The sequence below is a fragment of the Amblyomma americanum genome, chromosome 1 (assembly GCF_052857255.1).
Source record: "Amblyomma americanum isolate KBUSLIRL-KWMA chromosome 1, ASM5285725v1, whole genome shotgun sequence".
NCBI lineage: Eukaryota > Metazoa > Arthropoda > Arachnida > Ixodida > Ixodidae > Amblyomma > Amblyomma americanum.
Genome location: NC_135497.1, coordinates 265426222 through 265570400, shown reverse-complemented (window position 1 = coordinate 265570400; position 144179 = coordinate 265426222). Strand labels below are relative to the sequence as shown.

General features: G+C 45.1%; 3 protein-coding genes across 3 annotated transcripts in view; 2 read left to right on the top strand and 1 right to left on the bottom strand.

Annotated features, from left to right (window-relative positions):
- The window catches only part of rt (Protein O-mannosyltransferase rt), a 54676-nt gene extending 7030 nt beyond the window's left edge, over positions 1-47646 (top strand). The window contains exons 5-19 of the mRNA XM_077649158.1: positions 1995-2244; positions 5465-5530; positions 5624-5717; positions 10114-10269; positions 10658-10819; positions 12129-12187; positions 16720-16812; positions 20354-20450; positions 21481-21573; positions 23559-23673; positions 29283-29383; positions 33241-33357; positions 34618-34744; positions 37831-38005; positions 40589-47646. Coding sequence (XP_077505284.1) covers positions 1995-2244; positions 5465-5530; positions 5624-5717; positions 10114-10269; positions 10658-10819; positions 12129-12187; positions 16720-16812; positions 20354-20450; positions 21481-21573; positions 23559-23673; positions 29283-29383; positions 33241-33357; positions 34618-34744; positions 37831-38005; positions 40589-40775 — 1892 coding nt within the window. The 3' untranslated portion in view covers positions 40776-47646. The remainder of the gene's footprint in view (positions 1-1994; positions 2245-5464; positions 5531-5623; positions 5718-10113; positions 10270-10657; positions 10820-12128; positions 12188-16719; positions 16813-20353; positions 20451-21480; positions 21574-23558; positions 23674-29282; positions 29384-33240; positions 33358-34617; positions 34745-37830; positions 38006-40588) is intronic.
- Positions 47647-84580: 36934 nt separating this feature from the next.
- LOC144117354 (uncharacterized) lies at positions 84581-92921 on the bottom strand. The gene is made up of 5 exons (XM_077651236.1): positions 92293-92921; positions 92025-92172; positions 91716-91956; positions 85481-85610; positions 84581-84631 (listed from the first exon to the last, which is right to left on the bottom strand). The coding sequence occupies exons 1-5, from the start codon at positions 92911-92913 to the stop codon at positions 84581-84583; spliced, it is 1191 nt and encodes a 396-aa protein (XP_077507362.1). The 5' UTR covers positions 92914-92921.
- Positions 92922-102526: 9605 nt separating this feature from the next.
- Positions 102527-143856, top strand: LOC144115031 (protein O-mannosyltransferase 1-like). The gene is given in 15 exon segments (XM_077649157.1): positions 102527-102588; positions 102676-102769; positions 107015-107170; positions 107558-107719; positions 109029-109087; positions 113587-113679; positions 117210-117306; positions 118340-118432; positions 120361-120475; positions 126162-126262; positions 130117-130233; positions 131498-131596; positions 131599-131626; positions 134656-134830; positions 137388-143856. Coding segments are annotated over 14 exon segments (1551 nt in total). The 5' UTR covers positions 102527-102588; positions 102676-102700; the 3' UTR covers positions 137575-143856.
- The last annotated feature ends 323 nt before the right edge of the window (positions 143857-144179 follow it).

The window sequence follows — 144179 nt, the reverse complement described above, 5'->3', positions numbered from 1 at the left end:
TTGAACAAAAACTAGGTTTAATATGTATAGTTTTCTTTATAGATGCGATAAAATTGCCACCCTTGAATGTTTTTTTCTTAGTCAAAAAAATAAAAATTAACTTAGGCTGTTGATCCTGATACCAGTTATATAAATGGCATTGATTATTATCTGTGAAAAATTTGGTTGATTAGGCTTATAGTTCCCGAGAAAAAGTGCACAAACCTCCAGAAATATTGTTTTGAGAAAAACGGTAGGTAATAAAGTCTCTGAAAACCATTTTATTCTTAAAAACTTCCCTTAACAGAAGAGCTACAGTAGGAGCTGTAGTGTCTGAAAAATATACTGCGAACAAGGAAAAATTTCAGACTGAAACCAAAACTTGTGTTCCTGGTGAAAAACTTCAGAGCAATGAATTTTTGCAAGTACTATTCGAAACAAAGCGACCACATCAAGATGCATTCACTTTTCTGGTTGACAAAGACGACGAAAAAGGACCAAAAGATCATTTTCGAAATCGTGAATACCCAAGTGTGGTATATTTTCTGAAAGGTAAAGAAATTATTTATCAGATGATCACAAACTCTCAGAATCGAAATTTTTTGACAAAACAAAGTCTCACACCACTTAAAATGCTGAACATGTAAAATGATTCTTGCAGCAACATCACGCAATGGGCTAGTTGATTGATGTTCATCTACAGTGTTGGAAGCACAACAGAGGACAAAACACCTCAAGAGTGGAGTCGTTTTCCCCTTTCTCCACTCTCATGGTGCTCCATCCTTCATTTGCTGCCTGTGTAAGACATTGAGGACAGCGGGGTTTCTGCTCTCTGTGGCACAACTTTGTCAGACATTGTTGGCTCTGGATTTGGTTAGCGGTCATCTTTGATTTCTAAACATAAACAGTTTATATAGATTGCACCGTGGTGAACATTTTTCTTTCTACCAGTGCCATTTGTGGGAGTTTTTGCCATGAAATGTGCACATGAAGCTTAAATATGTCTCGTACCACAGCGATGGTTTAGTTTGAGCATCTGCCTCGTGTGGGAGTTGGGGGGTTTCGATCCCCACTGCCGCCAGGTACCCAACGGTGATACAGTAGCTACAAGCTGGTGCTCTGCTGTCATGGCACTTTCGGCCAAAGCTACCCTTGCAGAATTAACCCCCAAACGGGCAACTTTTTTGTCTAAAATGGTATCAAAATCATCATTTAGTACTTGTGTTGCCATCTGTCGACAAACCATGAAAATTCTTTGTACAAGCCCAACTCACCTTAAACCAGGCGGAGAGTAGCAGAAAACACAAGCTGTCCCCGTCTTCCCCGAAATGGCAGTATGCTTATGACCAGCCTGGCTCGTCCCAAGTCCGCTAGAGGGTTAAAAATCAAATCATAATCATCATCATATGTCTGGTCAGTCTAGTGAACTTAATTCTTTGGACGTAATTGTTGATCGGTTAAGTTGAAATATAACTATTGATGTCTGCGCCTGTTTATTATAGAGCACGAGGACTTTGGCAATAATATCTGTGTGATTACTTCATAGTTTTGCCTGAACTGATACCAAATCTTTCTTGGACGCACCTTGCCTACTGCCCGTTCTCTGTTGTTCATAGAACCACATTAGCTTTTTTCATTGAGATGTATTTGTGAGGATTTACATGTGCTAATATTTTGCGCATGCACACCCAGCTTTTTAATGTTTACGGGGCATGCGAGTTGCGAAAAAGGAGAATTTCATCTCAGCCCTTGGATGTAACCTGAAATGAAAAATGCAGCCAGTGCTTTAGTGTGTGAACACGGCAGACCACCTGTTGGTTTCGGGCTGTGCACCAGGGCGAGTCATGTGCCGTTAACTTTTGACATCGGATGTATGTGTTGCATTGCAGAACAGAAGCACCTTGTAACTTGCTACTTTCACCTTTTTTTTTTTGTCGTCCTGGTTCATTTTGTTATTGTGTGCTTTCTTGCTACATTAGAGCAACACTAAGATGACATTCTGTATTTGTTTCTAGGCTACAGTCCATCAGTCCCATTGTGGGCTTTGCGATTTGTGCCGGCGCTGTTTGGTTCGCTGCTGGTTCCTGTCACCTACCACCTGGCACTATCACTTGGTTTGGCCCAGCTGTCAGCTGTTCTAGCAGCTGTACTTGTCCTGTTTGAAAACTCTTTGCTCACCCAGTCAAGATTTGTTCTCATGGAAGCCATCCTTATGTGCTTCTCGGCGCTTGGCCTGCTAGCCTTGCTCAAGTTCCGAAGGCAAAGGTCAGTCAAAATGGGATACTTGAATTGGATTTATTTTTTACTTGGAGTAATGTCATGCCATTTTTTTTCTCGTAGCTTCAGCACATATATCTGTTTATTTGATTTGTCACATCTCTTTAGGAGAAACTGTTCTGCAAGTCAGCCTTGTAGGAAAATTATGTTTTTCACTTTTATTCTTTAGCTAGCTTCCTTGTTGACATTACACATAGTTTTGTCACTCAATGTGCAAACACAAGGCAGTGTTTCTTCAGCATGGCATCAGCGTCTCAGCTGTCGACGTCGCCAGAGGTGAAATTCCGGTGCTTGGAGCAAGATGACATAGGGGAGACACAGATATTTTTTTATTCCAGATCCTGGCATCTGTGCTGGAAACACCTCGCAGCTGGCAGTTGGTGGGGATCAATGACTAGCCACGCATTGGTAGTGATTTCTTGATTAATTCCATGCTGCTACACCCGCCATAGGTGCGGCCCATTTCTGCGAAGTCAGAAGTGCTGCTTCTGTCCCTGTGCCATTGTTCCCCTTGCCGTTGATTAGGATGATTAGCTACGGACAGGAGATAATTATCTGAATATTTAGGATCTCTTCACACCCCTGTCTGGAGATGCCAGTTCATTTGTCCTCGTGTTTGGTCACTCTCTCCTGCCGGCGCTGACCAGCAACGCTGGTAGGTGAGACGTTGATGTGACGCCTTAGAAACATTACCTTTTTTTGGGCCTTTATGATTTTTATTATAGCGATAGCTACATTACGGTAGCATTTTGAGCGTTCAGCGTGGCGGTGGCATGTGACGGTGGCGGCGCCGGCACAGCCACGGGGTCACGTGGTTGGTCACGTGACCAGCCACGGGGTGCAGAGCAGCTGCTGCTGCCGGCGGCGCGGCAGCGAAACCGAGCTGCAACAGCTGTGCGCATGCACCGTGTCAAGTGGGACGAACATGAAGAAGGAACGCCCAGCAAAACGGAGCGGCGAAAGACTGACTTTGCAATTCAACTGAGCAAGTTCCAGTCGGCCAGCTGTAGCTATCGCGTCACTCCAAGTTTAACCAGAGCTAAACCACCGCTAATTTTTTTTTTATTGCATGAATCTCTTCCTTTGGCAAGGTTGGCGTACTGCTGTTCATGTGGGAAGTGGTGGCCAGGTACTGCACCAAAGTGGCCAAATCTTGTTCTGGTGAGAGGGTGCATTGTCAGTGTTGTTTTTTAAGATCAGGCCTCAGTTTAGACATGGTTATTTAATTCTATGAATACTCTCTTCTTTTTAAATCCAGTGGAGAACTACGTCGACATCGGGTTTCAAGCCATGGGCTTTTTCACACGAGCTATACTCTACCTCTACACCAGCAGTGCGCTGGCGTATCTTGCCAGTACCTGTGGGTCAAAAATGTAGAGGCTAACGAAAAGGCTTGAAATTAAATTGAGGACTATGCAGCTGGCTATGGAAAGGAAAATTGTAGGAACAGCAGTAAGAAGCAGGAAGAGTGCAGAGGGGGGGGTGGGGGGGGGGTCAGGAAACAACAAACGCGAGTTAATGATGTCCTAGCTTAGATCAAGAAGAAGAAATGGGCATGGGCAGGGCATGTAATGTGGAGAGCAGATAACCAATAGTCGCTCAGGGTAAAGAGTGGATTCCAAAGGATGTCAAACATAGCAGGGGGCAACAGAGAGTCATATTTGCGAGGAGATTAGGAAGTTTTCGAGGGTTGAATGGCCGCAGCTGGCGCAGGACAGGGTTAATTGTAGGAGAATGGGAGAAGCGTTTATCCTGCAGTGGATGCAGTTAGGGTGATGATGATGTATTTCTTTCTTTAAGCAGTGCCTGTAATACTTTCCTATGTTCATATTTTTTTAGAATATGACCACTTTTCTGCCTGTTGCTTCTGTTATTTTGCACTTGATATAGAACTGAAAGTTTTTTAGCATTTGCCACTCTTTTTTTGTGCTATATTGGTATCTTGTTGTACAGTATTTTGAGATTACACAATATTTTGAGTTTACAAAGTAAACTGCAAGTTTTACTTTGAAATTTGAGGGCAACTTTTATTTTAAAGCTCATCAACAGAAACATTTTCTGGTATGCCTGCCATTGAGGCTGTTTGTGTTCATTTATTTATAATAGCAGTCATTAGTGTTTTGTTCTGAGTTATTTCATTGATCTGACTGACACTGGGTATAGTAGATTATTGAACTTCACATTAAAGCTGCCTTGGTTTTCTTTTAAGAGGGGACAGTGGTCTTTGGGACCAAAAAATGACCCAAAAATCAGTTTTTTAGAAATTACATTTTTGGATTCTATAGCTATTATTCTTCAACTCTACCAGTTTTCTCCTGCAGGAAATCGGTATTTTGACAATAATATTAAATTTAGATCACTGTGTGGGCTCAATTTATGTAGGAGCAGGCAATTTAACACTATGAAAATTTTGGACACCTGTTTGTCTTAGTATGTCACTATCTCAACGTCTAGGACAGATAGACATGTTATATTGTTTGCTAAGGGAAGCTGAAGGCACAATTGGTCAATCGCACCTCAAGAATTTATAATTTTGCAAAGTTTATTTATGCATGATATTCAAAATTTGAGTGCTGCTATTCTACTATTCTAAGTGCTGTAAAATCGCTAATGAGGGTAAAATAAGAAGGCTGCTTTGATTATTGCACTCTTTACTCACCATATATGTAACATAGCCATGGGTTAAAAATTATTTTTTATTGAGCCATTTTTGTATCGAGATACTAATAAATGACTAATTAAAATTATCTCAGGAACCAAGAAATTAATTTAAAAAGCAATTTCATATTTGAAATCAGTATAAAAAACTGAGCAAGGTGATACAGTTTCATTAGGATTGGACTAAAAATAAGGAAAATAGGTCTAAGACCAGTGTCCCCCCTTAAGCAGCATAAGCAAAATTTATGCAGCTAAATATGGACAGGTTACATGGACATTTACCTGGTTGGGAGAAATGCTACATGCTGCACTTTCTCCCAGCTGCCAAACCTTGAGCAGGTCAGGTGTGCAGTGCAAAGGTATTGCAATTCAAAGGTTGTATAGCATGGGCGTGATAAACCTTTGATAGTGTGCTCATGTTCATGTGCAAAAGGATGAAAGGACTACTGGATATAAGGTGCTGGTTACACATTGCACTTTAAACCTTAGAAAGTGTCAGTGTGTGCTTACCACTGAGAGTCATGTTATACTTGTTTTCCTTTTATTACAGATCGTTCACATTTTCATGGTGGTTCTGGTTGATCCTGTCTGTGGTGTTTCTCACATGTTCTCTTTGGTAGGTACCAACTCACTTTTTCATATTTTATGGAATTGCGAAAGTTGTGAGGGTTATAAAGATTTTCTACTCTTGTTTTTTTTTTATTTTCAGTGTCAAGTACATTGGTGCTTTTTCCATGTTTTTGGCAGTCTACATAATGGCTAGAGATTTCTGGAAGATGCTTGGAAACAGCTCTATCTCGGATGTAAGTCTGAAGGTTACTTGCTTTACAGATAAGTCTTCACTAATCATTAATAATGACAAGTAAAAGAGCAGCAATTCTAACAACAGACTTTCTTGCACATTTAAAACTTTTTAAATATCGCTTACTGCTTTTATATTTAAACAAAATAATTACTCTTTTTTTGGTTCTTTTTTGTGTGTTCCGTCTGTCTTTCTGTGCAGTGTAACAGTGAATTTGTGCTAGTAATTCCAACTGTCTGCAGTTAAATATAGGCCTCCTGGTTAAAATGATTTTACTTTGGTTTAGTAAAACAGTGTGTACTTCACATCCTTTGTTGCTAACAAAGCAAACTTATGCGGGCACTTTAAAGCACTTGTTGCGTTGTTGCATGCAACAACTGCATTGCAGTGCTTAAATTTGATTTTTTTTTTACGAAGGCTAGAGGCTCAAAAGTGTGCATACTGCTTTTTATTTTAATAAACATGTATTGTACAGAGATACATGGTTGTTTAATGTAGTTTTTAATTAAATTAATGCATCACCAGCAGTGCTTGCAGAGTGTGTAAATTGCTGTGAAAAAAATTACAGTATTACCTCCCTTTTCCAAGTATATCACCCCAGAAGAGCCTAGCACCAGGCTGGGGGAAACCTTGTACACGTTGGAAAGCCGGTGGGTACCCAGCAGCACTGGGGATCAAACCTAGCATCACCCGAATGTGAGGCGGTTGTCCTAACTACTAGGCCGCCACATCGGTCCAGTGGGTACAAGCTTTCTCCCTGTCCTGGTGGTCGGTGTTTGTAGGGTGAAATGCTTGAAAAATGGGCCTCTAAACTCCACCTTGTGTGTATGAAAAAGGGGCTCAATGGGCTTTATCTCTCAAGGCAGATTTCGGTTACTCAAGGATTGATGATCTGTTGAAGGAATTGGCAGTGGCCCAGTGGTTGGAGCAAAATACCTTACATTTGGGAGGTGCTGAGTTCGATCCTCAGTACCGTGGGATACCCACCGGTTTTCTATTGAGTAAAAGATTTTCCCCAGCCTGGTGCTTGGCTATTCTGTTGTGAAATGCTTGGAAAAGGGAGGTCTGGGCGCTATGTTTACGTCATGGCTCGGTAAACTGAAAGTGAAGGCAAGAAAGAAGTGGTTTAATAAATTATCTGTGCACACTGGACCATACCTCTCGGCAGTTCTAATGCCTTAAAGGTGCACTAAAGAGGAATCTTAACTCGTTTTTTTACTGCAGCAACTTTATCTGCACGTTCCGGGCATTCTTAGAAACTTCGAATTATTGTCCTGTGCAGCTTATTGCCCTAATTAAATCGTATTAAATGTCCCGGCTCCCGCCTTTTTTTTTAACTCAATGCGGTAGGTAGGAGGAGTCAACCAACGCGTCAGCCAGTCCCGTGGCGGCTTGCTGCTCTGCCATCAGCTGGGTGATACGTAAATCAAAGAGTTCACGTGTATTTTTATTTCCGTGGGCCTACTTTGCAGCTATATTGTCTGTGACTGAAACTGTTTATTCACAGAAACCTAAAAAACTAAATAAAAGCGAAAGTGAAGCAGCCATTGGACTGGCTGAAAAGCATTCCACGCGTTGGTTGACTCCGCCTACCTACCGTGTTGAGTTCAAAAAATGGTGGGAGCCGGGACGTTTAATCCGATTTAATTAGGGCAACCTGCCGCACAGGACAATAATTCAAAGTTTCTAAGAATGCCCGGAACATGTAGATAGAGTTCCCGCGGTAAAAATACGAGTTCAAATTCCTCTTTAGTGCACCTTTAAGGTCCTGCTCGCAGTTATAAAAAAAAAAATGGCATGTCTACTTCTTTAACTCTTTTGTTGCTACGCCACTTTGCATCGATTACCAGTGGTAGACTGTTCAAAGCACGATTTCAGGGCTACTGGGGCCGCTGAGAATTTTTGCGTTATCTAGTATGTTATTCAGGCACTCTACTTTTGTTTCCTGCGTAGTTTGTATTTTTCCCGCTAGACGGCAATTTTTTAAACGCCGCTGAAGCTGAGGTTTCAGCGCCGTGCGCTCGCGGGGATGGTGTCAGCAACACAGATGGTGCACACTCGAAAAAAATCACGCTTCACCCCATTCTGCTGCATCCGCAGCAGATGTTTTTAGTGCTTCAAGCAGCAGTGACTCTGGTGATGATATCTCATGGTTTGAATTTGGTTCTGGCGAAGAGATCGTTCAACCTCAGCATGAAATGTGGGCACCTGTCTGCCCGTAGACTTTGTTTTCCACTTCTCTGTTTTTTCTGCTCATAGAGTTGTTTTACGCATCACACTAATGTCATGAATGATATGTCCGATTTTTGTAGTGTCGTGACATATTATGGGCAAAATTTACTTCCTTCTGCCAAAAACAGAATCAACTGGAGGCCCCGTAGAAATCAGGGCACTGACCCTGAATTTACATTTTGTAATAGCCTAAAGTTGGTCGCGAAAGCTGTGATGTCTTCCGACTGACCATAAATCATCCGAAACCTCTTCTGAAATAGTTTATTGTAGAATCAAAGCATTGTAGAACATTTTCAAGCAATTTACAGTCAAACCTCATTACAGCATAGAAGGATATTAGAAATTATAGGCTGTACCAAACTGTTCCTAAATATTTTCAACAAACGCATGCATTTCTTAATATATATACTGAATGCGGTTTCCAATAAAACAGATATACCAAACTGCCAAGCGCCAAAACTGTGCCCGCTCCGATGGCAGGTGGCAAGCTTTGCCTCACTACACAGGTGACTAGTGGTGGTATGGCAAGCGTTAGCACCGTGGTTCAGGCTGTATCTCGCTTTTGCCAACAACGGTACAGAAGATATAGTGGCAAGAACAGCTGGTAGCCAGGTGGTAAGCACCCGTTAACGCCTCTTGCACCCACAAATGGTGCCCTGGAACCAGCGACATGGTAGGTAGCTATAGCTTTCCAGCAGTGATTGTCGGCTCGCGTCGACTGTCACGGAGTGGAGAGCAACAGTGATATTTTTCATCCTGGCTTCTTATTTTTTACTCAACAAAGCTCTGATGTGAGGAAGCCAGCCCATCTGGCATTTGACCTACCACCGCCGTGTGCTTCAATGCTTTGTGGGGAAGCCTGCCTAGCTGACATTTGCCGCTGGGCTCTTTGCGGCCTCTGCAATTGCAGCGAACTGCTTCGAAACTGCGCAAAAACTACGGAAAAGGTCTCTTCCATTTGGTGTATTTAGCTGATGAAATTTTACTTCTCCAGTGTGAGTTTTTGAAGGAGTTTAATAACTCAAATTTTGGCAGTATCAAGCCATTTTACAGCTGTTACTTATTCACTGTAAAGATGTTTCACTATATTACGTTTTATAATTTTCATACGAGTAGACCATCACAAATGGTATGGTGGATATTTCGTGTTTCTGAAATTTTTTTCGGCTTCAGCTCAAGCTGACAATGTCGAAAATTACATTTATTAAGCTATATTTTGACACATGACATTAATTTAGAAAAATTTTTTGCTCGGTGTGTAAAGTTTATATCAAGGACAACTTAAAAATGGTCTTTTTTCATGCAATGTCTGAAGAAAATTTCTAAGTCTAAAAAGTTTTGAGTTATAAATTGAAACTTTTGATGGTAAGTTTACAAACCAATTGGAAACATTTTTTTTTGTTCCAAATTGTTTTTATTATTGTTTCTCCAAGAGATATTGTCTTGTAAATAAATTTTTTGTCTTAATTTTCAACTTTTTTGTGTGTTTGTCAATTTTTTTTTACAATATTCACACTAAGTATTTGTGTTGAGGTAAATGTCTACAGAAAGGGTATCCTATTTCTATCATTTTCATGTAAATTTCTCATTTTCACCTCGCATATCTTTCAGGAAAAAAATTGTGTGTCAGACTAGTAAAAAACAGTCATTTTTCCCGTGGTAACGAAAGAGTTGAGTTCCTTCCACACTTCAGTGCTTTGGTCTGTGTTCTCTGCAGTAATTTGTAGAAGTAGAAGCCTTACAGACACTTTCGAAAGCAGATTGCCAGTGATACAGAGCCATGTATGGTGTTTTGGGGGGCATTTACTTCATACACGGTCACTGACCAGTCAGTGGCCCATTAGAATGCACTCCACTGCCGCACCTGATCCTGGTGCCACCACATTGTGCCTAGTTGAATCTTTCAAAGAATTGATGGAATCTCAGAATTTCGACGTGCATTTGTATGCTTACTGCCATGGGGAGCCTGCTTAGTCACGGCGAGTCGATTTGGGTATGAATATCTGTGGGTTTCACATTTAGACTATTAAAAGAATAGTGCCTACCACAAAATGCTGCTCTTCTTGAATGGGTCTTGGACACTCGTATTTCTCACTTGCTGTACTCTCTCACCATATTTCTGGCTCAAAAGTTAGTACATTACATGTTTTGTTTTATTTTTCCAGGCCAAACTGTGGGCTCATTTTATTGCAAGAGCAGCTGTAATGACAGTGGTGCCCCTAGGAATTTACCTGGGTGTTTTTTATCTCCATCTGAACCTTCTTACCAGGGCCGGTCCACACGACAATATCATGACCAGTGCTTTCCAAGCAAGCCTTGAGGTAAACCTTTGTTTGTAATGTGTTCAAATAGTCCGGCTGTTTTTTACGAACATGCACCACCAGCTGGCTCAGAACACCACCCTTGTAAAGGCAGAGGTGTGTGTGGAGTGTTTTGCCTTCTAGTACAGGCTTCTGCAGTCATCATCTTCTGCACAAGCTTCATGAAAAGTGCTGTGCAATGAAGGAAATTAGAAAAAGGAAGGAATCTGCTTAGCTACATCAAATTTGTGTGATGCCAGCCAGCATGAACTGCTCAGGGGTGTGAAATTGGCCTGACTATGCTGTAATTTTGCTTGAGCTAGCTAGAAACCTGTCACTCAGCTGAAGGTTAGCTGCAGTTACCCAGCAGCATCCTCATACTGGTCCTTTTTTTTTGTTGCTCGTACAGGGAGGACTGGCATCTATCACACGGGGCCAGCCATTATCAGTTGTGCATGGCTCGCAGATCACCCTACGACACACACACGGCCGTGCCTGCTGGCTCCACTCACACCCACATGTGTACCCGGTCAAATACCCTGATGGCAGGGGAAGCTCACACCAGCAACAGGTATGATTCCGTGCTTTTTGCACAAGGGAGTGGCACTCTGGTGCTGGTAAAAAATAAATGGAGCTGTGCAGGTGTTCATACCTCCTAATGTTAGTACAGTGAAATGTCGTTGTGAACGTCACACAAATGAATTTTGCTCAGATCCTGTGCTGAGCACATGGTTATTCATAATGGTGAATTCCAGTCGCAGATTTAGAGCACTTCCGGTTGAACATTTTTCTGCTCATTTTTGGAGCAAGGCTATTCCAATGGCAGATCAGGATCATGGGTCACATGTTCCAATGGCAGACTGGGAACAGTTGTTGAGCAGCAGAGGTCGTTCCGTGAAGCAGTCCGGACTGCTCTGCCCCAAATCAGTAGATTCGACCAAAAGACTGCGTGAAGTATTTCCTTTAGCGGCATGCTTTCCAGCACCTCATTGTCTCCTGTTCTGCTGTTCCGTAGCAGGTGACACACGTGGGAGAGTGCTAGGAACGCTGGGTGCTCTGGCCGGAGCATAAGGGCTCCAAACACAGATTCGATGGCAGTGCTGTTCGCCGGATTCAAGCACTCTATCGCAGAGCGGGCTGACCGCTTTGGATCTGCGATAGGAATTCACTAAGCGAAACTATTGAAGTAGTACTACAATTTCAAAATAATGAGTGTTTTGAAATAAAGGTTTGTTTTTTTTAGGTCTGTGACTCTGGCATCCTTGGCAATGGGTGCTGTGTGTGGGAGGGAGGTGTGGTAAAGCTGTTGCTGATTTCCTTGCTTTGTGGGAGGGCAAAAAGTGTGGGAGTTTTTCTTTTTTTCTCAGTTTGTGTACTTGCCTTAATAAGTATACAGGGTTTCGTCAGATCGTATCATCAAGCTAAATAGGGGTTTTGTCTGAGAGCCTTAAAGGGACACTGAGGACAAATTCCAGTTAGCCTGTATCAATAGGGTACCACATTCAAATCACAGACGGACCGCCCTCACCAAACACGGTGTTCTTACAAGCTAGAAAAGAACAAAAAATGAGAAACGGGTGTCTTCATCACTAGACGATTTCACAAGTTAAATGTTTGCGTCAACATCGATCTTTGGTTGCAGATTCCAGAAGCTATGCTACATCGCAATTCACATCAGAATGATGGCAACCCATCCAACACTGCCAGAAGAAGCCAGGGAATCAATTTTTACTGAGAACAACAATTGAATTGAGTTGTCCTCAGTGTCCTTTTAAGGGCCTGAGAAATGTTTTACTATCCCATAGGGTATTAATATGACAACCATTGCTTGAGCTAGGTTTTACGGTATTGGCAAGTTATGAAATCGAGACTAATTTCAGGTGACATGCTACAGCTTCAAGGATGTCAACAATTGGTGGATAGTGAAGCGTCCATCAATGTGAGTGACCAGCTGTGGTTCCTTTTGTTTGCCTCTTGACTTGTGCTTTCATTATCCTCCTGAGACTCGGGGTGCATTGGGGTTCGCAATTTTTGCTTAGGCTTTCAAAATAAGCCATTGGGATTATGAATGAGAAAAATATCACATATTTTGCCAATAGTACTTATTGTTCTCGCTCAGCACGATGTCCAATATATTGGATACTGGGACTCTGCCAGGTGGTTTTAGACCCACCTGGCCTGCACTGACGTACTGCAGCTATCTTGCTGAAACACCAGTGTAAATATGTTTTATTAGTGCAAAAATGTTTTATTATCACAAATGGAAAAGTAGTGACTAAAACACTAAGAAGCAGCCTCCCTCTGCTAAACAGGAATTTTGCTCTTGTTAGTTCCGGTGTGCAATTTCGAACCAGGTTCTATCTTTTGCGATGCAGAAGAACAATTAAAATTTTGTGGAGAACTTTGTTTTCATATTGAAGCCTCGTAGCCTGCAACGGGCAGCGTTGGGAATGTCAGCAACCCTTAAAAATTTTGGAAGCCAGTGCTGTTATTCTTTGCTTCTGCTGGAGGTCACCGAAAACATTTTGATGGAGGACGCAACTCGGCTTCGCTGCCACTCTCTGTTTTATCCTTCTTCCCTTGAGCCGTGAGGGTCTCAGCAACAGAAAGGCGGAAGTCCAAGAATTTTAGGATTTCGTTCCGCTGTTTCTGTCGCTCTCGCATGTTTGCGCGTACTGCATTTACGAGTTGCTGAGGGCAATGTCGAACAGTTTCCTGGAGCAATTCGTCGCAAAATTTTATCTGGCTTCTCATCAAACACGTGAGGACGGTTTTCTACAGAAAAAAAAAGGCGCGATTTAGTCTACAAGCCATTAAATACTAATATTTCCCGTCTACTGTTCATGACGAGGCCATCGCGAAACACAGTCACAATAACCTGGTTGAATCCTGGTGTCCGTGTTGGACACACAAAATGAAACGAACCGTTCATAAAAGGAAGCGCGTGTACAGTTTAAATTTCAGTTCTGCGTGTTCGCTGTGTAATTAGGGTTCGAATAAAACAAAAGTTACGATCTGAAAGGAGGTAGAAATACTAGAAACAGTACTGACTTCTCCGGCAGCTCCCGTAAAAAACTGCGGCGCTAAATCCCGCCATTTTTAAACTGTTTTGGCGGGAATTTGAATGATGTACTTTCATCAATCCTGCTTAGATGGCGCCAGAGGGTGTCCAATATATTGTCCAATATATTGGACACCCTCTGGCGACCAATATATTGTTCAATATATTAGACAGCGCGGTTTTAGCGGGATGAATGCCTTCGCATTGATGTACTGGCTCAGTACATAGTGTCCATTATATTGGACAAATGCTCCATAGCGTGGTCTCAGGAGGATATAAGCATTTTATGGTGTATATAGCAACATACACAGCATGCTCTGAAGTTTTAAGTACTGATAGCATTTCCGCAGCACATAGTAGTATTTTAGAAAGAAGCGACTTTCAGTAAAAAACACAGCTGTTTTGCATCCACAATGGCATGTGGTTTGCTATTTCTATTAAATTAGTTTCCTTGCTTGCTGTTAGATTTTTATCTGTTTCGATTGAGATAGAGCCTACTTTTAATTAACAGATATACACAGTCATGGAAAACAACCTAAAAACGGCAGTTTGCAGTGTTCACACAATAACTATTGTTGTGCTTGATGAATGTTAATGGCGTGGTTTGTTAGCTCTTAAGAACTTCCTGAGTGGTTTGAGCATCCACCTTGTACAGTAGAATCTCGATTATGGTCACGGTTGATACGAATTTGTAAAATTCCTTGGCCAGAGTGAATTGTGTACAGTGGACAGAATTTCGGATGTTATGAACACCCTCTTGTGCCACTACGGATGACATGAAAGCATGAGCTGCAGTTTCACTCTTGCACTGCCCGCGCATCACTGACACTGCGATCACCCACTGTGCAGTATGTGCTGCGAGTTAGCGATCGTCGATGTTGCCAGTGAGCAGTGGCGTGTGGCCTGCGGCCCGCACATTGCCGACGCCACGCTCGCCCATTGCGTGGTACGCATCGCGAGCAGTGAGTGGAGGCGCAGATGTATATAAATCCCATCAGACATTAACATACTATCTGCGTGAATGCATTTCCAGTGCTTCTGTATTAAGATTTTGTTAGTGTTGGATGATAAGAATATTTTTCATGACCCCGTGAGATTTGCAAGATCCTGCTGTATGCAGGAGGTGTTTGATCCTCAGTACCGCCAGGGTAGCTGCTGGTTTTTCAATGTATGCAAGGTTTCCCCTGGCCTGTTGCTCAGCTTCTTTGGGGTGAGAACTGCTTGCAATAATGGGTCATTGACCCCACCTGGTGCTGGCCAAAACACATTAGTCATGGCAGTCTTCGGTCAAGCTGCTCTTGCACCATTTAGATTTAAAAAAAAGGACTTTCCTTAGTCATAGCCTTAGTTTGCGATTGACATTTAAATTGCCCCCTCCCTCACATTTAATTCCTCAGCCATAAAGTATTCAGGAGAGCTCTTGTTGGAGGATTTTAGAGCGCAGCTCTTAAGCGCCCATTCGTGGATTGAGCCGCATCACTGCCGTCAACGTAACTGAGCAAAACCATGAATTAGTAAATAAACATTAAAATTGCCGTGACTGGGATACGAACCCACTGCGCCGCAAACAGGTCAGCTTTGGTGACCACTGCATGACAGCACTAGGCTATCGCCGGAGTCAATCACGACTCATGTTAAACTGCAACACAGTCGCGCGCAGTACATTGCGCATTGTCGTCTTCTGCTAATACTGCTGTTGAATTAATATACGCATTCTCGCACCTTGTGTATTGCACATCGTCGTCTTAATCAACTAATAATTATCGAAATAATATCATTGCCAGATGTACTGGCATCCCAGCAAAGCTAGACAATGAGCCTACAGAGCCTGAGACACTGACAGCGGTGCACTCAACAGTGACAGTGGTGCTCGCATTAGGGAGAATCCTAATCATCCTTTGAATTTTTTTCGCTTTCCTGATTAGTTTATAACATGAGTGTTGTTGCTGCATTTGTCTTCCAACTGTAGGCATAGTCTTTCATGACCAGTTGTTGATACTGTGAAGTTGTTTGTAGACAGCTTATGTGTAGTCATGAAAACAAGGTGGGAATAAAAAAGACTGTGTAGCTACTATAACAAAGTTTAATTGCCAGTGTGCAGCTCAGATCTTGTATGAAAAAGCTTGTGAGATCTCTGAGGGGGCACTGCTGTATGTTGTGAAAAGTGCTCATTAAATGCACTGCCACAAGATCATGCACCAACCAGCCCAACTTTTCACCTTGCTAAAGGACACTGTCACATTCCTTGACTTGCTGGTGGTGAGTCTCATTTTGATTTCTAAAAATGAGTGTCATTGTGAATATAAGTTTACTCTGTGTCTGTGACCATGAGAGAGAGATATAGAATAAATATTATTCCACTTTTTGCCTCTGTTCGGAGCATTTTGGTACTGTGGTCGTCTACCAGGTCTCGCCGAGCATGTTACAGACTTGCTGAACAAGAGCCTGAAAGATGGTGATGCAGGGTTGGGTTTGGAGAGCTCACCTGTCATCATTGATGGAGGTAGGATGAAGGGTTGGATGTACAGTAGCTGGCCAATTTTTTGGACTTTACTGGAGAACTGTCACACACCTTATAAGAATGTGTACATATGCATGATCAATATATCGAACTTTGTGGGGTCCTTTTCGGGCTAAGATGGACACCAGCAACTCTCTATGGAGCCTAGAAGTTCTATTTTTCGTTGTAACAGACATGATCGAGCATCGCTTCCATGATCAGTTGACTTGTCACTGTCATAGAAAGCACCATCTTGGATATAAAACAAATTCAGTCGACGGGTTGTGTTGAATAGGCTCAATAGTTTCGGTACCTAATTGTTACTACTCATGTTAGCCACCATATTTGGGCATGCATTTGCATTAATGAGACAGTCTGCTGTGGCTGCCCTTGCCTCGTGCTTCAGCGAGAAGGGGCGTGCATTATGACGCGCTAGCACAGAATTGGTTCATGGCATGGTTCACGGCGTACCAGTGGCCGTGTCACACATTCTGGTATCTGGGATGTGAGGTGCGGTGCAACCAAATGCAGTGCAGACATTACTAAAGCTTCACTCCAGCTCAAATTAATGTTAATATTATTACTTACAAATGGAACACGGGCAGTAGAGAAATTCGCGATCTTTGAAGGCAGTTTTCTTTTGCGAAGTGGCCATTGTATTGCACTGAGCATATTTGTGCCAGCTTCTTGGGCTTTGGGGCATTCCCACAGAGAGTGTGTGAAAGATGGGAGATCCCTACAGTGAGAACAAGTCCGGGGGAGCCTGGTGAAGTGGTAGGACCATGAGAAAAGCATTGTTGAACTGGTGGGAAACTAGCTACCTAGGTGTTCCATCAAGGTTTCAAGTTACCTGAAAAGTCGAGAAGACAGTAGCAAACATTAACATTGTGGATGTTCCTCTTGTTTTCAGAAAGGACATAGTTGTCTCAGACCCTCCAGATGTTGTGAAGCATGGAGACATTGTCCAGCTCATTCATGGCATGACAAGTCGGGCCCTAAACAGGTGTGTGCAAATTGATAGCCTCGTAAGACAAGCGGTGTCAGTTGTGGAACAAGTTTGAGCTTAGATCAATAAAAGCGTCATTCTTCTTGAGGTTAGTGCTTTTAAACTGTAGAAGTCTGAAAGATGCACTGGCAAAAATGTGATGCATTTGACCATAGAAGTGACTGAACTTCCTGCCTCTCTCTCACTTTGTTTGTTTCTCTTCCTCACCTTCACCTACTATCTCTGTCCCCCCTTGCCCTCTACAATCTTTTTATGACTATCCTCCCACACCTTCACCTCACTGAGTGCAGCCCTCATGTCTGGATAGGGCACACGAAGCCTGGGAGCATATTTTTCGGGCACTTCTGCGACAATGAAAATTTTTGCATGGTACCCAAGTTTCGTCACTGTAGGAATCAACTGTAGTAGTTGTAGGATTCACTATGATAGCTAGCTGGTTGGCAGAATGTTTAATTACAGTAAAACTTTGATAATTTGGTATTATGTAGTTGCTTTGAAATCTGAGATAATTCATAGAACTTCTGCACTCCTGTCACTTGTAATGTCAGTTTTACTGGATAATTTCGTCCAGCAGTTTACACCAGCTCAGTTAATGCACAGACCTGGGGTGCAATGTGGGAACACCCGAGTTCAACTGATGACGCAGCGAGCTTGCATTAAGCAGCACAACACCTTATTTCACTGTTCGATGCTGCACACACTGTTGCACAAACAGCAGCAACGCTCCGACTTAGCGCACGGTATGGGGACGTCATGCGAGCCAAAGCAGCGGTCTGCTGTTCACCACTGCCTGACTGCCAACGTGATCTGCACTCGGACCACGCTGATGCGAACAGTGGTGTATGGGTTATATTTCATACACGCTGCACGCCATGTCAGACTCATCAATGCAAAATACACTGCCAGCTCCTGATTGCCCCTCGGGTAAACTGCGCATGTTTTCTTTGTTGCGCCTTTTCAACCGCAGCTGCTCCTATCACAAGCCCTTCTGCGTATGCTCTTTAGAGCATGACGTACCGTATTTACATGATTGTAAGTCGACTAGAATGTAAGTTGACCCCCCCCCCCCCACATCACATTTCTGGAAAAAAAAATACTTTGAGGTCGTTTACGCTTGGCCTTTAATAATAGAACTCGATAGCACTATCCTGCGGCCTCCACTTATTGCCAGCCGCTATCGGCTGCCGTGCGCGGGAGCACCCGTGGGCACATTCCGAAACGAAAATGTATTAGTCACTGGACTACTCGTTCATACTTGCGCCATCGTCCTCACTAGCACTGCCGTCATGATCGCTGCTGCGGTTCCACAGCTTGTCGTTCTAACAGCATCGTGCAGCGAAATCCCGCACTTCGCAAACAGCCGCATCACGTCATCGCGTGGAACAGCTGAAAATTTTGCCTCGCTGCAGCTGCCACGCCTGTATCACCCGTTGCGAACGTCAAACTTGCGGCCCGGTGCGCTGTTTGTTTCTTTGGCGTAAAGAATGACAGCCATCTTCAATGTAGTCGTGAATGAGCGCCGGTCGCTTATCGGACCTGGAGCACAAATGACGAAGCACTACATTAAAGAATTTTGAAGCATGGCCGGCAGTAGTCAAATGCGTCAGAGCCAAAGAGAAACTACGCGTGAGCGGCGTCGGCTCTTCCGTCGGCTACCAGCACTCCTTGGTGCCACTGCGGTTTCGAGTGGCGGTGCTGCCGCGATTGGAAAAGCGGCCCTTCCATCAACTATTGACGTTCCCTTGAGCACCGAGTGTGCTGTTGAAAGTAAACAAAAAAGAACTTGGACGAGACCTATTAAAAGTATAACGTGAATGCATTATCGGGCCGCTGCCACTTATCAGCAGATGCAATCTGCGGCCACGTGTGGGGAGTGGGCTGGAGCCCATTTGCTGCTTATCAACAGCCACCATCGGCCGCCTCGTGCGGGGTCGGGATGCCGGTTCTACGTGTTGACATAGCAGCTGCTCAAGGCCAGCACCAAGAGAGCGATGCGACGGAGCCGCGCAGCAAAAATGCAACCACGCTGTAGCATGCCTGATATCTCGTTTGTCTTCGTTTGGCTTGCCTTTATGGTGCGATGCTTTGGTTTCGATTTTAAGTCGACCCCCCACTTCAGATTTTCAAATTTTGAAAAATATGTCGACTTACAATCATGTAAATACGGTATTCAAGCTTGGCTGTGATCCGTGCGCCTTCTGAAAGAGGTGGAGTATAAAAATGCTGGTGAGTAGCAAAGTTTTGCCAGTAACTGTGAGTTTGATTGCGAGAGGTGCACGACCATGTTCTGTGGTCGTTGAAACCGCCGTGACTGAAATTCTGATAACTTCCAATGGCGTAGCTACCATGACCAAATCTAGACGAACTCCCATGGTAAGAATTAATTGTTAAGCATCGTGCACAACTTTGTTGAGCGTATTGGTAGTGACTCGAAGTCCTGCACGCAGTTGGAAATGTTTTGCACTTGCCGATGTTAATTTGTCCGAAGCCTCTGGAAGGTGGCAACCTGCCCACCGGGTTGTGGGCAATCTGCCAGCAGGCTTTACGGCCATCTGTGCAAAACACTCTACGGCAAAACACTGGTCGCAAGTGGGTTTCGAACGCGCGGTGGCGCGAGCAGATCATCTTCGCTGGCCACTGCATTAGACCACTACGTCATAGCTGCGGCCGAACATAGCATGTGGTTGGCTGCTTGTCTCTCTGTACTTTGGATGTCGTCATCTCTATCAATTTCCAGCCATGCACAATGGATCCAAAACACACTCGTATTGCCTTGCACTCTTAAACGGAGCCTCAAACTTAAACCGAAGTGAAAACCAGTGCGAGCGCACCTAATTTTCATTTGGCCTAACCACACTAAATCCTCCGCCATTTTTTTTTTGCATTTTGTTTCGTTTTGCTTGGTCCCATGGGCTTCGAATTAATGGGGTTCTTTTGTGTACGGTTTTCTTGTGTTTTTTTTTAACCATATTATTCCAGCCTGTGCTTACAAGTTTTATTTTATGTTTATGGACTATGAGGTCTGCTGCATGTATGTCAAGTCATTGCTTTTCTAGACACTGGGCATTCTCATTTGCTATTTATGTTAGCTGTGAAAGCAGCTGTCTTAGTAGCTTGAAAATTTTGTTATTTAGTTACATTTAGTTGTACCACTAAATCTACGTTTCACTGTTTATGTTCGGGGGTTACGTAATTTGATATCTACTATCCAGAACAAGCCGTCCTAAAAAGGCAGTTGCTGGCTGTGTATGTTTTAATCTTACCTGTTTGAAGAGAGCTTGAGCTGCCCTCTGAGCTGGACATAACCAATTGGCAGGAAGTAAACTGATGCCAGCAGCAGGGCTTCTCTTCATGGATAGAAAAGTACATCTACAAAATGTAGAGTTATTGGCAGGGAGATATTTGTAGAGAGGTTCAGTTGGCAGCCAAAGGAATACACACTGCCAAATTTCCAAACATGACCTGAGCGTAGAAACAATAACAAATGATTTCTGTTCAGCTGGTCATCATCAGTGATTGGCCTTCTTTTGTTTTTCAGCCATGATGTTGCTTCTCCTATGTCTCCTCAGCACCAGGAGGTGTCATGCTACATAAATTATAACATATCATTCCCATCACAAAATCTGTGGAGAGTGGTGAGTGAAATTCTGATGAATGATCTCGTCTCTCTATTCTTTAGTATTGTTTTTTTTATCCTTTTGATTATAACCATATAAACTCGGGTATGGGCCGCACCCTGTATTCCCAAAGAAAATATTTAAAAAATAATAATAATATTCGTGTAAGGGCTGCACCCAAACCTTCCACGACCCACGTGGAAATAGCCTTCGAAATGCACGTGCCGTGGCCTCCGCGATTGGCTCCGGCTGCAAGCAACGGTGCACTCGATAGCGGTGGAGGCGACGCTTTTGCACACGAGCTTCCGGGTGCCGCCCACGGATAGCGCCCGAGGCCGCGGCTCATGATCATCATCGTCAACTTCTTCCTCCGCTGCAATACCAGCATGAGTGTCACCAGCTCCAGCCTTTTGTGGCTGTCAAAGGCACGGGAGTTGTAGTAGCAGTAGTAGCGTGTTAGTTCGCCGTAGTTGTGGCTTTTGCATGCTGCCACCGAGCATTGCTGTTTTAGCATGATGGCCAAGCACATTAATAGCTACACGTCTGGGAGTTTGCTGTCGAACACTGCAAGCGTGCGGCAGGCAGGAAATTCGGCGTCGCCGAGGGGTGCGTCCGACCGATGGTGCAACCAAAAGGATGCATTGAGGAACACAAGCTGCAAAAAGCGCGCTTTGTGAGGCAAGCCGTGTAAGTTTCCCCGAACTGGAAGAAGAGCTGCTCTGATGGAAGCACGGAACAACGGCTAAGCATTGACAGCGGACATGCTGCGCGACTTTTTTTGGGATGAGCATGCACCAGAGCACAGCACCATCTTGGAGTCTGAATACTCTGCGAGTGACGATTGAACGTAGAATAAATGCTGCTCATTCCCTGATTGGTGTGTTTTTACTTTAAAGACAAAATTTTTTTTCACACATCATGTGTGTGGGCTGCATCCCGAAAATTGGCCCTGGAATTGGAATCGGGAAAAAAAGTGCGGCTTTTACATGTGTTTATACGGTATATACCTGTGTACTTTCTTGTATCTGGCTTTTTCTTTACATTACAGGACATCGTCAACCGAGACACAGAGGGGGACGTGTGGCACACCATACATTCACACGTGCGGTTAATTCATGTCAACACAAGCCAAGCCTTGAAGGTAAGCTAAAGTCTTGATTCATGTGAAAATTACTCTGAACTTTGTGCCATTATGGACAACAGACTTCTGCAGAGGCATTGGCTATTTTGCAGAGGCTCAAGACAGCTTGGTACTGGTATAGAGATTATTCACGTGACTTCAGTTGCACAGTGCACATATGCAGGCAACCATTGCTGTGCAACATCATGGCAGATGAATGTGTAGGCATTCACACCCCGCCTTTGAAGCACAGGATAGCTGTGGTGTTCAGCAGCAGCCTCAGTGCTCTGTAGGAAATGTGGAAATGTGCATCTCATAGTGCAGGGCCTGTATTCTAACTTTGATATCTCGGAGCATCAGTTGCTCAAGGGGCTCACAGTGCCCCTTGATGAATGATTGAAGCATTGGAAGTGGTTGTGGCTCTTAGTTTCGACAGAAGGGGTAGTGGTGCAGTTGCATCACCTGTATCCGTGGCATCCATTCATTAGTGCCACAGTTTTGTGAACTGCCTTTTTGGAACTAAAAATACAGTGCACTGCCTATAGCCCTCACTGTACCCCCTTCTGCAGCATTGGAGGCCATGCAGTAAGAAATAGGATTGCCGACTCACTGTACCCCCTTCTGCAGCATTGGAGGCCATGCAGTAAGAAATAGGATTGCCGAATCAAGTGCATTTCAGTAGCGATGCGCACCTCACTTATTTCACGGCTGGTCCAAAGACGCTTTATTTCGCAGCTGAGCAGTGCATCTGCCTCTGCTGCTTCAGCCAGTCACTGAGTGCTTCATAGGGTCAATGCCTTGTGAGATTGAAGTGGGCCCGCCAATGTTGTCTCTCCAATAGAACACCACAGGCAACGAAAATGTTGAAGTGGATGAAATTAAAATGAAAATAGGTTAAAATTTAGGTTGGAAAATAAAGCCAATATCATGTCTTCGTGATTTTATCATACTAAGAATGAATATCTTGCAACATTACCAGCACTTAATCTTTCCCCACATGTCCAGAACGCCTTGTATCAACTTGCAGTTGCCATTTGCTACGAGTTCATACTCTTCTTTCTTCTTTAACATTAAGAATACAGGAGTTTAGGGAGGCAGTGACACTTCTTACAAATGAGCATTGATAAAACAATACTAATTTGTACTTATCTGCAACCAGTGCAACCTTGTTTGTATTTGATGGCTGCCATGTTCAATTTTTTTTGCCGTGTGACATATTGAGTGTTGCATCGCTCAAAGAGAATTGGGACAGTATTTTCTCTGCTTAAGTGCTCTCTTGTTCAATCTCACTTTTGTTTTGTACTGCATTTGGAAGGGGTACTTACCCGATTCGGTCGGAATTAATTGTTAAATCCTCATCGTCTGCGGCGACTACAATCCAGAACACTGAGTTATTGCAGCAGTGGTACTGGTATAGTGCTGTCTCACACCTGGAGGGAGAACAAATGGAAGCTGTAGCAATAGAAGGCTTGAAGCTTCGAAGAAACTTTCTTCTTCACAGTACTCGAAATACACCTTTTCATTCTGTATTTAGAGTACTATGAAGAAGTAAGCTATTATTGTTGAGTTGATGTTTTATTTCTATGCCTGTACTACAATATTCATACTTCCGAGCTATTAGTTGACCACATTGACACTGGTACTTGCTCAGCAGCCAGCCTTGTCATGGTAACTGATAAATAAAGCACAACTGAACACGTATGCCTAATTTTTTTTTCACTTTGGGAACCTATCAGTGCTTTGTCTAACACCGTGGTGGCAGGCTTTCTGTGGTATGGGATATATTGTCAGTTAGTGAGATTGCACAGCTTGTGCATTTCAGTTGCAGCTTCCTTATGTGGCCGGTTTTAAAAGTAAAGCATTTTTAAAATGAATTGTCTACATACAGTGTCAATTTCATCAGAAGAGCTTTACTGTTCTCATATAGGATTTAATTTTGGCAGGCTTACTGTATTCAGTTCAGTGACATTGTCATTTTACTGGTTTTTGGCTTTCTGTGATTCCAGTTCAGCGGCAAGCAGCTTCCCGACTGGGGATTTCATCAACATGAAGTTGTCACCGATCGTTTTATCTCTCAGGATGACACGGTGTGGAATGTAGAAGAGCATCGTTACACCAAAAGTGAGTGACAGAACAAGAACAACTCATCGGCGGAAAAAAAAAAAAAAGCTCCGCAAGCTGTCAGATTTAAATAGGAAGGTGCGCTGTAGTATTGTGGGAGCTGAAAGACAAGAATGAGGCAGCCGGGCAGTGAAGTGGTACGATTTGTGTGCATGATTATATTGGAATTGTCACTATACTTTCAGTTTGGCACATGATAGCCTTAGATGCTTATGTGCCACTAAACCCAACACAACCCTATACAGTACAACCTCGTTAATTCGAAGTCATCGGGACCGCGAGAAATCTTCAAATTAAGCGGCTTTTCGAATTAACCGAACACACCAAAAAATACGACTCGGGCAAAAAAATTTGTTGCAGGAACGCGCTACCTTTGTACGACATATTTTGAATTGCTGAAAGTAATCAGAGATGCTGGTTTGCCGCATCCGGTAGTTTGCGGCGCCGAAGGTCATGTTCTCGAGTTGGTCAACTAGGTGAAACGTTTCAGAACTTCCACCGTGGCACTCAACAAAACTGCGGATAACGTTCAGCGATCCGATAACTTCACTGAGAGCTGGTGTTCGGGTAGGCTCGTCGGTGTCGTCGTTGCTATCGTCGCTCTTATCGCGCATGTTCGCAGCAGCAGTAATCTCACTCTCCAAGTCCGAGTAGCCTGTCTGTTCATCACGTTCAAAGTTCAGATGCTCAGCGAAGCCGACTGCGTTGGACTCACCCTCCTCTGCGCAGAGTGCATTAATGCGGTTGCAATACTCTCCTCCTTCTTCGTCAAGCGTACATGGCTAGTCTGCATCGGCATCAACAGTGCTTTCACTGGAAAAACCAGCTTGTTCAAAACACCGTCTGATCAATGTGGGCTCCACTTGTTTTCAAGCGTACACCATGAGGCCCGTTTCACATGCTGCGAATTTTGCCGCACCGACACTGCGAATTCAGTGCCGCAGCTGACGCTGTAATGCGATTGCCGCTCAGTCCTTTCACATGCAACGCAGAACCTGCGAATTCGTTCGGTTGTGACAACAGGGTTGCTAGATGTCTGCTTATCCAACCCGTGAATAAATGCGGGAGTAATGCAACATGGAATGTGTTTATGTTGGTGTAGTCATACGCACTTATAGATAAAAGGTAGCATTTCATATCTTTTTATCAAAGTAAACAGTTCTGAATCATTCGAAAGTACATGACAGCCAAAGCCAAGCCTGATAAAAGCTGGCCAAAGCCAAGCCTAACAGGGAGCCAAGCAGTGGATGCTCCCTGTTGGTCAGTCGCAGAGTGAACACACCAACGCTGCGAATGAATTCCAACCGGACGGAAATCGTTCGCAAGCCGTCTGCGGCAAGAGCGGCGGCCCTCTCTAGCCGCAGACTGAACGAATTCGCAGTGTCGGAAGGTGAAATTCGCAGCACGTGAAACGGGCCTGAGGCATATGGCTCCGAGGAGGTCGATGGAATACTCCTTGCAATTATCATAGCAAAGGAGCATGCGCTTGAGCAGGTGGTGCCGATAAATCTTGTGTGGTGAATGACGCCTTGCTCCATCGGCTGTGAGATCGAAGTGGTGTTCGGAGGTAAAAATACCATCCTGATGGCCTGGAGATGTGGGATGTTGCCATGTGCTGAGCAGTTGTTGATGACAAATAGGACATTCCTGCCTGTGGCCACGAACTTGCGTCAAGTTGCCGCACGTAGTCCTCAAATATTGCACCTGTCACCCAGGCTTTCTTACTGTTCCTGTAGACGAGTTCACCCTTTGGCGGCAGCCGCGCATTTTTGAAGCAGCGAGGCTTCCCCGTCTTCCCGACAACCAGTAGCGGCAGCTTGTGTTTACTGCACATGTTCGCACCGAACAGCACTGTAATCCTGTCCTTGGCCTGTTTTCTACCCTTGATTATGGTGTTCTTCACTGTGAATGTTTTTGTTGGCAGCATCTTATAAAAAAGTGCAGCCTTGTCAAGGTTGCAAACGTCGTCTGCACCGTACTCGCTAATCAGCGGCGCCAAAGTGTGCTTTTTCCAATCCTCGACAACGCTCTCGTTAGTGCTGCCGCTCTCACCACAGATGGTGAGAAATGTCAAATTATTGCGTTCTTTAAAATGGCAAAATCATCCGTTACTGCACTTGAATTCTTCGTGCCCAAGTTGTAGAGCTAGGTCGTTGGCCTTCTCCCGTAGTAGCGTTACATTGACGGGAAGGTGGGCTGCTTTTGCTTTCTGCTGCCAGCGAAGCAGAGCAGATTCCACATCTTGGTACGTGGGAGCCCGCACTCATGTCCGCTTCGAAGAATATGTCTTGCCGTAAGCCTCTAGTATTTTCGACTTGTTGCTCAGTATTGTGGACAACATCGAGAGGGGCACGCCGTGCCTTTTAGCCAACTCTGTCTTGGAACAAGCGTTCTTGCCTGCTTCTTGGATCAAGCAGAACTTCTGCTGCAGTGTTAAAGTCTTGTACTTCGGCATTTCGTTCGCTGGTACAGTCACAAAGCTAGCACTTCTGCACAGCCCAAAAAAAGCAACGGCACAGTAGCCGACCCCTAACCACCGCGTACAACACAAATAAATGGTGCAGGCGAGACCTGCTTGCCGGTGGTGGCGGCATACTTGCAGCGTCAGAGGCACGGGGGAAGAGCGGTCGCGGTATGGAACGCGTGCCCCCCTGATGCGAAGAGAGGGTGAACCACGCCATGGGATGGCGTGGGGGCGAGATCACGTGATAAAAACCAGTATGCCCGCCGCATTGCAGTGAAGCACATCTTCTCCTCTGCAGGCGTGCGTTTCGGCGGTCCGCGGGGCGCACTGTGGACCGATTTTTGTGCCGAGAGTGCTCCGGCTGGGGCGCTTCGCCTGTAAATCATCTTCATCGCTATGTGGCTTTGCCTCGTGGCTCCGTAGGGCCGCCGTTTCGCCGGGTTTGCGGCGAAGCATGGATCGGGCATTGCTGCATAGCACCCCAAATTTTCTAATTAACCGGGCTGGCGCAGGCCGCCTGTTTGAATGATCCGGCTAACTTTACATCAGAAAATACGGGACCGCTGGAAACCTTCGAATTAACTGAGTTCGAATTATCGAGGTTTTACTGTACTTTGTCTCATTGGAATGTGGTCCAGGCATGACAGAAGCTTGACACTGATTCCACTGCAAGCTGGCATTATTGCTTGGGGATGAAACTTGGGAGATGGCAGAATTTACGATTTTTTCAAGCAGATTTTATCTCAGTAATGTGATTTTTCGCCGTTAGTGGATTTTTAGACTGTTCAATTATTTGCACCATTTTTCTGGTCCCAACGAGTTTTTAAAAATCGGTCGGCAACTCTGGTAAAATATTGATATTTGATTCGATCCAAATGTCTGTGTCTGGTGCTCAGATATTTAGTAGGGGGTTTGTCAAGAACAGGTAATGTTTCTGGAATGCTTCCTGATAGTTGTTTCAGTGCATTCGAAGTGCTCCATTTGCTAATTTTGAAATTGGCTTCAAAATCATTTGCGCACTTTCTTTTTGGATATTGCAGCCTTTCATGTCAGAGACATAAATGGTTTTGAGCCTAATTCTGCTGTTCAGTCATTTTCTATGAGCCAGAAATACGTATTTGAAATATAAGCTTCAAAATTATTTGAAGTAAATCATTCTTCACTGAATTTGCTTCAAACCTAAAAGCCACTATTTGCACAAGGCTAGTAAAGTTACACCTTGGTTCCTTTCGTTTGAAGTATTTTTGTATTTTGGCAGCCATATTGCTGTAGCTTCACAGTTTTGCCAATACGCTTGGAATTCGAGTAATGCATCATTGACAAATATGAAATGCAAGTTGATACTAATACAAACTGTAAACATACTTTATGTTTGTGATCAGTGTTTGCGTAACTAGTGTTCACCATGCAACCAACATGACATTGATCAAATCAGTTGCCTGTATAGATGAAGGTATAGATGCACAGATGGCTGTCTTTAGTGAACTATACGAACCAAAGACTGTGCCTTTTGTTCGTATAGTATACACATTGTTCATGCTTCAGTTAATTCCAATAAGCACATCTGCCAGGCTTTTGAAGCGAAAGGTATGGATAGCAGCAGAACATAAAGTTTAATAGGTTTTCTTTCCAGATTTGATGAGCATTTAACACTTCTACAGTACTTCCAGGACTAATAAGATAGCATTTTTTTTGTTTTTACATATATGTAATGCTTGTTAACATGGAAGTTGGAAAGGATAATTAAAAATAAAGCCTCTGCTGTGCTGCTTCTATGATGCAGCTTCTTGACTTTTTAAAGGGCCTCGACCACCTTCTGGTCAAAAATGTTATACCCCGGTGGTTGTGAAGCATCGTTCCCAAAATGCATGGCCGCAAAAAAATTTTTTAAACATCTATCAATAGCTGAGTTACAGCCGTTGCAACCAGCGATTTTTTCCATGTTCCTCTTCGTCTGCGCCTTCTAGTTTTTTCTCTCTCCTGCCTGGTTGACTGGCCCCTTCGAGCGAAATTTGTCCTCCTTTTCCAGCATAAGCAGGAAGTGCAGGTTAGGTACATCAGATGCCTACGTCATAGCCCCACCATGCCAATTACTTTTTGCTTGTTTTTTGTGGCCCAAAGTATCTCCGGTGGCGCCCTCAGTGGTATTTCAGTCTTCCGTATGGTTTTGTTTGCTTTGTAGCCTGGTGTTTTTGATGGGCCATTGTTCATACTTGGGATTGGGTTCACGATTGTCCTCACATTGAACTGGACCCCGCCATATGTGCGCGATTAGAAAGGCCCCCTGGAAATCATCTGGCGTGTGGGGGCAGTATGTTCTGGTTCGTCACGCTTTGAGCTCAGCACAGTTGTCATTGCTACAATGCAGGGAGTATGGCAGTATGCATGAGCAGTGGTCTTGAAACTTAGTTACACATTAGCTCTGTGCAAAGACTGTTCACCTGCAAGCTTTCTGAACTGGAAAAACATGAACAAGATGAAGACTATACAAACGGCACAGCACCCAGAACATGCTGAAGCATACATGGGCTAGGACAAAAAACTAAAAATCATGTTTTTGTGTGCAGATATGTGTGCACAAAAGCGAAAGGCACGATGGAAAAGTATGTGCGCAGCAAACGACACAAATGTCATTGGAAGTGTAGTACGTCATTCCGTGCTACGTCAACACGCTGTCTGGGCACATCCTGTACCCGTCAATCAGAATGATAGACCAATGAGATGCCATTTGCTGAGATGTCATGGTGAACACTCGGATGCCAACATAAAGGATGAGAAGGTTGGCTTTGTTCAGGAGAGGCGTGAAAGGGCTTTGATTTGAATTTTCACTACTTTTCAGGGTATGCATGGCTCTAGTATTTTGCAGAGACTATCATCGATGCCTGATCTACACACCACGCGTGTCTATTTAAAAATGTTCAGACCTGGTCAGGGGCCATATAAGGTCCTTTTTCTGCTTGGCCTCTATGACCTGGTGTGTGGTATATTGTGGGCCACAATGGGGTGTAATGTAATGTTACACTGTTCACTTTATGATGGACCTCATTAGCGGTATAATGCATGCTTCCAACACTTATGACGTCATATGTCTGCCATAAGTGATGAAGTGTATGTTAACTTTCTTTTCCTGTATGGCACATTGCAGATTCAGACGAGAAAGAGCGAGAACGTGACATGGTGTCAGCAGAATTTGTACCACTGCAGCCCACGCATTTGACCTTCTTTCAGAAGATGTGGGAGCTTCAGGTACAATGGCTTGTTAGACTTTATGTGCTTCAATAAGCCTAAATACAGAGGCCTGTATTAGAACACCATATGAAAGTACCGTAAAAACCGGAATATAGGTCGAACTTTTTTTCAAAAAAACATGGTGAAAAGTCGACCCCCGTCTTATATACTGGTCATTGGCGGAAAAAATACGGAAGTCTTGCAACAATGGGTGGCTGAAGTCAACAGCCTCCATCACCATCGCCATCAGCAGCAGTGCCGCCATTTTGCGTATCAGTAGATGCAAAGCGGAAGCTAACGGCAATTTACCGTCGCCTTCAAGAAAAACACGAGTACGAGGAAGCTCACGGGAACCTGGCGGCACAGCGCGAATTTGGAGTATCCGAAAAGAGCATTCAGTACTGGCAGAGGCAGAAGCTGCGTATTACAACTTGCAGCAACCAGAAGAAAACATCATTTCGTGGGCAGACCGTAGTGTATCGAGAATAGGAAGGAAACGTTGCTCTGCGAGCAAGATCACTGCCTGTGACTGCCGAATGCATCCGCGTGAAAGCGGCAGAGATCGCGCGTGCCTCTAGACTCACGAGGGCGCAATTTAAAGGCTCGCCATCCTGGTTGCGGCGATTCATGAAGAGGAGGACTTTGCTCTACGGCGCCTTACTTGCCTGTGCCAGAAACAAACACGCGGGCCGATTGGTGCGCGATATTGTTAAAAAATTTGCCGGGTGTACATACAAGCAGCATTTAAATGAAATTAAATACTGTCACCATTGTGCAACCTCTCGAGTCGCATTTGTTTCAAAGTAAGGATGTCTTTCGGTACTTTTCTCATTGAAAAAGATCTTTTTCATTTTTAGAATTGGTTAGTTAGGGGGTCGACCTATATTCCGGTCCGACCTATAGTCCGGTTTTTACGGTAGGTACAGTAGCCGACCGATTTTTCGGGCTCTAAGGGACCCGAAAAATGGTCCGAATAACCGAACAGTCCGAAAAATCCGTGAAGTAAAAAAAATCACTTTATTGAGATGAAATCGGCTTAAAAATGTCACTAATTTTACCTTGCGGAAAATTTCTCTTGCTGGCGACGATTTGCGCCTGTATTTGTGCCAAAGTTGGGCTTTCACTGTACACGCTAGACAGCAAGGTCAATGCATTTAGTTGAATACTCCCCACGCTTCTTTGACGGGCCCGGCGGCACCGGCAGAGCCATGTTGTCCACTACCCGAGTTTGCACCACACTGCTCGTCAAACACATGCAAAGACAAGGCACTTTTCGTTCAAAGCGGTGGAACCGCCGGACACAATCACAAAATGGCGAACGGATGTAACTTCGTGAAGACTGAACGCCACTGGGTCGACGCGGTCAGAGAAACGCAAGTGACGAAACGGCGAATGGCGAACGTATGAGACTCGCCACGGTGGCTCAGTGGTTAGGGCGCTCGGCTACTGATCCGGAGTACCAGGGTTCGAACCCGACTGCGGTGGCCGCGTTTCGATGGAGGTGAAACGCAAAGGTGCCCATGTGCTGCGTAATGTCAGTGCACGTTAAAGATCCCCAGGTGGTCGAAATTATTCCGGAGCCCTCCACTATGGCACCTCTTTCTTCCTTTCTCCTCTCAGTCCCTCCTTTATCCCTTCCCTTAATGCGTGGTTCAGGTGTCCGCCGAGATGTGAGATAGCTACTGCGCAATTTCCTTCCCCAAACAACCAATTTTCAACGTATGGGACAAGCGATAACCGCCTGCGATAACGTCGGCGACAAAAGCAAGTTGACGGCGATGAAAATCCGACTGCCACCTTGAAGTGTCAGAGATCGCAAGGACCTCTATTGGCAAAAATGAGGTACCGAAAGTACGTCAAGCCAATCCAACTGCGGCTTAAATCTACCTCAATCCAAGATGGTGCCTTTTGCACCGGCGTATATATAGCACTATAGCTGTCGAAAAGCTGATAAGATGGCCGATTTTTTCCCGCAGGCGACTGAAATTAGTCCGAAAAATTGAACTTTCGGACTTTTGAAACCCGAAATATCCGTCGCGAATATGTATGCGCTTTTATGGGGTGACTGACGGTGCCTCATTGAGGTCCGAAATATCCCACAAGTCCGAATTATTGGAGTCCGAATTACCCGTCGGCTACTGTATACAAATTATAGAATACTTGGCTTTGCCACTGAAGAAGCTATATGGAATGAGGAACTTTACATGAGCAGAAATCACATGCTTTGTTGTTTGTCATTGCATTATTCCTGGTAATCACTTTTTGTAGTGTCTTCATATTTACAGGTTTGTCGCCAATGTTGTAAAGTAAAGGCTTTCAACCGTATTAATTCCAAGGAACCTTGTCAGTCCTTCAAATGAGTGAAGGAAACCTTGTCCCTTGTCCCATTCCTTTGCCATGTTTACCTGCAATGAGTTAAAAATGTAGAAGTTTGAAAAATATTTTTAGACTGTTGAACATAAAGCCTAAATGCATGCTAAGCAAGTGGATGATCTGCTTTGGCTGCATAGAATTGGGTGTGTGGCTCTATCAGACTATTCGTCAGCCTTATATCACCTGCAGAGTTTAGCTTGCTTCTGTGTTTAGTTATTTTATTTTGGGGGCGCCTAAACTGATCCAAATGTGTAAACAATTTCGGTGGAAATGAAAAATTTTTCACCTTATGTTGATAGCATCAAGTATGATATTACTGACTGAGCAAGTAGTTGTACATTTATTTTGGTGCAAAAAATCATGTAAAACTAAATTAAGCAATTCTGCTGTGAAACTTCCATACTGTCAGTGTATCCTGCCACATTACTGCATGTTTGCATGCAAAGCTAGTTGTTAAATGCGCCAGTTTTGCATTTTATTAACGTTTGTGCTTTCTTAAGCGCACCTTGAAATTAAAGTAAAGTTGACGTTGAAGAATGGCGTTGCGTTCATAGAATGGAATGGCAGAATGAAAGTTGCCCCATAGCATGGCACCATGCGTCAGTGGTTTTAGATGCATGCGTGTATGTAACAGACTGGATACCAAGACTGGGCAAGTGTAGCAGGTGGTGTCAGAGGGTCAGATGGGCGGATGAGGTTAGGAAGTTTGCGGGGATAAGGTGGCTGCAGCTGGCACAAGACATGGTTAACTGGAGGGATATGGAGAGGCCTTTGCCCCATAGAAGACATAGTTTGGGTGTTGGTGATGATGCATAAAAAAATTGTCAAGCATGTGTAATCAACATAGAAGTAAGAAAGTAATTTTGAAGGTGTGTGCTATAATTAAGATTTGAAGAATTAAGATTAAGAGTAAAGGTTGCTGAGATTGAGGCCACGTTTATTTTATGTTTCTCACCTTTGGCCACGTGCATTGACTCTGCACTTGCTGATCATTGTTTCCAGTATCGGGGTACACAAGAATGGGTGCATTCGCTGACCAAAAAATTCTTCAAAATGCTTTTGTACTTTTTAATTAATGGTTGTGGAATAGGGCAGTGCAGGTTCAAAACTCTCCATTGCTGTAAGAAAATCGAGGTCTTTGAAAACAATTGTTGCTTCGTAAGCAAGTGTAGTTTACAGACATAAGTAATTTGAAGCTTTGAAAGGTGTGTAGAAAGAGCAAAGGAGTCTACCCAAAATGTGACTGCATATTGGCAACAAAACTTCTCTTTAAAAAGTGTTGTGGTTCGAGGTTGGCAGGTGGCTTATTCAAGCACACAAAGAACCCTAGGCAGCTGCTTGTAGCAACTCTCAGTTCCATGTAACTTTGAGAATCCATGTAAAATATGGATAGCATTCGTCACTGCTAAAATCTGCTTGCATCGAATGAAAGCATTGTGTTCAGTTCATTTCATCAGAAAGGTGCAAAGAAAGCTAAAGCCTTCATTTTGTTTTCTTTCTAGTACAAAATGTTGTTAGTAAACCAGGAAAACGTGCAGGACCATGTGTACAGCTCTGAGCCTATGGAATGGCCACTAATGATTCGTGGCATTGCATACTGGATAAGCCCTGTCACCAATGTAAGTTCTGGAAATTAGTAAAGAATCTTGCAGTTCTCATCTTGCAGAGAGAAAAAAAGATTAGATTTCTTGACTTTGCATTTTCATTGTAAAATATTGTAGTCACTGATGATGTGTGTGTGTCTGTCCTCTTGCCTTCTTCATACAAGTCATCTGTTGTTTATGTTTCACCCAACTTCAGGTGTCAGAAGGTAGTTGCTTTGTAAGAATAACCAAAATAGTTAATGCATTGTCAGTGCTGTTGTTGGAGTACAATCTTCTTCTGTCTCTTCTTTCGCAGTCTCTTGTAGACATATAAAACACTGTCATATAGATGTATACCAGAAAACCCGGCTTTGCTTTAAAGTGTGTGGGGGGTGGGGGAGGCAGGCCATCAGCCAACAGTTTCCAAGCCTGTGGGTCAGGTTATGAACCATAGCACGAGGCAAGAGCTAGTCTGCTCTTTCAGACTACATTTTCATAGTGTAGTTTGTGTTGCAAAACAAAGCTTAATAAAAGGCTTAAATTTCTGCACAGCATGATTAGTACACTGAAAATTCTGGTAATTCACTTGTCTTGAAACTCCATTACCTCAAAATTTTTCTTAGTGCTTGTGACTTCATGATAACAATGATTTGCCGAAGTCGTGTTAATTTATTTCTGCAAATCTGGGGGGAAATTTGTGCAAATACAGCACTTAAAATTTTTCACATGAAGTGGACTGAAGCAGATGCTACTTGAAGTAAACAGCAACACAACGACAATGCCACAAGAACAGGACAACACATGTGCACCAGGTTGAGGAAGCGATGTGAGCGATGAGCACATGTACTTGAGCATAGAAAGGAATCACATAACGGTCCACTGTATAAGAAAGATATTTCAGAACAACAGCCTGTGAGGCGAGTTGGTGCATGATGAAAGGAACGGTGGTGCAATGAAACTGGCTTAAGAGCAGGACAGCACATGCGCATTTCATCATGCACTAACTCGCCCCACAGGCTGTTATTCTGCTTGAAATTTTGACATGAAGTGGACAAAGACTCCCATTCTTCAGTGCAAGTCCTGTACTGATGCTGTTTTTCAGTTAGCAATGCAAGGCCAACTGGAATAGCTCTAAATGTTGTTTCAATGAGATACCTACAACTAAGGTGAAGATTCCTTCAGAGCCCTGCATTGACACATGTTAGGCAGTTTTTCTGCCATGGTAATAGTATTTCAAGGACTTCACCATGCCGTGATATCATTGTCTGCAATTTCTCTTTTTTATTTTGTTTACAGGCCCAGATTCATTTGATTGGGAATCTGGTTACCTGGTACACGGCTACCATATGCCTTTTCCTCTACATGCTCATCTTTTGCTTCTACCTTCTGAGGCGGCAGCGTCTGGTCTATGACATTCCTGAAGGTACTTAGGCTGTGCCGTTTATTTGCATGTTAGAAAAAGATTGGACGACGATTATGCTTCTTGGTAACGTGACTTTTGAGCGCAGCTGCTGCAGTTGTTGAACTGTAGGCGACTGCATACAGGACACTCAGTGCTGACCGGAGGCTGCTTTAGGTTTTGCCTTGGGGAGCGCACAGCGGTCCGCCACCACAGAGCCTCTCCTTGGGTGATTGGACTACAGTGCAGGCTACTCTGACGCCATCTCCTAGCCGGTCGCCACCTCAGAGCCCGTCTTCTGGCTGCAACTGTACCCTCCTCCTCCGCTTTCCTCCTCGTGCTTTCTTCGCTGTTGCCATACTTTTATCCTCTGCTGCGCTCCCTCATTCGCTCTCTTTCATCCTATGCTGTGCCGCTCATTTGATCTGCCGGTTACGCCGAGGCCCACAGCAAGGCATGTCGCTCAACCCACGAATGGGTGCTTAAGAGCTGCGCTCTAAAATGTTTTAGTGGGCATAGGCAAATCTGCATCTCCTCCCCGTGCCCTAATAGGCATACGGAGAGGTGCATATTTTGTGCCACGTCCTCCACTGCTTCCCAGAAGACACGAGCTGGAAGGCACTTATCATGAACTTTGCCCTCTTTATGGAGAGACCTCTTTGTACCTTGGCCATTGGGAGAACCGTATAGACAATTTACAGTGTGAGAGCATGGGCGCTATCACATTTGGTCATGTGACCTTTCCGCCATTGCTGGCTTTCGGGCCTTCTGGTTTCAACGGCTGCTGGTGGACGGCAAAAATTTAGTGTGAATGCGTGTGTGTTTTGGTGCTGTGAAATAATTTATTCAACCACCTTATTTACTCTTCTTCTAACTGTTTTGGTGCTGTGAAATAATTTATTCAACCACCTTATTTACTCTTCTTCTAACTACCCACATCAGTTTGAATGTGTCGACAAACCAGTCAGCCATATGCGCTTTTTTTTATTTATTTAAAGGGGGACTCGGGTCTTGAGGCTGCCATAAATGGCGAAGAACACAGTTTTTGTATTAAATGTACTTCCAACTATATCTCCAGAAAATGTTCAGGCTCAAAAACAATGCCAAAGGACAAAAAAATATTTTGGGTATCGTGCAGCTGAAAAACGAAGCGCAAGCTTCGAAATCACGTTCCACTTCACGTGATCTCAATTCTGAAGCCGCTCCCCAACCGCCATCATTTTGCTACAGATTGAAAGCTTGTTTCACATTCTTTCATTCTACACATTTTAAGACTACATCAGAGCACCACAGCTGTTTTCCCACAACTCCATAATTGCACACACTCTTTTTCTCCATTCGTGATTTTATAAAAACAGCCACTGCTTTATGGGCTTCTTCTCTGGTTTGCCTTGGGTAATTGAAATGGGCCTCGTAACAATTTATTTAGGAAGAGTAGTGCTGTGCAGTGATGCTGTTTTTACTGGCAAGTGTAAAAACAGCATCACCGCACAAAGTGCATCTTGGTGATTAGTTCTGTAAATATTTCATATAATTTATAAACATTTTTTGGCTAATGGTCTGTAATAAAGAGCCCAATTAAAATCACAAAAACTGCTTATAATTCAAATTCTAAATGTGCTGTTCAAACTCGAGATGCATATTTGGACTCTACATAAAAAGAAAACACACTTACAGAGTGATATTAGTAGAAAACCTTCCGTAAATAAAAAAATAGTTTTATGGTCCGCATCCCCCCTTAATGCAGAAATGCATTCTTATTAATTCAGCATCTAACACTGTTTGTGGACCACATAGTTTGCTTTCTAACTGCACAGATTACAATTGCAGAATTGCCTTAGAATTTGCTTTCCAGGTCACGGTAATTTTGCCAAAAGGAGGAACATATGCACCGACTTATTCAGAAGTTTAACTGCTTTACAAGATTTACAACTGAACGTGCATGGCTGAGTGATACCTGTGATCACCCAATTATTGCCTAGATATTAGTATTTTACTTTCTGGTAATGTTGCAGCTTCCGAAGGAAGACTGTGCATGTTGCTCAAAGGGTGGTTCAAGCACTCAGCAGCATTTGGCTGTGCTTTGGCGAAAGTAAGACTGAAAATGGGACTGAAATTTAGGACCTGCAGATGTATAGTCTGCTAAAACCAGCTGAGATATACAAAATACTATAATGAAAAATTGCCTATTGTCCTGTGCAAATGCGTAATCCTAAAAGCATTTACTATTCAATGTACTGGATGCAGTGTCATCAAAAATGAGCAAGGGTACAAGCGTGCACACGTTGACTTCTCCATATCATGACATCATTTTTAAGGTGTTTGCAGTAATGGTCAGAACAAAATTAAATCATTACGACAACAATGCAGCAACAATACAACAGTGCATATACTGCTGCTGTGAAGATAACCAGCTGGTTCTCACATTCCCGCAGCTACTGCCGGCATTTAATTTACTGCCATGTGGGGTTTGTGATAATTTTGTCTTTTTTTTTTTCGGCACAGCTACTCGTAGCCGTTGTGTCCTCACAGACACCAGTGTGAACTTGCAAGGTAGCTCTCAGAAAAATGGCAGCCTGTGCCACGAAGGGCGACACTTGTAAATGGGATCATCAGCTTTGCCGCTAATCAACCACAGGAGCATTAGCACTGCTTCTCTACGCAGCTTCAAAAATACACTTGACATCTGTACGAAAGCAGTGATGCTGAAAGTTCATCCGACGTTTGTACACAAACAGTGGAGCAGCGGTTCGCACTGCACACCAGTGCTGTTAACTGCAGTATGGCGGTGGCTCCGAAGAAGTGACAGCCATCCTAGTGGCACCTGTGCACAGTGGTTGACTGCTCTCTGTAAGCGGTCTTTAGAAAGGCAGACATTAGGGGTGTTGTGGAAACAAAAATCTTATCTTCAACAGTTTCCACATGGACTTTAATTATCATCTATCAAGATATTTGGTGCAACTCTATGACATAATTTGTACCGTGTTGCTTACTATTGCATTATTCAAACTGTCTCGTTTCGTGTGATGTAACAGCACTGTGTAAAAGGAAGGCTCAATGTGACGACCACCAAAAATTAATGTTGGCTTGCTGATGTTGATTTTGCGCAGATACCTTCGAGAAGTTCAAATTTGGCGGAGAGCTTTGTGTGGTTGGCTATGCTATGCATCTGGTGCCATATTTTTTTGCTGACCGGACGCTGTTTCTACATCACTACCTGCCTGCGCTGATGTACAAGATTCTTGGTCTGGTGGTAGTTCTGGAGCACCTTGACTATGTCTTCTGGTGAGTGTGATGAAAGCAATTAGTGACCACAGTTTCTGTTGGTGGTACACTTTGCCTTTAGCCCCACCCTTGTCAAAGATTGGATGAGGTAGAAGATGCATTCGTAAAACAAAGCTGCATTTCAGCTTAGTGGAAGTTTATTAGCTTATAATCTTCAGTTCAAGCCAGAAAATTACAATAAAAAGCTAAGGCCTTTTCGCTCAGTAACGCCTAGTAAAGGTGAGGTTTACATTTTACCCCTGCTGCTTGCTCTTCTCATGGTCATGGAGTGAGAGAATGAAAGTGGTTGATAATAATTGACAGCAGGGAAAGATTAGGAAACATTCAATGTCCTAAGTGTGATATAAATGAAGTTTTTCAAGTTCTGGTTGTTCGCAATACAAGCTCCTCATTTCCCCATTCTTGTCAGCTTCGAACACACTCTTTGATTGGCTGGGGGGGCCTTTAGAATGTACACAAGGTTGCATCTGCCATTTTCCAGCTCCTAACATGGAGCCATGGTTAATGAGATGTGGGTTATTCATTGGCACAATCAGGAGGGGCATTGATTAACACAATGTAGACTGTTATGCATACCGCAATCTCTAATTTCCAGGGGATTTAACAAGATAATTATTGTTCTTGTGATTTATTAGTTATGACTAAAGGCTCATATTTGGAGGAAGGCTTTTTTTTTTTAACTTTCTACATGTTTTGGGTGAAAAGCTATCATTTCTCTAATCTGAACTTCACACTTACTGTGACTTTACCATGAAAATTCAAGGACAAAGCAATGCTCAAGAGCCACCATTGGCAGAAAAATGGGATTCTCTGTGTTATGGAATTTTTCAGTGGAGCTAAGGGGTTTACTTTGTTTTTTCTTTCCTGCACTGTTTTTTACAATCTTCGCGTGATTGCTATTGAAAAAAAAAAGCTTTCAGCTCATTGGAAAGAAATATATTTACTTTTTAATCGTATGAATTGTTAATACCAATTAATGTTGGTATGAGTGGGGCGAGAAAAATACAGAGTGCATAAAATGGTACTTTAGTGCGATATGCGTACCTTTCTCAAGTTTTTTGATAAAACAGCTGTTCTTAAAAAGAGCTGCTTCTGTGGCATTAAGAAGAGAGGTTATTGTTGTGATCCCGTTAGTGGTTTTTGGCTCCAGTGGCTAGTTATTTAGAACTGGCAACGTTAAAAAGCCCGAAAAGAAAAATAATGAAGCATATTGGAGGCTCTGTAGCTAATGTTCTAATTGACCAAACGCAGGCATATTTGTTACTTTTGGGGATCCTGCATATGTCATGCAAAATTTGCATATGAAGTGTGCAAAATTCCTCCGAGCTGCACTGAGTAGTTCTTTAGTTTTTGTTGTTTCTGTCACCTAGAAAACGCGACTCATGGAAGTGCTGTGAGGTGAGGTTCGTTAGCAGGGTTATTTAATATATAATTTTTTCTTTATTCTTTTATGACCTTGCATTCAAACTCTATTCAAAGAATATACAAAGTTCACGTTGGCCACCTTTCTTTAATGAATCTTTTTTATTGTGGGTTTTTTGTCCGGATTAGGCAATGAAAATGCTTTGCCAGTACTCAAGTAAATACCGTATAAGCGCTTGTAAGGGCCGCACTCATGTATGGGCCGCACCGTTTTCACAAAGGAAATATTACTGAAAAATAATATCCCCGTAAGGGCCACACATTTTATGACTCGCGCGGGAATAGCCTTCGAAATTCACGCGCCGTGGCCCCCGTGATCAGCTCTGGCTGCGAGCAACGGCGCACTTGATCGCGGAGGCAACGCATGTGCACAGGAGCTTTCGGGTGCCGCCCACGGATGGTGCCCGAGGCGGTGGCTTATCACCATCAGCAACTTTTTCCTCTGTTGCGAGCTCCTGCTATCCATATCGGCATCAGTATCACCAGCTCCACCCTTTTGCAGCTGTCAAAGGCACGGGAGTGTGGTAGCGTGGTAGTTAGCCGTCGTTGTGGGTTTCATGTGCTGTCGCTGGGCATTGCAGTTTTAGCACGATAAGGCAAGCACCTTAATAGCTGCATGGCTGAGAGTTTGCTGTCGAACACAGCAAGCGTGCAGCGGGTAGGAAATTCGACGTGGCCGAGAAGTAAGTCCGATGATGGTGCAACCAAAAGGATGCACTGAGGAATACAAGCTGTAAAAAGAGCGCTTTCCGAGGCAAGCCGTGCAAGTTTCCTGAGCTGGAAGAAAAGCTGCTCTGCTAAGTGATGGAAGCGCGGAGCTGCTATGTGCTGACAGCGGAAATGCTGTGCCACTTGTTGTGGGATGAGCATGCACCAGAGCACAGCACCATCTTGGAGTCTGAATACTCCATGAGTGACGATTGAACATAGAATAAATGCCGCTCATTCCCTGATTGTCGTGTTTTTACTTTAAAAAAAAAATTTTCCGCACACCGCGTGTATGGGCCGCACCCCGAAAATTGGCCCTCAAATCTGGAAAAGAAAGTGCGGCCCTTACACACGTTTATACGGTACTGTCGCTTACATTAAGGAATCCTCTGCATATTTTGTAATTGTTGGCATAACGGTACAAAAACATTGTACTCCCCACATCCTCTAAAGCCATATCATCAGGAAGAAGTGGATACAGCTCGGCTTCTATGCTGCTGTGGTAATCTGGCTGCTGAGCGTCATCTATGTCTTCTGGAAATTTTCTGTATTTTCGTATGGCACAACTGCCCTCTCGGCACAGGATGTCCTGGACCTGAAGTGGAAGGATACATGGAGTTTCATAATCCACCGCCCTTAATATGTCTTTATCTGTCTATTTTTCGCATGTCTGTGCGATTCACTGGTCTGTTTGTTTAGTACTCCAAATATTTCAGATTGTCCGCTGTTTCTTAACAAATTTTATAGCAAAACATGGGAGTGTGCCTCAAATTCTTCTATTGGCTAGGTGCAGTGGTTTAGCGTTTCAAGGACATAATGCCAAAAAAAAATATGACTGAAGATATGCTCTTGCTAGCCACCTATTGTCTTATTTATGAAAACAGAACCAGGAGTATGGTATTTAGAGCTAGGAAGCACTGTGTAAACCATGCTCATACATTGTGAATAACTGGCAGACCTATAACCACCTTCACTTGCATATTGCAGAAGGTAGATATGAAGTATGTCCAATACCAGTGCAATGTAGTTGATCGCATGTTCCAGATTTTTTTTTTCTTGATGACCTCTTGTACTAAATTGTTGTTTTATGAAGCTTACATCTATCAACTTCATTACATTGACATCCTCACATGTCTTTGCAGGCAAAGTGATTCAGTGTGTGAAGCTGTTGTTTGCAGCTCTAGTACTCTTGTACTGATACAGCAAAAAGTCCCCCCCCCCCCCCCCCCCCCCCCCCACACACACACACAAGGGACCAGGGAGCTGCATGGCTATGCTGTCTGCTAGCAGCTCACATCCACTCCATGTGGAGGTGTCAGGAGTAGATATTGGCTATCTTGTGTGGTCGCATGTGAATTCCAGCAGACATCATACCTGCACGCCTTGGTCACCACTTGTGTGTCCTTAAGCTTGTTGGTGATATCACCATATTGCGCTTAATACTTAAGCTTGTACAAAACAACCATTGTGCTCTGAGCTTGAGGAAGTGACATGAAGGAGCCAGTTTTAATGCGATGGCATCACAGTTGTCGTCATACCAAAAGTATATATCACACAGAATTTGCTGATTGGTCAAGAGAGGTCATGTCACCTTGTGATGTCATCACAACCTGCCCACCTTGGCAGGTGGCAGTTAATTTAATGATTGGTCGAGAGGGGTCGCATGACCTTTTGACATCATCTCAACCTATCTTCTCGACAGCAACCTAGATATAGAAGTGAAATGAATAATCAGAAGAAAATGTGAAATACGGAAATGTCAGCATCGTCACAGCAAAGCGGGTACTTGCTACGTACTGCTACTAGCAGTCTTAATATGGCAGTTGATGTGCTGACAATTGCAAACAAGCTCACACAAACACACACAGAAGTTGCAACAGAAGCTGTGACAAATGGGAAATCTAATGCTATTGCATTCCACTCTTAAGGTGACTCCAGTGTCCTCATAGTTGTTTTTTTTACTCATTTATGCTTTCACTTGCGAACAAAAACTCTGAACTGTTCGATGCAAAAGGTTTGCGGAACTTTTTAAAGTGTTAAATGGCTCTTTTTTTTATTGCAGTTCTCGAAGGTCATTTATGCGCTCTTGCATCATTACTTTTTTCAGTGCTTCCTTTAATAGTCGGTGAGTTTTTTTCACCAAAGACCTTATTTTTGCACTTAATAAGACAAATAACAATATATTTGCATAGTATGTTCACAAGAATGGAAATGCTGTTTTAGTGATTTATTGATGGCAGAATGACTCATTATTTAACACGTTTGCTATGAAGCCTTGGGATAGCTCAGATTTTTTCAAAGAGCCCGTGGAAAACAAACGTGCCAGGTTGCTATTGCCATCTGTTGTCGGTTCCGATAAGGACTTCGCTGGAGGCTCACAAGTGGGTCACACCTCACCCAATAAAATCTAAGGGGACATACAGGGGTTAGGGCCCCGAAAATCACTGCCACAGTGAATTTATTTAAGGCAGCTATGTGTTCTTTCATGTGTCTTGCTCTGTATGTTTTGTTTTGTATGTTTCATCTCACTTAGTGTGTTGTGAACATAGAAACTTCATTGCAAAGAGGTATGTTGGAAACTGGTTAAGCCGCATTTATTACTAGGCTTGGTGAAATGGCATATGTTTGTGTGTTCATATTAAAAAGCATATGCAGACATTCTGTATTTCACACCTACGTGATATGGACAACCATCATCTAGTATTACCCCTCAGCATGCGATGTGTAGCAGGGCTAGAATGGAATCGAAAACTTTATGCAAACATATACCCACATGCTTCCCTGTGAACAGAGGATCCCAGCACTCCTGTGCAAGCTACTAAGATTCTGGAATGTCCTGTGTTTTGGTAATGGCCATTCAGTGATTCTCTTCAGCCCATAGTATGTGTGATTTAGGCTGTTTTAACTGACTTTTAGGGGTGCACAAGTATTAAAATTAGAGCTCAAATTTGAATAGAATAATGACAGCAGGAGTCAAAATCAGGTACTGTATTTGCTCATGGAGCATTCAGATGTAAAGAAAGCAACTTCCACTGCAAAAGGTGCCTACAAGTTTCCTCTGGACCAACATATTTGTCAGATAAATCTCTGCAATTAGTGAGGAAGAACTAGAATAATTGAGTGCAGGTAAAATGGGATAGGTCTGTGACAGTGTCTGAAGAAAGTATATGTGACATTTGACTCGCTCATAGTCTTTGCGCACATATCTATGTGGTATTCATAGAGATATACTTAGTGAATGTGGCTAGAGTGTTGTAAAGTAGTTACAGTCAAGCCCACTGAAACGACCGCAGTTATAACCAATGCTCGCTTATTGTCAACGAGGTTGATGCTACTGTCAAAATATGTATTATGGCTATGGTACTGTGACACAAATAAAACAAACAACCATGGCCATACCACTCGGTTATTACGAACGAGGGATCCCCGTAAACTCTCCTTGCGGTCGAGAAACATGCATTTCCCGCCAGCATGCAGACCAAAGAGCATCTCCCGGCTCCCGTGGTCTCCCCCAAAAGAAATTGTCAGCCCCAAAAAACAATAAAAAAGGCAGCATTGAAATTATAGTTAACTGCCAGCCAAGTGCGCCCAGGCAGTCTATAAGGTCAATCAGTGGGTGCATGGGGGCCGACTGGTTAAAGATTTTAGAGTGGAAGCAGAAGCATGGTAAGAAAGAGACAGGGGCAGCGTTGAAAGTGAAGCTATACTGCACACAGCCAGTGATCAACCAGTGGCAGCAATGTGAGAAGTTTGAATACCTGTCTGGATGTCTGTCTGCTGGTCCATCCGGTCACGTGGCTTATGTCGCCTGCCCAACAGGATCTCTGTCTTCTGCGCTGCTGCTGTATACAGGCAGTGCACAGATGGCAACCAGTATGCATCACCTTTGTGTAGAGTGGTCGAACAGTGTGCGCTAATCGACGAAAACCAAAATTGGGCAGTAGCCAATGGTTTTCGGGCAAAATGCTAGTTCCCACCTGGTTTGTAGGTCTACACGGCTCTACCTCTGCGCAAAGATTGCTTCAAAAACGTGGAAGCTGGTGCGAGGTGCCTTTTAATTTCAAGTCCAATGTGCTTCTTGAGCACTTTACACAAGGATGGTGCATACTTAGTTCCGCGTGCACAGTGCTGCGGTCGCTTCTTCGCTGCATCCTCACAGCTTTGTTGAGGATTGAAGACAAGGATGCTGACCTACCACCAGTTGCTTTGAACGCCTCAATCACTGTTGGTATTATCACGTCTGTAGAGTGGCTCCTCCATAGCAAGGGCCTCGGCCAGGAACATATGACCGCGCTGGAGAGCTTAAAAAATGGGCTTGATGATGCCTGTTTTGAAGAAAGACATGCGCAGTGTACTTTTTAAAGAAATGCTAAATGCCCCTTATTTCTGACTGTATGTTTTGGCTGTAATAGGGCAAGTCCTATGAACTTTAGATACAGCGAATGCTATCCGCGTGACCGTCAGGTTCGTTATAAGTGGGTTTGACTGTATTAAATTTCCAGGATAGTGTGTGGCTGTATGTTTTTTTCTTACCTTAAAAAGGTTCTTCATTTGGGATCATGCTGTTCAGTATGATCTGCAGTCTTGGTGTGGTATGCAGATAATTCTGTGTTGGCCAGAGAGTTGCTGTTCTATTGCATACAACCCCCCCCCCCCCCCCCCCCACCACCACCACCACCACCAATAGTTGCACATGGTGGGTTTTGACATTGAGGAAAAAATCTGCTACTTGGTCCAGATGCATTGGTGCTTTACGACAGCCTCTGAGATTTACAAAAAAATTAAGCATTGATATTGGAGTCTGTGTTAACATGTCTAGCTACATAAAATTTGTATTAACCCCCTAGTGGACTTGGACAAGCCAGGCTCCTCATAAGCAGACTGTTGTTTCTGGCTCATGACAAGCCGAGCTTATGGTGTGTTTTCTGGCTCTCTTTGTCCGGTTTAAGACAAGCAAGGCTCATACAATGCATAATTTTGGTTTGGCGACAGACAGCAGCATGGGTAAAAAATGACGGTTTTGGTACCATTTCTGAAAAACAATTCGGGAGATACTTAAGCTCCGCTTCAAGTTTATGGTGACGCGATAGTTTTAATGGGTCCCTTCAGTGGCCTGGGGTCCACTTTGCATACGTGGACACTGTTCTTTATTTTATTTCATTTTATTTAATTTTTATTGTTAAAATTTATTTACCACAACGCACACAAGGCCTCCCTTTAACCAAGTCATACGATGTTCCTCAGTGGTCAAGGGGTAGCACACCCAACTCGCAACACAAGGGGCAGTGGTTTGTTGGAGTCCCAGCTCGATCATTTTTATTTTCAGTGCAATTGCTTTTCTTTCTTCAGAGGCACTGCATAATGGTGGTGGAATAACCTCACGACCCTGTAGACCAACGAGGAATTGTGTATTTACGACATCACTGTTGTACTCTGTGATCATTGTGGGGTGTTTGAATTACCCGCACGAGGTCATGTGGTTGAGATGTCGCGAACCCTCTCGACCAATCCAGATTTTCTCGATACAACGCCAACGCCGGGTTGTTCGTTGAGTAGGACCCTTAATGCTATTGCGTTGAAATGTATCCATTGTGGGTTCATTAGTCTTTCGAATACTGGGAGTTTGAAAGTTGAATTCTGTTTTCAACTGTTATCTGGTTATTTTTTGGCGTGAACATGAAAGTCAGATATTTGCACATTCCTACGTAGTAGTAATAATAATTACAGGGGAAGTTCAGACATGCAAGTTGGACCGGGGTGCTTAATTGTGTTGTGGTATATTTGGAGGAATTTTGTTTTGCTAGGCACTTTCATTCATGGAAAGGTAGTGTGTTGGTTTCACTTCTTTATGCCTTTAATGCTCATTGTGTTTTTGTTGCAGTTATTTATGTGATTTTGAAGAGTAAGCTTTTTTATGTCTTTTACAGTCCTGTACTTAATGTCAAGGGGTAGAGTAATAACCGTTTTAAGAAGTGGTAGTTACTGCCTTCTTGGAAGGTTGTGACAGTACGTTTTAGGGGTTTTGAACTTAATGATAAATGGTGTTGTATACTTCTTTAGCAGGCTGTTTATGCTGTCCTGACCAACCCCTATTCTGTATCAGATATAAATGAATGTATAGGGGCCAAATAGCAATTTAGGCAATTTTTTTCTCTTTTGTGGTCCTTCTAAATGTTAATTGAATTTTAATCATTTTAGAGACTTAAAAGCAACGTTTGCTGAATTATGGCTATGTTGTGTGGAATTTATTAGAAATATAATTTATTCATTGTTCTGGAAACGGGTTGGGCTGGTTTCTTGTGTTGTATTGTGCAGGGCCTGTTGAAAGGTTCTGCCCCCTTTTTTGGCGTTCTGTTCTCTCAGATTACTGTGATGAGTCTCACAAAAATTTTCTTATTTTTAGGTATGACATGGCATTGTGCATCTTCCACTGCTTTTTGCATTTTAAACTTTGTAGGTGTGAATTTATGCTGGCCTGCGTGTCTGTGTTCTCAAAGTGGCTGTTTAATCTTGTTTTAGAGGATTTTTATATGTACTCAGTATGCTAATTTATTTCTTTAACAGATTTTGTTCTTTCTGGCCACCTGTTAAGATAAATGGGCCCTCATTCAGTGATTGCTGTGCACTTGCATCACATATGGGCTGTGAGCACCAAAATGTTAGCAAAACTTTTCTGTGTATATCCCAGTGACATGTACATTTGTTACCAAACTGTAATTATTTATCAGAGTAACACTTTATAACCAGAAGTCTGAAAGGGTGGTTTTAACATCAAGCCAATTACAAAAATTTTGGTACTACCTTTAAAATATCTCTTGCATTTTCATGCATTGCTTCTTAATGTGTATTCACACCATGGCATCTGGACACTGCACCTGGATTCTCATTATTGAGCATTTGCTCACATGAGGTATGTTGTCACAAAGTGAAAGTGGAAACTTAATTGGAATCAGTCCATGTCCTCAAATTGGTATTAAGAAACAGGTGCTGAAGCAGAATTGCATGTCCACAAGGCCACGTGCACCTAGTTGCTCATCACCGTTTTATAGAACATAAAGAATGTTTTCTATTTTGAGTTTCTGGTGGTGTTAGAGCCAGTACCATTCGTAGCATGCATTTGACATCTGAAGTGGCCAGGAGGACCTCCAGTGGAGTATCTGGGTGCAGTATGACTGTCATTTGTATTTTCTAAAGTAATTTTGCATGTGATATTTATCTGCATTCAAAATTCAGCAGCTTTTATTTACACAGCATCATTCCCTCACTCATCTCATAGTGCTGCTCCACACTTATAATCTGTGATTTAAGGAAGTGCCTTAACCATTTCTAAAACCAACTCACATTATCTCTTTTTTATTACTGCACGTCTTGAAGGGTACTTTGATACTCTGGACATGTTTACTGTGACTCTTGTCGTCTGTCTGGTCTATGAGTTGCTATACATGAAAGAAAAAAAATGCAGCAGTACAGTAACATGAGTTAGCGCAATAAAACGTGTTTGCAAATGAAAACTGCATTCTTTTTTTCATTGCAGTAGCACTTGTGAGCTTCACATGTGGTTCCAAGTGTGTTTCTGCTATTTTTACTTCCTGTAAACCAGCAAACAAATCACATTTCTCTCTCAAAGTGGAACATGCTTTCTGCAGCATAATCGGGCTGAAAGTTTCAATTCTCCCTCAGTTTCTTACGAATTCAGGTACCTACAATCTCCAACACTTGTACAGTTCATAAAAATGGTGCTGGTGAGGCACAAACTGGACCTTGAGTGTAAGGCACCAGTACATGAAAAACAACCCAGGTTGTGACTGCGTGGAAGAACTCTTGCTGCATACACTATATCCTGCGAGTTTCATTTAGTTAAATAATAGGATTTTTAGCAGAATTGTGAAAGTGTGCTTGTACCACTCTTGCATACAAGATTGCTCAAGATTCCACCATTGTGGGCAAGGTGGCAGGTACAGGTCAAAGGAGGGAACATTCCCATACTTGACTCCTCTTTAAATTTTGGAACAGTTATTTGAAGCATGGTTTATAATTCGAGCAAGGCATGCACCATGGTGGGACAGTGGTTTAGCTCGTTGGAAACGCCTAGGTGACAGTCTGGCCTCTGTCGAGGTGCCGCTGCTTAACGTTTGAAGAACATTAAATACATATGTGTAATTAATGTAGACTAATCAAATAGGCACAGTTAGAAATTCCCGTTGCGGTGGCTTACGGGCAATGGCGTTAGCTGCGAAGTCGTAGGGCGTGGGATCGACCATGGTGGCCACATTCACTCTTTGGCTGGGGTTTTTCGCACATTTGAGGATGGCTTGGACACTGCCAGCCACTATCTTTAAATCGGTCTTGGCCAGTTTTTTAGGGCGTCGTTCACCTGTTTTTCTTCATCAACCTTGGAGACTTCGGAGCCCTCGCTATCGCATGCAGCCACATATGCTGCCGTTGCCTGACTATGGAGCTCTAATTCTCTGCTCCGGTGACAAACCCCGGTTGCTTTTCTGAAGGCGCTTGCTGACTCTTGAAACGGCGGCGATCCCTCCGGAGGACACGGACTGATGTGCACGGACAGGGGCAAGGAGGGCGGCTGCCCCCCCCCAGTCTCCAACTGCTTTCACTTGGATCAGATTTCTCAGAATTACAACGCTTCATTTCTAGGGCTCTTTTAATGCAAAGCACAGTGGGGCTGAGCTAGTTGACTTCGTAGCCAGTTCTAAAGCATTTCGTTTGAGCAACCGAAACCAACTCATCTCACCAGAAGTCGGCTCTCTGACCCCTGTTCATGAGCATGATTAGCAGAGTTTAAGCAATGCATAAACTTATTTAATGCAGTCTTCGACTCCTTGTGCATACATCTATAAAGCTGGTCATTTCAATTCATTTTGTATGCATTAACAAATATACCTTTGAACTTTGCAAAATAAGAAAAAATATAATTATGTAAATAAACAATAAATAAAACAAGCTTTAAGTTTTGCCCCCCATTCACGCACACACACAAAAACAAGCTCCATAGTCCCTGCTGATGTGGACTGATTCATGTGAACCCCAAACCAGAGGGGCTGCACTTTGTAAACGAAATTGAGAGGGCGCTGAGGGTGCAGCCATCTACTATTCATCAGTCCAGCTGGCCACCATGTGACCAGTAGTAGCTATCACTTTAATAAAATGCCTTTGTTGGATCGTTCTGTATCCATAACTACAAGGCAGAATGTCCTAGCAAACTGTGTCTTGTGTATGCAACCAATGTATACAGTCACTCACTTGTACTTTGTCACTTGTACCTGACCTGTACACTGAGTTCACTGCATAGCGGCTTCAAAATACTTCTTTGAAACCCACTACGAAGCGCCCGGCCAAAACTGTCGCAGCATTGCTGCTGGTCTAATAAAATTTTAGACATTCAGTATATGCAAAATTTCTGGAATCTGTGCAGTCGACCCCGAATATTTCAAATTATTGAATGTACCGAACACGGATTATCCACTTGAAAATCCTGTGTAAAAGTATAGGAAAGTCGTGCGGTATGTTGAACTATTTCGTGGATCATACCAATATCGAATGGCGCGCCGCACCCCTGCAAGTGACTCTTCTAACAGGGCTCTTTGATAATTTTTCGGGTGCGGAGACAAGTCAGCGGCGCGGCCTTGGGCATCTGGTGGCCACGCTAATGAAATCACGTAATGAGGTGATCATGTGTTGGGCTTGAGGGTGCCCTTTGGTCTCTTGTACCCGACTTCCGCACCACATCGCTGTCATACGGGGTCATCTCGCACGTCTAAAAGTTCACACAATCACTAGTTTCACACGGATCTACTGTGACACACTAGCTCTCAATTCATCGGCACTTCCTCGAGCCGTCAGATTATGGAATGACCTACCAGACAACAACATCGCTTGTCTGTCTCATCCAGATTCATTCCATAACCAACTCATCACGCATTTTACTGAAGCCATCGCATAGCATGCCTTCGTTCACTTTTCCTCCTTTTTTTTGTTTTACTGCAAGTGTGAATTGGCATTTCGATGCTCTTTTGTACTTACGTTTTCCTTTTATGCTTTGCATTTCTTTTTATGGCGTGAGCCGTTATACGGAGACCCCCTCGAGCCGCAGCGTGAAGCCCGTCCAAGGTCACCGATCAAAGCGACCAGAAGATACGTAGTGAACGAAGGGGCGGCAATAGGAGAAAGACGGGAAGTAGTGGGAGAAAACGTAAGGCAGCTGTTGCTGACAGAGATTTAACGAAGGGGGAGTGGGGGAACCCTGGCCAGGACAGAAGAAAGGAGAGAGAAACAAGAAGGCTCCCAAGGCAGAAAGAATACAAGAACGGGGAGAAAATGAACCGCCGCTGTTGCGAAAAAAGATCGGCATCTCAAGCTACTCTGCTAGCTGTCAAAACTTCCATGCGCGCGATGTGCCCGCTATCTAAGTCGCACTGTTGGTGCTGCGATAGCTCTCCTGCAGAGCGGCTGCAGCTCGGAAGCGAAGTGTTCGATAAGAAGGGGCTGAGCCAAGGTTCCCTATGCAGCGGCCGGAGGACCAAACCGAAAAAATCAGTGCGCGGATGGCGTAGCAGCTACCCTTTAATTGCCATTTTATTAGCACCTACAATAGAAATATAAAAATACATGAAGATGATGAAGGAAACTGGATGTGCAAAGCTGAGGGTACGATGGAATATGTGACTGGGACTGATTGTCAACTGTTTTATCTGCACTGTATACCAGGTGTCTCAGCTAAATGTCGCCAAGCTTTTAAAAAAGACGGAAGTGTCGTAGCCCAGTGAGACCAACTGAGGGTCAATTGTTACGATTCGCGTGGCTTAGTCTGTACTGTTTTTTCATTCTTAAGCCTAATTATCTAACTTTTAATTATTGACTAACAAATGGTCGATAGAAAAGTTATAGATCGTCTCGAAAAACCGCTAGCAGTGCTGTTTCCATCAAGGTACGATTTACGTAGCTTTATTGGCCTTAAAAGCTATCACGTGACCAGCTACTGGTTCACATCTACATTCACAGCAAAGGCTCATCGGGGAGAGCACTTAGAAAAAACCCGGTTTTGCTCTCCAAGACGCGTCCTTGGATGTTGGAGTGGCACCGTTGTCACGTGGAAGCATTTTTTTTACTGTGCGAGCTATGGCTTAAGGCGGGTAAAAAGCTGCTTTACATAAACGGTATCTTGGCGCATACGTTTCCTTCAGCTGTTTTTCAAACCGATCCACAACTTTTCCAATGACACTTTGTTCCTCAGGTTGGTGATTAAAATGTTAGCTAATTACACTTAACTAATTTTGAAGAATGAAAAAATATTGCAGACTAGGTCACGCGACTCTCAACAACCCTCAGTTGGTTTCATGTGGCTTGGACATTCCGTGTTTTTTAAAAGCTTGGTTACATTTAGCTGAGACACCTGGTACATTTAGCATTGCTTCATGAATAAAATTCAGTTGTCAGTTCATCGCAGCGTGTGTGTGTGTGTCACCTTTATGTCCGTGTCTTCAAGCGCCAGTTTGGTTAAATGCATAAACAACTAGCCCAACAAGCCACTTTGAAAGAGAGGAGCTTTAAATAAAAAATTTAGGGGACACTTATAAGAACCGCCTTTAAAGGTTATAATACGACAGCGTTAACGGGTCCCATCAGCAGTTACTCTTGCCTACGCAGACATGGACACTTTCCTCTTTCACAACCCCAATCATGTGAAATACCACGCAATATATATATATATATATATATATATATATATATAAAGCCCCGATTTAATTAAGCCGTATACGGACGTGCCTGCGCTGCCTAGCGGTAGCTGTGTGACCCTCAACCCAAAGGCGGGGCGTTCTATTCGCGACTAAATAATAATTGGTTTTTTGGGGAAAGGAAATGGCGCAGTATCTGTCTCATATCGTTGGACACCTGAACCGCGCCGTAAGGGAAGGGATAAAGCCTGGACTCCATGTACGCGAAAACTCACGCGACGGCGGCAAGCGACGAGTGACGCCGTCGCGCGAAGCAAAATGCATGTGTCGCTTGCCGTGTCGCTCGGATCTGCACCCACAGAAAATTTCGCTCGTCGCCCGGAAGTCCCCCACGCGACTGGCCAATCAGAGCCCCACAAACCCGTTCCCGGTTTGTCCACGGTTTCTCACGGGCACATCTCACGAAACCAGCGCGTCGTCTTGGTCATCGCCACCGTCGAGAAAATATTTGGTTTTGTAGCTGAGAGGCAGACCCGCACGATTTAAATAATTAAAACAATCTACTTGTTGGGTGCGGAGGGCTAACAGCATTTGGAGCGGGCGTACTGCAGGGAGAGATGCGTGTCGAGCCGCGGGTACCGGCGCTCGATCCACCGTGCCGCTGCGCTCCAACTGTGCAGAAACACTCGCGGCGCGCATTCTCACTGCCGTTGGTTATCTCCACTGCCGCTACACCGCTGCCGTAGAGGAAATATTCCTTTGGCCCTGGCTATGAGGCACACTCACAAAATTTTAAGAGAGAGAACAGGTTACGGGCGTGTTTCTAAGCTTGAGTGCGCAAAGCACGGAGTCCGCTGCGCACGTCGCGGGTTCGCGTCGCCTGCCGCCTTCGCTTGCATGGAGGTTGCCCACAAGCGACGGAGCGAGCGTCGCCGTGCCGCCTTGTCGCTTCGCTCGCTCTTTCGCGCACGTGGAGTCCAGGCTCTCTCTCTCTCTCTCTCTCATCACCGCCACATGTATCGAAGCCCGAATGAAGTGTCCGCGTATCCAGGCAGCCAGTTATGCGCCCTTCCTTTCCTCAATGCCATCGCTGTTTAGACATTCTCAACGCCAGTGTCATCTCTCGCTTTGCATATCATGCATTATCTGGGTTAATCCACATTAATTTCCCAATTACTTATACGTATAAGTTACCGCAGCCAACTCCTGTCTATAGTCTACACTGCAGCAATAGGCCGCGTCATATAACACCGCACCGCAAAAGCGCGGAACGAAACTACCTTTCCTTCTGATTCCTTTTCACCGCCCCGTGCAGGGCGCGGTATTCAGTATACGCATCTTTCCTTTTGATTCCTTTTCACCACCCCATGCAGGGAGGGGTACTCAGTATACGTATCTTTCCTTTTGATTCATTTACACCGCCCCATGCAGGGCGCGGTATTCAGAATACGTATCTTTCCTTTTCACCGCCCCATGCAGGTAGCGGCATTCAGTATACATATGGGTCCCTACATAACGGATAACGTGAAAAGTGCCTTATAAAGTTCACTAGAATAGATTAAATGCACACGTTGCAGCAAGAACTACTGACCAGAAATTCGCCGAACACACAAACTGTGTCTGCCAAGTTAAGCGAGAAAGACTAACAGTATGCGCCAGATTTTCTTAGACATCACTGGAAGTTTTCCAAGCCAATTTAGCAGAAAATTTTATGACATTAAGCACGCAATAAACAGCTGGAGTAACAAGACAAGATTACTTATTGCAAGAGCGCCAAGATTGGCGAAGCGCGCTAAAGCGCGCTAGAAATTTCAGTAAATACTGAGAAAATGTGTGCTCTCTGCCGATGACGACGCACTACCAATGTAGCCAGCAAGGTGGCCCGCAACGGGCTCGCGGTTGTTGATCGCTCGTAGCCATAGCAACTGCGATGCCAATCTTAAGCCTACGTACTGTTACTGTGGGCGCATTCGATTTGAGTCCCGGACGCTCCCGGATTCAGTCCGGCGTACGATTTTCTCGCGTAGCCCGAAAGCTGCCCGCATCGCCATAGTAATGCGTTCGTTTTTCGTCTCTGGCAGCCCGCGGACTACTTGAGTTCGACTCGGTGCGCATTCTGAGTACTTTTCGTGTTCCTGGTGGACGATATCGCGCGTCAAACTTTCACAAGGCTTCGTAGCTGCTCTCTGAACCATCGTAAGAGTTTTTATTTTTGCATCTTCGTTATTTTCTTGAAATCCACTACACACGTACGCACGTACGGAGCTGCGAGCGCGTATTGTTTGCTCATGTCGTCAAGAGGTTCGTAATAATAATAATAATAATTCGTTTTAGAGAAAGGCAATGGCGCAGTATCTGTCTCATATATAGTTGTACACCTAAGCAGCGCCGTAAGGGAAGAGATAAAGGAGGGAGTGAAAGAAGAAAGGAAGGAAGAGGTGCCGTAGTGGAGGGCTCCGGAATAATTTCGACCACCTGGGGATCTTTACCGTGCACTGACATCGCACAGCACACGGGCGCCTTAGCGTTTTTCCTCCATAAAAACGCAGCCGCCGCGGTCGGGTTCGAAACCGGGAACTCCGGATCAGTAGCCGAGCGCCCTAACCACTGAGCCACCGCGGCGACTAATTACCCCCGTTTTCTTTTCAGCACAGTTCATATAATTTATATACTTGCATGTCCTAATGGGCCACCGCGGTGGCTCAGTGGTTATGGTGCCCGGCTTATTGACCAGAAAGACACGGGTTCGATTCCGGCCGCGGCGGTCGCATTTCGATGGAGGTGAAATTCTAGAGGCCCGCGTACTGCGCGATGTCGGTGCACGTTAAAGAACTGCAGGTGTCGCAATCTCCGGAGCCTTTCATTACTGCGTCCCTAATAGCCTGAGTTGTATGGGTTGTTAAACCCCCATTAACATTACATGTCCTAATGCCGTTTGAGTCATGTTGAGACCTAATAACCAGTTTTCTAATGTTTTAATCGCTTTACTAATCCGCCGCTCAACGTGTGACGTAGCCACCTTTTCCACCAGTCCGGAGCTTTCGCTCACGCCGCCGACGACGCCGGTATTTTCTGCTGCTGTCGCGTAAAACAAGTGAAAAATTGGAGGGGACACTCAAGCTCCGCCATGAGGGTATGAGGCGATAGCGTAATGGGGTAATGGATTCCCTACCTAGACCAACTTGCTATTTTTTTTTGTTTTTAATCCTTCCGGGATTTTTTGCTCACGGCTAACGCCGCGTGAACCTGATGCTGCTGTTGCTACGTACAGTTGGGGACAAAAGTTTCTAGACCACGTGCTCCTCAAACGAAGCCTATAGCTTTGTTATTAGCCGGCGGCTGGAAACCACTCTTGTAGGGGAAAAAAAGAACAAAAATTTGACTTTCACCTCAACAAGTGTTGTCTCCAGCCAGTGGCTAATAGCAGAACTGTCGGCTTCGTTTGAGGAACACGCGGTCCAGAGACTTTTGTCCCCGACTCTACGGTGAAACGGACGCGCGGAGCGCAAACCACGTAGAAGCACTGCAAGGCGCCTTGCCGAAAAGCGCGGGACTCAAGTTGCAGTCGTGGTTCGTAGGCACATTGTTTTCGACAAAGCCGATGCCACGAACACCAGCATAGCTTCCGCGCCGAACGAGCGGGCAGCAAGCTTCGTGGTGAACGCGCCTTGGATGTGCGCTGCGTTCGCCGTTCGCCGCGTGATTCCTGCTTCCCCGCACGGTCCCACTGCGCCCGAACGAGACGAGCGGGAGGCGCTACCGTCGCGCGCTATCTGTTGGGGGGGAAGTGGCGTACATTGCGAGGAGAAGGGAGTGAGTGGTTTTAGTGGGCGCCGCCTGATGGCGCTACGTGCGCGCCAAGCGAATAGGAAAAGTAGCGGAAACGCACTTTGCTTCTGTAATTTCCATGCTCATAATTACTAATATACACCGCAGTACATGTCTCTAAAGTACCCTTCTAAAACAACACCGTATTCACTAGACGTGCCTTTGTTCTTTGCAAACCATTGCAAGTAGATTTTTGAAAGAAGTGGTCTTTTCTTTCCGGTCTCTAAATACTCTGTTCAGTTTGGAATACTTTTCAAATGTCATGCGTAAGAAATTGCTAAAAGATTTGCTTGACTATGTCTTCCCTGAGCCAATATATCGATATCGGTATAGTGGAGGCCAAAGAGGAAATGTTTTAAAACGTAAGGAAAATCGTGGTGCCAGCGGGGGTGAATACGTTTTTCTTGCGCACTGGTACGTTGCCGGTTAAAACATGGATGGAGGAGAAGGGATTGTTTTTACCATGGGGTGCTGACTGCTTGTGTCACAAACCAGAGTCAATAGAACACGTCTTTATTTGCAAGAGTGGCAGATCGGGCTAGTTGGTAATTTTCCATAATGCGATACAGCGCGAATAAAGACGGGGACGAAGCGCTTCGTCCCCGTCTTTATTCGCGCTGTATGGCATTACGTCTTTATTGATTGCTGGGATGGGCTGCTCTTTTGGGACGTGCTCCAGCGTACAATTAAGACTTACCCTTGACGCCGTATGGGATACGATTCTTGGACGTTGAGCCGGATCTCTATAAATACGACGTAATTTTCCTTCTTGGCCTGCACAGCATTTGGCGAAGCAGGATGGCTGTACGACACTGCGATGAAGATGAGCGGTCTGTCCGAGATTACTTCAAAGAAAACGTATTTAAGCTACGTGAAGTGTACAAGGAGCTATGTTTTGTAGATGAAGTTATCGAGTTGATGAGAGACGTGTTCTTTGAAACAGTTTTGATTTTCTCACATGAGTGAAACGCATGTCCGCTCTTGATGTTTGAGAATGTAGCGCAGAACATGTTTGTGATCTGTTGTAAACTGTCGAAACAGGCGATAAACACACAAAAAAAGCTGGCGTGGCGGAGTGGTTAGCTTGCTGGTCTCGCACTCCGGGGGCCCTGGCTCGATTCCCGAACTCGACCAATTTCCTACTCGGCTTTATTTATTAATGCTTCTGGGATTTCTCGCTCACGGCCAACACCGCCGACGACGATACCGGCTTTTCTACGACACGGGGCCCCATAACACTCGCGTTCGCGTGGCTCGCCATCGCCGAGACCCACTTGCGCTCGCCGCCGGAGCCGATCGGCGGCGTAGCCAGACCAAGGATTGGCGGGCAACGAAGACCTCGCAGCAGCGAGAGTGGCACAGGCGACAGCGCGTGCAGGGCAAGCATTAAACTTGCGCAACTGTCGCTCGGAGGAGGTTCGTGCTAGGAGGGCCGCGCTAGAGCAAAGAAGCGTTAGCTCACTCCGATTGTTTAATTGGGCCGTTGCTTAGTTTAGCGAAGGAAAATTGTTTTTTCATATTTATTTGTAGCATTTTGCTCACTGATAACACGAGCCACGTGCATTTTATTTTATTCCACTTTTACCTGTATTGCATATTTATTATTTCCCCGCCGTGTTTACTCCTTTGTGCTCTATTCATGTGTTCAAGTAGTTTTTACTGTGTGTTGCATTTTTTATTCTTTATGGCTTATTCTGCTGTCAAATGCACTTTTTGAAATTTGCCCCCCTCCCCCCCGCCCCCGTACGCAATGCCCTACGGGCCTGTAAGGTATTTCAAATAATTAACTAAAGCCTAGCCGCGGCTCTTAGCATGCTTCGCTACAGAGGGGGTTGCTGAAACCATCTGTATAATTTTCATGATGGTATTCTATTTGCAATGTACTGGCCACAAGATCAGACACCTTGTGATAGGGAGTGGCTAGTTCCAAAGCACTGTCCGCTGCGAGCGGTTCGCTGCCAGCACGCCGGCAAGAAGCGCGTCACTAGCGTGGGTGCACTGTATTCTTATTTCTAGGTTACAGATAAGCTTACCTATTTTTATATATCGAATTATCGGTGCATCGAACTATTCAGTGATCCCCTTCGGGTTCGACATATACGTGTCCGACTGTATATCATTCATTGCAATGGTTCGTGGGCAACCAGTCACGGACACAACTTTATTCTGAAGATTCCCACGCTTCGGGTCGCTATCGAGTACGGAATGCTGGAGAAGTGCTGGAAATGCGGGCGCATCTTCATGTCCTTGAGCAGCTTATTTTTTTTTTGTCATGCGTGCTCGCGCGCGCGATATGCACTCGTGTGGCAAAGTACTTCAATTTTTCGCCGGTTTGTTTGTTTACGGCGAAACTTTTTCGCAGTCCTGAAGCGGTGTCTCTGCCAAGAACCGCATTGCTTGAATGTTTGTGAAGTAAATGTGCGTACGAATTGCAAGCCAAGAATGGCATCCCAAGACACCACGCCGATCTCGCGTACAGCTATCCTTAACTGTGGAATGCATAAATAGCTTTTCCGGCGTGTCGTGCGCATACAGTGAGCCAAGGGTTTAAGAAAGTGTGGTTGGGTTCGGGAGAGTTAAACCGAATTAATAATCTGGAGATGACCTAGCGGAAGCAAGAGTATTTTTTACTTTACTGGAAAACGAATCACTTTGTCACATTAATTACCTGGCTGTTGAACCAGTGGAGACCTGTAAAAAGATTATAAAGTTGCAGTGTCTCAGTATACTCTCAGTGGCGCATTTTTGGCTAGTTTTTGTTCCCTTTTTCTGATCAAAACACGCTAAATATTAAAAAAAAGGAACAGCATTTTTTTTTTTACCTGATGTCACCTGCGGCGCACAGTGTAGGGAAGAGAGGCTGCGAGAACTCTCGGTTTGGGGAGGTTGACTACAGAACTTGACAGGCTCCGTATATGAGCATGTAGGGTAGGGCGGGGTGAAATGAGACAAAAATTTGCAAACTCGATCTGTTTTCACTCTTTTATTTCAAAACCCGAAAACGTTGTACAGGTGCCTTCCTTGGCATCTTAGCTAAGCGGTCAGCAAAACTAAGAAAGCTTGCAACACCGCAACTATGAATATTCATCAATTATAAAAAAAGTCCCAGTTGTCTCATTTTGCTCCGACCCACGGGGCAAAACGAGACATTTTGTCAAAACCAAACACAATCAGTTCTTGCGCTCGGAGCACTTGAAGTGCCATCCATGGGGCCGTGCGCACTCTTCGCGAGCCCACTCGTGACACATCGTGCATTGGATCTACAGAGAAAGAGGCGCTGTGTTGCTCCATAATTCTTTGCACACGAGGCACTCGCAGTCACATTTGTAGCTTGACAATCGCTTCGCAGAACGTTTTCTAGGGGTCTAAAGGGCCCTCTTAGCACACGCAAGCGAGGTGGCCCGACTCAGTGGTGCCCAGGACTAGGGGCCCACCCAAGGCTGAAGAGGACCCAAAGTTATCAAGAATGAAGACTTCGTCCTCAACTCGCTAATATCTTAAGAACCAATAAAGTTTTCCATTCCATTCCTTTCAGTGCGATATCCTGCGATTGAACACTGCCACCAACAGCCCATTCGTTCGATTTCCCGCTTCGTTTTCTTGAGGCCATACCTGACTCCTTGGGAGGTTTTGCTGCAACTAGCTTCGCCTTGTAAGGCGATAAAGGTAACAACGGTGCTTGTCTCCGACTTCCCTCTTTTCGCTTTTTCTATAGCAGGCACAGGAGAAAGAGCTTGAAAGGTCGTGTCATTATCGACGGGCTCTTCATTGTCTTCGGTAGAAGTAGGCGGGGAGCAGTTAGCGCGGGATTCTTGGCGTTGACCGCAAGTCTGATGTCCCGCTGTGCTTGCCAATGGCGATTCATCTAACACAGGATCATCCAGCGGCGCACGAGAACATGGACAAACACCACACTTCCGCAATTCATTGGTTATGTTACTGATGTTTCCTGGTCGTTCAAAGGCTTTGCTTACCAGCTAACCTACAACCTCCATCGTGATGCGACTCCCAATGTTGCTCAGCAGGCACTCCCGGCATGCGTTGTTGTAGGCAGCTTTGAACGCTGTGAAAAAGCTTACGTAAGTGGCTGTAGCTTGTGTGTTTGATCCAAGCTGCTTCTTCCAAAGCACGTAAAGACCATGCGTCTCCAGTGGTTTTGCTCGCCGTTGAAGGGCATCCTTTGTCACAGAGAAGGCTTTCGGTTTAGCGCGAATAGAATGTTTTCGCTGGCGCACGCTTTCTAGAGTATTCTTCATATTGGGCTCGCTCCATGCAGCCCTCGTCGTCTTTCGTTTGTACGTGCGAGCCATTCTAGAAAACGAGACAACAAAATCCGAGCTAAAGAATGCACTTTGCGCGAGCAGGGACTGCAATTGCTTGCTCCGAGCGACGGACTGTCGCGTTTTGCCCCTTCCGTAAGCTCCTACACAATCAATTTTATAGTTATGAAGATTACCACATAGAGAACTATAATTGTTTCCACAGCTAGCCAAGGAGATGCAGTAACAACACAAACACGTATCTTGATGCAGTAGTTCAGGGCTACGTTGCTGCACAGGTTCAAAGAAACGGGGCGTCAGAATTTCACACCTTTTTGGCGGGACAGCCACTCCACGAAAGTCGCTCCAGAATTTTTTCCGGAAGTGGGCAACGCAAGATTCCCGCCGTTTTTAACATACATTTAGCGGCACGTAATGATGGTCTAAGAAACATACTTACTCTAAAAGATTTTACGCTAGATGTCGCTAGACGAGACATGTCTCATTTTACCCCGCCCTACCCTACATGCCTAATATGTTGTCTTTTCAGTCACTGTGATGTAGGGAGCTTGCTTAGACACTCTACTACTCTTTAATTCAAACTGTTCGCTTATCCTCTGGGGTTAAACGTAACCATAGTCAGTAATAAGGCGAATATCAAGCAGAGAACACTCCTTCTTGCCTGCGCTAGGAAACCGCCATAATTACTCCTTGAATTCCACTGTCGCGACATCTGCCAGGTTTATTTGCCTCATATATTCTAGCGGTGCAGACGCCAAGCGGTGTCATCAGATGGCCTCCAGCTGTCCGGATGTGTGTTCCAGGCCAAGGTGTCAGTACTTTCCTCAGGACAAGCGTCAGACCACGACTCATGACGGAGAAATCGGCGCCGGTATCTACGAGAGCAGTCACGCGGCGGCCATCAACGATGACCGAGATTTCAGCCGAAGCTTGGTCACCGTCAGAAAAACGCTGTGTGAGGGAGGTCGGACTAGGGGATCGTTCTCGCGGTCGGGTTGGGGCGTCAAGCGGAGGCGTCTCCGTTCGTCGAAAAGTCGTCGGACTTAAGGGTCGTTCAGATTGTCCAATTGAGGCGTCAAGCGAAGAAGGCGTCTCTGGGCGTCGAAAGGTCGTCGCGGCGTGGGGTCGGAGGTCGGGTCGCATGCTAACGTCGGTGAGCGGAGGATGTTCGTCATTATGTCCGGTGACGGCGGCCCTACCTCCGGGGGTCGCCGCCCTCAGTTTTCCCGGCGCGGGCTGGAGGACTGCCGGACGTAGGACTGGCGAACTGGTGAAGAAAACCGTCGAGGCGACGGTGACCTGGACTGACGTTGGGCAGTAGGTACAGGTGGGACGTTGGCCGCTAAGTACTGATCGATCTCGCGGGGTCGTTCACCATAGCGCGGCAGGGGTGCGTCGGGCGAAAAGCCGCGCAGGCCAATCCGGCGGTACGGGCAGTGACGACGGATGTGCCCTGCTTCGCCGCAATGGAAGCACAGGGGCCTGTTGTTCGGCGTTCGCCACATGTTTGCCTTCGTGACGGGTGGGCGGTCGTCTGGCAGTGCTGTCGTATGCGGGAATCGGTGGGACGGCGCGGTAGGGGCAGGAGAGTAGAACGCCGGCGGTGGTGGCGCAGGAATTCGCAATGTCTCGCTGTATGTCATCACATAGGGCGCTGGCGGTGGCGGCGGTGGAGTGGGCTGCACCGTGCGGCGTATCTCGTCACGGACAGCCTCCGAGATGGCGGTGACACTAGGAGGCTGCTCCACAGAGCGAAGCTTCTGCAGCTCTTCGCGAACGATGCTCCTGATGAGCTCTCGGAGGGAGGACGCCCCCGTTATGACTGACGTGAACCCCGACCTAACCGCCGATCAGAAACACCGCCTCCGCATGATCCTCGACTCTTCTCGTGACTGCTTTGCGACCACTTCTAAAGTTCGACAAACATCGGTCGCTAAACACCGCATTGTAGTGGATGAAGGCGAGAGGCCTATACAACACCACCCCTATCGAGTGTCTGCGAAAGAACGGGAGGTGATTCGGAGGCAGGTTGAGGAAATGCTCCGCGACGAGGTTATCCAGCCGTCAACAAGCCCGTGGGCTTCGCCCGTTGTGCTGGTCGCCAAGAAGGATGGCACTCTCCGATTCTGCGTCGACTATCGTCGCCTCAACAAGATTACTAAAAAGGACGTTTATCCGTTGCCCCGAATTGATGACTCGTTCGATCGCCTGCGTCATGCCCGATACTTTTCCTCTCTTGATCTACGCAGTGGGTACTGGCAGATCGAAGTCGATGAACGTGACCGTGAAAAGACCGCGTTCATAACGCCTGACGGTTTGTACGAGTTCAAGGTGCTCCCCTTTGGCCTGTGTACCGCTCCTGCCACCTTTCAAAGAATGATGGACACTGTCCTGGTTGGCCTGAAATGGCAGTCGTGTCTCGTCTATCTTGATGATGTGGTTATTTTCGCTGCGACCTACGAAGAACATCTCAAACGCTTGAGTGCAGTATTGACGGCCATCCGATCAGCCGGTCTATCTCTAAAACCCGAAAAATGCCACTTCGCGTACCAACGGCTAAAGTTTTTGGGCCATGTTGTGACACCTGAGGGTGTCAGCCCCGACCCCGACAAGACGGCTGCTGTAGCTGCGTTCCCGCCTCCCACTGATAAGCGAGCTGTGCGCCGGTTTCTTGGCCTCTGCGCATATTACCGACGCTTCGTGCAAGACTTCTCCAGGCTGGCTGAGCCTCTCACACGGCTGACAAAAGACGATCAGCCTTTCGTCTGGGCACAGGAACAGCAGGACGCCTTCGAAAAGCTCCGCAAACGCCTACAAACAACGCCCATTCTGACGAGGAGGCGGATACAGAACTTCACACCGATGCCAGCAACATTGGCCTCGGTGCAGTCCTCGTCCAGTGGCAAGATGGTGTTGAGCGTGTGATTGCTTACGGCAGCCGCACGCTGTCTCGGTCCGAGGCCAATTACTCAACCACTGAAAAGGAGTGCCTAGCTGTTGTGTGGGCGATAACGAAGTTCCGGCCCTACTTGTATGGTCGCCCGTTTCGGGTCGTGAGTGACCACCACTCACTGTGCTGGCTCGCGAATCTTAAAGACCCCTCGGGCCGGCTAGCTCATTGGAGCCTTCGCTTGCAAGAATTTGATGTAGCAGTTGTCTACAAGTCGGGCAACAAACACAGCGATGCAGACTGCTTGTCCCGTGCTCCTATCCCGTCCAGCTCTGATGACCTCGAAGATGACCCCCTCTTTATTGGTGCTCTGACCACGTCCGACCTCGCTCAACACCAGAGGGACGACACGGAATTGCGGCCACTCATCGATTATCTTGAGGGTACCGCCTCGTTACCGCCTCGTCTATTCGCGCGTGGCTTGTCGTCGTTTTGCTTGCGAGATGGCGTCCTCTACAAACGAAATTACGCCCCGACGGACTCTGGTTACCTGCTCGTGGTTCCAACGGCGCTCCGCACTGACGTTTTGCAGGCATGCCACGACGAGCTTCCTTCCGGCCACCTCGGGTTTTCTCGAACGATGGCACGAGTTCGTCACCGTTATTACTGGCCCAGGCTTTCTGCGACTGTCAAGCGTTATGTACGTACTTGCCGCGAGTGTCAACGTCGGAAGAAACCACCTTTCAAGCCGGCTGGCTTGCTCCAACCCATTGCTCCGCCGAGAATTCCTTTCCACCAAGTCGGCATGGACTTACTGGGCCCATTTCCCACGTCATCATTGGGTAACCGGTATATTGTGGTTGCCACCGACTACCTCACCCGGTATTGTGAGACGAAAGCCCTTCCCCGCGCCACTGCTGCTGAAATTGCTGACTTTTTCATCATCAGCATAGTCCTCCGCCATGGCGCCCCTTATGTTGTTTTAACTGACCGAGGCACAGCGTTCACGTCCACGCTTACTCAGGAAGTTATGCGGCTCAGTGGCACAAATCATCGTAAAACCTCAGCTTACCATCCTCAAACCAACGGCCTAACCGAGCGCCTCAATAAGACTATCGCTGATATGATTTCTATGTACGTCGACGACGACCATAAGAACTGGGACGAAATCCTTCCGTACGTCACGTTTGCCTACAATACTGCCCGTCAAGAGACGACGGGGTTCACGCCATTTCGTTTGGTACACGGTCGTGAAGTCGTGACTATGTTGGACACGATGTTGTTGCCCGATATTGCCCGCCCATCCGTTGCCGACGCTGATGCATTCGTTCGCCATGCAGAGGCTGCCCGCCGGCTGGCTCGGCAACGAACCTGCGTGCGGCAAGAAGTCGATGCTCACCGCTATAACCTCCGTCACCGCGAAGTCATTTTCCAGCCTGGCGATCAAGTGTGGGTTTGGAGCCCCATCCGTCTGCGCGGTCGCTCCGAGAAGCTTTTGCGCCGTTACTTCAGCCCCTACGAGGTACTCCGCCAACTCAGCGACGTTACGTATGAAGTGCGCCCGCAAGGGAGTGTTCGTTCTTCCAGACGCCCGCCGACATCCGAAATTGTGCACGTCGCAAGACTCAAGCCATACCATGCCCGCTAGGACAACTCTCACCACGTTCGGTGCCTGGGATTCTGTTCACACCAACACGTGGCCCCCCCTCACTGTCAGGCATCGAGTCGATGCCTTTCCAGAGGGGAGGGGCAATGCCGCACTTAGTTTAGCCATCACGCTACCGGCTCCCCCGTGCGGTCTGTCTTCGACCTTTGTCGCGCGCCGGACTTCGTCCTCTTCTGCTCGGTGCTAGGCCCTGCTGGCTACGCTCTGCGCAGTGTGCTCGCCAGGTACTGTTCTGCTAGGGATTGAACGTCCTACCGGCGTCCGTGACAATATTATACATGCACCCGCAGCGGCGTGTCGTGTTCGACTGGCGAGCCGAGTGTCATTGTATCGAATCTAGGCCGTAGTGGCCGCTTTTCGATGGAGATGAAATTAAAAATAATAATAAATTGATTCGAACCCGACCGCGGCGGCTGCGTTTTTATGGAGGAAAAACGCTAAGGCGCCCGTGTATACTGTGCGATGTCGGTGCACGTTAAAGATCCCCAGGTGGTCGAAATTATTCCGGAGCTTTCCACTACGGCACCTCTTCTTTTCTTCTTTCACGCCCTCCTTTATCCCTTCCCTTACGGCGCGGTTCAGGTGTCCAACGATATATGAGACAGATACTGCGCCATTTCCTTTCCTAAAAAACAATTATTATTATTATAAATTGAAGTCTTGTCGTCAGAAGTAGGTACAAGTATGAAATACATTGCAGGAAAGACGGAGCTCATTCTACGACGGCTCCCTTTCGAAGACATTGCCTTCCAGAGTGGCGCGCTTCCCTCCGCTGGTTAGACGCGTTTAGCGTCAGTGGTGTTCACCAGCAGCGGCAGTGGCGTTCGTTTGATCGCTCACAGCGCTGGATGCACGGCACGGACAAGAAGTGCCAAGCGCGCCACATCTGTTATATAGTTTAACCCCAAGGTAGCCTTGACATTTGCTCTCCCACGCCGGCCGGCGCAGTGGCTTCAGGGCGGTGTGGAGGGGAAATCATAACACGCATGGTTTTCACTGCTGCCGGTAACTCGAGGAATCTTCACCGTCACTCGAGAACATTAGAATGCTCGCGCGGCGCGCTTCCGTACGCAGCGCGCTGGTTCCTTTAGCGTGCGCCCATCCATGGGTGCCATTCGGACGAAAGTTTCGGAATGTTCGGCCTCAGGTTCGCGAGCTTTGTTCTCCTGGGTTTTCCGAGAACGGAAGCTGAAGCATTTCATGCTTGAAACACACGTGTGTTGTGCCACGTTAAAGAACCCCAGGTGGTCGAAATAAATCCCTAGCCCTCCACTACCGCGTCCCTGATAACCGACGTACAGCTTTGCGACGTTTAACTACCGCACATCATGTTGCATGCGAACCCGATAAGCTTGGACTTGGGTGGTTCGAATGGGCACTGACAAACGGCGTGAGCTGGCGGCTGGCTGCTGCTTCGCGTTGACGCTTCCTACGCTCTGGATCCAGCGCGACCCTCGTAGCACGAACCTCCTCTGAACGGCAGTTCCGGAGGTTTAATGTTTGCCCGCTACGCGCTGGCGCCGCTCTCGCTGCGGCAAGGTCTCCGTCGTACGCCGTTCCTTGGTCGTTGTTAGTCTGGCTTCGCAGCCGATCGGCTTCTTCCTCGGCGGCGAGCACAACTAACGTTGCCGACGGCGATCCTCGCGAGCGCCCTTCTCATTTATTTTGTATAAGCTTTAAGCCTGTAATAGTTATGCTGGTCCGGGCTCCCTCTCTCTTTCATTTATATTTTTACCTTTCTGTTGAGAAGGATAATTAAAGGGTAACAAAAATTCAGGGGGCACTTTGTTGGCCTAAAGTGCGATGAGGCGAAAGCCGTTAGCGCGGTGTTGCTGCTTGTGTCACTGATGTGTGGTTAAGATCTTAAAGGGGCTGTGAAGGGGGCTCTGATAAAGTTGCGGCATGCCTGGGATATTGAAGCACGCCGCTTCACGAATAGTGTCCAGCAAGAATTTTTTAAATGCGCTTTGTAGAAGCTGAGTTATCTGTTGTTAAAATTTGAATTTCAGTGTCTTCGCGCCTTTCTTCTCTCGTTACTTTTTGCACGAAGGGTTTTGAGGCGGGCTAGTTGGTGGATTTCGTTCATGATTGAACTGCGCGAAAGAAACGGGGACCAAGAAGAAACATGTACACACACACTGAGCTGTGTGTGTGTACGTGTTTCTTCTTGGCTGTGTGTGTGTACATGTTTCTTCTTGGTCCCCGTTTCTTTCGCGCAGTTCAATCATGAACTTTTTGCACGCTGGAAAGTAGGCGCTCCTTCGCCCCCCCCCCCCCCCCCCCGCCCACCTCTGGGAGCGGAGCTTCCCGACCCGCCGGCGCTAAGCGGCTTATTGACCGCGGCCACGGTAGCTGCCTGACGTCTGAAAGAATCTAACCAATGGCCACCTCTCACCTTGTCTACGCAGATGCGGGGGACGAAGGAGGGTGCGAGCGTGAAAAAGTCGCCGGGAAGGGCTCGCCAACTTTGACGCGGGATTGTGGGTCGTCTGCTGCGTGTAGAAGAGTATTATTTGGCGCTGGTTTTCATGGCACCACAGTGCAGTGATTAAGTTAGTTAATGTGCTATACTCGGAAAGCGTTTCAGAGTCCCTTTAAGTACTTGCGTTTGCCGCATTCTGAGACTCCATTGAAGCGAGCGCTAGGAGCGAGGTTGCGCAGCACCCGACTCGGTCGACAGCTGCGAGGTGTCTGGCGCGGGGGCGGTGCGCGCGTCGGTGGCGCCACCTCGCGTATGCGCAGTGAACTACCAATGGCGCGAAATGACCTCCGAGATTATCCGGCCGCGCTAGCTAAGGCTTTGTGCGAGCGGGTGATCTCGGAGGTCATTGTTCCAGAGCGTAACGGACAGACGGACGCAGCATGAGCCATCAATGGTTTCCGCCTTAAAAGGACTATGCAACGAATAAAAAGTCACTTGTAAATGTTTTCAATGCTTAAAAATGATGCTAAGAAGCATTCACACCAAGTATGAGTCTTCAGAACTGACCCAGCAATTTATTATGAACTTTTAAAACCGCGTTTCTCAAAATTCGCGGGCCGATTGGTGTACTCGTAGTGACCGATTTTGGAACTAAAATCGTGGAACAAAGACGTCACTGTACCATGACGTCGCCAGGCCACCACACGCTCTCATTCGCTGGAGCCACGGCAGCCACGACGTCACGGGCACACTTCCGGTAGCCGTGAAAATCGTCTGCTCGTGCCGCCGCGCGAGCCTCTCGGACAAGCGCGAGCCAGGGCATTGCCTTCGCGCATATGGTTTCAATTTTCCTCTGCCGCCTCCTTCTGTCGGGAGTTCCGGAGCCACTCGCATGGCTCTTCGTGCGCACGCATAGGGCTCGATGCCCATCGCGGCCGTAAAAGCGAGCAGTCGCACCTCAAGGTCCGGGTTTATTACTGCTAATTACCACAGATGACAAGCAAAGCAACCCGACGCGCGCCGCAATCCAGGAAGAAGAGACCGGAGAGATGCCGCCACGCCGCCGACGCTGCTGCTGGGGGCTAGGAGTTCAGTGGTGGTGGTAGTGGTTTTATTAAAAATAATAGTAAAAAGGAAGGAAAAGATTTTTGCTAGCCCCGGCATCTGCCATCGATACTGAAGCACCTGAGCTGGGTCAGCGGAAATAAAGGACAGCAGGCAGAATGGAGAAATGAAATGAAAGAGGTGAGGGGACAGGAATAGAGGACAGGGGGAGAAGTAATATGTACAAACTATTTACACAATAAGAAATGTGTCCAGGTTGTGCGCGTGATTAGTTCATTTTAGAGGAATTAAATCACACACGCGCACAGCACTGTGTTGGTTACAACTGGAGTGGGCGTCCAGTTATTAATCGTTCAAGGTAGAACTCGCGGAGCGTTCGGTCACTGCGTGTAACTACCTGACGGAGAACAGACGGGACGTCAAGCCCGTGTGTTCGAGGAATGCACAGAGGCTCACCAAAGTTCGCTCACGAGTGCGCGCACTGCCCTGCGGCCACAATAGCGCCTTGATGGAGTCTGGTAGTATGCCCTGCGCCCTATAGGCCGCGAGCATATCGCGACGAGCATCGGCGAACGCGGAGCAGCGAAGGAGCAGATGTTCTAGTGTTTCCACTGCACCGCATCCGTCACACACATCACTCGTCGCGATTCCGTGACGCACCCGTCGTTCCCCGGGCCACACGCAGCCAGTGCGCGCGCGGAGGATCATAGGAGGCGTCAATGCTTACGCATTCCTCCAATGCGAGTGCCTCAGTGATCTCACAATTTTTTTTATTTGTGCTTTTATTTACGCCATCATAAACAAAAACAGTAACCGAATAAGAAACAACTTATTATGTTCAATGATGTAATTCAGTAGTTTCTAGCTAAATTTTTAAAGGGATTATTACCAACCTGTCTGAACATCCCGCACTTTCTGACACTGTTTTTCCATGCGTGGCAACTAAACAACGCGCAATCGCCAAGCCTAGCAGCTGTCCAAATCCAGACGCCATCTTAAAGTCTGCTGCGCTTTAGCGCTTAAATTTTGTGGAGTGTGCATTTTGAGGCAAGTAAAATGCTTCGTTCGTCATTTATTTGCCCGGTAGGCGAGACACCGTGAAGCGGCAATGCCGAATTGGTGATGAGGCGACGGCCCATCTTCGACGGAGCCCGCCATGTCGGCCGACCCTATCTGTTGAAATAGGGGACCACGCTATTTCGCCTGTTGTCGGTAAGCGCCATGCCTTCCGAAGAACGTGCCTGCAGCGTCAGAGGCAGACGACACACACTGTTTTTGTGACTGCTCATATAACGAAAAGTAGCCATCCCTGATCGCTCTTTATGAATTTGTTTCCGTGGTTTGTTTGGCAAGTGCCTGTCATCAGTGACGCATCGAGGATCGCAGTTGTAACAATTAGCGAGCGAAAGTGCGCTGCTGGAGCGTTACCATTCTTCACTTTAAGTTAGCGTAACAAGAAGCCGCGGTCGCACTATTGCACGAAATCCCTGCCGGCTGCAGCTCCAAGAAAAGCGGTTCACTGTTTTGCCCAACATCAGAGCATTGAAGAGTTCGTGGCATCATCCTGCAAGACTGAAAGCATCTTCAGAAGCCTCTGCAGGCATGTTTAGTGCTGCACGTGAAATAATAATAATAATTTGTTTTTGTGGAAAGGAAATGGCGCAGTATATGTCTTGTATATCGGCGGACACCTGAACCGCGCCGTAAGGGTAGGGATAACGGAGGAGTGAAAGAAGAAAGGAAGAAAGAGGTGCCGTAGTGGAGGGCTCGGGAATAATTTCGACCACCTGGGGATCTTTAACGTGCACTGACATCCCACAGCACGCGCGCGCCTTAGCGTTTTTCTTCCATAAAAACGCAGGCGCCGCGGTCGGGTTCGAACCCGGGTACTCCTGATCAGTAGTCGAGCGCCCTAACCACTGAGCCACCGAGGTGGGGTAAATGTCTCCCAGCCATATTGAAACCGAAAATTGGATGGATGGAATGGAATGGATGGATGGATGGATTAGAGGCTGCCATGCAGCCCTTGGCTTGTTGCGGCCTCTTCCACCAGATGGATGGTGCGTCGCTGGATGGTATAGGGTCTGCGCTTCGCAGCAGGGTCTCACAGACTTCTCTACTCACTATATACCCCCCCCCCCCCCCCCCCGGGATTGTGGGCACATTCAAATTACATGGTCAAGGGTCCCTCTCGCCTCACAGTGTTTGCACTGGTCGTTCTCTCTAAGCTCTGGTAGCCCGTGAAACGCCCAGACCTGGTTCACGAAGGAATTAGTTTGGAGCCGCCTCCATGCAACAGCTTCTCCATTATTTAGGCCAACATCTGGCGGCGGTGCCAGTCTACGTCCCAATTTATAATGGTCGATGATCTGAGCTACTGGAAGTGGTAAGGGAATAGATCTGCTTAGGGCAGGTAGTGACAGCTATACTCCGCTTCGAACACCATGTGCAACGCTGTCAGAGCTAGCGTTCTTGTTTACGCTGCCTACATCCGCGACCAAAAAGTAGTCGTTATCTGTGGTGAGCTAAACATAGTAAATACTTTGCCTGCAGGCTTACCACATGACACATTTATTATGATCTTGATTAAATGCACTGTTATTACTGATAACACGCTGTCGCTTTCTCGTGCCATAGACAACTCGGGCACAGAACAAGCACGGATTAACACGCCTTTTTGAAGCGAAAAGCTTCACTACGCTAGTCAACACCGCACTTCGCGCGAGCCGGCGTATGTCTGAGCACGAGTGACGTCACGCACGGCGCAGGTGGCCGCCGCCGACTCTGACGACTTTTCTCTCTCTCGCTCCCTAGTCCCACCAAGCCGCAGGCGTTCCGCCACTGCGCAGCGCCGCGCCTTTCCTCAAAATGCAACTTTCAGTTTTCTCTTTCTTCTTTCCGTCCCTCCTTTATCCCTTCCTTTACGGCACGGTTCGGGTGTCCACCGAGATATGTGAGACGGTTACTGTGCCATTTCCTTTCCTCAAAAACCAAACAAAACAAGTGAGCCGACGGCGTTCATAGAATTCATTTGCATTGACAACTTTGCAAAGGCTGTTCATTTTCACGAAAGGAAAGGCGCACAACCGGCTCCATGGGTCAGTGGAGACCTCAATCTCCATGGCGTTGGAGTCAAATGCCTGCTTTGATTGCTTTCCGCACACTGGATAGGCAGCGCGCCCTCCCTGCCACCCTGGGAGGTCGCATGCAGTTAATGGTCGATCGCGAGAGATTAATCACCAAATGAACGCTGCGGCCTAGGTATTGCTGCAGTGCCGCATGTCAACCACAACGTTGTCAGCGCTAATTCATTAATTCCACATCTCTCTCTCTCACCACGCATCAAAGCACGAATTAGGCGTCCACATATCCAGGGAGCCAGTTATGCGCCCTTATTTTGCTCAAAGCCATCGCCGTCTAGAACATTGTCAACGCCAACGGCAATGAACACAGTGAACACCAATATCTTTCGCTTTGTATATCCTGGGTTAGCTCAGCTAATCTAGATTAACTTTTATTTTCCCGTCCGGACTACCTCCGCACCTTTCACAGCGTTGCACCTGATGTATGAAACGGAGTATAATCCGGATCATACTCGAAGGATAAGAATAGGGTGGAGCGTATATGCAGGTTCTCTCAAATCACGAATGGCAGTTTACCAATATTCCTCAGGAGGAAAGTGTGAAAATTGGTTTTGGGGAAAGGAAATGGCGCAGTATGTCTCACATCGGCGGACACCTGAACCGCGCCGTAAGGGACGGGATAAAGCGGTAACCACATGGCAGCGCTTTTTCGGCGCCGCGTCAGCGCCTCGTCTACCGGCGTGCTCGGAGGCGAAATTCTGGCGCTCGGAACGAGGCGACGCAGGCGGGCGCAGATATCTGGCGAGGCCAGACCGAGTGTTCGGCTTTGATGAAACTTCTGAATGACTTTATTTCAGAGAATTTAATGCAAAAGCGGTGCAAATCTTTGAGAGACAAGTTTCGCCGGATTCTCGTTGCGAACAAGGAGTGTCAGAAAAGTGGTGCGGGAGCCGAAGATGCCGAGGAATCGGTCAACGGCGATGTGTCATTTGGCCCCGCCGCGGTGGCTCAGTGGTTAGGGCGCTCGACTACTGATCCGGAGTTCCCGGGTTCGAACCCAACCGCGGCGGCTGCGTTTTTATGGAGGAAAAACGCTAAGGCGCCCGTGTGCTGTGCGATGTCAGTGCACGTTAAAGATCCCCAGGTGGTCTAAATTATTCCGGAGCCCTCCACTACGGCACCTATTCTTCCTTTCTTCTTTCACTCCCTCCTTTATCCCTTCCCTTACGGCGCGGTTCAGGTGTCCAAAGATATGAGACAGATACTGCGCCATTTCCTTTCCCCCCCAAAATAAACCAATTATTATTATGTGTCATGGGCATAATATGACCAAATAATGTTTTTGCGAGACAGCGTGTAAGGAAGCCCGTAAGTCTGATGCATGTTCTAATCAGTGCTCGCAAATAAAACCTCATCGGTTTGATGCCTTCCTGTTGTTGGGCCTGATACTGCTTAGTGTTGAGAGTTGTTGCCTGAAATTCAATGGCACATACCCACGGTGGGAGATTGGCTAGGGTTTGGTGCAGATTCAAACAGGGAAAGTGTTGAGAGATCTCCGCGACAGAGAGCGACTTCGAATAATGTTGTAAGTAATGTGCTGGAAGCAATGTTTGTCTTCATGTAATGAAATAGGGTGTCTGTCAAGCCTTCGCTACACAAGGTTAATTCCTGTCACTGGCGGGGCCTGGTTGACAGAAGTGTAGACATTAGCAGAGGCCCAAGCGGGAGCACACATGCACTTGCAGCGCTTTGTTCCATGCCTCGTTGCAAATGCGGCGCCTATCACTCGCTGAAATTTTTTTTTCCCCTCTGCACTTGGTCTTTTTTCTTTGTGCCACTGTCACTGCCTAACTTACAAAGAGCCCAGTCCAGCCTCCATACGATAGTGGACCATGACTAACAGTTGCTTTTAGATGTACACAGTAGCACTGTAAAATTTTGGCATGGAAATAAATGAAAATTTCAACCTGTTTGCTGCATGCTGCAAGTGCATGCCCAAATTCTTTTTGGAAAATTTCGTAAGCCAGTATGGGGATTGGCTCTGTAGCTTATTTACATTTCTTTCACATTACACTTACCATGGCACGGGGAATGCCTCAGTGGGAATGCCTGGGGTATTCTTTCCAACAATAGTTCTTCCTTGCTTATAGAAAGCTGATTAAGTAGTTGGGCTTCTTTTACTTTTCTGAACAACACAAATGTAGCACATCTCATCAGAATTCTGAATGCACATGTCTTGCACTGTTTTATTTTACTATGCATAATTACAGAACATCTGGCAACATGACAGCACAGGTTCTGCTTCAGAACATTGTCACAGGCTACTGCGACATGGAGCCTGTGTCGATTCCACCAAGTGAGAACAGCCAGGGCCAGGCAGGAGGAGCCTTTACCGCTGAACAGCGGATAGCCACGGATATGGCTGTCGCGCCAGATAACCTGAGCTTGCTGGACGAGCCGCCGTCGCTAACACCACCTCCTCCACCAGAAGCCAGGCCACTACAGAAGAAAAGAAAACATGAGTCTTTGAAGAGCTGGAACAGGTTTCAGAACAAATTAGAAATAATACACCACAGGATGTGGATGAACATTTCGCTATGTTATTGGTGCACCACATGAGGAGAGTTAAACCAGAAAGGAGGATTGAGATGCAGTTGAGAGTTCTGCAGGTAATGCAAGAATTTTCCGAATAAACCCAAGCTTGTCTCATACATGAAATCATCTCCATAATTTCATGTTCCATAATTTTCATATTACAGAGTATGCATATCTTTTGTGCTGATAGGTGACATGAGGATGACATTAGGTTAAATGAAAACTACAAAATCATTCTCTAAGCTGGGTGAAAAAACAAAACAAAAACCCACCCTCTGGACAACTTCCTTTGCCATCAGTAAATAAAAAACTGCATCAGTGATGCAAACAGTGCATCTTGGAGCATTTATGACAATTTTTTTCAGGTCTGCATGCATGGAGGGTACTTAATTTAAATTTAACTTGTATGCAGGGCGCAAAAGAAAATTACGGCCAAGCCAGTTGCACTGCATAGTCATCCTTTCTACTTATCTAAACCAGTTGATGTAATGTGTCAAAAGTTGGGAATATAAACAAAGAAACACTGAGGACAGGTCCATTAAGTTTGCATTTTTGTGCCAATTTGTGGTAATGTTCATGTTTTTTTTGGAAAACAATATTTAAAAGGGAACCTTGTTTTCTAAAAACTTAATTCAAAGATGTGATGTTAGGATTGAAAGAAATTAATGATCACCTAACCTTGGCCTTGCCATCTAAGTTTGCTAGCAAAATGGCTTATATTCGTGACGCATGCATACTATCAATGTGAAGTGCGAACAAGTGTAATCCAAACACAGCAAATAAACAATATTAGCTGGTGCAGAAGAAACAGAGGTAGGCTCCATAAACATTTCCAGGTTGTGATTGTTACACCACAGATGTAAAAATCGAGTGGTTTAGTGTTCAAGCTTCTTCACCTGAAATCTCGTTTTGCTGTCTTTAGTTCGACTGCCTTGTTTGTGTTTCATTTGGTTCTGACATAACAGTCGCCCCTCGTTTATGCGGACACCTTGGTTTCCGCCAAAACTGCCCATAATGCGAATCGTCTGTAATAACTAACCTGGAAGAAAAAGTATTCATAGTTTGACTTAGGTCTGGTTCTGTACATATTTGTGGGTACTGAAGATGAAGTTGAACAACATATCAGGAGCTAGAAGTGCATTATCCTGGTTGCCATCATATTCTTTTTTTTATTCGATACTGTAAGTCCCATCAGGGACTGTAACAGGAAGGGCTCTGAATGATACAGTTGTAGTGCACATGTTGGTAAGTAAACAATTTGAACAATAACATATGGCAAAAATAGTTACAAAATCGGTTAGAGAATTCAAGTTGAGGTACAAATAATCGGCAGCAAACATGATGACAAGCATACCAAGAAAGGAAATCGGCTGCAGTTAGTGTTCTAATTTCAATCTAGGCACAAACAAAACGGTAAAAATAAACAGGGCAGAAAAGTGTGGAAAATGAGAATAATTACTGGGAAACAAACAGGTGATCTAAAACCAGGGCACTGAACGCATCTAATGATGAGCTGTTAGTAATATCTTTGTTTAGATTGTTCCATTCTCATGTAGCTCAAGGAAAAAATAAATATTTGAATATGTCAGTACGGAATGGAAACTCATTTAATTTGTGTGTGAGGTTGTGGCGGGTCAATCTAGTTTTTGTGGTCATTATGTGTTTTGTACCGTGCACTTTTAGTTGGTTGTGTATTAGCTGATACATAATTTTGTCTTGCGAATTTTGCTCTGTTCTCCAGGGTTAGGAGTTGTGCACGTTTTAGTAATTGTGTTGGTGAGTCTGTAAGGGAGTGTTTGTTATATACACATCTTAGTGCCTTTCTCTACACCCCTTCAAGTTTTTTAATAAGCTTGTTAGTAAAGGGAAACCAAACGGTGTTGCCGTATTCTAGAATTGGTCTGACAATAGTTTTATATGCTAGTAATTTTGTTTCAGAGGGTGGTAGTTTAAGGCGTCTGTTAATGAAGAAGACTTGTTTTAGTGCATTAGATGTGATGATATTAACGTGCAAATCCCATCTGGAATCAGAGGTTAGTGTAACACCAAAATACTTATACTCAAGGACAGATGCAAGATGAATATTATTAAGCATGTACTGAAAAGCTGATGTGTGTTTTTTCCTAGTTATAGATAAAAGAACAGATTTATTTAAATTGATGTCCATCTGCCAGTCCTGACACCACTGGTACACTGCTGTTAAAGCATTATTTAAAACTATATGGTCATCAAAAGAGTTAATTTCCTTGTAAAGGATGCAGTCACCTGCGAAAAGTTTATTATTCTGTGAAACACAAGCCGGTAGGTCATTTATAAATATTAGGAACAGTACTGGTGCTAGGACACTTCCTTGGGCTACTCCCGATGTAACATTAGTTGTCGCTGATTTCTCATCGTTAATTTCAACAAATTGCATGCGATTACTAAGATAGTCTTTAATCCAGTTTAGAATTGGGCCAGTTCCTAAAATAAGTTGAAGTTTTGCAATAAGTTTAGTATGCGACACACGGTCAAATGCTTTCGAGAAGTCTAAAAATATAAGGTCAATTTGTTTCTGGTTATCAATGCCCGTGGATATGTCATGTGTTAATTCAGTTAGTCGAGTAATAGTAGAAAGACCCTTACAAAAGCCGTGCTGACACGGGGTTAAAATGTCATTTACTTGAAGATAAGCGTTTCTGTGTTTTAAAACAATATGTTCTAATAACTTGCATACTGTGCTCATTAGTGATATAGGTCTGAAGTTCAAAGGGTCGGATTTATTTCCTGATCTGTGTATCGGTGTTACCTTGGCGGTTTTCCAATCCCTAGGGAGGGTGCAAGTGGGTAATGATTTGTTAAAAAGTAGTATCAGGAATTTAGCTATCCACTCGGCATACCTATGTAGGAATATGTTAGAGATGTTATCAGGCCCTGGTGCTTTCTTAGTGTCTGGATTTAGTAAAAGGTTTAACACTCCTGGTTCATGTGACCTATCAGGCCCTGGTGCTTTCTTAGTGTCCAGATTTAGTAAAAGGTTTAACACTCTTGATTCAGTTACCGTTAGTGGTTCGATTGTCACGCCTGTGCTAGAGTTCATTCCTGGTAGCTTTCTGTTATCCATTGCGAAGACGGAGCAGAAGTAGTTATTTAAAGTAGTTGCTGCATTTCTGTTATCCTCCGGCGATGTCTGTCTTTCACCTTGTTTTTTAGTGTTTATATAATGCCAGAATTTTTGGGGAGAATTTTTTATAAATTTAGGAAGTGTGTGTAAAATAATGTCTTGGCCATCTTCATTTTTGATTTCAAATCATCAACAGTGGAAATAAGTTTTAGAACTGTTCTTTGTGACGGATGGTATTTCTCTTTCAGAGTCGTCGAACATTTATTTTTGCGTGGATTACGGTTCGAGTTATCCAGGGGTTATATTTGTGGGTCCTTTTAGTTTTCAATAGTACGTAGTTAGTGACACAGTATGACACAACTGTTTTAAATTTATGCTATAGGGATTCGATGTTTGTATCGTGTGCGAGTTGATGGAAGGATGAGAGTTCGAGTGATAGTGTATCAATGATGCCTGTATCATCGGCTCTGCTGTAATCTTTATACATTATTGTTGATCGTGAAGAAGGTAGAGAACCATTATATGGGACAGCACAGTAGACCAGTTTGTGGTCTGACAGGCTGGCTGACACTTCGGATTTTGCCTCATGGATAGGCAAATGATTACTAAGAAATACTAGGTCTAAAATGTTTGAGCTAGATCCTTGTACCCGCGTAGGCTCGTTTATTATCTGGGTTAGATCGAAAGAAAGCATGATATCAAAAAGAACATCGGAGCAAGTTGATCGATGATGTAGTGTGCGCCAGTTAATGTCAGGTAGATTGAAGTCACCCAGTAATATCACCTTATTTCCCTTCACATGCTGCTGCATATACACGTACAAAGATTGCATTGTAATCAGATTGGAAGAAGGACAGCGATAGATGCATCCCACAGTGATGGTAGTATCTACAAGGCAAAGTTTACAAAAAACTGCTTCAACTCCTTCAACGTCCGGCAAGGTAATGAACGGTATTTCTTTTTTTTGTCAACAAAGCAACGCCTCCGCCTCGTGTTGGCCGATCTTTGCGAATAATGACGTAGTTTGGGGGAGTTATTTCAGTCTTTGACGTCTTTGGTTAGCCAAGTTTCTGTTATGGCGATGAATTCTGGCTCAAAATTTAATATTACCAATTCGAGGTGATCAAACTTGTTAATTATACTTCGAGCGTTAACATTAACGAAGGCTATTTTGTACACTGGGGGCGGCGTGGACGCAGGTTGCGCGTATCGGGGTCCTGGTTTTTTGGTTCATTAGAAGTAGATACTATGGGAGACACGGCATTTTTTTCTTACTAAACTAATGTGCAGTTTGATTTGCCTGGTGTCAATGACATGCGTGACGGCACACCATGGCTTAATGGTGTGTCTTCTGCTTCGACAATTTACATCCCATAAAATGTAAGTACATGGCTGTCCTCAGTCAGCTGACAGCTGCCGTATACAGCTTTGAATGTAGTACAAGCTGCAGAGTTTGTCATCCATTAATGCAATACAGCTAATCTTAAGCACATCTGTGCCCCTTGTCGTAGTAATGCATGAAACCAGAAAAAAAAGGCATCACTAACGCATTTGCACTGTGTTTAGACAGTGGCCTGCACTTGAAATATAGGCAAGAAATTATCTGTTTTGGGCAGTTCAGACCAGGCATGTAGCCAGGAATTTTTTTCGGGAGGGGCCCAAAGTAATTTTCCAGCTTGCAGGGGGGGGGGGGGGTGAGGGGGGGATTTCCGGAGGGCACTACTGTCTATATTGATGTGGTAGAAGTGCATAGGCCTCATATCCCATGCTTTTTCACCCTGTCTATTGTTTCCACATTAACAAGGCATGAATAAGATAATGACAAAGTTTATTCCGCAGAAAAATTGGCGATAGTTCTATTTGTTCATATTATCGGGCGGCGTATTGATGGGCCACAACTGCACTGCATTGTGTTTTTTAATTTTCTACCTTAGAAAAGCAGTTTTCAGTGACAGTGGTTGGGGACGACAGCGAGGTCGATACACACCAACCTCAATTTTTTCTCTGTGCCCCTTAGTGGCAATTGCAAACCCTAAAAACCAAAATCTTCATGTGTGTGGCCTAGGGTTATAATGGCAATCAATGTGGGTTCTCAAAACAGTACTGAAATTTACTGCATATGTTATATTGCAGAACATACCATCACTGTAGAGGAAGAAGCCGCTGGTCACTAAGGCACTTGAGGCAGGTAGCCTTGGAAACACCAGGCTGGTTCCACTGCCATGGTACCTCACCAGAAGGGCTGCAGAAATATGCCAGGAACAGGCTCCTGGCATCGGCAGCTTCGCACGGGAAGTTCCGGGCATGAGTACTTTCAAGAGGAAAGAGGAAAGTATCTGGGCTCTGGCCCATCCAGTGGCAGATTCCAGACTTTGACGCCATCGTCCTTGCACTACAGTAAAAGCTCGTTAATTCGAATTCCACAGGGCCGCCAGGCCAGTTCGAATTAACCAAAATTCGAACTAATGAAAGTGATCAAAAATGGACGTGTTTGATGCCCAGAGGGCACGAAAAACATTTATTTAGCAAAACAATCTGTTATCATCTTCTGCTTCTCTCTGAGGGCTACCGTAGTCACTTGGTCTTCTAGCGCGCGAATGCGATGCAGGGAGTCTTCTTCCCCCTCTTCAAAGCTGAAGAAAAGGCGCGCGACATTCAGCGCTCCCATAACTTCTGCTGCGGACGGACGCACGGGCTCTTGCTCCTCGTCGTCGTCCTCGTCTTCTGCTTCTTCTGGGACAGATTGCTCCCCAACAATTTCAGCGACAATGTCCTCATCACTTCGGGCACCGCACACTGCTGCATCGCTGTCTACTTCAACGTAATCATCAAAACTAACGTCCTGCAGCACAGCACGCACAGCCGCAGGCAGAGGCTCTGGACTCCCATCGTCGCCACTTTCTTCCATACTTCCGGCAGCAAAGCCACAGTGGTGGAAGCAGTTTGCAATTGTGGACGGCGTGACCTGCTCCCATGCACGCACCAACATGTGCATTGCTGTGAGCAATGTGATGGTGCTGGTCTTCTGGTATCCAGTGCACAAAATCTTGCGCTCGATCATGTGGCGCCTATAGAAACATTTAATGTTTCTGATCACCCCATGATTCATTGGCTGCAAGGCCGCAGTCGTGTTGGCGGGCAAAAATACTAGCCTTGTGGCTTTCAGCTCGGCGTCGAGTTTGTGAGCTGAGCAGTTATCCACAATGAGGAAAACTTGACGCTTCCCTTGCTCCATCCTCCGATCGAATTTCAGGAGTCATTTTTTAAACAATTCGCCCGTCATCCATACCTTGCTGTTGGCGGCGTAATCTGTTGGCAGTGTCCTAATGTTCTTGAAACACCGAGGCTTCTGTGCCTTTCCGACAACAAAAAGAGGGACCTTCTCCGTCCCGGTCATATTAGCGGTGACCAGAACAGTGCTCCGCTCTTTGCTTCGCTTGCCGCCAGCGCAGCTGTCCCCTTTAAATGTTACTGTTCTGTAGGGCTGGAGCTTATAAAACAAAGCCGTCTTCTCAGCATTGAATATATCTTGTGCCGAGTAGCTTTCTAAGTACTGCTGCAGAGCACCGCTTCGCCACGTGGCACAAGTTTCTGTGTCCACTTCTTCGGCTTCTCCGGACAACACCCGGAAGATAAGATTATGTGTGTGTCGAAAGCCGTGAAACCATCCTTCGGAGGAGGCAAAATCTTCCACATTCATGCGCAGGGCGAAATCGGCCGCCTTCACCATGATAATTGGGCCGCTCAGTGGAATGTCTGCGCTTCTCATTTCCTTCACCCACATGATCACAGCAGTCTCAATTTCCGGATACTTGGCTAATCGGAGCCTTTTTCTGTTGCTGGCGAAATCTTCGGCTTCGTAGGCATCCTCGATGACCTTCCAATTTCGGACGTAGGTCGACAACGTGCTTGGTGGAATCCCGTGCTTTTTCGCGATTTCCACTTTGCTGGCCTTCCGTTCGTCCACCCCGCGTAAAATCGCCAGTTTCTCGTTCACCGTCTTGGCGCAGTATTTCCCACGCGAACACATCTCGCGGACATAAGCTCACAGCAAGCAGCGTGCAAAAAGAGGGCTAAAACACTAAAACATCGTTCCTCGAAGCAGTCGCGGCAGGAAAGACTGGTTAGTACTTGTTCCAGCAGCCTAGCGGCGCAACGATGGTTGTGCCATCTATCGTTCTGCCGTGAAAGCTTCCAACTATGGTTTTCAACAGCGGCGCGCAGTTCGAATTATGGGTGGCGGCGCCAATTTTTGAGTGAATTAACGAGCTGTTACGTGCATAGACTTCTATGCACTGCGGACCGGACCACGATGACTATTTCGAATTATCCAAAATTTCGAATTAACAAGGTTTCACTGTACTTGCCCAAGTTGTCCTCTTTATCCACATACCCATTAACTTGGGAATTCAAGGTAAGAATAAAGTTGTGGAGGACGCAGGTGGCCTTGACTACGTAGTCCACGTTCTTTGGGTGGAGGTTGATTGTTCTTAACAGAATTCTCCACCTAGCAACAGTTATGCCAAATGCATTTTCTGCACATCTCCTGTAAAAAGAACATTGCCTCAGATTGAAAGAGGAAAGAAACACATACAAAAGTGCATTAGCAGTGACATAGATTCAAACTGCTGGCAAGATTGGAGTGTTTTAAACACAGCGGAGGTGTACTAATGTAAATGTATACCAGATTACAGCATGCCAGCTGTACACGCACAGTAGCTGCTGTACAATAGGGTGGGGCATACATCACACCTGTACTGTTCGTAGACAGCAGGCATTATACTACCAGGTATACATATATATTTGCACGCTTCCGCTATGTTTAATAACAGCAAATAATGAAACAATATGCAGTTATGTGATCCCACACAATACAAGTCGCGTTCTCCAAAATAATGAAACTATAAATCTCTTTTTTAGCCGTTCTTCTCTTGCAGAACAGATGCATGCCATATAGTCTCCTTATCTTGATGCACTCGTGTTTGCATATATATTGCCTTGTCTTTTGCATGTTTTGTCGCCCTGGAACTACATTCCTTACGCAATGCCGGCACTCAGCACCTTTGTGAGAACATGAAGGGAATGTTCAGCAGTTGCACCCTTCAAATTAGACACATATCGTGTAGACACACAGTGCACAAAGTCAGGAACCCACAATATCAAAAGTATAAGATTAAGTAGCAATTTTTTTTACTACTGCAGGCAATCTTCCCACTTCCATAGATATTTATGACAGAAAAAGACTCAGTTCTCGCAAGCCATTTTTAAGATTGGTTCATAAAAAAAATTATGCACTGTTTCTTGAAGCCTGCAACATTACTGCACACATCTAGAACATATTCAATTGACATCATCCAAAGCAAATGAGATTACACACCTTGCTCTACTCAGCCTATAATTGAAAATCCTCTTCTCATCCTTAAGCTGCTTAGCAGGGAATGGCCGCATGAAGTCCTTCTGCAGCTGGAAAGCTTCGTCTCCAACGAAGGCGTATGGAGCAATCATTCCTGTTCCGGGTAGTTAGGAGCCCAGTGGAAGACAAAGCTCGCCAGCAACCAGAGCTTTTCCAAAGTCTGAATTCTTGAGGACGCCACCATCGCTCTGGTGGCCTTCGGCACCAACATCGATGAGGACGTTCTTATAGCAACTATCTACGATGGCCATTAGGACAATAGAGAAAGTGTGCTGAAATGCAGAGAAGTAGTTACCACAACCATGTAAGCCACATGCAATGAATGCAGTTTTAGCTGCTAAAATAATGAATGCTGCCTACTCACCTTAGTGCAGCATTAAATTTAAAATTAGCTACACTGGATTTATGTAGAAAGTGAGCCTGTTTTAAAGCCATCCCAGATTATGCAAGCAAAAAGCAGGTGTACGGCAACCTTTCTGAGATATTTATTACAATAACATCACAAGCCCTATAAGCGTGTTTACAGGCAGCAAGAATTTTCAGACACTTCAGGTATATTATAGTTCGGTACAACTCTAGAATGAAGCAGCACGCACTTCTAAAAGGGTCGACAAGTGTCATGGGGTCTATGTTCATTCCATTCATCTATCTATGTTCATCTATGTTCATCCCACCTGCTAGCCACCCGTGATGCCATGCCAGGGGAATAAATGCGACACGTCAAACGGTCGACACCACTGGCTGGAGGGCCTGCTCTGAGGGGCGTTTGCCACTTTGTTCTGAAGTTGTACCTGTCTACAGTGCAAAAAAAGACAAACAGAAAGGAGGTGGGCAGGAGATATGCCCCCTCCCCCCAGTTACTACACCCAGAATGTCGACGCACCAAAAGTGCAGATTAATTTTAAAACAAAATCAAATATGTGAACGATAGTGTAAATGTCATGGTCATCCTCTAGTTGTAAAATATCGTTTTTTTTAACACCGAGTACTGCAACAGTTGCAAATACATATCGTAAATATCCTATTGTCATGTTTAGTGAAAAAAAAGTACCTGTACAGAGTGTGTTTCTTTCCTTCCAATGATGTATATCACATTAGTAAAGAAGTTGATACAAAGAATTTACTTACACTGGGCAAAATAATTTATAACTGAATTTCCTCTGTCATCCTGTTACATTCTCAGTAACAAGAGCTGACCCATCGCAGCGGCTTAGCAGTCAGGGCAGTCAGATACTGAGCCAAGGGACTGCAGGTTCAATGTCGCTGTCAGCGCACGTGAAAGACGCTCAGGTGGTCTATATTAATCTACAGCCCTTCACCACTGCATGCCTCAAAACTCAAGTGTCGCTTCAGGACATTAAACCCCACAATTCATTTAGTTCCAACAATGGCTATAATGTCATACTGGGCCACAATGACTTAGATGAACTGCAATATTATAGTCGCTTGTTTATTTGGTGTCATTCATGCTTTTGTTTTCAAGCTGGAAAACCGGTGAAAACAATGAAGTTCCATTATACTGCAGGTTTTTTTGTAACACCTCAGGTGACCTGGAATACAATTTGCCATAGCCACAGCTCGGGTGTTAAAGCTGAGACTGCATAAGACTAGAAATTGAATTATAAACTATTTAGTAGGCATGTAATTCCACATGGTGCTCCATCAACGCTTTTGTTTTACATGCCTAGCCAAAGAAAACATGCCACTGAAAATTGTGTATTGTTTTAAGTGGTTCATATCATAGCGTAAGTGTTATTTAATGGTTGACTAAATAAATCACTGCATTCATGGCAATGCTATCACATCCAGGTAGCCCCTTACCAATGTACATGTACCACAAAGGTAGTCTTGTGACCAGCAGTTCTAATGCATTACCTATCACACTGACACATGAAACTATTTGGTCTGCTGCATTAGAAAACCACACTGCATGCCTCAGATACACCTGACCAATCTAAGCTATCACAGCTTTGCTCAGAGGTGCAACACTAAAACATGACAGTTCACACTCGTGAAGGAATGTAAAACCTGTAACTTGTCAACGCACTGCACTGCTCCCTAATATTCGTCTCAGAAAATAAACCTAATTTTGCACCACTAAACAGCTAGCTGCTTGAAAACATTGTCATTGGCGAATTACTTGAACGCATATCACGGGTATGTTTTAATAACTTTCACTGGTTAGGGAATGAGCTATACATATAATTATATGCAGCTTGCCAACAGTCTTTATGCTGATTGTAAAATGCAAAAATAACTGGTAAGTTGATTAAATGCACAAAGCACTGAAATTTCCTTAAAGCAATATGTTTACCTTGTAGTTGAAGTAAGCACTACCAGAGCTAGCAGGCGCTGTGATGGCAACATGTTTACCATCAATGGCCCCCAAACAGTTCGGAAACTGCCATCACTTCTTGAAGCCTTCGGCAATCTCCACCCAATCACCTTCTGATGGCACCTGTGAACAGCACAAACAAAACAGTCTTATTACTGTTGTAAGTGGCTCAACCGTTCTTATGCCAACTGTAGGCAATGGTAAAAATAATGATTCAGATAGTACCTGCATGTTTTTTTTTTGCCAAGTAAATTGCAACAGGTACGAGAGATATGCCACAGTACTAGGACTGCAATGCAAAGAAGCTGTTCCCAGCTCAACCACACGCTCCTTCAGCACATGAGCCCTTCATAATGAGCACAGGATTGCTTGCGCTGCTAATGCGTAATGGAAAGTGTGGAAACTGTGCACAGGTTGTTACGGCAATAAGGGCTTCTACACATAAAGCTGACAATGAAAAGGGTGTGTATATGCTGGATGGCTGTGCTTGAGTGGATGCCAATGAGTGACAAGTAATTACTCCCTTATTACAAATCTACTCTATCTGGGGGATACCCAAAACATTTGACCAACACTGTTCCCACTTCGAGTTGCTGATCAATTCTCTCTCGCCCTACCATAAGCTTGGCATCCCGGTTAGCTTAGTTGGCAGAGCAACTGCTCTGATGACGCATGGTCTTGGGATCGAACCCCAAACCAGAACAAATTTTTTCTTTAACTACAAAGTTTCTAAGAAAGCTGTATAGCTTTCGTGTCTAGTCATATGGGTGCACTTGGGTGGATGCCAATGAGAACTTGCTCCCTTATTATGCACCAAACAACAATGACAATATACTATTCAAGATAATGAAATCAGAATCTCTTTAGATAGTGAAAAAGATAACACCAGTATGCCTATTGCTTGTTATTAATTAGTCACCACAACAACAGCGTCATTACTAAACAGGTTTAATGCTACTAGATGATTCTCACCTTCATGAACTGGTCCTTGAGTCTGGCCCAGATTATCCGACAACAGAAGTGGATGGCGACACGAGCTGTTTCAATGCCAACTCTGTAGGCGAGGGCAATATCCTTGATGTCTTGTCCTCTCGCTAAGTAGCTAAGGAACAAGGATAAGTCACAATATGAATCCCCTTCATCCTTTTTTCAGTTTACTTTTTAAAGTGTTTTCTTTAAAAACAGCAAGTGGCAATCGCCTGTGCAATTTGCGATGTGACAACAGCGGTCAGGTTTTTTTTCAACGCCATTTATTGTACACTGTATACCACAATGCAGCACTAATTTTGGCTTCCAATTTTTACATTGCTGTGCATGTGGCCTGTAGGATTTTCACGAAGGCTGCACAAAGCTTGTTTTGCAGTACTAAAGCCATGGAGGGAATTGTGCTACTGCATCCAGATGACCTTGCACCATTTAGTGGACAAAAATAAACTAGTCTTTAATTCATCTATACACAAGGACTTCCTTGAGTATCCCTAAATGTAGAATTAATCTACTGTGAGCATAAACACTTAATAACATCAGTATGATGTGTACTTTATATTTGCGACTAGGAGTGCTACCAAGCTGCCCCGCCCTCCTCCTCAGTATATGGGCGTAATCATAACTTCATTTGACAAAACGGTACTTCAATCTCAAGATATTTTCACTGAAAGATTTTGTCTGTTTATGCATTGTCTGTCTTGCATTTTTAAGAGTAAGAGGAAGGTGAGGTGGAGAGGATCATGAATGCCAACCAATGCTATACAAGAGGTGTGGGGTGGACATCTCAGGAAAATAGCAAATATTTCAGAGCACTACCAGGGTAGGCACTGCAGTTAGGGGGCGCTTTGTAAATGTTTGGTGCAGGTCATATAACCCTTTAAAGTGCTGGGAGCATAAGGCTGGCTTGGCAAACTCATGAATTACCTATAACTACTTTGTACTGTGCATATTGCAAAATACAAACACAAGTCATGTGGGTAGCAGGAAGGGTCAAGCTGTGTTCTAGGAGAAAAAGCCCTGTTTTAGACTTAAACATACCACGCAAGCTAACAGAAACCTGTTTGCGCCACGTAAAGCATACTGCCCTCAATATATTCCCCTACTATCACCATTTTTACATGTCATGCCAGTTGTGAAAATGTGAAGACAGTGTGCTTTGGCCGTTTACTAACCTCAAGGTTATTGCGAGCTGTTCACCCGGCTCAAGCGGCTCCCTCACGCGTACTGCCGCGTCAAGTCATCAGTCACGAATGACAACAGGGTGTCAAACATCTCCGGTGACATTCTGTAGTATTTAAAAAAAAATCATGGTCCCCTTCCCTCATCCGTTGCATCTGCAATAAAAAGACAGCAGCTTATGAAAAGCATACAACTCCAATGCAAATTGACACTTCTATATATACAGACTGAAAACTTGGAAATGAAAAGTTGGTTATAATGGAAGAAAAGGCACAGTAACTCTAATTCGAAAAGTTGGTTATACTGGAAGAAAATGCACAGTAACTCTAATTCAAGGAAAACACTTAAACTTTGTCGTGAAGGAAGGGATGAAAAAGTGAAAGATGGAAGAGGCGCCTTAGCGGCTCTGTTAATAAAAAAAAGTAATACTGGAAGGAAAAGATGTTGCTAACAGCGGCAAGCCATCGAGACCTGAAACACCTAAGCTGCGGCTAGCGTGATAGAAAGGACAGGGAGAGGGGAAAAAAGGGGAGAGCGATAGAAAGAAAGGATAGGGGTACGGTGGCAATATACATCAGGGACAAACACAAAATATACAAAACCTCGAATTTCGAATTATGCGAAATTCGTGACTTATCTGATTAAATTCGCCGCAGCCTTGATTTAATACCGCGTCCTCGATGTCAGCAGCTGAACGCTACAGACGGGATTTCATTCACACAGCGCGAAGACGAACACGGACAAGAGGGGAGACACCACGCGCTGTGCGAATGAAAGCATGAAATAACTCGCCCAGCAACTGATATTGAGCAACAGATGTGAGCAAGCTTGTCTAGAGCACGTGTGTGTGCCGCGGGAGAAATAACGTGAAATCTTATGCCGGTTGATTGCCTTGTTGCGGACACTGCGCTTGCGATTTTATAATTCGTGCACCTACGTGAAAAGCGCTCATTGCGTTAAAATTTCGCATCTTTGCTTCGCCAGCCGCAGCTCGAGCGCTCTAGGTAAGCCCCCGCATGTCTGTACATGTTATCTCCGCCGGCCACAGCTCGAGCGATCTATAAAGTGTGGACATATATATACTTAATAGAGAATTGCACCGCATCTATTGGCCGTTTTGCGCACGAGAAAACGTGACTGCAAGTGAAATAGACGAAATCAGTCACCGCCGTAAAATAGAGGCCTTCCTGCTTGCGATGCTGAAAGACCGGTCGCACCCACCAGCGTCTGCGCTGCCGTTGCTTTTTCTGCAGTATAATAAGAAGTAGTAGCTTCTTTTTTCAAAAGCAACGACTGTAGTTTTATGTCCATCGTGCGTCTCGAAAAAGAAGGAAGCTCCAAAGCGACTCGCCGAAGACTGCTGTCTGGTGTCTGTGTCGATGCTGCTGCCGATGTCATTCAGCCGGTGTACATAAAAAATAACGTTTTTTTGAAGCAAACCTCAAACAAACCTCTGTTTTAAGTCAAGAAGTTTAAAATTTGACATTTTACGCTTTGTAAAAGTTTGTTTTAACTCTTTATTGTGACGTGTTGCCGTATGCGTCATTTGGACGGTTTAGCCAAAAATCGTCAGGAGACACTGCGCTCGACCGGATCGGCGCCAGCAACGCCAATCCGTACGCTCTCATGTTATGCTGCCCTCTCCAGCCGGCCCTGAGCGTCGACGCCGGTAGGCGCGACGCTAACGCGACGCCGAAGAAGCGCTGCCTTGTGGTTGCGGCTTAAAGGCGGGAGTGAAAGAAGAAAGAGGCGCAGTAGTGGAGGGCTCAGGAATGAATTCGACCACATGGGGGATCCTGAAACTTTCCTGTCCACCTGCTTGGTCTGCTGTCGCGCTCGGCACATCACTCACATGATGTGATCTTTTCGTCCGCGCTCCGGTCTAGTAGACCGTGGTTACCGCTACAAACAAGATGTTCAGACAAGACACTTCACCGAGGTACGGCCTCTTCTTGGTGGGTGCACCAATAATGGAAAGGTTTCACCGCAAGATTTTAGGCGATTTTCAGTGACAAATTAAAATTATTTTTGTTTCCTCCGATATCGCACTGCTCCATTCTTACAATATGGCATTTTCTTTTCGAATATGATCTCATGACACGTGTTTCGCTCAGTTAAAAACGTCGAGGCACGTATACAAGTCGCGGCTTTCCTTCTCAAAGGCTGCTGTTTCTCTGAAAAGGGGACTGGAGTCTAAAGTCTTATTTAACTCCGTAGCTCCTGCAATGCGCGACTAAGTCCTTGCACAGCAGCAAACCCGAAAGAGTTCGCGCAAGTGCCAGGGAGGAGTGCACAGAACGCAAAGCTCGAACAAGTTTTATTTTGAACATAACGATGCTTGGCAGCTTGTGGAAACCAAGGTCCGCCTGCACGGGCCACAGCACCTGCACAAACGCCACCCCTAACAAGGGACACCAACCCATCCCACATTGCTTCTACGTGTCTAGTGGGTTTGCGTGCAAGGAAGCTTGGCGATCGAATCGAACTAATGACTAGTGAAGCTGTCTCAACAGCTATTCCCCGTGTAGTGAAGTGTATAGAGGCGAGCAACACCACACACACACACACACACACACACACACACACACACACACACACACACACACACACACACACACACACACACACACACACACACACACACACACACACACACACACACACACACACACACACACACACACACACACACACACACACACACACACACACACACACACACACACACACACACACACACACACACACACACACACACACACACACACACACACACACACACACACACACACACACACACACACACACACACACACACACACACACACACACACACACACACACACACACACACACACACACACACACACACACACACACACACACACACACACACACACACACACACACACACACACACACACACACACACACACACACACACACACACACACACACACACACACACACACACACACACACACACACACACACACACACACACACACACACACACACACACACACACACACACACACACACACACACACACACACACACACACACACACACACACACACACACACACACACACACACACACACACACACACACACACACACACACACACACACACACACACACACACACACACACACACACACACACACACACACACACACACACACACACACACACACACACACACACACACACACACACACACACACACACACACACACACACACACACACACACACACACACACACACACACACACACACACACACACACACACACACACACACACACACACACACACACACACACACACACACACACACACACACACACACACACACACACACACACACACACACACACACACACACACACACACACACACACACACACACACACACACACACACACACACACACACACACACACACACACACACACACACACACACACACACACACACACACACACACACACACACACACACACACACACACACACACACACACACACACACACACACACACACACACACACACACACACACACACACACACACACACACACACACACACACACACACACACACACACACACACACACACACACACACACACACACACACACACACACACACACACACACACACACACACGACGGGCCGGCGATAGCAGGAACGTCGGACGTCCATGACCGCCATGGCGATGGACGTGCCGTCCCCGGATAATGCGGCGGCAGGAGAGGCGGCGACCACAGGTGGTATCGTCTGGTCACACACAGAGTATGGCGATACAGAAAAAATGCAAAACATTGCGTCTAACAGCTCCCTAGCAGAGTTACAAAATAAACGGCGGTCAGAATAAAATGAGAACAAAGCGTCTCAGAGTGAAATTACAGCCCAACGACAGGGCAGCTTAACCAGAGACCGGCCTTCAGTGGGGCCCGATGCAATCGTAGCATGTGCACAGCGCCCGGCGTTGCAGGCAAAGCGGAACACCGAAGCACCATAGAGGCTAGGATCACCGTGGGGCAAACGTGACGCAGAAAAAAAGGTGGAGGTGGGTTGGGTGGTCAGGGACGGGATACGTACCATGAGACGGCGTCGACTGCTGATAACCGGACGGGCCGGCGATAGCAGGAACGCCAGACGCGTCCATGACCGCCATGGAGGTGGACGCGCGGTCCCCGGATAACGCGGCGGCGACCACAGGTGGTATCGTCTGGTCACACACACACATCCATTCACATTTGCTCACCCCGTGTCAAAATCGTGTAAGAACACTAGAAACCCCACCAGTTCCCCATTTATTTCATGTTGTACAGGGCAAATACAGATCAATACAAGTACATTTAGCACACACAGTTAAGATCAAAACCCTAAGACCCTAGCAGTTAACCTACACATATTAAAAGGAAAGCTTTGAAATTCAAAGGGCACTGAGCGAAACTTGCCATCGAAGAGGAGTCTTCACTGATGCTTGAAACAATCGCACGATGCAAAAATTGCGCGCGACGCGAAAACCGAACGAGTGAAGACCGCAGGCTAGAAGTGACGTGGCCAGGCACCTTCAGAAAACCAGGACGCGAACGCACCTTGTTCAGGGCGGCTCCAGGATCCAGAAAAGCGAAAGCGCATCGCGACTAAGCGCCGATGATTGAACGACACATGACACCCGACAAATGACTGGACGTCTTCTGGGAAGCCTCCGTGCCGTAAGCAGCAGGCGAAAATAACTTTACTGCTGTCTAATTTGTACAGAGTATGGCGATACAGAAAAATGCAAAACATTGCGTCTAACAGCTCCCTAGCAGAGTTACAAAATAAACGGCGGTCTCGGAACCAGATGAGAACAAAGCGTCTCAGAGTGAAATTACAGCCCAAAGACAGGGCAGCTTAACCAGAGACCGGCGTTCAGTGGGGCCCGATGCAATCGTAGAATGTGCACAGCGCCCGGCGTTGCAGGTAAAGCTGAACCCCGAAGCACCACAGAGGCTAGGATCACCGTGGGGAAAACGTGACGCAGAAAAAAAAAGGTGGAGGTGGGTTGGGTGGTCAGGGACGGGATACGTACCATGAGACGGCGTCGACTGCTGATAACCGGACGGGCCGGCAACAGCAGGAACGCCAGACGCGTCCGTGACCGCCATGGCGATGGACGCGCCGTCCCCGGATAACGCGGCGGCAGGAAAGGCGGCGACCACAGGTGGTATCGCCTGGTCATCATATGGTATTAAACTATATGGCGACGGCTCGATGTCTACTGCAAATTAAATGTTACGAGGCGGTGTCAGCAACAGGGCAGAGAAACTTGAGTAAAACTTTGTTTACCTTGACTCGTGATAGAGAAGTCTGAAGGCAATGAACGTTGAGCAGGAACAAGTGCAGAGTTGTCGGATGTGAACCCTGTGTGATGAGACTGCTGTGACTCGTACCCTAGCACTTGTGATGATGAGGCGACGTCCGGGAACTCTGGAACCTGAGAACAAAAAAAGGCGCATCGTAAGAACTAAGAACATGTTTCGTAATCGTTACGGGAAAGACCGAGTCCACCGCACAGACTCTTAAACGGGGAGCACAGCAGCAAGAGGCCACCTACGTTTTCGGTCGTCGTAAATTCTTCCATAACGTCCAAAATCTCCAGATCGAAGTCCGCATCGTCGCCCTCCTCCATGTCGTCACCAATCGAGTCCTGAGTATGCTGAGAGATGCTGGCCTGAACACTTGAACCGTGACGAGCGCCTGAAGGCACGGCAGTAGACGACGACACCGCCACATTAGAAGCCCGACTCGAAGGCCCGCGGCTTCCCTTCCGTTTACTGAGCGGCGCAGATTCGGCACGCGGCGTACCTACGGGTCCAGCGTCCGCAGCACCGTCCACACTGGTCACGTGCCCACCATTCTTGTTCTCGTTTGTGCACTCCGCGAGACCCTTGACCTTCAGAGTCTCGGCAGTCTTGAGGAGCGCCGCTATTTGTTCCAGCGGCACGTTTACCTCACCGCGGTACATGAACTCGACTATCGCCTTCAAGTCAATGTAGCGCATGGCGGGCAGTATCACAATAGGGTGCTCGCAGGGATTCTCGACAAAAAGCGCTTGAAAAAAGGGGCTGCAGGCGGAGAGGACCACCTTGTGTGCCTTCAGTGATAGACCTTCGCACGCCAGCGTAACGTCCACCAACGCTTCGTTAGACAGCAGTTGCCAAAACTCAGCCAGCATGTTGGAATGGTGCTTCTTCCACTTCACGCAGAACTTCGGACGCTCCATCTTGTCCCAAATAGTTTCCTTGGCTGCAAAGGAAAAAAAATTTCTACACACACCAGTAGAAAATCCATGCTGCACTCAAATCTGCGACGCGGAACAAGCTGTAAAACTGGCTGGAAGCACAAAATCCTCAAATTCACGTCAAAATTTCAAAGGAAGTCGACCCAAACGCCAGTGTCGGCGTCAAAAATTATAAACCCAATAGTAAAAAAAAAGTGGGCCTATTATTTTTGTCGCAAGTCTGTGCGGCCTGGGGATAATTCAAAGTGGCGAACGCCAGGTTGACAAGACGCCACGCCTGTCTTCCACCATTAAGCTGGCCTCCCCGCCTCCCTCATGCAAATGTGCACTCGAACGGCCATATGGGCTTCCACAAAAAAATATTTCCACCGGGCAAGTTAACGTACAAAATTTTACATAGTCGCAAAACTCGCGCCTAAAGACCTGAAACAATGAACCCCATCACTCCAGGTATTGCCGAAAATCTTGCAACTGACCTATCAAACGCGAACTCCACAAGCCAGACGCGGCGAAGGGCACGGAAGTGATTAAAAAGATGGAAGGTTGCAAATTAACGAGTCGAACGCGACTAGGCCAAATTTCTTTGAATATTCCAAAACGGTCGCTCGAGCCTCCAAAAAAACCCGAATTTTCGTAAGCACTATTTTTGGACTGTCAGAAGAGCGCTGGCAACTATGTGCAGAAAACGCGTATACATGCTATTAATGGCAGAAAGTTGAAGTAAATCAGTAATGCAATTTTACTAGCCTGGCACTCCCTAAAACGGAGCCGCAAAGCTACCGGCCACGCAAACACAATCGAATATGGCGGACGCTTCTCCCCCGAACTAAAGCTCTACAGCGAGGCCGAGCTGCGGGCGAGGCACGGCGTCTCGCCGCCATTAGACAGGGCCTCACTAACTACACCTCAAATATCTTAGAACGGCCCTCAAAGTTGTAATGAAAGCTGAAAACGTAGCACTTACCCCCGAAGGTCGCCAGGAACGCGGATAAACTCGGCATTTACCCACAAAGGTCGCCAGGAACGCGGATAAACTCGGCATTTACCCCACGGTACAGTTACGGCGAGGGGCGTCAGTCAACGGCCAGCACGAACGCAGTTAACAGGAAAGTGTCGTAGAACTAAAAAAATACCTCACTGATACGAGAATGGTATTCCACTACGCGGAATTTGCTGAAGATATTTCGGAACGGCACTCTAGCTTCAATAAACAAAGGCGTAAAACTATCAACGGTCTTCCCGAGGAACAAAGCGCCCGACTGAAAAAAAATCCCGCAAAAATGCCAAAAAACATCCAAATCGACAATAGTTGACTAAAGCAAGAATGACAATTATACTAAGGCAGCATTTGTGAAAATTAGCTATGAACGCGTCCCTATAGGAATCGAACATTTAAGCCTAATATACACATACAACGGTCTTCACGAGAAACAAAGCGCTCGAGTGAAAAAAAATCCCGCAAAAATGCCACAAAAACCCATCTGAAATGGACAAATAGTTTACTAAAGCAAGAATGATAATTGCACTAAGGCAAAATTCGTTAAAATTAGCTATGAACGCGTCCCAAGAGGAATCGAACATTTAAGCCTGACATACCTGTACAAGACGGCGTTCGCGTTGCAGCGGCTCACAGCAGATGCGGCCTCACAGCACAATTCTTCGTGTTGACTGACAAAGCAACGACTGTCGACCGGCGGGAAGCAAGAAAACGCCAGTGGCGCCAGTAAGCACCTCGGCCAATCAGCGTCATCGACGTGCTGCCCTCTAATGGCGGAAACCTCAATCAACACTAAAAAATTGGAGGCCGCTTAATACTAATAAGAATTGGTTTTGGAGGAAAGGAAATGGCGCAGTATCTGCCTCATATATCGTTGGGCACCTGAACCGCGCAGTAGGGGAAGGGATAAAGGAGGGAGTTCAAGAAGAAATAAAGAGGGGCCGTATTGGAGGACGTTTAAGCTTCGTCTTTAAGAGAGACGCGACAGCGTGTTGCAGCGCTGCCAATGAGCCCACGGAATGCCAACGCCCGTTCGGCACGATGCCTGGCCCGTTGGACAATTTAAGGAAAAGACACCTGTCTCACATATCTCGGTGGACACCCGAACCTGGCCGTAAGGGAATGAAAATCCCTTCCTTTACGGAGCGTTCAGGTGTCCACCGAGATGTGCCATTTTTAGCTCACGGCCAAAGACGCCGACGACACCGGCTTTTCTGCGACACGAGCTCCTTAACGCTGTCGCGTTAATACGCCAGTCCCTTTAATGGGTACAGACATCGATGTTCCATCAATCCTGCACTTATCTCCCCGCATCCAGCGTCCTAGCACCAAGCGTCCATTGTCAGTAAGCCTGCGTTCTTGGCAACGCTGCTTCATTTATCAGATATGGCACATGGTGTCTTAGTCCCATTTGCTCTGGGTTAGTGAATAGCGGTATACTGGCCAATATCAACGAGCAGTGCCAGAAAGACACCAAGGCTGACAATGCAAAACATGATCTTTATTTTGAAAAAAAAAAAAAAAACGCTCGAGCAAGTGTTGACATACTGCAAGGGGAACAGTCACTCTAGACGCAACATTGACATAGCTAGTGCAATTCGCCAGGATTTTGTAGCCCTCCATTCTCTGTTGGTCAGACATGAACGCATGCTGGTGCCCTGCTCCATTTGGATGACGGCCAAGTCCTGATACAGCTCATGTTGTCGCGTGACCCATGACGGGTATCAGGGACCTGATCACGTCGCATACCTTGAGAGCCATCTCAAACGTCATGCCCATGGTATTTATCAGGTAGTTTTCAGTAAGCAGACGCAAAGCTTTGCTGTCGGTTTCCTGGGCACTGAATTCTTCGACACATTCTGTGCAGCTTGGAATTGTCGCGATGTAGGCAATAGCCCTCGCAACCATCCAGCCACGCGGGTTCTCGGCAGCCAGCAACGTTAGATGCTCCAGCATGTTTTGCACTTGCTCCTGATTTAGTTCCTCTTGGTTAACCATGTCCGCCTCTGGATTAAGCTCAGCAGTGTCGATGCTGGCAGCTGCCGGCGTAAGGTTCCTCACGCCAGAGTGCTCCTGCATAGAGTAAATATGCTGACTGTAAAGCAAGAACTCCACATTCTTGCAACAGCAGTGGCAGCCATTATGGCAACGCATCGTAGTAGCCAAATTATAGTGCCAGTATATTCGAGGCAATATGGCCAAATAATAAAATGCAGGCTAAATACAGGGCGTACTTAATAGCGTTAATTCTGCAAATAATAGCGCCAGTATATATAATCTAAGCACTATGACCGAATATTTTCTGCAGACAAAATACAGCGCGTGCTCACCCGCGTCCTACGTCTCCGATCACACGATCACGTGATTATAACTAGTACCTTGATAGCAGCATTGAAACCCCTTTAAGATCCCATGGTGCTCAAATGGGCAAAAAAAAATATTTTCCTTAATAATCCTTAAACGGGAACGGCGCCAGTAAATTTTTACTGGGAAGACGCGGTGGTGGTGGTGGTGGTGGTAGTGGTCTTTTTTATTAAAATAATTGTAAAAAGGAACGAAAAGACTTTTGCTACCCCGGCATCTGCCATCGATACTGAAGCACCTGAGCTGGGGCAGTGGAAATAAAGGATAGCAGGTAGAATGGAGAAATGAAATGAAAGAGGTTAGGGGAAAGGAAGAGAGGATAGAGGGAGACGTAATATCTCATGTAATGTAATGTAATAATAATAATATTAATTGGTTTTTCGGGGGAAAGGAAATGGCGCAGTATCTGTCTCATATATCGTTGGACACCTGAACCGCGCCGTAAGGGAAGGGATAAAGGAGGGAGTGAAAGAAGAAAGAGGGAGGTGCCGTAGTGAAGGGCTCCGGAATAATTTCGACCACCTGGGGATCTTTAACGTGCACTGACATCGCACAGCACACGGGCGCCTTAGCGTTTTTCCTCCTTAAAAACGCAACAGCCGCGGTCGCGTTCGAACCCGGGAACTCCGGATCAGTAGTCGAGCGCCCTAACCACTGAGCCACCGCGACGGGGCTAATGTAATGCCTCAAAAATCAATTTTCAATTTTCGACTTGAAAATTGATTTTTGAGGAAAGGAAAATAGAGCCCTTTCTCTCTTTCACTCCCACCTTCCTCCCTTTCCTTGCGGCGCGGTTCGGGTGTCCACCGAGATGCGAGACAATCACTGCGCCATTTATTTTCCTCAAAAATCAATTTTCAATTTTAACTTGCCCGCCGCGGTGGCTCAGTGGTTAGAGCGCTCGGCTACTGATACGGAGTACCCGGGTTCAAACCCGACCTCGGCGGCCGCGCCCTAATGGAGGCAAAACGCCAAGGCGCCCGTGTGCTGTGCGATGTCAGTGCATGTTAAAGATCCCCAGGTGGTCGAAATTATTCCGGAGCCCTCCACTACGGTACCTTCTTCCTTTCTTCTTTCACTCCCTCCTTTATCCCTTCCCTTACGGCGCGGTTCAGGTGTCCGCCAATATATGAGACAGACACTGCGCCATTTCCTTTCCTCGAAGACCAATTAATTGTTAGTATTATTATTAACTAAAACAGTGGAGTGCACCCGCGCTGCCTCCAGTGCAACTGCGCCGTCAGACGTGACAGGAACGCTCGGTGCTCTCGTAAGCGGACATTAATTAGTGCTTCGGCTGGTGTGGCCAATCTACACGTTGTTCGGAGAAGGAAGGAAGGAAAACGTTTATTGAGCTCTAGAGAGTAGGTGAGCAATTTGGCGGAGTCAGGTGTGTCGTCCGTCTTCTTAGCAATGGTCGTCTGCCCCTGGTCCAGGGCTCCGCTGGATGCCGCTGCCAGCTGTGCTCGCCGGATCAGCCCAAGTTGGACGTCCTGACGGTCGCTGGAAAGCATTCCTTCCCATTGCTCCGCACTCGGGTTTGGTAAGATTGCTCGGAGAATTAATTTTTTGTACAGGCATTATGCCTGGGGGACTGTTTTTGCCATTGCCCGTCGCGTCCCCTTGAAGAGTTGAAAATTGGTATTGGGGGAAAGGAAATGGCGAAGTATCTGTCTCACATATTGGCGGACATCTGAACCGCGCCGTAAGGGAAGAGCTAAAGGAGGGAGTGAAAGAAGAAAGAGAGAAAGAGGTGTCGTAGTGGAGGGCTCCGGAATAATTTCGACCACTTGGAGATCTTTAACGTGCACTGACATCGCACAGCACATGGGCGCCTTAGCTTTTCGCCTCCATCGAAACGCAGCCGCCGCGGTCGGGATCGAATCCGGGAACTCCGGATCAGTAGCCGAGCGCCTAAACCACTGAGCCACCACGGCAGGTGCGTCCCCTTGGCGCCGTCACTGAAATTAAACGCTTGTTGAACCTCGTTTTGAGCAAGTATCGTAGGGGTTAATTACACAGCGTCCTCTCCGCGCTTTACTACCCTTCCTTCTGGGACTCACTGGTATCGACCGTATCGTCCCCCCCCCCCCCCCTCTTAAGTACCGACTCCAGTGTAGGTCACCGGCTTGGTCCGCGCCGATCGACCAGTTGCTTCGGACGCGGGAGGACGTGACACGTAGTCAGGCTCCGGAACAGCGGAGGCAGTGTGCGAGTATTCCACGGGATCCACGCTCTCTGCTCCTGCTGGCTAGGATCGCTTATGGAGCTTGAGGGACACGCTTCTGAGCCTTGTCGGGTTGTGTGCCCGTCGATAACAACCACCGCAGCTTGAGCAGGGAACAGGTGATCGCGAATGTTAAGAAACAATGCGGACAAAGCAGAAATCTCTGCTGGCCATTTTGCGCAGTGTCCTCGACAGTTCGATCAGCGTCCATGGCAGCGTGATGTACCGCTACTGGTAAGCGCCGCCCTTGATAGTGACCTCTTCGATCACTGGTAGGATAGCATATGATGTATGAATGGCAACCGTTCGCGATCGGCCCTTAAAGCAGAACGATTTAAACCATAACAAGCGTATGTAACTTGTTGTTGCCTTGGTCACACGGCACATACCCACGACGAGGGATTGGCTAGGGTTCAGTGGGGACACCCCATAGAATAGGGTAAACTGGTGTCAAGCTAATTATTGTGCCTTGGGTGAAATTTCAGAGTAATTTAAAAGAAAAGGAAGAAACAAAATATCGGGAGAGGCTACCTGAGAATTAAATAATTAAATATATGAAAATACCCAAACGCTCTTTTGAATGCGGAAATTTTGGAAACAATTAGCAAGGGAATCTGCCCGTAGCTGTTATATAATTGTGGAGGTATTCGCAAACTTGGTGCAATGCAAAACCCCTGGCGCTCGCGCCGAAAAAGAGGAGGAGGGGAACCGGCAAAATGAGACCCAACTTCATAATGGGGATTTCTGGGTGTGCTCTCCTCTGATGTGCAAACCTCCGGCAAGAGAGTAGGAAATTATCCAATGTCTCTACTTCACCACAAGCCGCACAAAGGTTTGTGGGACTGAATCCGCATCTACATAAGTAAAGATTTAAACGGGGAATCCTGCACCGCATGAGTGTCATCGCTACCTCACACTGCCGGGTTTTACACGCACGAGTCTTCCATGTGTACATGAGATGTTGGTAGTCAACAGTAGAGAGTAAGGGACCGTTGCACGCGGCGGTTATAAACTGAGAACGCTGAAATCAAGTCATACCGAAAAGAACAAGATTAGGGACACTATAGGCAACTGGTGCATTTAGAGCTAATTTTGAAAAAAGTCTGCTGCTTCATTCTGTAAAATGCCGCAGTGGCCTGGTATCCAAACGAAGCGCACCTCTTGCACCCATCCAGTAATAAAAAAACTTCAGTAAGCGTCTCAAAAATGCGTCTCGTGTGGACTCCAGCGCAAGCAAAACATAGAGACAATCTGAGAGGAACACCACCTGAGAAACAGTTGTGGGAATTTTCAAAGCGGCCAGCCCCAGATCCATAAACTCTGCTAGAAATATTGTTGTGTAATCCGGGGCTCTAACAAAAAAGCTCCACGAGAGAGACTCTGAAAAAATACCAACCCCTGCCTTCCGGTAGGCCCCAGACGCATCTGTAGCAATTACAGTATGTTGCGGGTACTGGACAAGGTGATCAAAGAGGATTCCAGTTAATGTCCTTGCAGGCAGATGCTTCGCATTAGGTGGGAAAATATAACCAAAAGTAGTATCCACAGGGGAGGCTGCCCAACCAACTCTGCATACAAAATTGAGATCCACACCAATGTTGGGTAAAAGGTTCTGAGTAAATACAACTTGAGGGAGGCGGAACCTTGGCCAATGAGGAGTGAGAAAAAGTGCTGGGTGCGAGACGAAAATAGGTGTGGCCACGCCAGGAGCCGACTCAAATTCCCGCAAAAAAGTCCTGACAGTTAAAAGGTGAAAACAGGAGTTAAGGTCGGGAATATGAGCCTCCAGGTACAGAACTGCGGTAGAAACTGATTGAGGGAGACCTAGGCAGAGGCGCAGTGCGCGCCTTTCTAACAGCAGCAACGGATGAATTTTATATTTAGGGGAGCCAGAAAAAAGTATGCAGCCAAATTCCAAAATGAGTCTGACATAGGCTTTGTAGAGAATTACAAGCGTGTCCCGGCGCATGCCAAATTTCCTATTACTTATCCGTAGTAGCCTACCTAGTGCACGCTCTCCTCTCTCAACGTTAGTCTTGATGTGGGGCCGCCAATAAAAATTGGCATCATAAATGACGCCTAGATGCCTCAACGATTCTACCTGAAGTATGCTGTCCGAGCGATAGTGTAGCGATATATATAGAGGCATGTTGGTTTTAAAAACCAGCACGCTGCTTTTGTTCGCATTTAATACCAAATTTATTGTATCCAGCCAAACCTCAAGCGCATTGAGGTAATCCTGGAGAGAACGGTAGAGGGCATGAATGTCTGCTGCAGAAGCAAAGAAGGCTATGTCGTCTGCATAAACATATACTGTAACATCAGAGTTCACAGGAATGTCGCACATCAGCAAATTGAATAGAAGTGGCGAAAGTGCAGAACCTTGTGGCACGCCTCTGGTTTGGGCATATGTGTCTGAGGTGAAGAAACCGTCAGAGCAAAAGAACTGCCGTCCTGTTAAAAATTCACGGATCCATGGATGAATGTAGCACGGCGGGTTTAATAATGCCCATTTAGAGAGAAGAATCGAATATTCAACACTGTCGTACGCTTTAGCAATGTCAAGCGTCACTAATGCTGACACTTCTTTCTTGAACATAGCAATTAAGGCGGACTCTGCTCTCTAAATCGACATGGGCAGACCAAAAGGAGCATCCCCAGCGAAAGACAATCTGGGCAGAGCTCAATGCGTTCACTACTGAAACATGCGCGGATAGGCGGCTGTACACAATTCTTTCTATGAGCTTTACCAAATTAGATGTTAGAGCTATCGGCCGAATGTTATCAATATGGAAGCCTTTCTTTGAATCTTTTAAGAGAAATATTATTTTCGCAACCTTCCAGGAGTGCGGCAACCATGCAGTTTCCTATGATGTATTGACCAGGTCGAGGAGGTCCTGAGTGAAGTCTTGCGCTAATATTTTCAACATACCGACCGTATCACCATCCCAACCCGGAGCTGAGGATTGCATTAAAGAAACTGCAGTTGTTAACTCTGATTTTTGGATTCTATAGCTATTATTCTTCAACTCTACCAGTTTTCTCCTGCAGGAAATCGGTATTTTGATAATAATATTAAATTTAGATCACTGTGTGGGCTCAATTTATGCAGGAGCAGGCAATTTAACACTATGAAAATTTTGGACACCTGTTTGTCTTAGTATGTCATTATCTCAACGTCTAGGACAGATAGACATGTCATATTGTTTGCTAAGGGAAGCTGAAGGCACAATGTATGCAATAATCGGAGCACAATTGGTCAATCGCACCTCAAAAATTTATAATTTTGCAAAGTTTATTTATGCATGATATTCAAAATTTGAGTGCTGCTATTCTAAGTGCTGTAAAATTGCTAATGAGGGCAAAATGAGAAAGCTGCTTTGATTATTGCACTCTTTACTCACCATATATGTAACATAGCCATGGGTTAAAAATTATTTTTTATTGAGCCATTTTTTGTATCGCGGTACTAATAAATGACTAATTAAAATTATCTCAGGAACCAAGAAATTAATTTCAAAAAGCAATTTCATATTTGAAATCAGTATAAAAAACTGAGCCAGGTGATACAGTTTCATTAGGATTGGACTAAAAATAAGAAAAATAGGTCTAAGACCAGTGTCCCCCCTTAAGCAGCATATGCAAAATTTATGCAGCTAAATATGGACAGGTTACATGGACATTTACCTGGTTGGGAGAAATGCTACATGCTGCACTTTCTCCCAGCTGACAAACCTTGAGCAGGTCAGGTGTGCAGTGCAAAGGTATTGCAATTCAAAGGTTGTATAGCATGGGCGTGATAAACCTTTGATAGTGTGCTCATGTTCATGTGCAAAAGGATGAAAGGACTACTGGATATAAGGTGCTGGTTACACATTGCACTGTAAACCTTAGAAAGTGTCAGTGTGTGCTTACCACTGAGAGTCATGTTATACTTGTTTTCCTTTTATTACAGATCGTTCACATTTTCATGGTGGTTCTGGTTGATCCTGTCTGTCGTGTTTCTCACATGTTCTCTTTGGTAGGCACCAACTCACTTTTTCATATTTTATGGAATTGCGAAAGTTCTGAGGGTTATAAAAATTTTCTACTCGTTTTTTTTTTTCAGTGTCAAGTACATTGGTGCTTTTTCCATGTTTTTGGCAGTCTACATAATGGCTAGAGATTTCTGGAAGATGCTTGGAAACAGCTCTATCTCGGATGTAAGTCTGAAGGTTACTTGCTTTACAGATAGTCTTCACTAATCATTAATAATGACAAGTAAAAGAGCAGCAATTCTAACAACAGACTTTCTTGCACATTTAAAACTTTTTAAATATCGCTTACTGCTTTTATATTTAAACAAAATAATTACTCTTTTTTTGGTTCTTTTTTGTGTGTTCCGTCTGTCTTTCTGTGCAGTGTAACAGTGAATTTGTGCTAGTAATTCCAACTGTCTGCAGTTAAATATAGGCCTCCTGGTTAAAATGATTTTACTTTGGTTTAGTAAAACAGTGTGTACTTCACATCCTTTGTTGCTAACAAAGCAAACTTATGCGGGCACTTTAAAGCACTTGTTGCGTTGTTGCATGCAACAACTGCATTGCAGTGCTTAAATTTGATTTTTTTTTTATGAAGGCTAGAGGCTCAAAAGTGTGCATACTGCTTTTTATTTTAATAAACATGTATTGTACAGAGATACATGGTTGTTTAATGTAGTTTTTAATTAAATTAATGCATCACCAGCAGTGCTTGCAGAGTGTGTAAATTGCTGTGAAAAAAATTACAGTATTACCTCCCTTTTCCAAGTATATCACCCCAGAAGAGCCTAGCACCAGGCTGGGGGAAACCTTGTACACGTTGGAAAGCCGGTGGGTACCCAGCAGCACTGGGGATCAAACCTAGCATCACCCGAATGTGAGGCGGTTGTCCTAACTACTAGGCCGCCACATCGGTCCAGTGGGTACAAGCTTTCTCCCTGTCCTGGTGGTCGGTGTTTGTAGGGTGAAATGCTTGAAAAATGGGCCTCTAAACTCCACCTTGTGTGTATGAAAAAGGGGCTCAATGGGCTTTATCTCTCAAGGCAGATTTCGGTTACTCAAGGATTGATGATCCGTTAAAGGGGTTGGCGGTGGCCCAGTGGTTGGAGCAAAACACCTTACATTTGGGAGGTCCTGAGTTCGATCCTCGGTACCGTGGGATACCCACCGGTTTTCATTGAGTAAAAGATTTTCCCCAGCCTGGTGCTCGGCTATTCTGGTGTGAAATGCTTGGAAAAGGGAGGTCTGGACGCTATGTTTACGTCATGGCTCGTGAAACTGAAAGTGAAGGAAAAAAAGAAGTGGTTTAATAAATTATCTATGCACACTGGACCATACCTCTCGGCGGTTCTAATTTCTTAAAGGTGCACTAAAGAGGAATCTTAACTCAATTTTTCCTGCAGCAACTCTATCTACACGTTCCGGGCATTCTTAGAAACTTCGAATTATTGTCCTGTGCAGCTGATTGCCCTAATTAAATCGTATTAAATGTCCCGGCTCCTGCCTTTTTTTTTTAACTCAATGCGGTAGGTAGGAGGAGTCAACCAACGCGTCAGCCAGTCCCGTGGCGGCTTGCTGCTCTGCCATCAGCTGGGTGATACGTAAATCAAAGAGTTCACGTGTTTTTTTATTTCCATGGGCCTACTTTGCGGCTATATTGTCTGTGACTGAAACTGTTTATTCACAGAAACCTAAAAAACTAAATAAAAGCGAAAGTGAAGCAGCCATTGGACAGGCTGAAAACCACTCCACGCGTTGGTTGACTCCGTCTACCTACCGCGTTGAGTTCAAAAAATGGTGGGAGCCGGGACGTTTAATCCGATTTAATTAGGGCAACCTGCCGCACAGGACAATAATTCGAAGTTTCTAAGAATGCCCGGAACATGTAGATAGAGTTCCCGCGGTAAAAATACGAGTTCAAAGCACGATTTCAGTGCTACTGGGGCCGCTGAGAATTTTTGCGTTATCTAGTATGTTATTCAGACACTCTACTTTTGTTTCTTGCGTAGTTTGTATTTTTCCCGCTAGACGGCAATTTTTCAAACGCCGCTGAAGCTGAGGTTCCAGCGCCGTGCGCTCGCGGGGATGGCGTCAGTAACACAGATGGTGCACACTCGAAAAAAATCACGCTTCACCCCATTCTGCTGCATCCGCAGCAGATGTTTTTAGTGCTTCAACCAGCAGTGACTCTGGTGATGATATCTCATGGTTTGAATTTGGTTCTGGCGAAGAGATCGTGCAACCTCAGCATGAAATGTGGGCACCTGTCTGCCCGTAGACTTTGTTTTCCACTTCTCTGTTTTTTCTGCTCATAGAGTCGTTTTACGCATCACACTAATGTCATGAATGATATGTCCGATTTTTGTAGTGTCGTGACATATTATGGGCAAAATTTACTTCCTTCTGCCAAAAACAGAATTAACTGGAGGCCCCGTAGAAATCGGGGCACTGACCCTGAATTTACATTTTGTAATAGCCTAAAGTTGGTCGCGAAAGCTGTGATGTCTTCCGACTGACAATAAATCATCCGAAACCTCTTCTGAAATAGTTTATTGTAGAATCAAAGCATTGTAGAACATTTTCAAGCAATTTACAGTCAAACCTCATTACAGCATACAAGGATATTAGAAATTATAGGCTGTACCAAACTGTTCCTAAATATTTTCAACAAACGCATGCATTTCTTAATATATATACTGAATGCGGTTTCCAATAAAACGGATATACCGAACTGCCAAGCGCCAAAACTGTGCCCGCTCCGATGGCAGGTGGCAAGCTTTGCCTCACTACACAGGTGGCTAGTGGTGGTATGGCAAGCGTTAGCACCGTGGTTCAGGCTGTATCTCGCTTTTGCCAACAACGGTACAGAAGATATAGTGGCAAGAACAGCTGGTAGCCAGGTGGTAAGCACCCGTTAACGCCTCTTGCACCCACAAATGGTGCCCTGGAACCAGCGACATGGTAGGTAGCTATAGCTTTCCAGCAGTGATTGTCGGCTCGCGTCGACTGTCACGGAGTGGAGAGCAACAGTGATATTTTTCATCCTGGCTTCTTAATTTTTACTCAACAAAGCTCTGATGTGAGGAAGCCAGCCCATCTGGCATTTGACTTACCACCGCCGTGTGCTTCAATGCTTTGTAGGGAAGCCTGCCTAGCTGACATTTGCCACTGGGCTTTTTGCAGCCTCTGCAATTGCAGTGAATTGCTTCGAAACTGCGTAAAAACTACGGAAAAGGTCTCTTCCATTTGGTGTATTTAGCTGATGAAATTTTACTTCTCCAGTGTGAGTTTTTGAAGGAGTTTAATAACTCAAATTTTGGTAGTATCAAGCCATTTTACAGCTGTTACTTATTCACTGTAAAGATGTTTCACTATATTACCTTTTATAATTTTTATACGAGTAGATCATCACAAATGGTATGGTGGATATTTCGTGTTTCTGAAATTTTTTCGGCTTCAGCTCAAGCTGACAATGTCGAAAATTACATTTATTAAGCTATATTTTGACACATGACATTAATTTGGAAAAATTTTTTGCTCAGTGTGTAAAGTTTATATCAAGGACAACTTAAAAATGGCCTTTTTTCATGCAGTGTCTGAAGAAAATTTCTAAGTCTAAAAAGTTTTGAGTTATAAATTGAAACTTTTGATGGTAAGTTTACAAACCAATTGGAAACATTTTTTTTGTTCCAAATTGTTTTTATTATTGTTTCTCCAAGAGATATTGTCTTGTAAATAAATTTTTTGTCTTAATTTTTAACTTTTTTGTGTGTTCGTCAATTTTTTTTTTTACAATATTCACACTAAGTATTTGTGTTGAGGTAAATGTCTACAGAAAGGGTATCCTATTTCTATCATTTTCATGTAAATTTCTCATTTTCACCTCGCATATCTTTCAGGAAAAAAATCGTGTGTCAGACCAGTAACGAAAGAGTTGAGTTCCTTCCACACTTCAGTGCTTTGGTCTGTGTTCTCTGCAGTAATCTGTACAAGTAGAAGCCTTACAGACACTTTCGAAAGCAGATTGCCGGTGATACAGAGCCATGTATGGTGTTTTGGGGGGCATTTACTTCATCCACGGTCACTGACCAGTCAGTCGCCCATTAGAATGCACTCCACTGCCGCACCTGATCCTGGTGCCACCACATTGTGCCTAGTTGAATCTTTCAAAGAATTGATGGAATCTCAGAATTTCGATGTGCATTTGTATGCTTACTGCCATGGGGAGCCTGCTTAGTCACGGCGTGTCGATTTGGGTATGAATATCTGTGGGTTTCACCTTTAGACTATTAAAAGAATAGTGCCTACCACAAAATGCTGCTCTTCTTGAATGGGTCTTGGACACTCGTATTTCTCACTTGCTGTACTCTCTCACCATATTTCTGGCTCAGAAGTTAGTACATTACATGTTTTGTTTTATTTTTCCAGGCCAAACTGTGGGCTCATTTTATTGCAAGAGCAGCTGTAATGACAGTGGTGCCCCTAGGAATTTACCTGGGTGTTTTTTATCTCCATCTGAACCTTCTTACCAGGGCCGGTCCACACGACAATATCATGACCAGTGCTTTCCAAGCAAGCCTTGAGGTAAACCTTTGTTTGTAATGTGTTCAAATAGTCCGGCTGTTTTTTACCAACATGCACCACCAGCTGGCTCAGAACACCACCCTTGTAAAGGCAGAGGTGTGTGCGGAGTATTTTGCCTTCTAGTACAGGCTTCTGCAGTCATCATCTTCTGCACAAGCTTCATGAAAAGTGCTGTGCAATGAAGGAAATTAGAAAAAGAAAGGAATCTGCTTAGCTACATCAAATTTGTGTGATGCCAGCCAGCATGAACTGCTCAGAGGTGTGAAATTGGCCTGACTATGCTGTAATTTTGCTTGAGCTAGCTAGAAACCTGTCACTCAGCTGAAGGGTAGCTGCAGTTACCCAGCAGCATCCTCATACTGGTCCTTTTTTTTGTTGCTCGTACAGGGAGGACTGGCATCTATCACACGGGGCCAGCCATTATCAGTTGTGCATGGCTCGCAGATCACCCTACGACACACACATGGCCGTGCCTGCTGGCTCCACTCACACCCACATGTGTACCCGGTCAAATACCCTGATGGCAGGGGAAGCTCACACCAGCAACAGGTATGATTCCGTGCTTTTTGCACAAGGGAGTGGCACTCTGGTGCTGGTGAAAAATAAATGGAGCTGTGCAGGTGTTCATACCTCCTAATGATAGTACAGTGAAATGTCGTTGTGAACGTCACACAAATGAATTTTGCTCAGATCCTGTGCCGAGCACATGTTTATTCATAATGGTGAATTCCAGTCGCAGATTTGGAGCACTTCCGGTTGAACATTTTTCTGCTCTTTTTGGAGCAAGGCTATTCCAATGGCAGATCAGGATCATGGGTCACATGTTCCAATGGCAGACTGGGAACAGTCGTTGAGCAGAGGTCGTTCCGTGAAGCAGTCCGGACTGCTCTGCCCCAAATCAGTAGATTCGACCAAAAGACTGCGTGAAGTATTTCCTTTAGCGGCATGCTTTCCAGCACCTCATTGTCTCCTGTTCTGCTGTTCCGTAGCAGGCGACACATGTGGGAGAGTGCTAGGAACGCTGGGTGCTTCCAGCTTGCTCTGGCCGGAGCATAAATGGCAGTTCGATGGCAGTGCTGTTCGCCGGATTCAAGCACTCTATCGCAGAGCGGGCTGACCGCTTTGGATCTGCGATAGGAATTCACTATAAGCGAAACTATTGAAGTAGTACTACAATTTCAAAATAATGAGTGTTTTGAAATAAAGGTTTGTTTTTTTTAGGTCTGTGACTCTGGCATCCTTGGCAATGGGTGCTGTGTGTGGGAGGGAGGTGTGGTAAAGCTGTTGCTGATTTCCTTGCTTTGTGGGAGGGCAAAAAGTGTGGGAGTTTTTCTTTTTTTCTCAGTTTGTGTACTTGCCTTAATAAGTATACAGGGTTTCGTCAGATCGTATCATCAAGCTAAATAGGGGTTTTGTCTGAGAGCCTTAAAGGGACACTGAGGACAAATTCCAGTTGGCCTGTATCAATAGGGTACCACATTCAAATCACAGACGGACCGCTGTCACCAAGCACTGTGTTCTTATAAGCTAGAAAAGAACAAAAAATGAGAAACGGGTGTCTTCATCACTAGACGATTTCACAAGTTAAATGTTTGCGTCGACATCGATTTTTGGTTGCAGATTCCAGAAGCTATGCTACATCGCAATTCACATCAGAATGATGGCAACCCATCCAACACTGCCAGAAGAAGCCAGGGAATCAATTTTTACTGAGAACAACAATTGAATCGAGTTGTCCTCAGTGTCCTTTTCAGGGCCCGAGAAATGTTTTACTATCCCATAGGGTATTAATATGACAACCATTGCTTGAGCTAGGTTTTACTGTATTGGCAAGTTATGAAATCGAGACTAATTTCAGGTGACATGCTACAGCTTCAAGGATGTCAACAATTGGTGGATAGTGAAACGTCCATCAATGTGAGTGACCAGCTGTGGTTCCTTTTGTTTGCCTCTTGACTTGTGCTTTCATTATCCTCCTGAGACTCGGGGTGCATTGGGGTTCGCAATTTTTGCTTAGGCTTTCAAAATAAGCCATTGGGATTATGAATGAGAAAAATATCACATATTTAGCCAATAGTACTTATTGTTCTCGCTCAGCACGATGTCCAATATATTGGATACTGGGACTCTGCCAGGTGGTTTTAGACCCACCTGGCCTGCACTGACGTACTGCAGCTATCTTGCTCAAACACCAGTGAAAAAATGTTTTATTAGTGCAAAAATGTTTTATTATCACAAATGGAAAAGTAGTGACTAAAACACTAAGAAGCAGCCTCCCTCTGCTAAACAGGAATTTTGCTCTTGTTAGTTCCGGTGCGCAATTTCGAACCAGGTTCTATCTTTTGTGATGCAGAAGAACAATTAAAATTTTGTGGAAACCTTTGTTTTCATATTGAAGCCTCGTAGCCTGCAACGGGCAGCAGCGTTGGGAATGTCAGCAACCCTTAAAAATTTTGGAAGCCAGTGCTGTTATTCTTTGCTTCTGCTGGAGGTCACCGAAAACATTTTGATGGAGGACGCAACTCGGCTTCGCTGCCACTCTGTTTCATCCTTCTTCCCTTGAGCCATGAGGGTCTCAGCAACAGAAAGGCGGAAGTCCAAGAATTTTAGGATTTCGTTCCGCTGTTTCTGTCGCTCTCGCATGTTTGCGCGTACTGCATTTACGAGTTGCTGAGGGCAATGTCGAACAGTTTCCTGGAGCAATTCGTCGCAAAATTTTATCTGGCTTCTCATCAAACACGTGAGGATGGTTTTCTACAGAAAAAAAAGGCGCGATTTAGTCTACAAGCCATTAAATACTAATATTTCCCGTCTACTGTTCATGACGAGGCCATCGCGAAACACAGTCACAATAACCTGGTTGAATCCTGGTGTCCAACGTGTTGGACACACGAAATGAAACGAACCGTTCATAAAAGGAAGCGCGTGTACAGTTTAAACTTTCAGTTCTGCGTGTTCGCTGTGTAATTAGGGTTCGAATAAAACAAAAGTTACGATCTGAAAGGAGGTAGAAATACTAGAAACAGTACTGACTTCTCCGGCAGCTCCCGTAAAACACTGCGGCGCTAAATCCCGCCATTTTTAAACTGTTTTGGCGGGAATTTGAATGATGTACTTTCATCAATCCTGCTTAGATGGTGCCAGAGGGTGTCCAATATATTGTCCAATATATTGGACAACGCGGTTTTAGCGGGATGAATGCCTTCGCATTGATGTACTGGCTCAGTACATAGTGTCCATTATATTGGACAAATGCTCCATAGCGTGGTCTCAGGAGGATATAAGCATTTTATGGTGTATATAGCAACATACACAGCATGCTCTGAAGTTTTTAAGTACTGATAGCATTTCCGCAGCACATAGTAGTATTTTAGAAAGAAGCGACATTCAGTAAAAAACACAGCTGTTTTGCATCCACAATGGCATGTGGTTTGCTATTTCTATTAAATTAGTTTCCTTGCTTGCTGTTAGATTTTTATCTGTTTCGATTGAGATAGAGCTTACTTTTAATTAACAGATATACACAGTCATGGAAAACAACCTAAAAATGGCAGTTTGCAGTGTTCACACAATAACTATTGTTGTGCTTGATGAATGTTAATGGCGTGGTTTGTTAGCTCTTAAGAACTTCCTGAGTGGTTTGAGCATCCACCTTGTACAGTAGAATCTCGATTATGGTCACGGTTGATGCGAATTTGTAAAATTCCTTGGCCAGAGTGAATTGTGTACAGTGGACAGAATTTCGGATGTTATGAAGACCCTCTTGTGCCACTAAGGATGATATGAAAGCATGAGCTGCAGTTTCACTCTTGCACTGCCCGCGCATCACCGACACTGCGATCACCCACTGTGCAGTATGTGCTGCGAGTTAGCGATCGCCGATGTTGCCAGTGAGCAGTGGCGTGCGGCCTGCGGCCCGCACATTGCCGACGCCACGCTCGCCCATTGCGTGGTGCGCATCGCGAGCAGTGAGTGGAGGCGCAGATGTATATAAATCCCATCAGACATTAACATACTATCTGCGTGAATGCATTTCCAGTGCTTCTGTATTAAGATTTTGTTAGTGTTGGATGATACGAATATTTTTCATGACCCCGTGAGATTTGCAAGATCCTGCTGTATGCAGGAGGTGTTTGAGCTTCGGTACCGCCAGGGTAGCTGCTGGTTTTTCAATGTATGCAAGGTTTCCCCTGGCCTGTTGCTCAGCTTCTCTGGGGTGAGAACTGCTTGCAATAATGGGTCATTGACCCCACCTGGTGCTGGCCAAAACACATTAGTCATGGCAGTCTTCCGTCAAGCTGCTCTTGCACCATTTAGATTTAAAAAAAAAGGACTTTCCTTAGTCATAGCCTTAGTTTGCGATTGACATTTAAATTGCCCCCTCCCTCACATTTAATTTCTCAGCGATAAAGTATTCAGGAGAGCTATTGTTGGAGGATTTTAGAGCGCAGCTCTTAAGCGCCCATTCGTGGATTGAGCCGCATCACTGCCGTCAACGTAACTGAGCAAAACCATGAAGTAGTAAATAAACATTAAAATTGCCGTGACTGGGATACGAACCCACTGCGCCGCAAACAGGTCAGCTTTGGTGACCACTGCATGACAGCACTAGGCTATCGCCGGAGTCAATCACGACTCATGTTAAACTGCAACACACTCGCGCGCAGTACATTGCGCATTGTCGTCTTCTGCTAATACTGCTATTGAATTAATATGCGCATTATCGCACCCTGTGTATTGCACATCGTCGTCTTAATCGACTAATAATTATCGAAATAATATCATTGCCAGATGTACTCGCATCCCAGCAGAGCAAGACAATGAGCCTACAGAGCCTGAGACACTGATAGCGGTGCACTCAACAGTGACAGCGGTGCTCGCATTAGGGAGAATCCTAATCATCCTTTGAATTTTTTTCGCTTTCCTGATTAGTCTATAACATGAGTGTTGTTGCTGCATTTGTCTTCCAACTGTAGGCATAGTCTTTCATGACCAGTTGTTGATACTGTGAAGTTGTTTGTAGACAGCTTATGTGTAGTCATGAAAACAAGGTGGGAATAAAAAAAGACTGTGTAGCTACTATAACAAAGTTTAATTGCCAGTGTGCAGCTCAGATCTTGTATGAAAAAGCTTGTGAGATCTCTGAGGGGGCACTGCTGTATGTTGTGAAAAGTGCTCATTAAATGCACTACCACAAGATCATGCACCAACCAGCCCAACTTTTCACCTTTCTAAAGGACACTGTCACATTCCTTGACTTGCTGGTGGTGAGTCTCACTTTGATTTCTAAAAATGAGTGTCATTGTGAATATAAGTTTACTCTGTGTCTGTGACCATGAGAGAGAGATATAGAATAAATATTATTCCACTTTTTGCCTCTGTTCGGAGCATTTTGGTACTGTGGTCGTCTACCAGGTCTCGCCGAGCATGTTACAGACTTGCTGAACAAGAGCCTGAAAGATGGTGATGCAGGGTTGGGTTTGGAGAGCTCACCAGTCATCATTGATGGAGGTAGGATGAAGGGTTGGATGTACAGTAGCTGGCCAATTTTTCGGACTTTACTGGAGAACTGTCACACACCTTATAAGAATGTGTACATATGCATGACCAATATATCGGACTTTGTGGGGTCCTTTTCGGGCTAAGATGGACACCAGCAGCTCTCTATGGAGCCCAGTTCTGTTTTTCGTTGTAACAGACATGATCGAGCATCACTTCCATGATCAGTTGACTTGTCACTGTCATAGAAAGCACCATCTTGGATATAAAACAAATTCTGTCGACGGGTTGTGTTGAATAGGCTCAATTGTTTCGGTACCTAATTGTTACTACTCATGTTAGCCACCATATTTGAGCATGCATTTGCATTAACGAGACAGTCTGCTGTGGCTGCCCTTGCCTCGTGCTTCAGCGAGAAGGGGCGTGTATTATGACGCGCTAGCACAGAATTGGTTCATGGCATGTTTCACGGCGTGTCCAGTGGCCGTGTCACACATTCTGGTATCTGGGATGTGAGGTGCGGTGCAACCAAATGCAGTGCAGACATTACTAAAGCTTGACTCCAGCTCAAATTAATGTTAATATTATTACTTACAAATGGAACACGGGCAATGGAGAAATTCGTGATCTTTGAAGGCAGTTTTCTTTTGGGAAGCGGCCATTGTATTGCACTGAGCATATTTGTGCCAGCTTCTTGGGCTTTGGGGCATTCCCACAGAGAGTGTGTGAAAGATGGGAGATCCCTACAGTGAGGACAAGTCCGGGGGAGCCTGGTGAAGTAGTAGGACCATGAGAAAAGCATTGTTGAACTGGTGGGAAACTACCTACCTAGGTGTTCCATCAAGGTTTCAAGTTACCTGAAAAGTCGAGAAGACAGTAGCAAACATTAACATTGTGGATGTTCCTCTTGTTTTCAGAAAGGACATAGTTGTCTCAGACCCTCCAGATGTTGTCAAGCATGGAGACATTGTCCAGCTCATTCATGGCATGACAAGTCGGGCCCTAAACAGGTGTGTGCAAATTGATAGCCTCGTAAGACAAGCGGTGTCAGTTGTGGAACAAGTTTGAGCTTAGATCAATAAAAGCGTCATTCTTCTTGAGGTTAGTGCTTTTAAACTGTAGAAGTCTGAAAGATTCACTGGCAAAAATGTGATGCATTTGACCATAGAAGTGACTATGAACTTCCTGCCTCTCTCTCACTTTGTTTGTCTCTCTTCCTCACCTTCACCTACTATCTCTGTCCCCCCTTGCCCTCTACAATCTTTTTATGACTATCCTCCCACACCTTCACCTCACTGAGTGCAGCCCTCATATCTGGATAGGGCACACGAAGCCTGGGAGCACATTTTTCGGGCACTTCTGCGACAATGAAAATTTTTGCATGGTACCCAAGTTTCGTCACTGTAGGAATCAACTGTAGTAGTTGTAGGATTCACTATGATAGCTAGCTGGTTGGCAGAATGTTTAATTACAGTAAAACTTTGATAATTTGGTATTATGTAGTTGCTTTTAAATCTGAGATAATTCATAGAACTTCTGCACTCCTGTCACTTGTAATGTCAGTTTTACTGGATAATTTTGTCCGGCAGTTTACACCAGCTCAGTTAATGCAAAGACCTGGGGTGCAATGTGGGAACACCCGAGTTCAACTGATGATGCAGCGAGCTTGCATTAAGCAGCACAACACCTTATTTCACTGTTCGATGCTGCACACACTGTTGCACAAACAGCAGCAACGCTCCGACTTAGTGCACGGTATGGGGACATCATGCGAGCCAAAGCAGCGGTCTGCTGTTCACCACTGCCTGACTGCCAACGTGATCTGCACTCGGACCACGCTGGTGCGAACAGTGGTGTATGGATTATATTTCATACACGCTGCACCCCATGTCAGACTCATCAATGCAAACTACACTGCCAGCTCCTGATTGCCCCTCGGGTAAACTGCGCACATTCTCTTTGTTGCGCCTTTTCAACCGCAGCTGCTCCTATCACAAGCCCTTCTGCGTATGCTCTTTAGAGCATGACGTACCGTATTTACATGATTGTAAGTCGACTAGAATGTAAGTTGACCCCCCCCACCCCACATCACATTTCTGGAAAAAAAAATACTTTGAGGTCGTTTACGCTTGGCCTTTAATAATAGAACTCGATAGCACTATCCTGCGGCCTCCACTTATTGCCAGTCGCTATCGGCTGCCGTGCGCGGGCGCACCCGTGGGCACATTCCGAAACGAAAATGTATTAGTCACTGGACTACTCGTTCATACTTGTGCCATCGTCCTCACTAGCACTGCCGTCATGATCGCTGCTGCGGTCCCACAGTTTGTCGTTCTAACAGCATCGTGCAGCGAAATCCCGCACTTCGCAAACAGCCGCATCACGACATCGCGTGGAACAGCTGAAAATTTTGCCTCGCTGCAGCTGCCATGCCTGTATCACCCGTTGCGAACGTCAAACTTGCGGCCCGGCGCGCTGTTTGTTTCTTTGGCGTAAAGAATGACAGCCATCTTCAATGTAGTCATGAATGAGCGCCGGTCGCTTATCAGACCTGGAGCACAAATGACGAAGCACTACATTAGAGACTTTTGAAGCATGGCCGACAGTAGTCAAATGCGTCAGAGCCAAAGAGAAACTACGCGTGAGCGGCGTCTGCTCTTCCGTCGGCTACCGACACTCCTTGGTGCCACTGCGGTTTCGAGTGGTGGTGCTGCCGCGATTGGAACAGCGGCCCTTCCATCAACTATATTGACGTTCCCTTGAGCACCGAGTGTGCTGTTGAAAGTAAACAAAAAAGAACTTGGACGAGACCTATTAAAAGTAAAACGTGAATGCATTATCGGGCTGTTGCCGCTCAGCAGGTGCAATCTGCGGCCACGTGTGGGGAGTGGGCTGGTGCCCATTTGCTGCTTATCAACAGCCACCATCGGCCGCCTCGTGCGGGGTGGGGGGATGCCGGTTCTACGTGTTGACATAGCAGCTGCTCAAGGCCAGCACCAAGAGAGCGATGCGACGGAGCCGCGCAGCAAAAATGCAACCACGCTGTAGCATGCCTGATATCTCGTTTGTCTTCGTTTGGCTCGCCTTTATGGTGCGATGCTTTGGTTTCGATTTTAAGTCGACCCCCCACTTCAGATTTTCAAATTTTGAAAAATATGTCGACTTACAATCATGTAAATACGGTATTCAAGCTTGGCTGAAAGATGTGGAGTATAAAAATGCTGGCGAGTAGCAAAGTTTTGCCAGTAACTGTGAGTTTGATTGCGAGAGGTGCACGACCATGTTCTGTGGTCGTTGAAACCGCCGTGACTGAAATTCTGATAACTTCCAATGGCGTAGCTGCCATGACCAAATCTAGACGAGCTCCCATGGTAAGAAGAATTAATTGTTAAGCATCGTGCACAACTTTGTTGAGCGTATTGGTAGTGACTCGAAGGGCTGCACGCAGTTGGCAATGTTTTGCACTTGCCGATGTTAATTTGTCCGAAGCCTCTGGAAGGTGGCAACCTGCCCACCGGGTTGTGGGAAATCTGCCAGCAGGCTTTACGGCCATCTGTGCAAAACACTCTACGGCAAAACACTGGTCGCAAGTGGGTTTCGAACGTGCGGTGGCGCGAGCAGATCATCTTCGCTGGCCACTGCATTAGACCACTACGTCATAGCTGCGGCCGAACATCGCATGTGGTTGGCTGCTAGTCTCTCTGTACTTTGGATGTCGTCATCTCTATCAATTTCCAGCCATGCACAATGGATCCAAAACGCACTGGTATTGCCTTGCACTCTTAAACGGAGCCTCAAACTTAAACCGAAGTGAAAACCAGTGCGAGCGCACCTAATTTTCATTTGGCCTAACCACACTAAATCCTCCGCCATTTTTTTTTTGCGTTTTGTTTCGTTTTGCTTGGTCCCATGGGCTTCGAATTAATGGGGTTCTTTTGTGTACGGTTTTCTTGTGTTTTTTTTTTTACCATGTTATTCCAGCCTGTGCTTACAAGTTTTATTTTATGTTTATGGACTATGAGGTCTGCTGCATGTATGTCAAGTCATTGCTTTTCTGGACACTGGGCATTCTCATTTGCTATTTATGTTAGCTGTGAAAGCAGCTGTCTTAGTAGCTTGAAAATTTTGTTAATTAGTTACATTTAGTTGTACCACTAAATTTGCGTTTCACTGTTTATGTTCGGGGGTTGCGTAATTTGATATCTACTATCCAGAACAAGCCGTCCTAAAAGGGCAGTTGCTGGCTGCGTATGTTTTAATCTTACCTGTTTGAAGAGAGCTTGAGCTGCCCTCTGAGCTGGACATAACCAATTGGCAGGAAGTAGACTGATGCCAGCAGCAGGGCTTCTCTTCATGGATAGAAAAGTACATCTACAAAATATAGAGCTGTTGGCAGGGAGATATTTGTAGAGAGGTTCAGTTGGCAGCCAAAGGAATACACACTGCCAAATTTCCAAACATGACCTGAGCGTAGAAACAATAACAAATGATTTCTGTTCAGCTGGTCATCATCAGTGATTGGCCTTTTCTTGTTTTTCAGCCATGATGTTGCTTCTCCTATGTCTCCTCAGCACCAGGAGGTGTCATGCTACATAAATTATAACATATCATTCCCATCACAAAATCTGTGGAGAGTGGTGAGTGAAATTCTGATGAATGATCTCTTGTCTCTCTATTCTTTAGTATTTTTTTATCCTTTTGATTATAACCATATAAACTCGGGTATGGGCCGCACCCTGTATTCCCAAAGGAAATATTTAAAAAAAATAATACTATTCGTGTAAGGGCTGCACCCAAACCTTCCATGACCCACGTGGAAATGGCCTTCGAAATGCACGTGCCGTGGCCTCCGCAATCGGCTCCGGCTGCGAGCAAAGGTGCGCTTGATAGGGGCGGAGGCGACGCTTTTGCACACGAGCTTCCGGGTACCGCCCACAGATAGCGCCCGAGGCCGCGGCTCATGATCATCATCGTCAACTTCTTCCTCCGCTGCATTATCAGTACCAGCATGAGTGTCACCAGCTCCAGCCTTTTGTGGCTGTCAAAGGCACGGGAGTTGTAGTAGCAGTAGTACCGTGTTAGTTCACCGTAGTTGTGGCTTTTGCATGCTGCCACCGAGCATTGCTGTTTTAGCATGATGGGCAAGCACATTAATAGCTACACGGCTGGGAGTTTGCTGTCGAACACGGCAAGCGTGCGGCAGGCAGGAAATTCGGCATCGCCGAGAAGTGCGTCCGACCGATGGTGCAACCAAAAGGATGCATTGAGGAACACAAGCTGCAAAAAGCGCACTTTGTGAGGCAAGCCGTGCAAGTTTCCCCGAACTGGAAGAAGAGCTGCTCTGATGGAAGCACGGAACAACGGCTAAGCATTGACAGCGGACATGCTGCGCGACTTTTTTTGGGATGAGCGTGCACCAGAGCACAGCACCATCTTGGAGTCTGAATACTCCGCGAGTGACGATTGAACATAGAATAAATGCTGCTCATTCCCTGATTGGTGTGTTTTTACTATAAAGACAAAATTTTTTTTCACACATCATGTGTGTGGGCTGCACCCCGAAAATTGGCCCTGGAATTGGAATCGGGAAAAAAAGTGCGGCTTTTACATGTGTTTATACGGTATATACCTGTGTACTTCCTTATATCTGGCTTTTTCTTTACATTACAGGACATCGTCAACCGAGACACAGAGGGGGATGTGTGGCACACCATACATTCACACGTGCGGTTAATTCATGTCAACACAAGCCAAGCCTTGAAGGTAAGCTAAAGTCTTGATTCATGTGCAAATTACTCTGAACTTTGTGCCATTATGGACTACAGACTGCTGCAGAGGCATTGGCTATTTTGCAGAGGCTCAAGACAGCTTGGCACTGGTATGGAGATTATTCACGTGACTTCAGTTGCACAGTGCACATATGCAGGCAACCATTGCTGTGCAACATCATGGCAGATGAATGTGTAGGCATTCACACCCCGCCTTTGAAGCACAGGATAGCTGTGGTGTTCAGCAGCAGCCTCAGTGCTCTGTAGGAAATGTGCATCTCATAGTGCAGGGCCTGTATTCTAACTTTGATATCTCGGAGCATCAGTTGCTCAAGGGGCTCACAGTGCCCCTTGATGAATGATTGAAGCATTGGAAGTGGGTGCGGCTCTCAGTTTCGACAGAAGGGGTAGTGGTGCAGTTGCATCACCTGTATCCGTGGCATTCATTTATTAGTGCCACAGTTTTGTGAACTGCCTTTTTGGAACTAAAAATAAAAATACAGTGCACTGCCTGTAGCCCTCACTGTACCCCCTTCTGCAGCATTGGAGGCCATGCAGTAAGAAATAGGATTGCCGAATCAAGTGCATTTCAGTAGCGATGCGCACCTCACTTATTTCACGGCTGGTCCAAAGACGCTTTATTTCGCAGCTGAGCAGTGCATCTGCCTCTGCTGCTTCAGCCAGTCACTGAGTGCTTCATAGGGTCAATGCCTTGTGAGATTGAAGTGGGCCCGCCAATGTTGTCTCTCCAATAGAACACCACAGGCAACGAAAATGTTGAAGTGGATGTAATTAAAATGAAAATAGGTTAAAATTTAGGTTGTAAAATAAAGCTAATATCATGTCTTCGTGATTTTATCATACTAAGAATGAATATCTTGCAACATTACCAGCACTTAATCTTTCCCCATGCATGTCCAGAACACCTTGTATCAACTTGCAGTTGCCATTTGCTACGAGTTCATACTCTTCTTTCTTCTTTAACATTAAGAATACAGGAGTTTAGGGAGGCAGTGACACTTCTTACAAATGAGCATTGATAAAACAATACTAATTTGTACTTATCTGCAACCAGTGCAACCTTGTTTGTATGTGATGGCTGCCATGTTCAATATTTTTTGCCGTGTGACATATTGAGTGTTGCATCACTCAAAGAGAATTGGGACAGTATTTTCTCTGCTTAAGTGCTCTCTTGTTCAATCTCACTTTTGTTTTGTACTGCATTTGGAAGGGTTACTTACCCGATTCGGTCGGAATTAATTGTTAAATCCTCATCATCTGCAGCGACTACAATCCAGAACACTGAGTTATTGCAGCAGTGGTACTGGTATAGTGCTGTCTCGCACCTGGAGGGAGAACAAATGGGAGCTGTAACAATAGAAGGCTTGGAGCTTCGAAGAAACTTTCTTCTTCACAGTACTCGAAATACACCTTTTCATTCTGTATTTAGAGTACTATGAAGAAGTAAGCTATTATTGTTGAGTTGATGTTTTATTTCTATGCCTGTACTACAATATTCATACTTCCGAGCTATTAGTTGACCGCATTGACACTGGTACTTGCTCAGCAGCCAGCCTTGTCATGGTAACTGATAAATAAAGCATAACTGAACACGTATGCCTAATTTTTTTTTTCACTTTGGGAACCTATCAGTGCTTTGTCTAACACCGTGGTGGCAGGCTTTCTGTGGTATGGGATATATTGTCAGTTAGTGAGATTGCACAGCTTGTGCATTTCAGTTGCAGCTTCCTTATGTGGCCGGTTTTAAAAGTAAAGCATTTTTAAAATGAATTGTCTACATACAGTGTCAATTTCATCAGAAGAGCTTTACTGTTCTCATATAGAATTTAATTTTGGCAGGCTTACTGTATTCAGTTCAGTGACATTGTCATTTTACTGGTTTTTGGCTTTCTGTGATTCCAGTTCAGCGGCAAGCAGCTTCCCGACTGGGGATTTCATCAACATGAAGTTGTCACTGATCGCTTTATCTCTCAGGATGACACGGTGTGGAATGTAGAAGAGCATCGTTACACCAAAAGTGAGTGACAGAACAAGAACAACTCATCGGCGGAAAAAAAAAAAGCTCCGCAAGCTCTCATATTTAAATAGGAAGGTGCGCTGTAGTATTGTGGGAGCTGAAAGACAAGAATGAGGCAGCCGGGCAGTGAAGTGGTACGATTTGTGTGCATGATTATATTGGAATTGTCACTATACTTTCAGTTTGGCGCATGATAGCCTTAGATGCTTATGCGCCACTAAACCCAACACAACACTATACAGTACAACCTCGTTAATTCGAAGTCATCGGGACCGCGAGAAATCTTCAAATTAAGCGGCTTTTCGAATTAACCGAACACACCAAAAAATACTACTCGGGCAAAAAAATTCGTTGCAGGAACGCGCTACCTTTGTACGGCATATTTTGAATTGCTGAAAGTAATCAGAGATGCTGGTTTGCCGCATCCGGTAGTTTGCGGCGCCGAAGGTCATGTTCTCGAGTTGGTCAACTAGGTGAAACATTTCAGAACTTCCACCGTGGCACTCAACAAAACTGCGGATAACGTTCAGCTATCCGGTAACTTCACTGAGAGCTGGTGTTCGGGTAGGCTCGTCGGTGTCGTCGTTGCTATCGTCGCTCTTATCGCGCATGTTCGCAGCAGCAGTAATCTCACTCTCCAAGTCCGAGTAGCCTGTCTGTTCATCACTTTCAAAGTTCAGATACTCAGCGAAGCCGACTGCGTTGGACTCACCCTCCTCTGCGCAGAGTGCATTGATGCGGTTGCAATACTCTCCTCCTTCTTCGTCAAGCGTACATGGCTAGTCTGCATCGGCATCAACAGTGCTTTCACTGGAAAAACCAGCGTGCTCAAAACACCGTCTGATCAATGTGGGCTCCACTTGTTTCCAAGCGTACACCATGAGGCCCGTTTCACATGCTGCGAATTTTGCCGCTCCGACACTGCGAATTCGGTGCCGCAGCTGACGCTGTAATGCGATTGCCGCTCAGTCCTTTCACATGCAACGCGGAACCTGCGAATTCGTTCGGTTGTGACAACAGGGTTGCTAGATGTCTGCTTATCCAACCCGTGAATAAATGCGGGAGTAATGCAACATGGAATGTGTTTATGTTGGTGTAGTCATACGCACTTATAGATACAAGGTAGCATTTCATATCTTTTTATCAAAGTAAACAGTTCTGAATCATTCGAAAGTACATGACGGCCAAAGCCAAGCCTGATAAAAGCTGGCCAAAGCCAAGCCTAACGGGGAGCCAAGCAGTGGATGCTCCCTGTTGGTCAGTCGCAGAGCGAACACACCAACGCTGCGAATGAATTCCAACCGGACGGAAATCGTTCGCAAGCCGTCTGCGGCAAGAGCGGCGGCCCTCTCTAGCCGCAGACTGAACGAATTCGCAGTGTCGGAAGGTGAAATTCGCAGCACGTGGAACGGGCCTGAGGCATATGGCTCCGAGGAGGTCGATGGAATACTCCTTGCAATTATCATAGCAAAGGAGCATGCGCTTGAGCAGGTGGTGCCAATAAATCTTCCTTGTGTGGTGAATGACGCCTTGCTCCATCGGCTGTGAGATGGAAGTGGTGTTCGGAGGTAAAAATACCATCCTGATGGCCTGGAGATGTGGGATGTTGCCATGTGCTGAGCAGTTGTTGACGACAAATAGGACATTCCTGCCTGTGGCCGCGAACTTGCGTCAAGTTGCCACATGTAGTCCTCAAATATTGCACCTGTCACGCAGGCTTTCTTACTGTTCCTGTAGACGAGTTCACCCTTTGGCGGCAGCCGCGCATTTTTGAAGCAGCGAGGCTTCCCCGTCTTCCCGACAACCAGTAGCGGCAGCTTGTGTTTACTGCACATGTTCGCACCGAACAGCACTGTAATCCTGTCCTTGGCCTGTTTTCTACCCTTGATTGCGGTGTTCTTCACTGTGAATGTTTTTGTTGGCAGCATCTTATAAAAAAGTGCAGCCTTGTCAAGGTTGCAAACGTCGTCTGCACCGTACTCGCTAAGCAACGGCGCCAAAGTGTGCTTTTTCCAATCCTCGACAACGCTCTCGTTAGTGCTGCCGCTCTCACCACAGATGGTGAGAAATGTCAAATTATTGCGTTCTTTAAAATGGCAAAATCATCCGTTACTGCACTTGAATTCTTCGTGCCCAAGTTGTAGAGCTAGGTCGTTGGCCTTCTCCCGTAGTAGCGTTACATTGACGGGAAGGTGGGCTGCTTTTGCTTTCTGCTGCCAGCGAAGCAGAGCAGATTCCACATCTTGGTACGTGGGAGCCCGCACTCATGTCCGCTTCGAAGAATATGTCTTGCCGTAAGCCTCTAGTATTTTCGACTTGTTGCTCAGTATTGTGGACAACATCGAGAGGGGCACGCCGTGCCTTTTAGCCAACTCTGTCTTGGAACAAGCGTTCTTGCCTGCTTCTTGGATCAAGCAGAACTTCTGCTGCAGTGTTAAAGTCTTTTACTTCGGCATTTCGTTCGCTGGTACAGTCACAAAGCTAGCACTTCTGCACAGCCCAAAAAAAGCAACGGCACAGTAGCCGACCCCTAACCACCGCGTACAACACAAATAAATGGTGCAGGCGAGACCTACTTGCCGGTGGTGGCGGCATACTTGCAGCGTCAGAGGCACGGGGGAAGAGCGGTCGCGGTATGGAACGCGTGCCTCCCTGATGCGAAGAGAGAGGGTGAACCACGCCATGGGATGGCGTGGGGGCGAGATCACGTGATAAAAACCAGTATGCCCGCCGCATTGCAGTGAAGCACATCTTCTCCTCTGCAGGCGTGCATTTCGGCGGTCCGCGGGGCGCACTGTGGACCGATTTTTGTGCCGAGAGTGCTCCGACTGGGCCGCTTCGCCTATAAATCATCTTCATTGCTATGTGGGTTTGCCTCGTGGCTCCGTAGGGCCGTCGTTTCGCCGGGTTTGCGGCGAAACATGGATCAGGCATTGCCGCATAGCACCCCAAATTTTCTAATTAACCGGGCTGGCCCAGGCCGCCTGTTTGAATGATCCGGCCAACTTTACATTTGAAAATACGGGACCGCTGGAAACCTTCGAATTAACCGAGTTCGAATTATCGAGGTTTTACTATACTTTGTCTCATTGGAATGTGGTCCAGGCATGACAGAAGCTTGACACTGATTCCAGTGCAAGCTGACATTATTGCTTGGGGATGAAACTTGGGAGATGGCAAAATTTACGATTTTTTCAAGCAGATTTTATCTCAATAATGTGATTTTTCGCCGTTTGTGGATTTTTAGACTGTTCAATTATTTGGACCATTTTTCTGGTCCCACCGAGTTTTAAAAAATCGGCTGGCAACTCTGGTAAAATATTGATATTTGATTCGATCCAAATGTCTGTGTCTGGTGCTCAGATATTTAGTACGGGATTTGTCAAGAGCAGGTAATGTTTCTGGAATGCTTCCTGATCGTTGTTTCAGTGCATTCGAAGTGCTCCATTTGCTAATTTTGAAATTGGCTTCAAAATCATTTGCGCACTTTCTTTTTGGATATTGCAGCCTTTCATGTCAGGGACATAAATGGTTTTGAGCCTAATTCTGCTGTTCAGTCATTTTCTATGACCCAGAAATACGTATTTGAAATATAAGCTTCAAAATTATTTGAAGTAAATCATTTTTCACTGAATTTGCTTCAAACCTGAAAGCCACTATTTGCACAAGGCTAGTAAAGTTACACCTTGGCTCCTTTCGTTTGAAGTATTTTTCTATTTTGGCAGCCATATTGCTGTAGCTTCACAGTTTTGCCAATACGCTTGGAATTCGAGCAATGCATCATTGACAAATATGAAATGCAAGTTGATACTAATACAAACTGTAAACATACTTTATGTTTGTGATCAGTGTTTGCGTAACTAGTGTTCACCATGCAACCAACATGACATTGATCAAATCAGTTGCCTATATAGGTGAAGGTATAGATGCACAGATGGCTGTCTTTAGTGAACTATACGAACCAAAGACTGTGCCTTTTGTTCGTATAGTATACGCATTGCTTCAGTTAATTTCAATAAGCACATCTGCCAGGCTTTTGAAGCGAAAGGTGTGGATAGCAGCAGAACATAAAGTTTAATATGTTTTCTTTCCAGATTTGATGAGCATTTAACACTTCTGCAGTACTTCCAGGACTAATAAGATACCATTTTTTTTTGTTTTTACATATATGTAATGTTTGTTAACATGGAAGTTGGAGAGGATAATTAAAAATAAAGCCTAGCATTTTTTTTTGTTTTTACATATATGTAATGTTTGTTGACATGGAAGTTGGAGAGGATAATTAAAAATAAAGCGTCTGCTGTGCTGCTTCTATGATGCAGCTTCTTGACTTTTTAAAGGGCCTCGACCACCTTCTGGTCAAAAATGTTATACTCCGGTGGTTGTGAAGCATCGTTCCCAAAATGCATGGCCGCAAAAAAAATTTTTAAACATCTATCAATAGCTGAGTTACAGCAGTTGCAACCAGCGATTTTTTCCATGTTCCTCTTCGTCTGCGCCTTCTCCAAGTTTTTTCTCTCTCCCGCCTGGTTGACTGGCCCCTTCAAGCGAAATTTGTCCTCCTTTTCCAGCATAAGCAGGAAGTGCAGGTTTGGTACATCAGATGCCTACGTCATAGCCCCACCATGCCAATTACTTTTTGCTTGTTTTTTGTGGCCCAAAGTATCTCCGGTGGCGCCCTCAGCGGTATTTCAGTCTTCCGTATGGTTTTGTTTGCTTTGTAGCCTGGTGTTTCTGATGGGCCATTGTTCATACTTGGATTGGGTTCACGATTGTCCTCACATTGAAGTGGACCCCGCCATATGTGCGCGATTAGAAAGGCCCCCTGGAAATCATCTGGCGTGTGGGGGCAGTATGTTCTGGTTCGTCACGCTTTGAGCTCAGCACAGTTGTCATTGCTACAATGCAGGGAGTATGGCAGTATGCATGAGCAGTGGTCTTGAAACTGAGTTACACATTAGCTCTGTGCAAAGACTGTTCACCTGCAAGCTTTCTGAACTGGAAAAACATGAACAAGATGAAGACTATACAAACGGCACAGCACCCAGAACATGCTGAAGCATACATGGGCTAGGACAAGAAACTAAAAATCATGTTTTTGTGTGCAGATATGTGTGCACAAAAGTGAAAGGCACGATGGAAAAGTATGTGCGCAGCAAACGACACAAATGTCATTGGAAGTGTAGTACGTCATTCCGTGCTACGTCAACACGCTGTCTGGGCACATCCTGTACCCGTCAATCAGAATGATAGACCAATGAGATGCCATTTGCTGAGATGTCATGGTGAACACTCGGATGCCAACATAAAGGATGAGAAGGTTGGCTTTGTTCAGGAGAGGCGTGAAAGGGCTTTAATTTGAATTTTCACTACTTTTCAGGGTATGCATGGCTCTAGTATTTTGCAGAGACTATCATCGATGCTTGATCTACACGCCACGCGTGTCTATTTAAAAATGTTCAGACCTGGTCAGGGGCCATATAAGGTCCTTTTTCTGCTTGGCCTCTATGACCTGGTGTGTGGTATATTGTGGGCCACAATGGTGTGTAATGTAATGTTACACTGTTCACTTTATGATGGACCTCATTAGCGGTATAATGCATGCTTCCAACACTTATGACGTCATATGTCTGCCATAAGTGATGAAGTGTATGTTAACTTTCTTTTCCTGTATGGCACATTGCAGATTCAGACGAGAAAGAGCGAGAACGTGACATGGTGTCAGCAGAATTTGTACCACTGCAGCCCACGCATTTGACCTTCTTTCAGAAGATGTGGGAGCTTCAGGTACAATGGCTTGTTAGGCTTTATGTGCTTAAATAAGCCTAAATACAGAGGCCTGTATTAGAACACCATATGAAAGTACCGTAAAAACCGGAATATAGGTCGAACTTTTTTTCAAAAAAACATGGTGAAAAGTCGACCCCCGTCTTATATACCGGTCATTGGCGGAAAAAATACGGAAGTCTTGCAACAATGGGTGGCTGAAGTCAACAGCCTCCATCACCATCGCCATCAGCAGCAGTGCCGCCATTTTGTGTTTCAGTAGATGCAAAGCGGAAGCTAACGGCAATTTACCGTCGCCTTCAAGAAAAACACGAGTACGAGGAAGCTCACGGGAACCTGGCGGCACAGCGCGAATTTGGAGTATCCGAAAAGAGCATTCAGTACTGGCAGAGGCAGAAGCTGCGTATTACAACTTGCAGCAACCAGAAGAAAACATCATTTCGTGGGCAGACCGTAGTGTATCGAGAATAGGAAGGAAACGTTGCTCTGCGAGCAAGATCGCTGCCTGTGACTGCCGAATGCATCCGCGTGAAAGCGGCAGAGATCGCGCGTGCCTCTAGACTCACGAGGGCGCAATTTAAAGACTCGCCATCATGGTTGCGGCGATTCATGAAGAGGAGGACTTTGCTCTACGGCGCCTTACTTGCCTGTGCCAGAAACAAACACGCGGGCCGATTGGTGCGCGATATTGTTAAAAAATTTGACGGGTGTACATACAAGCAGCATTTAAATGAAATTAAATACTGTCACCATTGTGCAACCTCTCGAGTCGCATTTGTTTCAAAGTAAGGATGTCTTTCGGTACTTTTCTCATTGAAAAAGATCTTTTTCATTTTTAGAATTGGTTAGTTAGGGGGTCGACCTATATTCCGGTCCGACCTATAGTCCGGTTTTTACGGTAGGTACAGTAGCCGACCGACTTTTCGGGCTCTAAGGGACCCGAAAAATGGTCTGAATAACCAAACAGTCCGAAAAATCCGTGAAGTACAAAAAATTTTAATCACGTTATTGAGATGAAATCGGCTTAAAAATGTCACTGATTCTACCTGCGAAAAATTTCTCTTGCTGGCGACGATATGCGCCTGTATTTGTGCCAAAGTTGGGCTTTCACTGTACACTCTAGACAGCAAGGTCACTGCATTTAGTTGAATACTCCCCACGCTTCTTTGACGGACCCGGCGGCACCGGCGGAGCCATGTTGTCCACAACCCGAGTGTGCACCACACTGCTAGTCAAACACATGCAAAGACAAGGCACTTTTCGTTCAAAGCGGTGGAACCGCCGGACGCAATCACAAAATGGCGAACGGATGTAATTTCGTGAAGACTGAACGCCACTGGGTCGACACGGTCAGAGAAACGCAAGTGACGAAACGGCGAATGGCGAACGTATGAGACCCGCCGCGGTGGCTCAGTGGTTAGGGCGCTCGGCTACTGATCCGGATTACCAGGGCTCGAACCCGACTGCGGTGGCCGCGTTTCGATGGAGGTGAAACGCAAAGGCGCCCATGTGCTGCGCGATGTTGGTGCACGTTAAAGATCCCCAGGTGGTCGAAATTATTCCGGAGCCCTCCACTATGGCACCTCTTTCTTCCTTTCTCCTCTCATTCCCTCCTTTATCCCTTCCCTTAATGCGGGCTTCAGGTGTCCGCCGAGATGTGAGATAGCTACTGCGCAATTTCCTTCCCCCAACAACCAATTTTCAACGTATGGGACAAGCGATAACCGCCTGCGATAACGTCGGCGACAAAAGCAAGTTGACGGTGATGACAATCCGACTGCCACCTTGAAGTGTCAGAGATCGCAAGGACTTCTACTGGCAAAAATGAGGTACCGAAAGTACGTCAAGCCAATCCAACTGCGGCGTAAATCTACCTCAATCCAAGATGGTGCCTTTTGCACCGGCGTATATATAGCACTATAGCTGGCGAAAAGCTGATAAGATGGCCGATTTTTTCCCGCAGGCGACTGAAATTAGTCCGAAAAATTGAACTTTCGGACTTTTGAAACCCGAAATATCCGTCGCGAATATGTATGTGCTTTTATGGGGTGACTGACGGTGCCTCATTGAGGTCCGAAATATCCCACAAGTCCGAATTATTGGAGTCCGAATTACCCGTCGGCTACTGTATACAGATCATAGAATACTTGGCTTTGCCACTGAAGAAGCTATATGGAATGGGGAACTTTACATGAGCAGAAATCACATGCTTTGTTGTTTGTCATTGCATTATTCCTGGTAATCACTTTTTGTAGTGTCTTCATATTTACAGGTTTGTGACCAATGTTGTAAAGTAAAGGCTTTCAACCATATTAATTCCAAGGAACCTTGTCAGTCCTTCAAATGAGTGAAGGAAACCTTGTCCCTTGTCCCATTCCTTTGCCATGTTTACCTGCAATGAGTTAAAAATGTAGAAGTTTGAAAAATATTTTTATACTGTTGAACATAAAGCCTAAATGCATTCTAAGCAAGTGGATGATCTGCTTTGGCTGCATAGAATTGGGTGTGTGGCTCTATCAGACTATTCGTCAGCCTTATATCACCTGCAGAGTTTAGCTTGCTTCTGTGTTTAGTTATTTTATTTTGGGGGTGCCTAAACTGATCCAAATGTGTAAACAATTTCGGTGGAAATGAAAAAATTTTCACCTTATGTTGATAGCATCAAGTATGATATTACTGGCTGAACAAGTAGTTGTACATTTATTTTGGTGCAAAAAATCATGTAAAACTAAATTAAGCAATTCTGCTGTGAAACTTTCATACTGTCAGTGTATCCTGCCACATTACTGCATGGTTGCATGCAAAGCTAGTTGTTAAATGCACCAGTTTTGCATTTTATTAACGTTTGTGCTTTCTTAAGCGCACCTTGAAATTAAAGAAAAGTTGACGTTGAAGAATGGCGTTGCGTTCATAGAATGGAATGGCAGAATGAAAGTTGCCCCATAGCATGGCACCATGCGTCAATGGTTTTTGATGCATGCGTGTATGTAACAGACTGGATACCAAGACTGGGCAAGTGTAGCAAGTGGTGTCAGAGGGTCAGATGGGTGGATGAGGTTAGGAAGTTTGCGGGGATAAGGTGGCTGCAGCTGGCACAAGACAGGGTTAACTGTAGCGATATGGAGAGGCCTTTGCCCCATAGAAGACATAGTTTGGGTGTTGGTGATGATGCATAAAAAAATTGTCAAGCATGTGTAATCAACATAGAAGTAAGAAAGTAATTTTGAAGGTGTGTGCTATAATTAAGATTTGAAGAATTAAGAGTAAAGGTTGCTGAGATTGAGGCCACGTTTATTTTCTGTTTCTCACCTTTGGCCACGTGCATTCACTCTGCACTTGCTGATCATTGTTTCCAGTATCGGGGTACACAAGAATGGGTGCATTCGCTGACCAAAAAATTCTTCAATATGCTTTTGTACTTTTTAATTAATGGTTGTGGAATAGGGCAGTGCAGGTTCAAAACTCTCCATTGCTGTAAGAAAATCGAGGTCTTTGAAAACAATTATTGCTTCGTAAGCAAGTGTAGTTTACAGACATAAGTAATTTGAAGCTTTGAAAGGTGTGTAGAAAGAGCAAAGGAGTCTATCCAAAATGTGACTGCATATTGGCAACAAAACTTCTCTTTAAAAAGTGTTGTGGTTCGAGGTTGGCAGGTGGCTTATTCAAGCACACAAAGAACCCTAGGCAGCTGCTTGTAGCAACTCTCAGTTCCATGTAACTTTGAGAATCCATGTAAAATATGGATAGCATTCGTCACTGCTAAAATCTGCTTGCATCGAATGAAAGCATTGTGTTCAGTTCATTTCATCGGAAAGGTGCAAAGAAAGCTAAAGCCTTCATTTTTTTCTTTCTAGTACAAAATGTTGTTAGTAAACCAGGAAAACGTGCAGGACCATGTGTACAGCTCTGAGCCTATGGAATGGCCACTAATGATTCGTGGCATTGCATACTGGATAAGCCCTGTCACCAATGTAAGTTCTGGAAATTAGTAAAGAATCTTGCAGTTCTCATCTTGCAGAGAGAAAAAAAGATTAGATTTCTTGACTTTGCATTTTCATTGTAAAATATTGTAGTCACTGATGATGTGTGTGTGTCTTTGTCCTCTTGCCTTCTTCATACAAGTCATCTGTTGTTTATGTTTCACCCAACTTCAGGTGTCAGAAGGTAGTTGCTTTGTAAGAATAACCAAAATAGTTAATGCATTGTCAGTGCTGTTGTTGGAGTACAATCTTTTTCTGTCTCTTCTTTCCCAGTCTCTTGTAGGCATATAAAACACTGTCATATAGATGTATACCAGAAAACCCGGCTTTGCTTTAAAGTGTGTGGGGGGTGGGGGAGGCAGGCCATCAGCCAACAGTTTCCAAGCCTGTGGGTCAGGTTATGAACCATAGCGCGAGGCAAGAGCTAGCCTGCTCTTTCAGACTACATTTTCATAGTGTAGTTTGTGTTGCAAAACAAAGCTTAATAAAAGGCTTAAATTTCTGCACCGCATGATTAGTACACTGAAAATTCTGGTAATTCACTTGTCTTGAAACTCCATTACCTCAAAATTTTTCTTAGTGCTTGTGACTTCAAGATAACAATGATTTGCCGAAGTCGTGTTAATTTATTTCTGCAAATCTGGGGGGAAATTTGTGCATATACAGCACTTAAAATTTTTCACATGAAGTGGACTGAAGCAGATGCTACTTGAAGTAAACAGCAACACAACGACAATGCCACAAGAACAGGACAACATATGTGCACCAGGTTGAGGAAGCGATGTGAGCGATGAGCACATGTACTTGAGCATAGAAAGGAATCACATAACAGGGTCCACTGTATAAGAAAGATATTTCAGAACAACGGCCTGTGAGGCGAGTTGGTGCATGATGAAAGGAACGGTGGTGCAATGACATTGGCTTAAGAGCAGGACAGCACATGCGCATTTCATCATGCACTAACTCGCCCCACAGGCTGTTATTCTGCTTGAAATTTTGACATGAAGTGGACAAAGACTCCCATTCTTCAGTGCAAGTGCTGTACTGATGCTGTTTTTCAGTTAGCAATGCAAGGCCAACTGGAATAGCTCTAAATGTTGTTTCAATGAGATATCTACAACTAAGGTGAAGATTCCTTCAGGGCCCTGCATTGACACATGTTAGGCAGTTTTTCTGCCATGGTAATAGTATTTCAAGGACTTCACCATGCCGTGATATCATTGTCTGCAATTTCTCTTTTTTATTTTGTTTACAGGCCCAGATTCATTTGATTGGGAATCTGGTTACCTGGTACACGGCTACCATATGCCTTTTCCTCTACATGCTCATCTTTTGCTTCTACCTTCTGAGGCGGCACAGCGTCTGGTCTATGACATTCCTGAAGGTACTTAGGCTGTGCCGTTTATTTGCATGTTAGAAAAAGATTGGACGACGATTATGCTTCTTGGTAACGTGACTTTTGAGCGCAGCTGCTGCAGTTGTTGAACCGTAGGCGACTGCATACATAACACTCAGTGCTGACCGGAGGCTGCTTTAGGTTTTGCCTTGGGGAGCGCACAGCGGTCCGCCACCACAGAGCCTCTCCTTGGGCGATTGGACTACAGTGCAGGCTACTCTGACGCCATCTCCTAGCCGGTCGCCACCTCAGAGCCCGTCTTCTAGCTGCAACCATACCCTCCTCCTCCGCTTTCCTCCTCGTGCTTTCTTCGCTGTTGCCATACTTTTATCCTCTGCTGCGCTCCCTCATTCGCTCTCTTTCATCCTCTGCTGTGCTGCTCATTTGATCTGCCGGTTACGCCGAGGCCCACAGCAAGGGATGTCGCTCAACCCACGAATGGGTGCTTAAGAGCTGCGCTCTAAAATGTTTTAGTGGGCATAGGCAAATCTGCATCTCCTACCCGTGCCCTAATAGGCATACAGAGAGGTGCATATTTTGTGCCACGTCCTCCACTGCTTCCCAGAAGACACGAGCTGGAAGGCACTTATCATGAACTTTGCCCTCTTTATGGAGAGACCTCTTTGTACCTTGGCCATTGGGAGAACCGTATAGACAATTTACAGTGTGAAAGCGTGGGCGCTATCACATTTGGTCATGTGACCTTTCCGCCATTGCTGGCTTTCGGGCCTTCTGGTTTCAACGGCTGCTGGTGGACGGCAAAAATTTAGTGTGAATGCGTGTATATTCTGGTGCTGTGAAATAATTTATTCAACCACCTTATTTACTCTTCTTCTAACTACCCACATCAGCTTGAATGTGTCGACAAACCAGTCAGCCATATGCGCTTTTTTTTATTTATTTAAAGGGGGACTCGGGTCTTGAGGCTGCCATAAATTGCGAAGAACACAGTTTTTTGTATTAAATGTACTTCCAACTATATCTCCAGAAAATGTCCAGGCTCAAAAACAATCCCAAAGGACAAAAAATATTTTGAGTATCGTGCAGCTGAAAAATGAAGCGCAAGCTTTGAAATCACGTTCCACTTCACGTGATCTCAATTCTGGAGCCACTACCCAACCGCCATCATTTTGCTACAGATTGAAAGCTTGTTTCACATTCTTTCATTCTACACATTTTAAGACTACATCAGAGCACCACAGCTGTTTTCCCACAACTCCATAATTGCACACACTCTTTTTCTCCATTCGTGATTTTATAAAAACAGCCACTGCTTTATGGGCTTCTTCTCTGGTTTGCCTTGGGTAATTGAAATGGGCCTCGTAACAATTTATTTAGGAAGAGTAGTGCTGTGCAGTGATGCTGTTTTTACTGGCAAGTGTAAAAACAGCATCACCGCACAAAGTGCATCTTGGTGATTAGTTCTGTAAATATTTCATATAATTTATAAACATTTTTTGGCTAATGGTCTGTAATAAAGAGCCCAATTAAAATCACAAAAACTGCTTATAATTCAAATTCTAAATGTGCTGTTAAACTCGAGGTGCATATTTGAACTCTACATAAAAAGAAAACACACTTACAGAGTGATATTAGTAGAAAACCTTCCGTAAATAAAAAAATAGTTTTATGGTCCGCATCCCCCCTTAATGCAGAAATGCATTCTTTTTAATTCAGCATCTAACACTGTTTGTGGACCACATAGTTTGCTTTCTAACTGCACAGATTACAATTGCAGAATTGCCTTAGAATTTGCTTTCCAGGTCACGGTAATTTTGCCAAAAGGAGGAACATATGCACCGACTTATTCAGAATTTTCACTGCTTTACAAGATTACAACTGAACGTGCATGGCTGAGTGATACCTGTGATCACCCAATTATTGCCTAGATATTAGTATTTTACTTTCTGGTAATGTTGCAGGCTCCGAAGGAAGACTGTGCATGTTGCTCAAAGGATGGTTCAAGCACTCAGCAGCATTTGGCTGTGCTTTGGCGAAAGTAAGACTGAAAATGGGACTGAAATTTAGGACCTGCAGATGTATAGTCTGCTAAAACCAGCTGAGATATACAAAATACTAGAATGAAAAATTGCCTATTGTCCTGTGCAATTGTGTAATCCTAAAAGCATTTACTATTCAATCTACTGGATGCAGTGTCATCAAAAATGAGCAAGGGTACAAGCGTGCACACGTTGACTTCTCCATATCATGACATCATTTTTAAGGTGTTTGCTGTAATGGTCACAACAAAATGAAATCATTACGACAACAATGCAGCAACAATACAACAGTGCATATACTGCTGCTGTGAAGATAACCAGCTGGTTCTCACATTCCCGCAGCTATTGCTGGCATTTAATTTACTGCCATGTGGGGTTTGTGATAATTTTGTCATTTTTTTTTTCGGCACAGCTACTCGTAGCCGTTGTGTCCTCACAGACACCAGTGTGAACTTGCAAGATAGCTCTCAGAAAAATGTCAGCCTGTGCCACGAAGGGCGACACTTGTAAATGGGATCATCAGCTTTTCCGCTAATCAACCACAGGAGCATTAGCTCTGCTTCTCTACGCAGCTTCAAAAATACACTTGACATCTGTACCAAAGCAGTGATGCTGAAAGTTCATCCGACGTTTGTACACAAACAGTGGAGCAGCGGTTCGCACTGCACACCAGTGCTGTTAACTGCAGTATGGCGGTGGCTCCGAAGAAGTGACAGCCATCCTAGTGGCACCTGTGCACAGTGGTTGACTGCTCTCTGTAAGCGGTCTTTAGAAAGGCAGACATTAGGGGTGTTGTGGAAACAAAAATCTTATCTTCAACAGTTTCCACATGGACTTTAATTATCATCTATCAAGATATTTGGTGCAACTCTATGACATAATTTGTGCCGTGTTGTTTACTATTGCATTATTCAAACTGTCTCGTTTCGTGTGATGTAACAGCACTGTGTAAAAGGAAGGCTCAATGTGACGACCACCAAAAATTAATGTTTGCTTGCTGATGTTGATTTTGCGCAGATACCTTCGAGAAGTTCAAATTTGGCGGAGAGCTTTGTGTGGTTGGCTATGCTATGCATCTGGTGCCATATTTTTTTGCTGACCGGGCGCTGTTTCTACATCACTACCTGCCTGCGCTGATGTACAAGATTCTTGGTCTGGTGGTAGTTCTGGAGCACCTTGACTATGTCTTCTGGTGAGTGTGATGAAAGCAATTAGTGACCACAGTTTCTGTTGGTGGTACACGTTGCCTTTAGCCTCACCCTTGTCAAAGATTGGATGAGGTAGAAGATGCATTTCAGCTTAGTGGAAGTTTATTAGCTTATAATCTTCAGTTCAAGCCAGAAAATTACAATAAAATGCTAAGACATTTGCTCTCAGTAACGCCTAGTAAAGGTGAGGTTTACATTTTACCCCTGCTGCTTGCTCTTCTCGTGGTCATGGAGTGAGAGAATGAAAGTGGTTGATAATAATTGACATCAGGGAAAGATTAGGAAACATTCAATGTCCTAAGTGTGATATAAATGAAGTTTTCCAAGTTCTGGTTGTTCAGAATACAAGCTCCTCATTTCCCCATTCTTGTCAGCTTCTAACACACACTTTGATTGGCTGGGGGGGGGGGGGGACCTATAAAATGTACACAAGGTTGCATCTGCCATTTTCCAGCTCCTAACATGGAGCCATGGTTAATGAGATGTGGGTTATTCATTGGCACAATCAGGAGGGGCATTGATTAACACAATGTAGACTGTTATGCATACAGCAATCTCTAATTTCCAGGGGATTTAACAAGATAATTATTGTTCTTGTGATTTATTAGTTATGACTAAAGGCTCATATTTGAAGGAAGGCTTTTTTTTTAACTTGCTGGATGTTTTGGGTGAAAAGCTATCATTTCTCTTATCAGAACTTCACTTACTGTGACTTTACCATGAAAATTCAAGGACAAAGCAATGCTCAAGAGCCACCATTGGCAGAAAAATGGGATTCTCTGTGTTATGGAATTTTTCAGTGGAGCTAAGTGGTTTACTTTGTTTTTTCTTTCCTGCACTGTTTTTTACAATTGCTATTGAAAAAAAAAGCTTTCAGCTCATTGGAAAGAGAAATATATTTACTTTTTAATCGTACGAATTGTTAATACCAATTAATGTTGGTATGAGTGGGGCGAGAAAAATACAGAGTGCATAAAATGGTACTTTAGTGCTATTTGCGTACCTTTCTCAAGTTTTTTGATAAAACAGCTGTTCTTAAAAAGAGCTGCTTCTGTGGCATTAAGAAGAGAGGTTATTGTTGTGATCCCGTTAGTGGTTTTTGGCTCCAGTGGCTAGTTATTTAGAACTGGCAACATTAAAAAGCCCGAAAAGAAAAATAATGAAGCATATTGGAGGCTCTGTAGCTAATGTTCTAATTGACCAAACGCAGGCATATTCGTTACTTTTGGGGATCCTGCATATGTCATGCAAAATTTGCATATGAAGTGTGCAAAATTCCTCCGAGCTGCACTGAGTAGTTCTTCAGTTTTTGTTGTTCTGTCACCTAGAAAACGCAACTCATGGAAGTGCTATGAGGTGAGGCTCGTTAGCAGGGTTATTCAATATATAATTTTTTCTTTATTCTTTTATGACCTTGCATTCAAACTCTATTCAAAGAATATACAAAGTTCACGTTGGTCACCTTTCTTTAATGAATCTTTTTTATTGTGGGTTTTTTGTCCTGATTAGGCAATGAAAATGCTTTGCCAGTACTCAAGTAAATACCGTATAAGCGCTTGTAAGGGCCGCACTCATGTATGGGCCGCACCGTTTTCACAAAGGAAATATTACTGAAAAATAATATCCCCGTAAGGGCCACACATTTTATGACTCGCGTGGGAATAGCCTTCGAAATTCACGCGCCGTGGCCTCCGTGATCAGCTCTGGCTGCGAGCAACGGCGCACTTGATCGCGGAGGCAACGCATGTGCACAGGAGCTTTCGGGTGCCGCCCACGGATGGTGCCCGAGGCGGTGGCTTATCACCATCAGCAACTTTTTCCTCTGTTGCGAGCTCCTGCTATCCATATCGGCATCAGTATCACCAGCTCCACCCTTTTGCAGCTGTCAAAGGCACGGGAGTGTGGTAGCGTGGTAGTTAGCCGTCGTTGTGGGTTTCATGTGCTGTCGCTGGGCATTGCAGTTTTAGCACGATAAGGCAAGCACCTTGATAGCTGCATGGCTGAGAGTTTGCTGTCGAACACAGCAAGCGTGCAGCGGGTAGGAAATTCGACGTGGCCGAGAAGTAAGTGCGATGATGGTGCAACCAAAAGGATGCACTGAGGAATACAAGCTGTAAAAAGCGCGCTTTCCGAGGCAAGCCGTGCAAGTTTCCTGAGCTGGAAGAAAAGCTGCTCTGCTAAGTGATGGAAGCGTGGAGCTGCTACGTGCTGACAGCGGAAATGCTGTGCCACTTGTTGTGGGATGAGCATGCACCAGAGCACAGCACCATCTTGGAGTCTGAATACTCCATGAGTGACGATTGAACATAGAATAAATGCCGCTCATTCCCTGATTGTCGTGTTTTTACTTTAAAAAAAAAATTTTCCGCACACCGCGTGTATGGGCCGCACCCCGAAAATTGGCCCTCAAATCTGGAAAAAAAAGTGCGGCCCTTACACACGTTTATACGGTACTGTCGCTTACATTAAGGAATCCTCTGCATATTTTGTAATTGTTGGCATAACGGTACAAAAAAATTGTACTCCCCACATCCTCTAAAGCCATATCATCAGGAAGAAGTGGATACAGCTCGGCTTCTATGCTGCTGTGGTAATCTGGCTGCTGAGCGTCATCTATGTCTTCTGGAAATTTTCTGTATTTTCGTATGGCACAACTGCCCTCTCGGCACAGGATGTCCTGGACCTGAAGTGGAAGGATACATGGAGTTTCATAATCCACCGCCCTTAATATGTCTTTATCTGTCTATTTTTCGCATGTCTGTGCGATTCACTGGTCTGTTTGTTTAATACTCCAAATATTTCAGATTGTCCGCTGTTTCTTAACAAATTTTATAGCAAAACATGGGAGTGTGCCTCAAATTCTTCTATTGGCTAGGTGCAGTGGTTTAGCGTTTCAAGGACATAATGCCAAAAAAAAATATGACTGAAGATATGCTCTTGCTAGCCACATATTGCCTTATTTATGAAAACAGAACCAGGAGTATGGTATTTAGAGCTAGGAAGCACTGTGTAAACCATGCTCATACATTATGAATAACTGGCAGACCTATAACCACCTTCACTTGCATATTGCAGAAGGTAGATATGAAGTATGTCCAATACCAGTGCAATGTAGTTGATCACATGTTCCAGATTTGTGTCGCTTTGGGACGTTAAACACCCATAAACCAAACATGTTCCAGATTTTTTTTTTCTTGATGACCTCTGTACTAAATTGTTGTTTTATGAAGCTTACATCTATCAACTTCATTACATTGACATCCTCACATGTCTTTGTAGGCAAAGTGATTCAGTGTGTGAAGCTGTTGTTTGCAGCTCTAGTACTCTTGTACTGATACAGCAAAAAGTCCCCCCCCCCACACACACAAGGGACCAGGGAGCTGCATGGCTATGCTGTCTGCTAGCAGCTCACATCCACTCCATGTGGTGGAGGTGTCAGGAGTAGATATTGGCTATCTTGTGTGGTCGCATGTGAATTCCAGCAGACATCATACCTGCACGCCTTGGTCACCACTTGTGTGTCCTTAAGCTTGTTGGTGATATCACCATATTGCGCTTAATACTTAAGCTTGTACAAAACAACCATTGTGCTCTGAGCTTGAGGAAGTGACATGAAGGAGCCAGTTTTAATGCGATGGCATCACAGTTGTCGTCATACCAAAAGTATATATCACACAGAATTTGCTGATTGGTCAAGAGAGGTCATGTCACCTTGTGATGTCATCACAACCTGCCCACCTTGGCAGGTGGCAGTTAATTTAATGATTGGTCGAGAGGGGTCGCATGACCTTTTGACATCATCTCAACCTATCTTCTCGACAGCAACCTAGATATAGAAGTGAAATGAATAATCAGAAGAAAATGTGAAATACGGAAATGTCAGCATCGTCACAGCAAAGCGGGTACTTGCTACGTACTGCTACTAGCAGTCTTAATATGGCAGTTGATGTGCTGACAATTGTAAACAAGCTCACACAAACACACACAGAAGTTGCAACAGAAGCTGTGACAAATGGGAAATCTAATGCTATTGCATTCCACTCTTAAGGTGACTCCAGTGTCCTCATAGTTGTTTTTTTTACTCATTTATGCTTTCACTTGCGAACAAAAACTCTGAACTGTTCGATGCAAAAGGTTTGCGGAACTTTTTAAAGTGTTAAATGGCTCTTTTTTTTATTGCAGTTCTCGAAGGTCATTTATGCGCTCTTGCATCATTACTTTTTTCAGTGCTTCCTTTAATAGTCGGTGAGTTTTTTTCACCAAAGACCTTATTTTTGCACTTAATAAGACAAATAACAATATATTTGCATAGTATGTTCACAAGAATGGAAATGCTGTTTAGTGATTTATTGATGGCAGAATGACTCATTATTTAACACGTTTGCTATGAAGCCTTGGGATAGCTCAGATTTTTTCAAAGAGCCCGTGGAAAACAAACGTGCCAGGTTGCTATTGCCATCTGTTGTCGGTTCCGATAAGGACTTCGCTGGAGGCTCACAAGTGGGTCACACCTCACCCAATAAAATCAAAGGGGACATACAGGGGTTAGGGCCCCGAAAATCACTGCCACAGTGAATTTATTTAAGGCAGCTATGTGTTCTTTCATGTGTCTTGCTCTGTATGTTTTGTTTTGTATGTTTCATCTCACTTAGTGTGTTGTGAACATAGAAACTTCATTGCAAAGAGGTATGTTGGAAACTGGTTAAGCCGCATTTATTACTAGGCTTGGTGAAATGGCATATGTTTGTGTGTTCATATTAAAAAGCATATGCAGACATTCTGTATTTCACACCTACGTGATATGGACAACCATCATCTAGTATTACCCCTCAGCATGCGATGTGTAGCAGGGCTAGAATGGAATCGAAAACTTTATGCAAACATATACCCACATGCTTCCCTGTGAACAGAGGATCCCAGCACTCCTGTGCAAGCTACTAAGATTCTGGAATGTCCTGTGTTTTGGTAATGGCCATTCAGTGATTCTCTTCAGCCCATAGTATGTGTGATTTAGGCTGTTTTAACTGACTTTTAGGGGTGCGCAAGTATTAAAATTAGAGCTCAAATTTGAATAGAATAATGACAGCAGGAGTCAAAATCAGGTACTGTATTTGCTCATGGAGCATTCAGATGTAAAGAAAGCAACTTACACTGCAAAAGGTGCCTACAAGTTTCCTCTGGACCAACATATTTGTCAGATAAATCTCTGCAATTAGTGAGGAAGAACTAGAATAATTGAGTGCAGGTAAAATGGGATAGGTCTGTGACAGTGTCTGAAGAAAGTATATGTGACATTTGACTCGCTCATAGTCTTTGCGCACATATCTATGTGGTATTCATAGAGATATACTTAGTGAATGTGGCTAGAGTGTTGTAAAGTAGTTACAGTCAAGCCCACTGAAACGACCGCAGTTATAACCAAAGCTCGCTTATTGTCAATGAGGTTGATGTTACTGTCAAAATATGTATTATGGCTATGGTACTGTGACACAAATAAAACAAACAACCATGGCCATACCACTCGGTTATTACGAACGAGGGATCCCCGTAAACTCTCCTTGCGGCCGAGAAACATGCATTTCCCGCCAGCATGCAGACCAAAGAGCATCTCCCGGCTCCCGTGGTCTCCCCCAAAAGAAATTGTCAGCCCCAAAAAACAATAAAAAAGGCAGCATTGAAATTATAGTTAACTGCCAGCCAAGTGCGCCCAGGCAGTCTATAAGGTCAATCAGTGGGTGCATGGGGGCCGACTGGTTAAAGATTTTAGAGTGGAAGCAGAAGCATGGTAAGAAAGAGACAGGGGCAGCGTTGAAAGTGAGCTATACTGCACACAGCCAGTGATCCACCAGTGGCAGCAATGTGAGAAGTTTGAATACCTGTCTGGATGTCTGTCTGCTGGTCCATCCGGTCACGTGGCTTATGTCGCCTGCCCAACAGGATCTCTGTCTTCTGCGCTGCTGCTGTATGCAGGCAGTGCACAGATGGCAACCAGTATGCATCACCTTTGTGTAGAGTGGTCGAACAGTGTGCGCAAATCGACGAAAACCAAACTTGGGCAGTAGCCAATGGTTTTCGGGCAAAATGCTAGTTCCCACCTGGTTTGTAGGTCTACATGGCTCTACCTCTGCGCAAAGATTGCTTCAAAAACCTGGAAGCTGGTGCGAGGTGCCTTTTAATTTCAAGTCCAATGTGCTTCTTGAGCACTTTACACAAGGATGGTGCATACTTAGTTCCGCGTGCACAGTGCTGCGGTCGCTTCTTCGCTGCATCCTCACAGCTTTGTTGAGGATTGAAGACAAGGATGCTGACCTACCACCAGTTGCTTTGAACGCCTCAATCACTGTTGGTATTATCACGTCTGTAGAGTGGCTCCTCCATAGCAAGGGCCTCGGCCAGGAGCATATGACCGCGCTGGAGAGCTTAAAAAATGGGCTTGATGATGCCTGTTTTGAAGAAAGACATGCGCAGTGTACTTTTTAAAGAAATGCTAAATGCCCCTTATTTCTGACTGTATGTTTTGGCTGTAATAGGGCAAGTCCTATGAACTTTAGATACAGCGAATGCTATCCGCGTGACCGTCAGGTTCGTTATAAGTGGGTTTGACTGTATTAAATTTCCAGGATAGTGTGTGGCTGTATGTTTTTTTCTTACCTTCAAAAGGTTCTTCATTTGGGATCAGGCTGTTCAGTATGATCTGCAGTCTTGGTGTGGTATGCAGATAATTCTGTGTTGGCCAGAGAGTTGCTGTTCTATTGCATACAACCCCCAACTCGCAACACAAGGGGCAGTGGTTTGTTGGAGTCCCAGCTCGATCATTTTTATTTTCAGTGCAGTTGCTTTTCTTTCTTCAGAGGCACTGCATAATGGTGGTGGAATAACCTCACGACCCTGTAGACCAACGAGGAATTGTGTATTTACGACATCACTGTTGTACTCTGTGATCATTGTGGGGTGTTTGAATTACCCGCACGAGGTCATGTGGTTGAGATGTCGCGAACCCTCTCGACCAATCCAGATTTTCTCGATACAACGCCAACGCCGGGTTGTTCGTTGAGTAGGACCCTTAATGCTATTGCGTTGAAATGTATCCATTGTGGGTTCATTAGTCTTTCGAATACTGGGAGTTTGAAAGTTGAATTCTGTTTTCAACTGTTATCTGGTTATTTTTTGGCGTGAACATGAAAGTCAGATATTTGCACATTCCTACGTAGTAGTAATAATAATTACAGACGAAGTTCAGACATGCAAGTTGGACCTGGGTGCTTAATTGTGTTGTGGTATATTTGGAGGAATTTTGTTTTGCTAGGCACTTTCATTCATGGAAAGGTAGTGTGTTGGTTTCACTTCTTTATGCCTTTAATGCTCATTGTGTTTTTGTTGCAGTTATTTATGTGATTTTGAAGAGTAAGCTTTTTTATGTCTTTTACAGTCCTGTACTTAATGTCAAGGGGTAGAGTAATAACCCTTTTAAGAAGTGGTAGTTACTGCCTTCTTGGAAGGTTGTGACAGTACGTTTTAGGGGTTTTGAACTTAATGATAAATGGTGTTGTATACTTCTTTAGCAGGCTGTTTATGCTGTCCTGACCAACCCCTATTCTGTATCAGATATAAATGAATGTATAGGGGCCAAATAGCAATTTAGGCAATTTTTTTTCTCTTTTGTGGTCCTTCTAAATGTTAATTGAATTTTAATCATTTTAGAGACTTAAAAGCAACGTTTGCTGAATTATGGCTATGTTGTGTGGAATTAGAAATATAATTTATCCATTGTTCTGGAAACGGGTTGGGCTGGTTTCTTGTGTTGTATTGTGCAGGGCCTGTTGAAAGGTTCTGCCCCCTTTTTTGGCGTTCTGTTCTCTCAGATTACTGTGATGAGTCTCACAAAAATTTTCTTATTTTTAGGTATGACATGGCATTGTGCATCTTCCACTGCTGTTTGCATTTTAAACTTTGTAGGTGTGAATTTATGCTGGCCTGCGTGTCTGTGTTTGTTCTCAAAGTGGCTGTTTAATCTTGTTTTAGAGGATTTTTATATGTACTCAGTATGTTAATTTATTTCTTTAACAGATTTTGTTCTTTCTGGCCACCTGTTAAGATAAATAGGCCCTCATTCAATGGTTGCTGTGCACTTGCATCACATATGGGCTGTGAGCACCAAAATGTTAGCAAAACTTTTCTGTGTATATCCCAGTGACATGTACATTTGTTACCAAACTGTAATTATTTATCAGAGTAACACTTTATAAAAGTCTGAAAGGGTGGTTTTAACATCAAGCCAATTACAAAAATTTTGGTACTACCTTTAAAATATCTCTTGCATTTTCATGCATTGCTTCTTAATGTGTATTCACACCATGGCATCTGGGCACTGCACCTGGATTCTCATTATTGAGCATTTGCTCACATGAGGTATGTTGTCACAAAGTGAAAGTGGAAACTTAATTGGAATCAGTCCATGTCCTCAAATTGGTATTAAGAAACAGGTGCTGAAGCAGAATTGCATGTCCACAAGGCCACGTGCACCTAGTTGCTCATCACCGTTTTATAGAACATAAAGAATGTTTTCTATTTTGAGTTTCTGGTGGTGTTAGAGCCAGTACCATTCGTAGCATGCATTTGACATCTGAAGTGGCCAGGAGGACCTCCAGTGGAGTATCTGGGTGCAGTATGACTGTCATTTGTATTTTCTAAAGTAATTTTGCATGTGATATTTATCTGCATTCAAAATTCAGCAGCTTTTATTTACACAGCATCATTCCCTCACTCATCTCATAGTGCTGCTCCACACTTATAATCTGTGATTTAAGGAAGTGCCTTAACCATTTCTAAAACCAACTCACATTATCTCTTTTTTATTACTGCACGTCTTGAAGGGTACTTTGATACTCTGGACATGTTTACTGTGACTCTTGTCGTCTGTCTGGTCTATGAGTTGCTATACATGAAAGAAAAAAAATGCAGCAGTACAGTAACATGAGTTAGCGCAATAAAACGTGTTTGCAAATGAAAACTGCATTCTTTTTTTTCATTGCAGTAGCACTTGTGAGCTTCACATGTGGTTCCAAGTGTGTTTCTGCTATTTTTACTTCCTGTAAACCAGCAAACAAATCACATTTCTCTCTCAAAGTGGAACATGCTTTCTGCAGCATAATCTGGCTGAAAGTTTCAATTCTCCCTCAGTTTCTTACGAATTCAGGTACCTACAATCTCCAACACTTGTACAGTTCATAAAAATGGTGCTGGTGAGGCACAAACTGGACCTTGAGTGTAAGGCACCAGTACATGAAAAACAACCCAGGTTGTGACTGCGTGGAAGAACTCTTGCTGCATACA

Coding starts and splice junctions, on each gene's coding strand:
- LOC144117354 (XM_077651236.1), bottom strand. CDS start 92,913: ATGCTGGCTGAGTTTTGGCAACTGCTGTCTAACGAAGCGTTGGTGGAC. Junction 91,957..92,024: donor CTTCTCTATCACGAGTCAAG/GTAAACAAAGTT, acceptor TTTAATTTGCAG/TAGACATCGAGCCGTCGCCA. Junction 84,632..85,480: donor TCAAGGACCAGTTCATGAAG/GTGAGAATCATC, acceptor TGCTGTTCACAG/GTGCCATCAGAAGGTGATTG.